This window comes from Dendrobates tinctorius, unplaced genomic scaffold (assembly GCF_039654945.1).
Source record: "Dendrobates tinctorius isolate UK_male_01 unplaced genomic scaffold, ASM3965494v1 ptg000120l, whole genome shotgun sequence".
Taxonomy (NCBI): domain Eukaryota; kingdom Metazoa; phylum Chordata; class Amphibia; order Anura; family Dendrobatidae; genus Dendrobates; species Dendrobates tinctorius.
This window is the reverse complement of record NW_027361788.1, coordinates 16,728,420-16,872,598: the sequence shown is the minus strand read 5'-3', so window position 1 is coordinate 16,872,598 and position 144,179 is coordinate 16,728,420. Positions and strand designations below refer to the sequence as shown.

The 144,179-nt window shown below is 45.9% G+C and overlaps 1 protein-coding gene across 3 annotated transcripts; it reads left to right on the top strand.

Annotated features, from left to right (window-relative positions):
* Positions 1–45,799: 45,799 nt before the first annotated feature.
* LOC141101616 (protein bicaudal D homolog 2-like) lies at positions 45,800–91,453 on the top strand. 3 transcript variants are annotated; one of them, XM_073590791.1, is made up of 10 exons: positions 45,800–46,023; positions 46,119–46,212; positions 61,920–62,157; positions 64,151–64,363; positions 70,165–70,317; positions 71,077–71,490; positions 80,269–81,213; positions 89,750–89,901; positions 90,439–90,663; positions 90,856–91,453. In XM_073590791.1, coding segments are annotated over exons 3-10 (2,304 nt in total). In that variant the 5' UTR covers positions 45,800–46,023; positions 46,119–46,212; positions 61,920–61,956; the 3' UTR covers positions 90,857–91,453. The 3 variants fall into 3 exon arrangements, with proteins under 3 accessions (XP_073446892.1, XP_073446891.1, XP_073446893.1); XM_073590790.1 differs by lacking the exon at positions 46,119–46,212 and having other exon boundaries at positions 45,801–46,023; XM_073590792.1 differs by lacking the exons at positions 46,119–46,212; positions 80,269–81,213; positions 89,750–89,901; positions 90,439–90,663; positions 90,856–91,453 and adding an exon at positions 71,662–72,781 and having other exon boundaries at positions 45,803–46,023.
* The last annotated feature ends 52,726 nt before the right edge of the window (positions 91,454–144,179 follow it).

Here is a 144,179-nt window from a genome sequence, read left to right as displayed (position 1 = left end):
AAATACTGGAGTCTCCGTCTAGCCAGACGGGAATCCTGTATCTTCTCTACCTCATATTCCATGTTACCTTCAACCAATACAGGGTCCGGAGGTGCCACCCCAGGAACAACTGGTTCAACAAACCTCTTCAACAAGGACTTATGAAACACATTATGGATTTTAAATGTGACAGGAAGAGCCAAACGAAAAGAGACCGGATTAATAATCTCCAAAATCTTGTAAGGTCCAATAAATCTAGGCTTAAACTTAGGAGAAGCCACCTTCATAGCGATATTTTTTGATGATAACCAAACCATATCACCAACCTTAAATTGGGGACCAATGGTCCTATGTCGGTTGGAAAACCGCTGGGCCTTTTCCTGGGAGAGAGATAACTTATCCACCACTTGGTCCCAGATCTGGTGCATTCTCTCCACCACAGTGTCAACACCTGGGCAGGCCAAGGGCTCCACCTGCCCTGAAGAAAATCGAGGATGAAACCCAAAGTTACAAAAAAAAGGTGACATCAAAGTGGCAGAACTAGCTCTATTATTTAAAGCAAATTCGGCCAAGGGCAAAAATGAAACTCAATCATCCTGATCAGCGGAAATAAAACATCTCAAACGCGACTCCAAGGTCTGGTTTGTTCTCTCCATCTGCCCATTGGTCTGAGGGTGAAAAGCAAAGGAGAAGGACAACTGAATTCCCAGCTTGGAACAGAAAGTCCTCCAAAATCTAGACACAAACTGAACTACTCTGTCAGATACAATGTTCTCAGGAATCCCGTGCAAGCGAACCACCTGTTGCAAAAACAGGGGCACCAACTCAGAGGAAGATGGCAACTTAGGGAGTGGTACAAGATGAACCATCTTAGAGAACCTATCACAAATCACCCAAATAACAGTCATTCTCTGAGAGACAGACATATCAGAGATGAAATCCATTGAAATATGGGTCCATGGCCTCCTGGGGACCGGCAAAGGCATCAACAACCCACTAGAGCGAGAACAAGGTTTAGACCGGGAGCAAGTCCCACAGGACTGCACAAAATTCCTGACATCATGAGCCAAGGCGGGCCACCAAAAAGACCGACTCACCAGATCTCTAGTACCAAAAATACCTGGATGACCAGCCAATGCAGAGCAATGAACTTCAGACATCACTCTCTTCTTCCACTGGTCAGGAACATACAACTTTCCACTGGGACAACGCTCAGGTTTGTCCTCCTGGAACTCTTCCAGAGCACGTCTCAAATCGGGCGAGATGGCAGAATGAACTACCCCTTCACCTAAGATGGTAGCAGGCTTGGTCACCACAGGAGAATCAGCAAAGAAGCTCCTAGAGAGAACGTCAGCCTTGACATTCTTAGTGCCAGGAAGAAAAGAGACCACAAAATCAAAACGTGTAAAAAACAAGGCCCACCTAGCCTGTCTAGGATTCAAGCGCTTGGCCGACTCCAGGTAAATCAAATTCTTGTGGTCAGTAAGGACCACGACTTGGTGTTTGGCTCCCTCCAACCAATGTCTCCACTCCTCAAATGCCCATTTCATGGCCAACAGTTCCCGATTCCTCACATCATAGTTACGTTCGGATGGGGAGAACTTTCGGGAAAAGAAAGCACAAGGATTCATTTTAGATGTCACAGGATCTTTTTGGGACAACACCGCTCCTGCACCAATCTCAGAAGCGTCCACCTCCACCTGAAACGGGAGTGAGACATCAGGTTGCCGCAAAACCGGAGCAGAAGTGAATCTTCGCTTCCGCTCCTGAAAGGAAGAAACAGCCTCCGGAGACCAATTCAGCACATCATCACCCTTCCTAGTCAAATCCGTCAATGGCTTGGCAATACCAGAAAAATTAGCTATAAATTTCCGATAAAAATTAGCAAAACCCAAAAACTTCTGGAGGGCCTTCAAAGAAGTGGGCTGAACCCAATCATAAATGGCCTGTACCTTGGCCGGGTCCATTTCAATAGTTGACGGAGACAAAATAAATCCCAAAAATGAAATCCTCTGTACCCCAAAAAGGCATTTCGATCCCTTGACATACAGGGAATTCTCCCTCAAAATCCGGAACACAGTCCGAACATGTTCCACATGAGAGTCCCAATTTTTGGAGAAGATCAAAATATCATCCAGATAGATAATCAAAAATTTATCCACAAAGTCTCGGAATATATCGTTCATGAAGCACTGGAAGACAGAAAGGGCATTAGTGAGCCCAAAAGGCATCACCAGGTACTCAAAATGTCCCTCCGAAGTATTAAATGCCGTCTTCCATTCATCCCCATGCTTAATGCGAATAAGATTATACGCCCCCCTGAGGTCAAGCTTGGTAAACCAGCAAGCACCTTTAACTCTGGAGAATAGATCAGAAATCAGGGGTAACGGATACTGATATTTAACAGTAATTTTGTTGAGGGCTCGATAGTCAATACAAGTCCTTTTTAGCCACGAAAAAAAACCCAGCACCTAAGGGTGAAGAGGATGGTCTAATATGACCCTTCTCCAATGCCTCCTTAATATAGGATCACATAGCCTCGTGCTCGGGTACAGATAAATTGAAAAGCCGACCCTTGGGGAATTTACACCCCGGGTTCAGCTCAATTGCACAGTCATAACTCCTATGAGGAGGCAAAGACGCAGACTCATTCTCACTAAATACATCATAAAAGTCAGCCAAATAGTCAGGAACATCATGCGACTGGGGAGAGGTGGAGAAAACAGGAGCATCACTAAGGGCACACCGACAACCCCAACTCACCACAGACAAAGATTTCCAATCCAGATTATGGATTTGCAACCACGGAAACCCCAGAACAATGGTATCATGCAAATTATGCAACACCAAAAATCTGCAATTTTCTTGATGGTCTGGGGCAACCCGCACTACCACCTGGGTCCAAAACTGAGGTTTATTCTTCGCCAAAGGAGTAGCATCAATACCCCTCAAAGGGATAGGTGTCCGCAGAGGTGTCATAGGAAATCCACAACGTTTAGCAAAATCCAAGTCCATCAGGTTAAAAGCTGCTCCTGAATCCACAAAAGCCTTGGCGGAAAATGTGGACAGGGAGCAGATCAGAGTAATTGTCAGAAGAAACTTAGGTTGAACACCACCCACAGAAAACGTGTGTGCACAACGTTTCTCTCGTTTAGTGCAGACAGAAATAATATGCGAGGCATCTCCACAAAAAAAACAGCTTATTACGCCTTCTGAACTCCTGACATTGCGCCCTAGACAAAACTCTATCACATTGCATAGGTTCAGACATTTGTTCAACAGGTGGCAACATCTCTCGTGTAGTTTTGCGTTCACGTAAACGCCGATCCACCTGAATGGCTAATGACATAGAATCGTCAAGACCAGAGGGAACAGGAAATCCCACCATAGTATCTTTTACAGTTTCTGACAAACCCTTCCGAAAGAGGGCTGCCAAGGCACCATCATTCCAGGTAGTAAGGACCGCCCACTTTCAGAATTTTTGACAGTACAACTCTGCCGAATCCCGACCCTGGCTTAATGCCAACAGGGTCTTTTCAGCCTGATCAATAGAATTAGGTTCATCATACAACAACCCCAAGGCTTGAAAAAATGCATTCACATTATTCAGAATAGGATCATCAGGTTTCAAAGAAAACGCCCAATCCTGGGGATCGCCACGCAGCAAAGAGATGACAATTTTAACCTGCTGCGCGGAGTTCCCCGACGAGTTAGGCTTCAAGGCAAAAAATAATTTACAATTATTCTTGAAATTCAAGAATTTAGACCGATCCCCAAAAAACACATCCGGAGTGGGAATCTTTGGTTCAGCAGCATGTGAATGAGCAAGATAGGCGGAAATTCCCCGCACTTCAGCAGCGAGCTGCTCCACACGATCAGACAATTGCTTCATCTCCATTGAGAGAAAAATTCCCCTTACGGCCTCAGAGATATAGAGGAAAAAATATGCACACAAAAAAGAAAAAAAAAAAAAAAATGACACTTTTTCTTTTTTTTTTTCCCTTACAATTCTCTCCTGCTATTGAGTACAATAGGATCTGCGGTATGGCTGGTGATTCTGTTATGATGAGTCACCGAAGGAGGAAAAAACAAAATACCAACTAAGTCCAGAAAAACCAGAGAGGTTGGCAGCTATCGGATTGCAGACCCCTGGACCTACCCACAACAACTAGCAGTAGCCGTGGGGGGTACCTACGGTGCCCTAGACTCCTCGATCACAGCCGGAGAACTACATAGCCTAAAGACAGAAAGGGGGAAAAACTAAACTGCCCCAGAGCAGACCCCAAAGCAATAGGCAGCCCCCAACATATAATGACGGTGAAGCAAGATGAAAAAACACTCACACAGATAGAAAGATAGGCTGAGCAAATGATGGGGCCCAAGCTAACTAAATAGGAAAGGATAAAAAAGCTGCTGTCTGCCCTGAAGACGCTAGGCTTCAAAAAGACTATATCAGTACTCAGGTATTTTCTGAAGACAGAGCAAAAAGGAATTCAGCTCACCCCAGCAGGGAATGACAGAAATCCAGAAAAACAAGGCAAAACAAAACCAAAACACAAATGCAAAAAGCAGAGCAGAAAACTTAGCTTTTGAGGAGCAGGAATCAGACTGGTCTCCTAGAATCCCTCAGAGAGATCACCAGCAAGGCAGAAGGGCGTCGGCTGCCTTATATCCAGTCAGCAATTCCAGTCACCCAGTCATCATCATCCAGCTCAGGTGCTTGGTAATCAGCCTCACTACCAAAATGAGCCAACCGACTGATAGGAAAAACAGGCCCTGAAGTCGCTAGGCTTCAAAAGACTATATCAGCACTCAGGTATATTCTGAAGACAGAGCAAAAGATCAACAGATCAGAGACAAAAATGGAATTCAGCTCACCCCCGGCCGGGGATGGCAGAACTCCCAAAAAACAAGGCAAAACAAAAACAAAACTGAAGAGTACAAAGCAGAGCAGAAAACTTAGCTTTGAGATGCAGGAATCAGACTGGTCTCCAAGAATCCAGCAGGAAAATCACCAGCCAGGAAGAAGGGCGTTGGCAGCCTTATATCCAGTCCTCAATTCCAGCCACCCAGTCATCATCTAGCTGCCCAGGTGTTTGGTAATCAGCCTCACTACCTTCCTTCACCAGAGGAGGGAGTTCATCAGACCTCAATGGTGAAGGGAAAAATGAACTCACAACAGACCAACTTGTGTGTCTCCCTAAGCGGATGTACCCTGCTATTACCACATGGGCACATGGACCTACACATCGAGGAAGGAATCAGGACCTCGCACTGGTGCAAAAATTCTACTGGGCCCCGGGAATTTCCACAGTTTTGTCAGCGCTCAACTGTGCCTGTAATATCTGTCAGACTTGTAATCCCGGTCAACTTCAACGTGTGCCTCCGAACCATCTTGCTAAGCCCGACTATCCTTTCCAAAGGCTCCAGGTGGACCATATCACATTGCCTAAGTCTGGAAGGTATGAATACTGTTTGGTTGTTGTTGACATGTTGTCCAGTTGGCCGGAAGCATTCCCCGTTACCAACATGACTGCAAAAACTACAGCGAAGAAACTGGTGATGGAAGTCATATGCAGATATGGGGTTCCAGAAGTTGTTGAAAGTGACCAAGGCCCGGCCTTTTCTTCTCATGTGTACCAAGAAGTTCTGTCAATGCTTGGATGCACTGTAGCCCTACATACTCCGTACCACCCACAATCTAGTGGGAAAGTTGAGAGGTTGAATGGCACACTGAAGGGACAATTGACCAAAATGATGCAGGAGACTACGGCTCCATGGCCAGAGCTCCTACCCATGGTACTATACCACATTCGTACTACCCCTATTGCAAAACATGGCCTGTCCCCATATGAGATTTTGTTTGGTACTAGGCCCCCAGTTACAAATTTCCAGCCCCAGCAGTTATCAGACGAAACTGACCATGCTGTTCAATATGTTATTCAGCTTAGTAAAAATCTTGCTAACACCCATGCTCTAGTTTCTTCTTCTCTTCCAGATTCAGCAGAAACTGACACCTGTCATAACCTGAAGCCTGGTGATTTGATAGTCGTGAAAAGGCATGTCAGGAAGCACGGACTAGAACCCTTGTATGACGGTCCCTATCAAGTCCTCCTCATCACCCCTACATCAGTGAAACTAGAAGGAAGACCGACTTGGATCCACGCATCGCACTGCAAGCTGGTCAAACAAGCCAATAGTAAATAAGGGGGCATAATGTTTTGGTCTTTCGCATTTTCCATATTATTATTGGTAACTGCATGGGACAGCCTAAATTCCCCAACGTCCTTGAATAATAAGTTTATACAACATCATACAAAATTACTGAGAGATTTGTTGGATAATTCCCAGTCTCTGGCAGACTGTTGGATCTGCACGTATTCACCAGTGTCAGCCACAAGCATCCCCTTTTTGGCTATCCCTGTTCCACCTGAGGAGTTATTTGCTTGGACTAACTGTTCTGACACACTTGCTAATAATGCCACAGATAATGCTAAATTATGGAATTTAACTGTTGGTATACCTATTGTGGGATGGGTAGGATACCCCTGGTGGCAAGATAACCTTTCAGGAAGCAGTACACAACTCCAATATTTGTCCTACAAAGGAGGGGCTTGGGTCCCTAAGAATAAGACTAGTCTAACCAATCTAGGGCAAGTTCCAACGTATGGTCTACAAGTCAGTTTCAATGTAACTTCACTCTACTGACACTTTCAAACCAATGTTGCTAGAAAGAAGGTTGCATAATATGTCATGGGAATATTCTAATTTATTTCCCCAGGGATCTAACGAAACCTGTGCCAGTATTCCTGGCAATATATGTTGTAATGAGTCCTCTGAATATGTGCCAGGAACCCCCACTTGTGGAAATCCCGATATAGGTTATTGTAGTCCTTTAGGACAATCTCCAGCTTGGTGTATGCTTCAGAATGCATCTGCATTCATAAACTTAGTTCATAGATTGGTACTGTAACATTCAGCCCTATGGGATTTACCTGATGATATGTTCTGGGTATGTGGAGACAATGCTTATAAATGTTTGCCAGTAGGGGTAAGAGGTACTTGTACTCTGGGTCGCTTGACCCCGGCCACCTTTGTTATTCCAAACAAACAGTTGGATACACAGGCTATACCCAAACATACATTATACAAAAGAGCTGCGGACAATCCACCCCGCCCTTCAGGGAGACCACATATAGTGCAGATGAGTGTGGCCAATAAAATTGTCAGTTCTATTTTCATTTACCCTATGATTACACAAATATGGGATAAATTGGTTAGGGCCACAGACTATCTAGATGATCAAATTTGGGATATATTGGATATACTTAACACTACTGTTGCTGTCCAAATTCAACTTATTATAGTCACTAATCAACATACTATAGTGCTGGACTACTTAACAGCAGCACAAGTTGGTATGTGTCAGGTCATTGGACCCGCTTGCTGTCATTATATAAATCCTAACAGTACTATGAAGTTAAAGTTAAAGTTAGAAGATATTCAAAGACTCAGAGATCAATACAATAAAGACAATGATCGTACTAAGGACAGTTGGTGGTCAGACACCTTCTCCTTTCTCAATCCAGCCAATTGGTTAAAGGGAATTGGAGGCTGGATAGCTGGGATCTTACAGAGCTTGTTACACATTGCTGCCTGTATCCTTGTTGTATATGTGATACTAAAACTTGTTCTTTGGTGTATTTCTTTATGTATTAGGAAAGTCTGCACTAAGACAGCTAATGATGATACCAAAGGTGTCGTTGCCCCTGCTATTCTCTGCACCGATCTCAAAAGGCTACTTGATGAAGATGTTGAAGCCAAGCACATGCCTACCTACAAAAGATCCCCACAACCGTCATCAAAAATTGTTATTTGTGAACTGCAGTATACAGGGGGGACGGGTGCGCCGCGACAGCCATGACTGGTAACACGGCATCAGTCATGTGAAGACCAGTACCCCTCAAGCTGTTAGCTTGGGATAGCACCTCTGATGCTGCATAAGTGTTGAAAAATTTATCTAGGGGGGATTATGAAGGGTTAAAACTAAAATCAGCGCTGAGGTTTCACTTCTCCATTTCTCTGAAGGTTTCGTTTCTTCATTTTTGTTGCTGTAAGATAAATTTTTGCAATTGGCATGGGCTGTCATGAAACCAGACTGTTCTCATCAGGTACAAAGATAAGGGGCTCGGGGGGGTGTATTGCTCTGAATATGCCATTATACTACTTTCTACGCTATCTAGGTACAGACATATATGCAGTTCCGGTTTCCTTGCAATATTATTGGCTTATAAAGTGAAATGATTTTATTGGTAGTTGAGAACTTTGCATAATTAAGCAAAATATTATAAAAGAAGTGACTACAATAAACGGGTTGGATCGTCCCATACAGAGACACGTCTCCGTTTGGTCATTTGAGTTGCTAGCAACACTCTGTGGAATAATTTGGACATCACTGGCTCAACCGTGAAGGGTTAATTTAACTCTCTCCCTAACAGATCTATGTGGCCATCATACTGTATATCAGAAAGCTGTTGGCACCATCAAAGGGACCTATGAGGCCATCTTACTGCATATAAGGGGTTGTGGAACCACATTCTGTACATATAGGATCTATGGGACCATCATACGGTATAAAGGAAGCTGTGAGGGCATCATACTGTGTATGGGAAGCCCTGTGGACATAAAAATAAAGATTATTATTTATTATTATTTACATCGGGGGCTTATCTAAAGCATTACAGATTGCTGTAGATAAGCCCCTGATGTCAATCCCGGCAGCTGATAGGCAAAAAAAGGGGCGACAGATTCCCTTTAAGTCATATGGTTTCCTCTGGTGAACTGCAATCGTGTGACCACAAATTCTCAATTGGAGTAAGATCTGTCCACTCCAAAACATTTACACATTTTCCCTTAAACCTCTCAGGTGTTGCTTTAGCAGTTTGCTTTGGGTCATAGCCTTGTTGGAAGGTGAACCCCCATCCCAGTCTCAAATCAATCAGACTGAAACAGGATTCACTCAAGAATATCCCTATATTTTGCACCATCCATCTTCCACTCGACTCACACTATTTTCTCTGTCCCTGCTGCCGAAAAACATCTCCACAGCATGATGTTGCCGCCACCACCACTATGTTTCATTGTGGGGATGATGTTCTTGGGGTGATGAGCTATATTGGTTTGGTGCCAGACATAGCGTTTACCTTGGTGGCCATAAAGTTCAATTTTGGCCTTATCTGACCACGCACCTTCCTACATACATTTGAGGAGTCTCCCACATATCTTATGGCCAATGCAAGTAAGTAAAGGCTTTTTTCTGGCCAATTTCCATAAAGGCCTCTATGGAGTGTACGGCTTATTGTGGTTGTATGGACAGATACTCTAGTCTCTGCTTGGGAACTCTACAGCTCTTTCAGGGGTAACTTCGGTATCTGTGCAGCCTCTCTGATTAATGTCCTCCTTGCCGGGCTGAGAGTTTTGGTGGGCGGCCCTCTCTTGACAGGTTTGTTGTGGTACCATGTCCTTTGCATTTGATGATAATGGAACTGATGGTGCTCATAAGAGATTTTTTTTATAACCTCACCCTGACTTGTACTTCTCAACAACTTTGTCCCTGACTTGTTTGGATATCTAAGAAAAGTTAAAGTGTATATACTGACAGACCAAATGACACTTAGATGGTAAACAGGTGGACGTACTGTCACTAAACATATGACTTTTTTTTTTTTTCCCAATTATTTTTATTGAGGTTGAACAAGAAAACAAGTCAAAACAATGACAACCATAGTTACAACCAACATATGACTTATGAAGGTAATTGCTTACACCAGAAATGTTTAAGGGCTTCAGAGCAAAAGGGGTGAATACATATGCAGATGTCAATTTTTAGTTATTTAATCACATAACTCTAATCTATGCCTATATTTTTCTCACTTCACTTCACCAACTTAAGTATCATGCTGCTGCAATGCAGGTAGAGGCTTTCTCCGCTAGATAGCGATAGAGTGGAGCGAGGTCATGCACACAGATGAAACAGACATGCCGGGCAGCAGCGAAGCTACCACCAAGATGGCAGCAGAGAAGTCAAAGAAGCAGGGTCAAATCCTAGACTGCAGCACAGTACCAAAGGAATAAGCAATCTCAGGGTCAGAGACAAGCCAGGAGGATCAGTAATGGTCAGGAGCGGATATGCCTAAGACAAGAGACGAAAGTAGGTCAGGGTCCAAGCCAAGTTCAAGTACCAAGAAGTCTAAACACAAAGGGGACACAGAGTCGGGACAGGGAGCAGGGAATAAGACACGGGTCGAGTCAGGAAAACAGCAGGACAAATCAGGGTGTAACAGAGTCAGCTACTGCCGTAGGCAGGACTATAACTGACATGGCCTGCAGGACGCAGTAGGAAGAAATAACAAACCTGAATCCAAAATAAGGCCAGGCAAAGTTAACCTTTGACATGATCAGCCGGGGATAAGGTCAGACAGAACTCAAAACCCTATCAAAAGAATATTCAAAACGAACATAATTGTCACATGTGGCCAGGAACCGGCTTAATACCAATAATGTTCCCTCACACAAAGTGAGGACCAACAGGTAACAGTGGAATACTCCCAACATGCAAACCAAAAGAAAAATGGAGTAGCCATAAACCACAAAGAGAAGGTGTAGAATACATAAAAAACAAATCTTTATTGTAATATTTTAAAAATTATCAGACATTTGTAAATATATATGAGGTGATTAGGAGAAGCAGTCCAGAAAAAAGGCCAGTGATCACCCCTATAAGTAGTAGGCAGGACAAAAAGGGAGAGCACCACATAAATTGTATAGTTGCAGAGCAACCCCTAGTGTACAGTATATTACACCATGCCCGAGCTATCTCTGTAAACACAACACCAGGGGGCTATATAAGAGAGTCACAATATCAAATCTGCAGCTATACGCTGCTCAAAAATCAACCCTGGTCACAAAGGGATAATACTCATAATCTTCAAGGTGCTATTGCCACTCACCCATGTTGACAGTACAAAAAGGGGGACGCCTCGCTCCACCCCGATGTGCGTTTCGCCACAGCTTTATCAAGGGGAACTCAAAACCCTGACTGGATCATGACATTAAGACTATTTTGCGATGATGCATAACACACAAACTGAATTACAAAAATATTTAAACACAGGTTGTAATGTAACAAAATAGGTAAAAAGCGAAGGGGTGAATTACTTTCGCAAGCCACTGTAAGGCTGTGGGGTTATCATACTTTATGTGAGGAGCTGTGCGGAACATCATATTTTATTTAGAAGACCTATGGAGCTATCACACTGTACAGCATATAGAGGGCCTACTAGCCATCAAACTGTATGTAGGAAGCTGTGGGATTATACTGTATATAGTGGATTGTGGGGCCTTCATACTGTATGTAGGAGACATCATCCTGTATATAGGGAGCTGTGGGGGATATCATGGTATAAAGGTCTATGGGGCCATCATACTGTACATAGGAGAGCTGTTGAGATATCATATTGTATCTAGGGGAGCTGTAGAGACATTATCTAATATATAAAGCTCAAGTGTGTGTATGTATGTATGTATATCCGGGATTGGCATCCGCACCGTCGCAGCTACAGCCACAAAATTTGGCACAGTCACACGTCTGGACCCCGAGAGTGTCCTAAGCTATGTTGTGAGGCGAAATTTTAACCCCGCACGCTCCAATTCACCAAACATTTTTGCCCCTATCTACACAATGGGGAAAAAGTGTGTGTATCAAGCCCCGCCCCTCATTATGTCATAATGGTTGCCAAGGCGACGCTGATGTCATCATAGGTTGTAAGCCCCGCCGCTCACTATGATGTCATAATGGTTGACTATGGGACGGAGGATGTGTGATGGGTATATGGGCACTGGACTATGGGATGGAGGTTATGTATGACGGGTATATGGGCACGGGACTATGGGATGGAGGATATGTATGAGGGGTATATGGGCATGGGACTATTGTCGGGGTAGCTATTTAGGGAGGGCTAAATTAACCCTTCACGGTTGATCCAGTGATTTCCAAATTAATTCACAGGGTGTTGCTAGCAACTGGGAATGACCACATGGAGACGGGGGTCTCTGTACGGGAGGATCCAGGCAGATCACCAAGCCCCTTTATTTTAGTCACTTCTTTTAGAACATTTTGCTTAATTATGCAAAGTTCTCAACTACCAATAACTTCATTTCCCTTTGTAAGCCAATAATATTGCAAGAAAACCGGAATATGTCCCTAGTTACGTGCCGTAGAGAATAGAACAATGGCACATTCTTTTAGGGTCTCATATCTCATATCTTGTACAAGCTAGAACAGTCTAGTTTCATAACAGCTGCGAACTTTCACCTAATTACAAAATTTATCTGGTAAACAACAAAATGGAGTCGCAAGCACAAAAATGGATCCTGGAGAACAAGATGTCCTGTACACCTGAATACTATACTTCACAGTCCCCCCTAGATAAATTTTGTTAACACATATGCAGCATCAGAGGTGCTATCCCAAGCCATAAGCTCGAGGGGTACTGGTCTTCACATGACTGATGCCGTGTTATCAGTTATGGCTGCCGCGGCGCACCCATCCCCCTGTATACTACAATTTACAAATAACAATTTTTGATAACGGTGGTGAAGATCTTTTGTAGGTAGCCATGTGCTTGGCTTCAACATCTTCATCAAGTAGCCTTTTAAGATCGGTGCAGAGAAGAGCAGGGGCAACGACACCTTTGGTATCATCATTAGCTGTCTTAGTGCAGAATTTCCTAATACATACAGAAATACACCAAAGAACAAGTTTTAGTATCACATATACAACAAGGATACAGGTAGCAATATGCAACAAGCTTTGTAAGATCCCAGCTACTCAGCCCCTAATTCCCCTAAACCAATTGGCTGGATTGAGAAAGGAGAAGGTGTTTGACCACCAACTGTCCTTATTACGATCATTGACTTTATCGTATTGACCTCTGAGTCTTTGAATATCTTCTAACTTTTAACTTCTACCAATAATAATATGGAAAATGCGGAAAACCAAAACATTATGCCCCCTTTATTTGCTATTGGCTTGTTGGGTGATGAGGAGGACTTCATAGGGACCGTCATACAAGGGTTCCAGTCCGTGCTTTCTGACATGTCTTTTCACGACTACCAAATCACCAGGCTTCAGGTTATAACAGGTGTCGGTTTCTGCTGAATCTGAAAACAAAAAGGAAACTAGAACATAGGTGTTAGTAAAAAAAATCTTGCTAAACTGAATAACATATTGGACAGCACGGTCAGTTTCTTCTGATAACTGCTGAGGCTGGAAATTTGCAACTGGGGGCCTAGCACCAAACAATATCTCATATGGGGACATGCCATATTTTGCAATAGAGGTAGTACGGATATGGTATAGTACAATGGGTAGGAGCTTTGGTCATGGAGCCGTAGTCTCCTGCATCATTTTGGTCAATTGTCCCTCAGTGTGCCATTCAGCCTCTCAACTTCCCCACTGGATTGTGGGTGGTACGGAGTATGGAGGGCTACAGTGGATCCAAGCATTGTCAGAACTTCTTGGTACACATGAGAAGAAAAGGCCGGACCTTGATCACTTTCAACAACTTCTGGAACCCCATATCTGCATGACTTCCATCACCAGTTTCTTCGCTGTGGTTTTTGCAGTCATGTCGGTAACAGGGAATGCTTCCGGCTAACTGGAGAACATGTCAACAACAACCAAACAGTATTCATACCTTCCAGACTTAGGCAACATGATATGGTCCACCTGGAACCTTTGGAAAGGATAGTCGGGCTTAGCAAGATGCTTCGGGGGTACACGTTGAAGTTGACCGGGATTACAAGTCTGACAGATATTACAGCAACGGTTGAGCGCTGTCAAAACTGTGGAAATTCCCGGGGCCCAGTAGAATATTTGCACCAGTGCGAGGGCCTGATTCTTTCCTCGATGTGTAGGCCAATGTGCCCTTGTGGCAATAGCAGGGTACATCTGCTTAGGGAGACACACGAGTTGTTACTTTTTCCAGAGACCATTATCCATACGTGCCCCATCAGTCTTCCATTGCTTCACCTCTTCCTTTGGAGACATTCTCTGCATCGTCATTAAGCGGTCTCGCGGGGTCCGACAGAAAACTTCAGTCTGTTGTAGATCATCAGGTTCTTGTAGGGTCAATGCTTCTTGTAACTGTTTACGCTGAGAGCGTGTAGTCACCATAGTAGGTATGGTTGGTTCAACGGGTAAGAGAGCAACGGCTTTTGCTTGCATATCCGCAAATGCGTTGCCAACAGTCTGTGGACTGTTCCTAGGACCGTGCGCCTTAACTTTGATAATAGCCACCTGAGTAGGTAATTTGATTCAGTCCATGAGGGTTTTAACAGCTTCAGCATTTTTCACTGGGGTTCCGGCAGCAGTAATAAACCCTTGATTGGCCCATAGAGCCCCAAAATCATGAGCAATACCAAATGCATACCGTGAGTCCGTGTATATATTAGCCCGTCTGTTCTTGGCCAAAGTACATGCAGTAGACAGAGCCTGAAGTTCTGCTTCTTGTGCTGACTGTGAGGGCAGGAGCGCAGCTGCGTGTACTACAGTGTCCTCTGTGGTAACAGCATATCCCGTGTGGAATCTACCAAACCCGTCAGCATAGCTTGAACCATCCGTGTATAACACCAGATCAGGATTTGGGAGTGGATTCTCACTGACATTTGGTGGAGTAGCTGTTTCTTCTATCAGAAGTTGGGAACAATCATATTGGAGGTAATCCTCATCACTGCCATCTTCCCTTATAGTTCATTATACCGTCTTTCAAGGCATTGTAAAGGGGTTGCATTATACGGGATGCATCCGGTATCCACTGACAATAAGTGCATAAGAAAACGCTGGAGTTCAGTTTCATCTTTTGGGAAAGGAAGGGAGCTGACAGCTATTTTTCTTTCTTCTGCGAGGTGTCTGGCACCCTGAAGGAGACAGTGACCCAAGAATATCACTTGACCAAGGCAGAACTGAAGTCTCGAGGCCGAAACCCGACAGTTCAGTGCTGCCAGATACTTAAGGAGGCTAACAATGGCAGCAATGGCAAAAGACACTCGCTCATATTTTTTTTTTTTTTTGCAAACTGGTTAGGACTGTTTTGGGCCCCTTGTGGCATAACTGTGGGAAAGGCATGCAAAATACAGATTTCCTCACTGTCTTCATCTATATAGGGATTATATAACATAAGAACCATCTGACCATCATCTTGGAATTGTATTCTGGAGCGTAACTGTGATAATAAATCTGCTCCTAGTAAATTTACTGGACATGTGGGAGAGATTACGAACTGAACAGTAACCTCGGGGAAGGGTTTTATGGGGTTTATAAAAGTATATTAATTGGGTCTGCCATCCACTCCGATTAAAACAGCAGCCTGTATGACAATCTCTCTGAAAGTGTCCGAGTCTGGCACAGCGCCAGCATTGGCAGGGAGGGGCTGGGGAGTAAGGTTCTCAGTCATAGGATTAGGAGCTGAAGTCTGAGGGGGGCCAGAGTTTGCTGTATGGGCTGAAGGGCACACTGATAAGGGACAAACTGTGTGCTCGCAGCCGCGCTGAGCGCGATGGTGGGGGCTGGAGCAGCTACTAGTTTTTTGCTTTTTATCCTCTCTCTGCTGAACAGACGGGTTAAATTCTTCTGAAAACTTTTTTTTTTTCCTCTCTGGATACTCATAACCACTAGCAATATTAGGCATAGAGGGGACTGAGGCTGGCAGCGGTGGCTGATAATAGATACCGTGAGCGTTTAACAAAGAAAAGGTGGGGGCTGCGACTCTCGATCTCCTTGTACAATTGTCATCTAGCAGGGAGACCTCTTCTTTCAAATCATCACTTTTAACTATTTGTCTGCCTGACACATTAGTATCAATCTTAGTTCCTCCTTAATCAACTTCCTCACACCACAGTCACTTTCTTGAACCACAATACATCCCGTCCCTGTCATAATAGACAATTTTTTCTTCTTCAACATAGCAGTAACAGAAACAATCAGAATTCACTTCCTCTGTTCTTCCTAACACCTTCGTCACACAATTCATGTGCCAAGCCACAAAATTCTTCTTTTCCTTCCACGGATTCTCTCATTTAGAGCTAAATATCCTTACTTCAGTTGTGCACAATACTGGAGCGGCCGTCTCAGTTTGTTCCACCGTGTCAACCCCCTCTGGGAAGCCCAAAATTCGCGGTACTCAGTGAAAGGAGGAGGGCGTCTCAGACTATCCCTCCGGACACCTCTGGTTACATATATATATATATCTATATATACCTGAGTTACGTATCCTACCCAGTCTTCGATCACGTCACCACGCCTGACTAAAAGTGAATTCAGGATTTCAGGATATTTTGACTATAAAGAGAGCCACAATCACTGGTCAATCCGGGGTGTCCGCCCCTTATGAGGTACAGTTCGAGCACTGGGCCCCCAATGGGACTACACCTCTATATGATCCAACCCATGAATCACCCCACCACGGGGACAAACCTCAGATCTTCTTTGCAGCAACAAGCACAGGAAAACCACACCAACGATCAGTCTGAGCAGTATAACTGCCAACTTACCGTGGTTGTCGTGGGGGATGATCAGTCCCAATTTTCCAGCACCCGCGTCCGCTCCGAGGGTCCTTTGTCTTGTTGTCCTCCGGGGGCAGAGACGTCCCTATTCGGGGGCCCCACGTTGGACGCCAAGCTGTCGGGGTAGCTATTTAGGGAGGGTAAACTAACCCTTCACGGTTGATCCAGTGATTTCCAAATTAATTCACAGGGTGTTGCTAGCAACTGGGAATGACCACACGGAGACGGGGGTCTCTGTACGGGAGGATCCAGGCAGATCACCAAGCCCCTTTATTTTAGTCACTTCTTTTAGAACATTTTGCTTAATTATGAAAAGTTCTCAACTACCAATAACTTAATTTCCCTTTGTAAGCCAATAATATTGCAAGAAAACCGGAATATGTCCCTAGTTACGTGACGTAGAGAATAGAACAATGGCACATTCTTTTAGGGTCTCATATCTCATATCTTGTACAAGCTAGAACAGTCTAGTTTCATAACAGCTGTGAACTTTCACCTAATTACAAAATTTATCTTGTAAACAACAAAATGGCGTCGCAAGCACAAAAATGGATTCTGGAGAACAAGATGTCCTGTACACCTGAATACTGTACTTCACACTATGAGATGAAGGATGTGTGATGGGTATATGGGCACTCGACTATGGGATGGCGAATATGTATGATGGGTATATGGGCATGGGACTATGGGATGGAGAATGTGTGATGGGTATAAGGGCATGGGACTATGGGATGGAGGATGGGATGGGTATATGGGGACTCGACTATGGGATGGAGGATATGTATGATGGGTATATGGGCATGGGCCTATAGGATCGTGGATATGTATGATGGGTATATGGGCACGGGACTATGGGATGGAGGATAATTATAATTTGCTATAACTAACCACAGTTAGTTACTATGCCCGGGCAGTGCCGGGCTTTTCAGCTAGTACTAAATATAGAGGAATTTAACTGTATACAGGAGTTGTGGAGACCATCATAATTTACATAGGTGAGATGTTGGGGACATAATTCTGCATATAGGGAGCTGCGTGGGACATCGTACTATATATCGGGTATCATACTGTACATAGGGGCTGTGGGGACCATTATACTGTGTATAGGGAGCTTTGGGATATCATACTGTATTTAGGCCCCCCATGGGGCCGTCATACTGTACATTGGAGAGCTGTTGGGACATCATATTTTATATAGGAGAGCTCTAGGGACATCATACTGTATATCGGGGGTATAATACTGTATATAAATCTATGGGGCTATCATACTGTACAGCATATAGAGGACCTATTAGCCATCAAACTGTATATAAGAAGCTGTGGGAATATTATCCTGTATATAGTGGGTTGTGGGGCCTTCATACTGTATGTAGGAGACATCATCCTGTATATCGGGAGCTGTGGGATGGTATACGGTATATAGGGCCATCATAGTGTACATTGGATAGCTGTTGGGACATCATATTGTATATAGGAGAGCTATAGGGACATCACACTATATATAGGGAGCTGTGGGGTGTGGCGAATACTTGCTGTTGGGGAACACTCGCTTGGCGGTGGATTAACGTAGTCAGGCACAGGTTTTTCTTACAAAACAGTAAATACGGTTTATTTAAGCGTCATAAACCGCTCGGTAAGCCAGGTTGCCCATCATCAGCTTGCACATAGTCCATTACTTCATCATGTGTGGCTTTACAAAGCATTCACTAGACACGCCAGACTCTCTCCAGTCACCGGGTGACTGCACAGTTCAGTAACAGACCATTGTCAATGCACAAAGTTCTTTCCCCATACCCGGGGTTACCTCTCAGGAGCTCCTGCTCCACATGCTGACTCCTCGTCAGTCCAAGGTCCTCAAAAGGACAGCGTCTTTTTCCATGTGGGGCCATCCCAGGCTCCGCACACGTGGCCTGTCCAGGTGCTATTCAGGACACTTGTCCAACACCCAGGCCACCAGGTTCAAGGTCTCACCTTGTGCTTCGGGAATCCGATCCTACTCCCAGGATCTTCCAACACAGTCCTTCCAGGACCTTGCACCCTGAACCATTCAGGTACACACACTCTGACCATGTGACCAGACCTCAGTCACATTATATGGTTGTAACTACCCCCATGGATGGACGGTACATCTGTGGTTAGTCAATTCCCACGCAGCTCTGACTAACCCTATAAGCCACCCTTATAAGTAATACACAAATACTTGTGGAACTATAAGTCCCAGCATAACCATATCATTTTGGCTTACAGCGCAGAGAACCTCTGCGACACATACCGGCCATTTACAATAATGCCAGTCCCCAATTCACCATTATAATTATAAGTCCAAGTGCATCCTGAAGCACATACACAGCGCCCTTATCTGTAACAGAGGTTACTGCATCACATACTCTCCCCCATGTTCAAACTTGTGGAGTTGAACATTTGTCACATACTATGTGCCTCGAGACCGGGTACCCATTGTCACCTTGCCCTACAAGTCGAGAGGATCGTCTCAGTCTGTTTTGGGCGTCATTCAGCATCATATCTTTGTTAAGCCTCCCCCGCCCCCAGCGGTCAGTATATCGGCCTTGGGCTTTTGGCCCTCAAGTCAGTCTGTCTGTGTCACCAGACCCTTTTTAGTCTCCACACTTTGCCAGTATGCCCGGTCACCCGACTTTTCTCTCCATAGCCGGCTCCCCCGGTTGATGCGGTCATAAGTCCACCTTACAGTCGAGCCCACTGTCTGGTCTGAGTCTGGCCCATCTAGTACATCACAGGCGCTACTGTCCAGGTCTCTCAGTCTCATACTGAGAGAACTGCCAATTGCAGATTCGCGACGTTCTTGCCTTACTGAAAGTCTTCGGCTACCTGCCATTTCATTATTTGAAGGGTCCCTTCTGGTCACACCCCATAGTATGATGAACCCTCAAGTTGTTCTCCATCTTCGTGTCAGCTCTACTCTTTTTATCTACCACATCATTATCAGTCACACTGTGGTAGCCTTCAGGTGACGTCAGGTCAGTAAATTGGGCAGACGTACCCTTTCCTCCGGTCACCCCAGAGTCTGACCCATCAATTTCAGGGGTCGCATTCTCCCCATTTTTACCACCCATATATATTACCTCTACAGACACTTTACCAGTTTTCCACAAGTCCCACAGGGCTTCCAAGTCCCGACCTATCACATAACATACCGTAAGTCTGGGACCACCCCCAGTTCATGATATGTGGACTCCTCAGCTGCGTTAATGTAGAGGTAGGCTGTCAAAGGCCCTTTAACGACTCGCCCAGAGCCATTCACTCTCGGCCCCGTCCTTGGAGACTGGTGACTCAGAACGTTCAGGAGGGGTCCTCAGCAAAGACACTCCACTTCCCGGGTCTACCAGCCCCAACACCCATTCTCCATTCAACCAGAAGGAGCACTGTAGAGTCAGTTCCCTGACCGGGCCACCCACAGCTCAGCATGGATCTGCATGGCAGGAACTTCGACAAACCAACGGCGCATTCACCGCCGCCTTTTTTCTTTTCACCATCCCAGTTTGGGTTACCCCCCTTTTGGGACTCCACCCCTTTTTGTGGAACTACTCCCTTTTGGGATACCGCCCCCTTTTGGGACACCACCTCTTTTTGGCAACCATCGCTGTTTGGGTCACTGTCCCATTTTTGGGACACCACCCCCTCCCTGGGGTACTCTCAGGCACAGCTTACACAGAACACATATGTCTCTCAGGGTTTGTACCGGCACTGGACCTCTGATGTCCTTTTACGACATCCCACCAGCTCCTGCTGGCACTGCCACAGCTCCTACTGTAGCCCCAACCCCACCGGCACCTCCGGCTGCTGATCACAAGCGGCTGCTGGTGTCAATGCAGCTCCTGCTGCTGCAGAACCTCTTGCTGCAACTGTAAATGCAGCTCCTGCTACCACAAGACCCTGCACGTGTCTGCTGCACCATCTTCATGGACCCGCCGATCCACAGCAACCTTCGTAACCCCGCCGAGTTATAGCCAGACGCTTGTCACCTTCGTGGCCCCGCAGAGCCACAGTAAGCTGACTTGAGAAAAAAATTTCCTGACCCCCCCAAGCCGCAGCAAACACCTCACACATGCTTTCTGAACAGTTGCCCGCAGTCTCGCACCAAATGTGGCGTAGCGCCCACTATGTGTGTTGGGGAACACTCGCTTGGCAGTGATTAACGTAGTCAGGCTCAGGTTTTTCTTACGAAACAGTCCATACGGTTTATTTAAGCGTCATAAATCGCACTGTAAGCCAGGTTGCACATCACCGGCTTACACATAGTCCATTACTGTAATGCCAGTGCGTTTACTTTGCTTCCCCGGCGTTACTCTGCATGTCTGCATTACCCTTTGCCCCTCTCCTCCTAACTAGCAGTGATACTGTTGTCTGTTACCGTTATGGATGCTGCTCAGTTCCCTGCCCCGCTGCGTAGCCGTACATGCATGCGTGGCTCCGCTGCTTTGCATGACCACCCGCTGGTGCGGTGCCTGGCTGCCGCTGTGGAAAGCTATCCGTGGGTATAGGTCCTCTGCATTATGTATGGCTTACCACATGTGTTCAGGCTTGCAGCTCTCACCAGGTGTCCTTTGCAATGCTGATTTGTGTTCGGCTTTGCTTAGGGTGCGTGCGGCCACACCTCCCCTGCTTTTATGAGGAATGGGTGTGTACTACAATTGTTGCTCCAGCCTATCGCTGTGAGGCAGCTGCTGTATAAAAGTTCCCTGCCCTGTGGGGCATTGCCAGAGCTTCGCATTGAGTTCCTGAACCTAGCCATGTGAGTGTGTGTTCAGCTCATGCTCTGATTCTGATCATTTCTGGGGGAGCTGTTGCTTTGTCCCTGTGTGAACTGTGTCTTGCCACCTGCCAGGAGGCAGAATATCCTGGCCCTTGTTCCTGTCTTCCCTCCCAGGAGGGAGAATATCCTGGTCCCTGTGTTAATGATTGGAGTCTTGCCTTGTACTTGGTTCCTGTTGTATCTTGTTTCCTGAATCCTGGATCTGTTCCTGCACCTGACCCTGTCTGAATTGTGTCTTGTTTCTCTGCCTGCTGTGGGGGCAGAAATATCCAGATTGCCCTTCCTGGAGGCTGCATATCCAGGCCTGTCTATGTTGTGTTTTGTTTCCTGAATCCTGGACCTGCTCCTTTACCTGACCCTGTCTGAACTATGTCCTCTGTGTGATGTTCCTGAGGTCCTTCCGTGTCTTCAACCCTGTGCCCAGTGACTGTGACTCTTTGCTACCTGACTTGCTGTGATTTAACCTGGGTTCATCTTGGAAGTAGGAGTCAGGTGTGTCCACTGAGTTTCTGCTACACTGTGCTCAGCAGGGGATTCGGTGCAGATCCCTGTCGGTTCCAGTTAACCCAGCGGGGTTTGCACCAGACCGCTTGGGTTCCTTTCTAGGTCGCTGCAAGATGTCCGGAGCCTGATGACCGTGGCCTCTCGTCCGGAGCCTGATGACCCCGGCGTGATGTCCAGTGTCTGACGACCCCCTTCCAGATGTGCGGTGCCTGATGTCCTCCGCCAGATGTCCGGGTCCTATACTTCCCTGCCTGATGTCCGGAGCCTGCTGATCGATGCCAGTGGTCCGGAGCCTTATGACTGCGGCCTGATGTCCGGAGCCTGTCGATCGCTGCCAGATGTCCGCACTCCGATGTCAGTGTGCTGATGCTCTATCTGAGATCCGTGTCCTGATGTCCAGTCCATGTTCCTGATGTCCTGCCTGGTGTCCTGATGTCCAGTCCGTGTTCCTGATACCCTGCCTGTGTCTCATTGTTACGCCAATTCCCTGAGGTCCACCCAGTGTTGACGTCCTTCTGGGATCGGTGTCTGATGTTCTCCTGCTGAGCCTATGCTACGTCGGAGAGAGGCCGTCCTAGTATGCCCGTGCCAGAGGATCCTGGACTGCATCAGCCCGTGATTACTCCTGCCATCGTCTGACGTCTGTCCTGGGTATGTGTCTGATGTTCTCCTGCTGAGCCAGTGCTATGCCTGAGAGAGGCCGTCCTGATATGCCCGTGCCAGATGACCCTGGACTGCATCAACCCGTGATGACCCCTGCCATCTGTCTGAAGCTATCCGTGGGTATAGGTCCTCTGCATTGTGTACGGCTTACCACGTGTGTTCAGGCTTGCAGCTCTCACCAGCTGTCCTTTGCAATGCTGATTTGTGTTCGGCTTTGCTTAGGGTGCGTGCGGCCACACCTCCGCTGCTTTTATAAAGAATGGGTGTGTGCTACAATTGCTACTCCAGCCTATTGCTGTGAGGCAGCTGCTGTATAAAACTTCCCTGCCCTGTGGGGCGTTGCCAGAGCTTCGCATTGAGTGCCTGAACCTAGCCATGTGAGTGTGTTCAGCGCCTGCTCTGATTCTGATCAGTTCTGGGGGAGCTGTTGCTCTTTGCCCTGTGTGAACTGTCTTGCCACCTACCAGGAGGCAGAATATCCTGACCCTTGTTTCTGTCTGTCCTCCCAGGAGGCAGAATATCCTGGCCCTTGTTCCTGTCCGCCCTACCAGGAGGCAGAATATCCTGGTCCCTTTGTTAATGATTGGAGTCTTGCCTTGTACTTGGTTCCTGTTGTATCTTGTTTCCTGGATCCTGGATCTGTTCATTCACCTGACCCTGTCTGAATTTGTGTCTTGTTTCTCCGCCTGCTCTGGGGGCAGAAATACTCAGATCGCCCTTCCTGGAGGCTGCATATCCAGGCCTATGTTGTGTCTTGTTTCCTGAATCCTGAACGTGCTCTTTCACCTGACCCTGTCTGAACTATGTCCTCTGTGTGATGTTCCTGAGGTCCTTCCGTGTCTTGAACCCTGTGCCCAGTGACTGTGACTCTTTGTTACCTGACTTACTGTGATTAATCCTGGGTTCATCTTGGAAGTAGGAGTCCGGTGTGTCCGCTGAGTTTCTGCTACTCTGTGCTCAGCTGGGGATTCGGTGCAGATCCCTGCCGGTTCCAGTCCAACCCGGCGGGGTTTGCACCAGATCGTTTGGGTTCCTTTCTAGGTCGCTGACAGATGTCCGGAGCCTGATGATCGTGGCCTCTCGTCCGGAGCCGGATGACCACGGCCTGATGTCCCCCTTCCAGATGTGCGGTGCCTGATGTCCTCCGTCAGATGTCCGGAGCCTGCCGATCGCTGCCAGTGGTCTGGAGCCTTATGACTGCGGCCTGATGTCCGGAGCTGATGTCCACAGCCTGATGTCCGGAGCCTGTCGATCGCTGCCATCTGTAAGGAGTCCGATGCCAGTGTGCTGATGCTCTGAGATCCGTGTCATGATGTCCAGTCCATGTTCCTGATGCCCTGCCTGATGTCCTGATGCCCTGCCTGGTGTCCCTGATGTCCAGTCCGTGTCCCTGATGCCCTGCCTGTCTCCCGTTGTTCCAATTCCCTGAGGTCCACCCAGTGTTGACGTCCTTCTGGGATCGGTCTGATGTTCTCCTGCTGAGCCTGTGCTACACCTGAGGCCTGAGAGAGAGGCTGTCCTAGGTTGCCCGTGCCAGTGGATCCTGGACTGCATCAACCCGTGATGACTCCTGCCATCGTCTGACGTCTGGCCTGGGTATGTGTCTGATGTTCTCCTGCTGAGCCAGTGCTATGCCTGAGAGAGAGGCTGTCCTGATATGCCCGTGCCAGATGACCCTGGACTGCATCAACCCGTGATGACCCCTGCCATCATCTGAAGTCTGTCTGAGGTTGGTGTCTGATGTTCTCCTGCTGAGCCTGTGCTACGCCTGAGAGGCCACCCTAGTATGCCCGTGCCAGACAACCCTGGACTGCATCAACCCGTGATGTCCTCCTGCCTTAGTTTATTATCCTGAGACGTGTACCCTTCCCTGATGTGCGGAACTGGGAGCATGGTACATAACTGTTTCATTTATGTACCATGTCTTGTTCAAGTAAACTTTGTCTATACCTGAAATGTGCGGTGTCACATCGTTCTGCCTCCTCGTCCACATGCTCAGCTGCCACAGACCCCGGTCGCTACCCTTCCCTAGTCCAGGTAAGCCCGGGTCCCCCCTGTGGTCCAGTGGGTCCACATTCTGTCCCCACCTGGGATGCTCGCCCCACGGCGGCGTGGTCGGTAGACGTGCAGGCACCGGCTGGGCCGCGGTCGCGACAATTACTTCATCACGTGTGGCTTTACAAAGCATTCGCTAGACACGCTGGACTCTCTCCAGTCACCGGGTGACCGCACAGTCCAGTAACAGACCATTGTCAATGCACAAAATTCTTTCCCCATACCCGGGGTTACCTCTCAGGAGCGCCTGCTTCACAGGCTGACTCCTCGTCAGTCCAAGGTCCTCACAAGGACACAGTCTTTTTCCGTGTGGGGCCGTCCCAGGCTCCGCACACACATGTGGCCTGTCCAGGTGCTATTCAGGACACTTGTCCAACACCCAGGCCACCAGGTCCAAGGTCTCGCCACGTGCTTCGGGAATCCAATCATACTCCCAGGATCTACCAACACAGTCCTTCCAGGACCTTGCACCCTGAGCCATTCAGGTACACACACTCTGACCATGTGACCAGACCTCAGTCACATTATATGGTTGTGACCACCCCCATGGATGGGAGGTAAATCTGTGGTCAATTCCCACCCAGCTCTGACTAACCCCATAAGCCACCCTTATAAGTAATACACAAATACTTGTGGAACTATAAGTTCCAGCATAACCATATAATTTTGGCTTACAGCGCCCTGCGACACATACCGGCCATTTACAATAATGTCAGTCCCTAATTCAGCATCATAATTATACCTCCAAGCGCATCCTGAAGCGCATACACAGCTCCCCCTAGCTGTAACAGAGGTTACTGGATTACAGGGGCCATACTGTATATAGATCTATGGGGCTATCACACTGTACATCGGAGAGCTGTTGGGACATCATACTGTATATAGGGAAGTGTTTGTGTACATCATACTGCATATAGAAGACCTATTGGGCCATCATACTGTACATCGGAGAGCTGTTGATACATCATAGTGCATCTAGGGGAGTGGTTGGGGATATAATCCTGTATATAGGGAGCTGTGGGGACATCATACTGTACATCGGAGAGCTGGTGGGTCATCATATTGTGTATAGGGGAGTGGTTGGGTACAGCATACTGTATATAGAAGACCTATAGGGCCATCATACTGTACATCGGAGAGCTGTTGATACATCATAGTGTATCTAGGGGAGTGGTTGAGGACAACTCTATATAGCGAGCTGTGGGGACATCATACCATATACAGATCTATGGGGTCATCATACTGTGCATCAGAGAGCTGGTGGGCCATCAAACTGTGTATAGAATCATAGAAAGTTAGGGTTGGAAGGGATGTCAAGGGTCATCGTGTCCAACCCTCTGCTCAGTGCAGGATTCACTAAACCATCTCAGACAGATTTCTGTCCAGACTTACATTGAAGGAGAACTCACCACCTCTTGTGGCATCCTGTTCCACTCATTGATCACCCTCACTGTCAAAAAGTTATTTCTAATATCTAATCTGTATCTTCTCCCTTTCAGTTTCATTACATTGCTTCTCGTGTTTCCATGTGCAAGTGAGAATAAGGATGATTCCGCTACAATGTGGCATCCCTTCAGATATTTGTAGACAGCTATTAAGTCTCCTATTAGCATTCTTTTTTGCAAGCTAAATATTCCGAAATCCTTTAACCCTTCCTCGTAACACATGCTTTGCAGTCCGCTCACCATCCTGGTAGCTCTTTTCTAAACTTGCTCCATGTTTTGTCTTTTTTAAAATGTGATGCCGAGAACTGGACACAGTATACCAGATGAGGCCCTGACCAAGGAGTAGAGGGGGATAATTACTTCACGTGATCTAGATGCTATGCTTCTCTTTATACATCCTAGAACTATGTTTGCCTTTTTTGCTGCTGTATCACACTGTTGACTCATGTGCAGTCTGTGATCTATTAGTATTCCTAAGTATTTTTCACACGTGCTGTTGCTTAGTTCTATTCCTCCCATTCTACAGATGTAATATTTATTTTTCTTGCCCAGATGTACAATCTTGCATTTCTCCCTGTTAAATACCATTCTATTAGTTGCTGCACATTGTTACAGCTTATCTAAATCCTTCTGCATCCTTTCTCTGTCTTCTCTAGTGTTAGCTATCCCTCCTAATTTTGCATAGTCTGCAAATTTGATTAGTTTACCTTCGGTTCCCTTATCTAGATAATTTATAAAAATGTTGAACACTGGAGCCAGGACAGAGCCTTGTGGTACCCAACTTGAAACACTTTTCCAATTGGATGGCAACCATTTTGTCACGGGGTTACTGCAACAGAGTGGAGCCAGAAGACCTTGTGTGAGTTAGCAATTGCTGCAAGACATAGGACTGGGAGAGGTTGGTTTTGAGGAGTGCTGGAGGAATTTATTAGCTACTACTGTCTGGTTTGTACACCACCTCTTCCCCGGGTGGGGGAAGCCCCGGGTGGGGGAAGGGGACAGACGAAGGGCTAATCTAGGAGATAGGGCAAGGGCGAAGGCCCCGGCATCTTCGCCATCTGAAGTATCACGGGAGCCAGGGCACCCTCTAGTGTTAAGGCCAGGAAGGATGCCCTGGTCCCAGGTCACTTTCCAGTCGAATCTTGACACATTTATTACCACTCTTTGAGTATGATCACTGAGCCAGTTATGAATCCACCTAACCGTAGCCTTGTCAATCCCATACTTGGTCATTTTTTCAAGAAGATACAATCTCTCTGTTTATGGATAGTGAGAAATAATAGAATCCACACAATCCATAAACAGAGAGATGGTTAGGGAACCCTTAGCTAATTAAATGAATTTAAATCTTCTGGTACAGATGAATTAAATCCTAGGGTACAGAAAGAGTTAGCAGAAGAAACTGCAGAACCACTAGCCAGAATCTTTAAAAAGTCCTGGAAAACAGAAGTCCCAAAAGATTGGAGAAGGGCAAATGTAGTCCCCATCTTCGAAGGAAAGAAGTCTGAACCAGGAAATTGCAGGCCAGTGAGCCTTAACTCTATACTAGGAAAGACCTTTGAACAAATTATTAAACAGCATGAATATAAGTACTTGGATAAGAATACAGCAATTAAGTATAGGGGCGTGGTTGGTGACATCATAGTGTATCTAAACCAATGGAGCCATCATACTGTGTTAAGGGGAGTGGATGGGCCATCATTCTGTGTAAAGAGGAGGGGTCGTGACATCATAGTGCATCTACACCTATGGAGTCATCATACTGTACATCAGAGAGCTGTTGGATCATCATTCTGTGTACAGGGGAGTGGTTGAGTCATCAAACTGTATATATGAGGCTGTAGGGTTTCAGTACACTGGGAATCCCGACACCATTTACATATATGACACTGCAACGTGGAATTTTTTGGAAGTGGCCTTAGACCCCAGTTTGGTTTGCGACTCCTGATCTAACCCCTTTACCCCCCGAGGGTGGTTAACACGTTAATGACAGGGCCAATTTTTACAATTCTGACCATTGTCCCTTTATGAGGTAATAAATCTGGAACGCTTCAACGGATCTTGGCGATTCTGAGTGTTTTTTCATGACATATTGTACTTCACGTTAGTAGTAAAATTTCTTCAATATAATGTGCGTCTATTTGAGTAAAAAATGGAAATTTGACAAATTTGGAAAATTTAGCAATTTTCAAACTTTGAATTTTTATGCCCTTAAAAAAGAGAAATATGTCACACAAAAGAGGTAATAAATAATATTTCCCACATGCCTACTTTACATCAGCACAATTTTGAAAACAAATTTTTTTTGTTAAGAAGTTATAAGGGTTAAAAGTTGACCAGAGATTCCTAATTTTTACAAAATTTACAAAACCATTTTTTTTAGGGACCATCTCACATTTGAAGTCACTTTGAGGGGTCTATATGGCAGAAAATACCCAAAAGTGACACCATTCTACAAACTGCACTCCTCAAGCTGATCAAAACCACATAACTTTTTAGTCACAAAAATGATCTTTTAGTAACAATTTTTTATTTTTAAAAATAAAGGAGAAAATGAACAGAAAGTTGTTGTGAAATTTCTCCTGAGTACGCTGATACCCCACATGTGGGAGAAAACCACTGTTTGGGCGCACGGCAGGGCTCAGAAAGAAAGGAACACCATTTGACTTTTTCAAAACCAAAATTGGCTGGAATTGAGATTGGACCCCATGTCGTGTTTGGCGAGCCCCTGATGTGCCTAAACAGTGAAAATCCCCCATAAGTGACCAAATTTTGGAAATTAGACCCCCTAAGGAACTTATCTAGATGTGTGGTGAGAACTTTGAACCCCCAAGTGTTTCACTAAAGATTACAACGCCCGGGCCTGAAAATAAAAAAAATCATATTTTTTCCACAAACATGATTGTTTAGTCCCCAATTTATTACTTTTCCAAAGGTAATAGGAGAAATTGGATCCCAAAAGTTGTTGTACAATTTGTCCTGAGTATGCTGATACCCCATATATGGGGAGGAATCACTGTTTGGGTGCACAGCAGGGCTCGGAAGGGAAGGAGCGCCATTTGACTTCTTCAAACTAAAATTGGATGGAATTGAGATCGGACGCTATGTCGCGTTTGGCGAGCCCCTGATGTGTGTAAACAGTGGAAACCCCCCATTTTGGAAACTAGACCCCCTAAGGAACTTATCAAGATGTGTGGTGAGCACTTTAAAAAAAAAACAAGTATTTCACTACAGTTTATAATGCCCGAGCGTGAAAAAAATCCTATTTTTTGCCCACAAAAATGATCTTTTAGTCCCCATTTTTTTATTTTTCCAAGGGTAACAGGAGAAATAGGACCCCAAAAGTTGTTGTCCAATTTGTCCCGAGTACACTGGTACACCATGTGGGAGAAAACTACTGTTTGGGAACATGTCGGGGCTCGGAAGGGAAGTAGTGACTTTTGGAATGCAGACTTTGATGGAATGGTCTGTCTGCAGGCATCATGTTCCATTTGCTGAACCCCTGATGTGCCTAAACAGTAAAAAAAAAACAAAAAACCCACAAGTGACCCCATTTTGAAAACTAGACCCCCTAAGGAACTTATCTAGATGTTCCCTCCTTTTGGAACTAATCTACTCTCTACTGTTTCCTGTAAATCTAAGTAAATTAGTAGTGCATGGAGGTGTGGTACAATTTGAAGCAATCTTTCATACACAGGCCAGGTTTTTCGGGGCAGGTGTGTCATTGATAAATGGTGACCTTGCGTATTCCCCTTTTGTAATACACTCAGCACCTTTTTTGCCACTTACTTTTTCTTTCAGTTGGGACCACCCCTGCAAAATGCTGACCTGGTACGATATGAGCACCATCAGTTCCGGAAGTACTGGGGCCTTCCTGATTTTCAAAAATTAAAGTCTTAATCACTACCTCCTGGAACTGAAGGTATGACGTATAGGTGTGGTGTACACATCGTGACAGCAGAGAAGAATTGACCATTGCCATTTGTATGATGTGCACAGCCAGCTTTTCGTACAACTTGGCCTTTCTCAAAGCACTGTACGGTTGGAGTCGCTCAGAGAGATCAACAACCCCCATGTTTTTGTTGCACCTCAGTACACAGTCCGGTTTGCTGACCTGTGTAGAGGTACCTCGTACAGTGCTGAGGGCGCTGCCATCACCATGTATGGTGGTCAAGAGAAGGACATCTGTTGTGAATTCTTACTTCTGCGTCGGGGCTCCCTCTGGTGGTTACTGTGGGTAGTGGAGCTGGCCGGATTGACAGAAGTCTGCCACCTGACGACGATGATTGGAAATCAGGGGTTACTGACTGGGAGTATTTAAGTGAGCAGTCTTCCCTCAGTTGCTGCTGATGACTTGTTTCTTCCTGTGCATTTTGACTTGTTTCTTCCGTCTCCTGCCTGATCCTGCATTTTTCAGTTAAGTGGTTCTTTTGTTAATCCTTTGCATCTGATCTGGTTTTGCCTTTTTCTGCTTTGCTGTGAGGGTTCAGCGTGCTCCCTGCTGGGGCAGTGCTGGACCCCGCTCCATATGTTACAGCTTATGTCAGTTTGTTCAGTCCCCTGTTATATTAGTCCCTTTTGCTTTGCTGCAAGTTCACACCAGAATGCTGATATAGTGGAGGAGAGGTCGTGAGACCTCAGTGTTTTTTGTACATCAGTCGTGTTGGATTTTTTAGGGTTTTTGCGTGATTGCAGACAGTGTCTTTCCTGTCCTGTCCTGTCTAGACAGTTTGGGCCCCATCATTTGCTCAGTCTATTTTCTACCTGTGTTTGTGCCTCATCTTGTCTCACCGACAATATATGTTTGGGGGCTATCTATTCCTTTGGGGTTCTACTCTAGGGCAGTTTAGATTTCACCTTTCTTGCTTAGGCTGTTAGCTCTTCAGCTGTGCCGAGGAGTCTAGGGCATCGTAGGTACACCCCATGGCTACTGCTAGTTGTGTTAGGATTAGGGTTCTGCAATCCGCTAAGTTACCAATCTTTCTGGTTTCCTGGTGGCCTAGCCTATTCCTGCCATCCTCCTCAATGACCAAATCATAACAGAATCACCAGCCAAAACTGTAGACTCTAGGGTACTCAAAAGAAGGAAAGAATTGTTTAAAAAAAAAAAAAAAAAAGTGTCATTTTTTTAATATATTTTTTCCTCTTTTTCTCTGGGGCCGTAGGAGCATTTTTTCTTTAATGGAGACTAGGCAATTGTCCGATCGTGTTGAGCAGCTCGCTACTGCAGTGCGGGGAATTTCTGCCTATCTCGCTCAATCATCTGCTGTTGAACCAAAAATCCCTACTCCTGATGTGTTTTCTGGGGATCGGTCAAAATTTTAGAATTTTAAGAATAATTGTAAACTATTTCTTGCTATGAAACCTAACTCATCGGGGAGCTCGGTGCAGCAGGTTAAAATTGTCATCTCCCTGCTGCGCGGCGATACCCAGGACTGGGCTTTTTCTTTGACACCTGGAGATCCTATTCTGGCTAATATGGATGCGTTTTTTCAAGCCCTGGGGTTGTTGTATGATGAACCTAATGCTATTGATCAAGCTGAGAAAACCTTATTGGCATTGAACCAGGGTCAGGATGCTGCAGATTTATATTGTTAAAAATTCCGAAAGTGGGGGGTCCTTACTGAATGGAATGATGATGCCCTAGCAGCTCTCTTTCAGAAAGGTCTGGCAGAAACCGTAAAGGATGTTATGGTGGGATTTCCTGTCCCCTCTGGTCTTAATGACTATATCATTAGCCTTTCAAATTGATCGACGTTTACGTGAACGTAAAACTACGAGAGAGGCGGTGCTACCTTTCGAACAAACATCTGAACCCATGCAATGTGAAAGGATTTTGTCTAGGGCACGTCGTCAAGAGTTTATAAGGCGTAATAAGTTGTGCTTTTGTGGGGATGCCTCTCATACTATTTCTGTCTGCCCTAAATGATAAAAACGTTTTGCACACTCTTTTGCGGTGGGCAGTGTACAGCCTAAGTTCCTTTTGGCGGTTACCTTGATCTGCTCCTTGTCTACATTTTCTGCTAAGACTTTTGTTGATTCAGGAGCAGCTTTGAATCTGATAGATTTTGACTTTGCCAAACGTTGTGGTTTTCCCATGGTGCCCCTGCGGACCCGTATTCCTTTGAGGGGTATTGATGCTACCCCTTTGGAGGAGAATAAACCCCAGTTTTGGACACAGGTGATAATGCGGGTGACCCAGACCACCAAGAGAATTGTACATTTTTGGTGTTACACAATTTACATGATATTATTGTATTGGGTTTTCCTTGGTTGCAAACTCATAATCCTGTTTTGGATTGGAAATCTGTGTCTGTGGTGAGTTGGGGGTGTCAATGTGTTCTTAGTGACACTCCTGTTTTCTCCACCTCTCCCCAGTCTCATGATGTTCCTGACTATTTGGCTGATTTTTCTGATGTATTTAAGTGAGAGTAAGTCTGCGTCTTTTCCTCCTCATAGGAGTTATGACTGTGCAATTGAGTTAATGCCCGGTTGTAAATTTCCCAAGGGTCGATTTTTCAACTTATCGGTACCTGAACATGATGCTATGCGATCTTATATCAAGGAGTCATTGGAGAAGGGTCATATCAGACCATCCTCTTCACCTTTAGGTGCTGGGGTTTTTTTGTGGCCAAGAAAGATGGTTCATTAAGGCCATGTATTGACTATCGTTCCCTTAACAAAATCACTCTTAAATATCAGTACCCGTTACCCCTGATTTCTGATTTATTTTCCAGAGTTAAAAGTGCTTGTTGGTTTAGCAAACATGACCTCAGGGGGCGTATAATCTTATTCGCATCAAGCACGGGGATGAATGAAAGACGGCGTTTAATACTCCGGAGGGACATTTTGAGTACCTGGTGATGCCTTTTAGGCTCACTAATGCCCCTTCCGTCTTCCAATCTTTTATGAATGATATTTTTTGGGAATTTGTGGACAAGTTTTTGATCATTTATCTGGATGATATTTTGATTTTTTTCAGTGATTGGGATTCTCATGTGGAACATGTCCGGACTGTGTTCCGGATTTTGAGGGAAAATGCTCTATGTTAAGGGATCGAAATGTCTCTTTGGTGTACAGAGGATTTCGTTTTTGGGATTCATTTTGTTCCCTTCTGCTATTGAAATGGACCCGGCCAAGGTACAGGCCATTTATGATTGGGTTCAGCCAACTTCACTGAAGTCTCTCCAGAAGTATTTGGGTTTTGCTAATTTCTACCGTAAATTTATAAGTAATTTTTCTGGTATTGTTAAACCACTGACGGATTTGACCAAAAAGGGCGCTAATGTGGTGAATTGGTCTCCAGAGGCAGTCTCGGCATTTCAGGAGCTTAAGCGGAGATTCACTTCTGCTCTGGTTCTACGGCAACCCGATGTTTGACTCTCATTTCAGGTGGAGATAGATGCTTCTGAGATTGGTGCAGGAGCCATTTTGTCCCAAAGAGATCCGGTAACCTCTAAGATGAATCCCTGTGCCTTCTTTTCTCGAAAATTTTCCCCATCTGAATGTAACTATGACGTGGGGAATCTGGAATTGTTGGCCATGAAGTGGGCATTTGAAGAGTGAAGACATTGGTTGGACGGAGCTAGACATCAAGTTGTGGTCCTCACTGATCACAAGAATTTGATTTATCTTGAATCAGCCAAGCGCTTGAATCCTAGACAGTAGGCCCGGATTGGTAATCTGGCGAACCGGGCAGATTCCCGGTGGGCTGGCGGATATGTAACGCAGTGGGCCGCCGGCCCTTTAAAACATCTTACTAGAGGCCCTGTGCGCACGCTCTCTCCTTGCATGCGCTGACAAGAGCCGCTGTGGCACTTGACAAGAAAGTACGTGCTCGTAGTGGCGGCCCTGTGTCAGTGTGTGCAAGCAGGCGTGCGCACACACAGAGCCATTTGAAAAGGTTGTCACTGCGCGCGCAGGGCTCTTCAATCTGACGCTGGCCAGTACCAGGCTACCAGCGTCAGAGCAGATTTTTTTTCCCTGCGCTACTCACCACCAACCCCAGCCAGGGATCCGCTTCTCTGCAGAGGGGCATATGCCCCCCAGGCGGCTCCTCCAGCAGCTCTGCAGGGACACAAGACCGGCTGCTTCTTCCCCCGAGCCAGCACTGTGCGTTTAAATCTTGTGTGCCGGGCCTGGCCACATCACAGCAAGCAGACAGTCACGGCCCTGTCTGCTAAAAGATATAATGCAGCACGACCTGCACTGCTATCATCCTGCTGGAGAGGAACATCAAAGGAGCATGTGGGCCAGAGAAAAGTCGGGGGAAGGTATCTGCCTGTCTATGTGCGTGTAAGCATGTGAGCATGTATGCGAGTGTGTCTATAAGCGTGTCTTTATGCATGTTGCAATCGTGTCTGTGGGTGTGTCTATAAGCATGTCTGCATGCATATGTATAATTATTTCTATCAGCATTCCTGCAAGCTAGACTGCATGTCTACTTGCTTGCATGCGTGTTTGCTTGCGTGCATGTCTGCTTGTGTGTTTGCTTGCGTGTCTGCTTGTATGCATGCGACTCTCCGTGCGATTGTTTATAAGCATGTCTGTGTGCATGCGTTTATAAGAGTGTCTATAAGCATATCTATGTACTTATCTAAGTGAGTGTCTCTGTGTACATGTCTGCATGCATGTCTATGAGCGTGTCTGCGAGGGTGAGTCCCACTATACACTATATATACAGCTGCACTCTATATTCCTTACCACAGTATATATTGTGGAGCTGTGTATACTTCTGTCCTGTATACATGGTGTAATTCTCAGTATCTGTGCTTATTATGTGTGTCTGTGTGTATATGTATGTATATATGTACATATATATATAATATATATATATATAATCACTCTGATAAATTGTGGAAAGCGGCGGACTCTTTATTAGCCCATGTGGCAACGTGTCAGATCCATAACATAACCTTTCTCTGCTGTGGAACTAAAGTAAACTGTTGCCACATGGGCTAATAAAGAGTCCGCCCCTCCCCGCTTGCTCAGAGGCCCGGCTGTTATGAATGGGTCACTGAGGTGGAGAGCAGGCCCGAGCTGAGCCACAGAACACCAGAGAGGTTGGTAACTAAGCAGATTGCAGACCCCTGATCCTATCCACACAACTAGCAGTAGCCGTGGAGCGTACCTACGATGATCCTAGATACCTTGGCACAGCCGGAGAGCTAACTACGTCTAAAGCAAGAATGGGGAAAGTTAAACTGCCCCAGAGCAGACCCCAAAGGGATAGATAGCCCCCAAACATATATTGTAGGTCAGACAAGATGAAAACACAAACGACGTGACGTCACTGCACCCTCTGACCTGAAACATCACAGTCAGAAGACGCCGCAGCGGAGGAGTGGGAAGAGGTAAGTATCGCAAGTGCCGGGTGTTGTGAATTCTCTTTCTGGGCTCCCTCTGGTGGTTAATGGAGGTAGTGGAGCTGATTTGATTGACAGAGGCTTACCACCTGATAATGAGGACAACGATTGGAGATCTGAGGCTTCAGAATGGGATTTAAGACAGTCGAAGCCCTCTATCCCTGCTGGTGATTTTGCTGCCTTGCCTCCTGAGGTCTGACGTATCCGGCTCTTTCCCTGCATTGTCCAGCTAAGTGATTCATTTGCTTTTTTGTTTGCATTTGTTCAAGTTCTGTCTATTCCTGCTTTGTGCGGGTCGGCCAGCTCCGGCTGGGGCTGTGCTGCATCACCGCCATATGTTGCTGCTTGTGCCAGTTTGTTTTTCCCTCCTGGCATTTTGGTCTCAGTTGCTTTGCTTTCAGAATATGCCAGAGTGCTGATATAGTGGGAGAAGTCTAGTGACTTCAGGGGTTTTTTTGCTATCAGAAGTGTTGGACATTTTTGCAGGGGTTTTTTTGGCGATTGCAGACAGAATCTTTCCTTTCCTGTCCTTTCTAGTTAGTGTGGGCCTCATCGTTTGCTCAGCCTATTTTCCTACCATTGTTTGTGCTTTCATCTTGTCTCACCGGCAATACATGTGTGGGGGCTGTCTATTCCTTTGGGGTCTGCTCTGGGGCAGTTTAGATTTCCCCTATTCTTTCTTTAGGCTTATTTAGTCCTCCGGCTGTGACGAGGCGTCTAGAATCATCGTAGGTACGCTTCACGGCTGCTGTTAGTTGTGTGGTTAGGATCAGGGGTCTGCAATCCGCGTAGTTACCAACCTCTCTGGTTTTCTGTGACTTAGCTTGGTCTTGTTTTCCTCCTCGGTGTCCCATTCATAACAGGGTTCATTATACTGTATGAAGCACTTTGGCATACCCATAATACTGTATGGAGCAATATATGGGGCTTCCCTTTCTGCCATTAGACGTACTATCCCGTCCATGTGCCCTGGGACTTAATTCCCAGGGACGGGATAGTACGTCTAATGCGATCAGCGGCGCCCATGTGGTGAGCGCCACTGATCGCGGCCGGGTGTCAGCTGATTATCACAGCTGACACCCGGCACAATGTGTCAGGCACGTTAACCCCTTGTACACCGCGATCAAAAACGTGCTCCCTCCGTGCTTCCCTGAGCCCCCCACTGCAGCGCAATGTGTAGTGCTGCTGCGGGGGACTCCTTCCCAACAGGCCGCTGGATCCAAGATGGCGATGGGGGCCTGTAGGGAGCTGACTTCCTCACTGCCTGCAAAGTGCAGGCATGAGGAAGTCTTGTGCACTGCCTGTGACAGATTGCTGATCTGTCACAGTGATCTGTGATGTGACAGATCAGCGATCTGTCACAGGACAGTGATGTCCCACCTGGGACTATGTAATAAAGTAAGAAAAAGAAAAAAAAAAAGGGTAAAAATAATTTTTAAAAAAATCGCTAAATAAATTAGTAAAAAAAAAAAAAAAAATATTCCCCAATAAATTCATTTTTTGATAATAAAAAAAAAAACAATAAAAGTACACATATTTGGTATCGCCGCGTCCGTAGCGACCCGCCCTATAAAACTGTCCCATTAGTTAACCCCTTTAGCGAACCCCTTAAAAAATAAAAATAAAAAACGAAGCAAAAAATAATGATTTATTATCATACCACCGAACAAAAAGTGCAATAACGCGCGATCAAAAAGCCGCATATAAATATGCAGGGTACCACTGAAAACGTCATCTTGTCCCGCAAAAGATGAGCTGCCATACAGCGTCATCCGCAAAAAAATAGAGTTATAGCTTGCAGAATAAAGCGATGCAAAAATAATTATTTTTTATATAAAATTGTTTTCATTGCAAAAAAATGACAAAACATAGAAAAAGACCTAAATGAGGTATCGCTGTAACCGTACCGACCCGAAGAATAAAACCGCTTTATCAATTTTACCGCACGCGGAACGGTGTAAATGCACCCCCCAAAAGAAATTCATGAAACGCTGGTTTTTGTTCATTCTGCGTCCCAAAAATCGGAATAAAAAGCGATCAAAAAATGTCACGTGCCCGAAAATGATACCAATAAAAACGCCAACTCGTCCCGCAAAAAATAAGACCTCACATGACTCGGTGGGTCAAAATACGGAAAAATTATAGCTCTCAATATGTGGTGATGCAAAAACTATTTTTACAATAAAAAGCGTCTTTTAGCGTATTACAGCTGCCAAATATAAAAACCGCCATAAATAGTAAATCAAACCCCCCGTTATCACCCGCTTAGTTAGGGAAAAATAATAAAAGAAATTTATTTCCATTTTCCCATTAGGGCTAGGGTTAGGGCGAGGGTTAGGGCTAGGGTTAGGGCTAGGGTTAAGGTTAGGGGTGTTTTGGGGTTAGGGTTGGAGTTATAATTGGGGGGTTTCCACTGTTTGGGCACATCAGGGGCTCTCCAAATGCAACATGGCGTCTGATCTCAATTCCAGCCAATTCTGCGTTGAAAAAGTCAAATGGTGCTCCTTCCCTTCCAAGCTCTGCCATGCGCCCAAACAGTGTTTTACCCCCACATATGGGGTATCAGCCTACTCAGGACAAATTACAAAACAACTTTTGGGGTCCAATTTCTCCTGTTACCCTTAGGAAAATAAAAAATTGGGGGCAAAAATATCATTTTTGTGGAAAAAAATGATTTTTTTATTTTCACGCCCAGGCGTTATAAACTTCTGTGAAGCACTTGGTGTTTCAAAGTGCTCACCACACATCTAGATAAGTTCCGTGGGGGGGTCTAGTTTCCAAAATGGGGTCACTTGTGGGGAGTTTCAATAGTTTAGGTACATCAGGGGCTCTCCAAACGGACATGACACCCGCAGACCAATCCATCAAAGTCTGCATTCCAAACCGTCACTAATTCCCTTCCGAGCCCCGACGTGTGCCCATACAGTAGTTTTCTCCCACATATGAGGTATCAGCGTACTCAGGACAAATTGGACAACAACTTTTGGGGTCCAATTTCTCCTGTTACCCTTGGGAAAATAAAAAAATTGGAGACTAATCATGTTTGTGGAAAAAATACGATTTTTTTATTTTCATGCCTGGGCATTATAAACTTCTGTGAAGCCCTTGGGGGTTCAAAGTGCTCACCACACATCTAGATAAGTTCCTTAGGGGGTCTAGTTTCCAAAATGGGGTCATTTGTTGGGGGTTTCCACTGTTTAGGTACATTAGGGGCTCTCCAAAGGCAACATGACACCCGCAGACCATTCCATCAAAGTCTGAATTCCAAAACGTCACTACTTCCCTTCCGAGCCCCGACGTGTGCCCATACAGTAGTTTTCTCCCACATATGAGGTATCAGCGTACTCAGGACAAATTGGACAACAACTTTTGGGGTCCAATTTCTCCTGGTACCCTTGGGAAAATGAAAAAATTGGTGACTAAAAGATCATGTTTGTGGAAAAAATACTATTTTTTTACTTTCACGCCCGGGCGTTATAAACTTCGGTGAAGCACTGCGGGGTTCAAAGTGCTCACCACACATCTAGATAAGTTCCTTGGGGGGTCTAGTTTCCAAAATGGTGTCATTTGTGGGGGGTTTCTACTGTTTTAGTACATCAGGGGCTTTCCAAACACGACATGGTGTCCGATCTCAATTCCAGCCAAAAACGTCAAATGGCGCTGCTTCCCTTCCGAGCTCTGCCATGCACCCAAATAGTGGTTTACCCCCACATGTGGGGTATCAGCGCACTCAGGACAAATTGCACAATATCTTTTAGGGTCCTGTTACTCTTGGAAAAATAAGAATTGAGGGTGAAAAGATCATTTTTGTGGAAAAAATATGATTTTTTAATTGTACGGCTGTATGTTATAAACTTCTGTGAAGCCCTTGGGGGTTCAAAGTTCTCACCACACATCTAGATAAGTTCCTTGGGGGGGTCTAGTTTCCAAAATGGTGTCATTTGTGGGGGGTTTCCACTGTTTTGGTACATCAAGGGTTTTCCAATCGCGACATGGTGTCCGATCTCAATTCCAGCCAAAAACGTCAAATGGCACTGCTTCCCTTCCGAGCTCTGACATGCGCCCAAATAGTCATTTACACCCACATATGGGGTATCATCGTACTCAGGACAAATTGCACAATAACTTTTAGGGTCCTGTTACCCTTGGAAAAATAAAAATTGGGGGTGAAAAGATCATTTTTGTGGAAAAAATATGATTTTTTAATTGTACCGCTGTACGTTATAAACTTCTGTGAAGCCCTTGTGGGTTCAAGGTTCTCACCACATATCTAGATAAGTTCCTTGGGGGGTCTAGTTTCCAAAATGGGGTCACTTGGGGGGGTTTCCACTGTTTAGGTACATCAGGGGCTCTCCAAACGCGACATGGCGTCCGATCTGAATTCAAGCCAATTTTGCATTGAAAAAGTCAAATGGCGCTCCTTCCCTGCTGAGGTCTGCCATGCGCCGAAACAGTGGTTCTCCCCCACATATCAGGTATCAGCGTACTCAGGACAAATTGCACAATAACTTTTGCAGTCCAATTTCTCCTGTTACCCTTGGTAAAATAAAAAAAATTGAACCTGAATTTTTTTTTTGTGAAAAAAAGTTAAATGTTCATTTTTTTTTTTAAATCTTCAAAAAATTCCTGTGACGCACGTAAAGGGTTAATAAACTTCTTGAATGTGGTTTTGAGCACCTTAAGGGGTGCAGTTTTTAGAATGGTGTCACTTTTGGGTATTTTCTATCATATAGACCCCTCAAAGTGGCTTCAAATGTGATGTGGTCCGTAAAAATAAAATGTTGCAAAAATGAGAAATCGCTGGTCAATTTTTAACCCTTATAACTTCCTAACAAAAAAAAATTTTGGTTCCAAAATTGTGCTGATGTAAACATGTGGGAAAAGTTATTTATTAAGTTTTTTGTGTGCCGTATCTCTGTGATTTAAGGGCATAAAAATTCAAAGTTGGAAAATTGCGAAATTTTCGCCAAATTTCCGTTTTCTTCACAAATAAACGCATGTTATTTGAATGAAATTTTACCACTAACATGAAGTACAATATGTCACGAGAAAACAATGTCAGAATCACCGGGATCCATGGAAGTGTTTCAGAGTGATTACCTCATAAAGGGACAGTGGTCAGAATTGTAAAAATTGGCCTGGTCATTAACGTGCTAACCACCCTTGGGGCTTAAGGGGTTAATATACTGTATGGAGAACTATGTGGTACTCATAATACTGTATGGAGCATTATATGGGGCTTATTATTTTGTATGCAGCAATATATGGGGCTCATTCTGTATAGAGCAATATATAGGGCTCATTATACTGTATGGAGCACTGTGTGGTACTCATAATACTGTATGGAGCATTATATGGGGCTCATTATTCTTTATGGAGCATTATATGGGACTCATTATCCTGTATGGAGCAATATATGGGCCTCTTTATTCTGTATGGTGCATTACATGGGGCTCATTATTCTGCATGGCGCATTATATGGGGCTCATTATTCTGTTTGAAGCATTATATGGGGCTCATTATTCTGTATGGAGCATTATATGGGGCTCATTATTCTGTATGGTGCATTACATGGGGCTCATTATTCTGCATGGCGCATTATATGGGGCTCATTATTCTGTATGGAGCATTATATGGGGCTCATTATTCTGTATGAAGCATTTTATAGGGCTCAATATTCTGTATGGAGCATTATATGGGGATCATTATTCTGTAAGGAGTAATATATGGGGCTTATTATTCTGACCTATTATACAATAGTTATCACTCATGTAATGTAAGAAGTGAAATCTTTGGCATTGTACGAGTATACCTATATTTCTCTGCTGTATCTGTGCATTATGAATTGTGGTATGTGTTAAAGGGGCCACTGAGACTTTCACCCGGGGCCCACAAAAACCTGGAGCCGGCCCTGTATGACTTGCACACTACCCACTTCTCCTGTCTTGTTGTCAAAGAGGCGACATTGGACTTTGGGAGGGTCAATATTGGTTTAGTATTTTAAATATTACTATGGCCAAATAAAAATAGAATATTGGAAAAGCGGTTTAAATGCATTATCTCATGTAATCCCCTCCTCTGGAGAGGGGATAACATTTCAATTGCTGGAGATCCGACTGCTGGGACCCCATGATCCTGAAAATTGGAACTATGTAGAGCAGCATGTAAATGCAGCTGTGGTCGATCATACAGTGTGGCGCCATTCACATGTGACTCTTGAAATGTCTCCTTTTAGGAGATTGAGGAGCACAACAAAGTAACGCAAAATTCACTGATCGAGGTGGAGTGTTATAGTTTGTGGGCTGGTGGGGTTTGTGTGGCAGGGATGCTTTTTTGGCCCAGTCCGGCCCTGTAGACAGTCTAGATGGGCCTTGTTTTTCACGCGTTTTAATTTTGTGGTCTCCTTTCTTCCGGGCACTAAGAATGTTAAGGCGGACGCCCTTTCTAGGAGTTTCTTTGCGGATTCTCTTGATGTGACCGAGCCTAATACCATTCTAAATGAGGGTGTAGTTCTTTCTGCCATCTCATCCGATTTGAGACGTGCCCTGGAGGAATGGGCAGCCCGCCTGATTTAATAGAAGGGCATAACTAATAGGCTGTTAACCTGGATGCTGTGCATTGCCATTGTGTGAACAGCGCCGCATACAAGTCTTCATTGTGCATTAATATACCAAGCAACCGCCCTCTCCATGGATTGGTAGGATGTGAGCGGTTATCTCATTGGTATTCTTGCACCTGTGTTGCCGCCATTTTAACTATATGGGTCCACTACATCCTGATAGTGCATTTGTTTAGAGGCCTGGGCAGGTAAGCATTTCTGCCTTTTTTGCTGTATTCTTGTACGTGACCACCAGCAGGTGGTCGCTACATTGGGCTCTGCTGTCACCCCTTCTGAGCATCTGTCCAAGTAGCGTTTTCTGGAGGCCTCTCTGATATTTAGGGACAGTACCGTAGGCTGCGATACTTCTCGCAAAGAGAGATTTGAAGAGTGGGATGCTGGTATAAAAGTTATCGGTGTAGAGGTGATAACGTTTATCCAGCAGTGGGTGCACCAAATCCCACACAATTTTCCCACTGACTACCAGGACAGGGGGACACTTAGGGGGTTCAATCCTGGTGTCCTTTCCTTCATAAATTCTTAACCTTTGGGTGTACCCTGAGGTACTCTCACACAGTTAGTAGAGTTTAATTCTGTACCTGGGCAGGTATTGATGGAATCCGAGCCTTCCCTTAAAATTAACTAAGGAGTCATCCACACAGATGTCCCTTTGGGGCACGTACCCTTCAGCAAACTTTTTGTTCAAGTGTTCGATGACCGGCTGAACTTTGAACAGACGGTCAAAATTGGGGTCATCTCGTGGGGGACACTGTGCAATATCGGTATAATGCAAGAATTTGTGGATGGCCTCAAAACACATCCGGGCCATGACCATTCGGAACACTGAGTGTTGTATAAAATATCATAACTCCAATATTGCAAAATTTCTGACTTCCTCAGAATCCCGATGTGAAGGACCAGGCCCCAAAACTGCATCATTTCAACTGCGTCTACAGAAGACCAATTAGAAAATGAGGAACCAGGGTTTTGTGCCAAAAACTGACAAGCATATAAATTAGTTTTGTCCACCATGAGGTTCATAAAATCCTCAGAGAAAAAGACTTTGAAAAAGTCTATTTCTGGGAGGCCGGTGGTGTCAAACTTGATTTCTGATTCTGCCACAAAATGAGGAATCAGTGGCTCATAATTTTCGGGAGAGGTCCATTCAGGGTCCGCAATGGGGTGCGCTGGTTCATCTTCTGGAATGGTGGGCGCTGCCTCATCTTCTTTCCTGGGATGTCTGCATTGCGGTTCTGCAGGACCCGAGGAGGAATATGAGGAGGAACAGGATGAAGATGAAGAATCTAAAAAGTAAAGAAATGTGGGATCCTCTCCCACGCTATAAGTGTCGGAGGCAAGGAAAACATATGCCTCCTCTAATGAATAGCGCTGTTGGGACGAACGTAACAAGCGGGACTTTTTTTTGTAAATATGGTGCCGTGTGTGCTTTATTTATAAACTGTATGTGTGTGTGAGAGTGGGGGGGATAGTGATTGGTGTAAACGTTTATCTGAAAAGAAAAAGCTAAAAGAAAAAAAGCAAATAGGGAGAAAAAAATGCCTGTGAAAAGAAAAGTGTAAAACAGCAGGCACGAGCTCTGATGAGTGAACTGCGTCACTTATCAAAGTTCGGCGGCTGCTAGATGTGTGCATGGAGATGGCGCAAGGGGGGTGAAAAAAAGGAAAACGGCAGGCACGAGCTCTGGTAAGTGAACTGTGTAACTTATCAAAGTTTGGCAGCTGCTGAATGTGCACACTGAGGTGGCGCAAAGGGGGTGATAAAGAAAAGCGAGCATGACTGTTGATCTGTGAATTGCGTCACCAATCAACGCTCTGCGGCTGATAAATTTGCGCAGAGGCGGCACAAAGGGGGGGTAAAAAGAGGGGGAAGGGGGGGATGGATGAAGAGAGATTGGGCAGGGTTCAACACTTATGGTTGTAGTATCTCTTCTTTCTTCAGCAGGGATTGTGGTGTCACAAGCTTCTGTGGCACCACAAGGCCCAGCACAGGAGATCTGGCAGTGTGACCGCTTTGCAGGAATCCTAAGCTAGTGTGAGGACCTGCAGAGCAGTCACACACAGGTCAGAGACAGGTCACAGAGCGGTTATACCGCTACTGTGACCTGTCATTGGTGGGATCGATGATCACATCGATCCCACCAATCAGAGCTGGCCTTGGTAATGCCGCTGTTGCTAGGCAACGGCCTAGGATTGGAGCTCGTAGCTCCGTTCCTAGGCAGGTCACAACGCGGCTGTGCCCTGTGACTGGCGCGATCGACGATTACATCAATCGCACCAATCAGCAGCTGCAGACCGTTAAGCCTGTCCTAGGCATTGGCCTAGGATCGGTGCTATTACAGCACTGATCCAGGCAGGTACCTGCAGGGCACAGCGCAGAAACACAGCTACTGTGCCCTGCGATTGGCCCGATCAATGTGATTGTCAATCGCGCCAGTCTGAGCAGTTTTGGCCGATGCCTGGTTGAATTGAACAGCCAATCACAGCAATCGGGAGGCCGGGGACAGCCCCTGGGATGTCAACATCATCTTCCTACAGGTAAGATGGCATCAGAATTTTAATGCCTTCACCGCGACTTAAAGGGAACCTGTAGTAGTTCTCTGCGGCTCTCATGCCCAAGATTCCCAGCCCCGCAGTGTGAATAAATCATAAGCGACTGCAGGGCGAGATCTGTGGCCGCATGATATGAAGGCCGAGATGTGATCTGAGAGCACGGGCACGTCGGACAGCGCTAAGTGCTCATGCCCACAAAACTAAAGTACAGCGCAGGCACAAGCATTTCAAAAGAAAACTGAGCAGGCGGCGCTAAATACGAAATGAGTAATGGATGCGAGGCGTCTGTCAGAGGGGGAAAGACCTGCCCCCGTCAAAATTCAGGTATTTTTGAACAATTTTATAAACGATTATTTCTGCGGTGGAACAGAAGCTAAGTAACAGAGCCACCTTGACAGAATGCAGCATTAGTGCTGCACAAGGTGGCTCTTTTACTTAAAAACGCCTGGCGGGAGGTGACAGGTTCCCTTTAAGTCGCAGTGTCGAATTAAAGGGCATGACGTACTATCTCATCCACGGTCAGAAAGGCCCAGGTCACATGGACAGGATAGTATGTCGGATGTCAGAGAGGGGCTATACAGATCGCCCAGTAGTGAACAATCCCTTTAAAGATTAGAGTCGCGAGCCCAGTAGGTGTAAACTATATCCCATTGGCCCAGAAGAGACCTCCTGAGGGCATATGATTGAAAAAAAAATGGCACCAAGCTTTAAAATATATAAATCGGGTATTGCTGCATGGTCCTGACCCTGAGACTCAGACCGTCAGGTACGCTATTACCTCACAAAGAATATGAAAACGAAACATAAAAAACAATGGCAGTGTAGTGTGTTTTTCACCATTTTACCTCACCTGGGACACCTGTTATCATTTTCCTGTTTCCCAGTATATTATGTGGTAAAGAGGTGGACTATCTCTCACATTATTGCACTTTTCTGGTGAATTTCCGGGCAGAAGCGTGTCTTCTGCATTACAATCCATGTGAGGTTCTCAATCTGGGAAATGCTCCGTGACTTTCCCGCCTCTTTTCCTATTGCACACACCAACAACCGGAGGTAACCTACGACCAGCACAACACATTAGTGCCCACGTAGCGCACCGCCACCGACAAGCCGGCATAAAAAACAACCCACAACCCCCCCATACATAAACAGCCAATCAACGTCCAAAGCTCTATGTGGGCGGGCGCAAAACAGAGACTGACAGAGCGGCCGACCAATGAGAAATCACTTTGGCGTGAACGCGGGGCGAAACCATTGGGCGGGAGAAGCTTTTCAAAAGCAAACGGAGTTTGTTAGTGACCGACTGACCGAGGTAGGCGGATTCGGAACAGGCGGAGGGAGGCACGCAGCGGTTCGCACATCTCTGAGCGCTGCAGACAAACCAACGGCTCCCCTGTCCGTCTAATGGCCGTGTAACGTAGGACACCGAGTGAGTACTGGGAGCACTGAGGGCGGGCGGCTTATTTCTTTTGTTTTCTTGCGTTTTGTTTATTGCTCCCTCCCGTTCGGTTATATTTCCTTCAGTACCTTGTTCTTGCTCAGAGCTGGCAGCGTCACGTGACCTGAGGCAGCGTCCTCTATCTGCCGCGGATCATGTGTTGTGGAACTACTACTCCCAGTAAGTGTTGGCCAAATGCATGAGGGGAGTTGTCTCTTTACACTGCTCTTGGCTATCTGCTGCAGTGACAGAAGATGAAATGTCATGAAGACGGGTGTCCAACAAGAGTTAAGTCAGCGATTGAGACTTGAAGGGGCTTGACCACGTTTGGGGACTTTATTTATTTTTACATAAGTTGTATTTTTGCACCATTTTCCTCATATACTTTATGTTGCACTGTGTATTGGATAAGGTAACTGAGAATCCATCAGTGAGCTCATTCTGACAACTGTTAGCTCGCGCACGCACACACACACTCACATACACCCCCCCCCCAGCAGATTTATGACAGCAGACCACATCAAAGCTGAATGTTCAGGGAAAGAAAGACCCTGTAAAAGACATGCGGTGCAATTATTTTAACCCCTTTCTGCCATGAGATGTACTATCCCGTCCATGTGCCCTTGGACTTCAATCCCAGGGACGGGATAGTACATCATAGCGATCAGCGGCGCCCATGTGGTGAGCGCCGCTCATCGCGGCTGGGTGTCAGCTGATTATCACAGCTGACACCCGGCACAATGTGTCAGGGGCGGTCACGGACCACCCCTGACACGTTAACCCCTTGCACACCGCGATCAAACAAGATCGCGGTGTACCGGGGGTTAAAGGGAAGCATTGGCAGGGAGGGGGCTCCCTCCGTGCTTCTCTGAGCCCCCCACAGCAGCGCAATGCGCAGCGCTGCTGCGGGGGGCTCCTTCTCTGTAGGCCCCCGAATCCAAGATGGCGACGGGGGCCTGCAGGGAGCTGGCTTCCTCAGTGCCTGCAAAGCGCAGGCACGATGAAGCCTGCTGCACTGCCTGTGACAGATCGCTGATCTGTCACAGGACAGTGCTTTCCCACCTGGGACAATGTAATAAAGTTAAAGAAAAGTCTTAAAATAATTTTTTTAAAAATCGCCAAATAAATTAGAAAAAAAAAAAATATTCCCCCAATAAATTCATTTTTTTGAAAATAAAAAAAAAACCAAAAGTACACTTTTGGTATTGCCGCGTCCGTAACGACCTGCCCTATAAAACTGTCCCATTAGATAACCCCTTAAAAAATAAAAAAGGAGCAAAAAGTAATGATTTATCATACCGCCGAACAAAAAGTGCAGTAACGCGCGATCAAAAAGACGCATATAAATATCCATGGTACCGCTGAAAACGTCATCTTGTCCCGCAAAAAAACAAGCCGCCATACAGCATCATCAGCGAAAAAATAAAAGTTATAGCTCGCAGAATAAAGCGATGCAAAAATAATTATTTTTTATATAAAAGTTTTCATTTCATAAAACATAAAAAAAGACCTAAATGAGGTATCGCTGTAACCGTACTGACCCGAAGAATAAAGCCGCTTTATCAATTTTATCGCACGCGGAACGGTGTAAACGCACCCCCTCAAAAGAAATTCATCAGATGCTGGTTTTTGTTCATTCTGCGTCCCAAGAATCGGAATAAAAGCGATCAAAAAATGTCACGTGCCTGAAAATGGTGACTAAAAGATCATGTTTGTGGAAAAAATACTAATTCTCGTTCGCCTTATTGGGGGACGCAGAGACCATGGGTGTATGCTGCTGCCACTGGGAGGCTGACACTATGCACAAAAAAAAGTTAGCTCCTCCTCTGCAGTGTACACCCCACCGACCAGCAGGGAATTCCTCAGTTTAGCTTAGTGTCAGTAGGAGGTGGACACGGGTCTTTAATTAGACCCATATCTACCTCGATGTGCGTCGTTCCTTTTCAGGTTTTCCCGGAGGGATACAGTGTGAATGGTCACATCTGTACTCCCACAAGGAGTCTGTGTACGGCGTGTACTGCCACCCCGTATCCTCGCAGTTCTCCGTAGCAGGACCACCAGCCTTCCAGGCGGACGCCAACATGAAGATGTGTCAGCGATCCAGAGGGTCCTCGTCGCCAGTCTCCCACCCACTCGCCTACCAGAGCCTGTCGGTTGGTTGAGACGCAGACTCTTCATGTACACTCGACGATATTCTGATCAAAGTTCCCTCTTTCCAACAGGCACGCCGAAGTTTGACGATCGTCCTAGACACTCTTTCCAATTTCGGGTGGATCGTCAACAGGAAAAAGTCATGTCTGGTTCCTACTCAACGTCTTGTTTTTCTGGGCCTCCTGTTCGACACTCGTCGGTCAAGGGTCTTTCTCCCACAAGAGAAGATTCTCTCCCTATGGCAGGATGTACAATCGCTGCAGACCACACGATCTCCGTCTCTCCAAACAACCATGAGGGTCCTGGGAAAGATGGTGGCGGCGATAGAGGCAGTTCCCTTTGCCCAATTTCACGCCAGACCTCTCCAACACACCATTTGTCCCTGGATCGCCCTGTTCGTCTTTCATGCCAGATCAAGCGGTCACTCAACTGGTGGTTGACGTCACATCTCATCCTCTTGGGGCGGCCTTTTCTTCCGGTTCACTGGCAGATTGTAACAACGGATGCCAGCCTCCTCGGCTGGGGTGCAGTGTTCCACCATCACACTGTTCAGGGTCGTTGGTCGACTCAGGAATCTGCTCTGCTGATCAACATCCTAGAGATACGAGCGATCCATCTGGCTCTCGTCCACTGGGAGAGGCTCCTCAGGGGCCTGCCTGTCCGGATTCAGACAGACAATGCCACAGCGGTGGCATATGTCAACCGCCAAGGAGGGACACGGAGTGTCTCAGCCCTGGCAGAAGTATCCAAGATCCTTCAGTGGGCAGAGATTTCGGTACCGACAATCTCCGCGGTACACATTCCCGGCGTAGACAACTGGGCCGCCAATTTTCTCAGCCGCGAGGGTCTCGCGGCAGGAGAGTGGTCCCTACATCCGGAGGTATTTCTTCAGCTCTGCCGTCGTTGGGGAACCCCGGACGTCGATCTGCTGGCTTCTCGCCTCAACAGGAAAGTCCCACAGTTTATATCCAGGGCTCGAGATCCTCTCGCAGTGGGCACCGACGCTCTGGCCATTCCTTGGTCGCAGTTCGAGCTCCCCTACCTGATTCCTCCCCTGCCTCTTCTTCCCAAGCTGTTAAAGATCAAAGCAGAAGGAATTCCAGTCATTCTCATCGCTCCGAATTGGCCCAGAAGGTCTTGGTTCGCGGACATTGTCACCCTTCTTGCGGATGCCCCCTGGAAGCTTCCAGACAGGGCAGATCTGCTGTCTCAAGGCCCGATTTGCCACCCCAATTCTCGGCCGCTCAATTTGACGGCGTGGCTGTTGAGACCAAGGTTTTGAAATGAGCAGGATTCTCCGGTCGGGTAATTCATACCATGATTCGAGCCAGGAAGCCATCATCTTCCAAAATTTACTACCATACTTGGAAGGCCTATTTCACTTGGTGTGAGGCCAATAACATTGCGCCCATGTGCTTTTCACTCCCTTCCGTTCTGGCGTTTCTTCAGGCAGGGCTGGATGCGGGGCTTGCTCTCAGTTCCTTGAAGGGTCAAGTTTCGGCGCTGTCCATTTTGTTTCAGAAGACGTTGGCCTCCCACCCTCAGGTCAAAACCTTTCTTCAGGGCGTGGCTCACACGGCTCCTCCGTATCGAGCGCCCGTGGATCCATGGGATCTTAATCTGGTTCTTGAGGTTCTGCAAGGTTCTCCTTTTGAACCTCTCAGGGATATTTCCCTTTCTTGGAAGGTAGCTTTTCTGGTGGCCATCACTTCCATCCGGCGCGTGTCAGAATTAGCGGCTCTTTCTTGCCGCTCTCCTTTCTTGGTACTTCACCAGGACAAGGTGGTTCTGCGGCCTCCGCCCTCTTTTCTTCCAAAGGTGGTGTCCTTTCACCTCAATGAGGATATTGTTCTGCCGTCCTTCTGTCCGAGTCCAACTCGCCCTCGGGAGCGGTCCCTGAACAAGCTGGATCTGGTCAGGGCGATGAGTCTGTCTAGGACGACTTCCTTGCGAAAGACAGACTCTCTTTTCGTCATTCCAGATGGGGCGCGGAAAGGTCACCCAGCTTCCAAAGCTACTATTGCTCGCTGGATCAGATCGGCAATTTTGAAGGCCTATCGGGTTAAGCATCGAGTGGCCCCTCCGGGGATCAGAGCGTACTCTACCCGGGCAGTGGGTGCTTCCTGGGCGGTACGCCACAGAGCCTCCACGCTGCAGCTTTGCAAAGCTGCAACCTGGTCTTCGGTTCACACGTTTGTGAAATTCTACAAGGTCCACACCTATGCTTAGGCGGACGCCAGCCTAGGTAGAAGGATCCTGCAGGCAGCGGTGGTGAGTCCACTGGCCTGATGGAAGTTTGTTTCACACCCCAGGGACTGCTTTGGGACGTCCCATGGTCTCTGTGTCCACCAATAAGGCGAACGAGAACAGGATTTTTGGGTTGCTTACCGTAAAATCTGTTTCTCGGAGCCTTCATTGGGGGACACAGAGAACATGGGTGTATGCTGCTGCCACTATGCACAAAAAAAGGTTAGCTCCTCCTCCACAGTGTACACCCCACCGACCGGCAGGGAATTCCTCAGTTAGTGAGAAAGCAGTAGGAGAAGTAACAGAATAGATTGTTCTATCTATTCTGTTACTTCTCCTACTGCTTTCTCACTAACTGAGGAATTCCCTGCCGGTCGGTGGGGTGTACACTGTGGAGGAGGAGCTAACCTTTTTTTGTGCATAGTGGCAGCAGCATACACCCATGGTCTGTGTCCCCCCAATGAAGGCTCCGAGAAACAGATTTTACGGTAAGCAACCCAAAAATCCTGTTTTTTTTTTTTTTGTTTTTTTTTTTATTTTTACGCCCGGGCGTTGTAAACTTCTGTGAAGCACTGGAGGGGTCAAAGTGCTCACCACACATCTAGATAAGTTCATTAGGGGGTCTAGTTTCCAAAATGGTGTCATTTGTGGGGGGTTTCCACTGTTTAGGCACATCAGGGGCTCTCCAAACGCGACATGGTGTCCGATCTCAATTCCAGCCAAAAACGTCAAATGGCGCTGCTTCCCTTCCGAGCTCTGCCATGTGCCCAAATAGTGGTCTACCCCCACATATGGGGTATCAGCGTACTCAGGACAAATTGCACAATAACTTTTAGGGTCCTGTTACCCTTGGAAAAGTAAGCATTGAGGGTGAAAAGATCATTTTTGAGGAAAAAATGATTTTTTATTTTTTTTTAATTGTACCGCTGTATGTTATAAACTTCTGTGAAGCCCTTGTGGGTTCAAAGTTCTCACCACATATCTAGATAAGTTCCTTGGGGGGGGGGGGGGGGTCTAGTTTCCAAAATGGGGTCACTTGTGGGGGGGTTCCACTGTTTAGGTAGATCAGGGGCTCTCCAAACGTGACAAGGCGTCCGATCAGAATTCCAGCCAATTTTGTATTGAAAAAGTCAAACGGCGCTCCTTCCCTTCTGAGCTCTGCCATGCGCCGAAACAGTGGTTTCCCCCTACATATCAGGTATCAGCGTACACGGGACAAATTGCACAATAAATTTTGCAGTCCAATTTCTCCTGTTACCCTTGGTAAAATAAAAAAAAAAAATTGAACCTGAAGTATTTTTTTTGTGAAAAAGTTTAAATCTTCCTTCAAAAAAAAAATTTTGGTTCCAAAATCGTGCTGATGTAAAGTAAACATGTGGGAAATGTTAGTTACCTTTTTTTTTTTTTTTTTTTGTGTGCCGTATCTCAGTGATTTAAGGGCATAAAAATTCTAAGTTGGAAAATTGCAAAACTTTCATCAAATTTCCGTTTTTTTGCACAAATAAACGCAAGTTATTTGAATGAAATTTTACCACTAACATGAAGTACAATATGTCACAAGAAAACAATGTCAGAATCACGAGGATCCATGGAAGCGTTTCAGAGTTATGACCTCATAAAGGGACAGTGGTCAGAATTGTAAAAAAATGGCCCGGTCATTAACGTGCAAACCACCCTTGGGGCTTAAGGGGTTAATACAAACCAATTGGGGGTAAAAAATGATTTTTAGCTCTAAATGCATTAAGTTATCTCTAGGGACTGACCACCCATTTTTAAGAGTTTTTTTTTTTGCTACTATTACCGTAATCACAGAATGAGAAATGAGTGCAGGGCGTCTGGCCACAGGGATTCCCATCAGGTCCTGAAGAGTGAGTGGAGTAGTGTTCCCCTTCCATCATTCTCTGTGGGGCTGCTGGATAAAGCAGAGTTCTCAGGATCATATAACAAAATTCTTCACTTGCCTTCCCCATGTCCATCTGTGACTCTGCTGTTTCTGGTGTCTGTTATTGTCCGCAGCGCTAACGTCATGTTGACAGCGTTGTAGCCAATAAATGAGCTCAATGGCTTTGCCTACGTTGACTGCACAAACCTCTCGGAGCCTGCTGACTGGCTGCAGTGCTGCTGAGACTGCTGGACCAGGGGAGGGTGAACAAAGTCTATAAATATATATTTTACTAGCTGAAGAGGCCGGCGCTGCCCGGGCATAGTAACTAACTGTGGTTAGTTATAACAAATTATAATTATCCTCCATCCCATAGTCCCTTGCCCATATACGTATCCACGATCCCATAGTCCCATGCCCATATACACATCCGCCATCCCATAGTCCCGTGACCATATACCGCCGTACATATCCTCCATCCCATAGTCCAGTGCCCATATATCCATCACACATCCTCCAATGCCCATATACCCGTCATACATATCCTCCATCCCATAGTCCAGTGCCCATATATCCATCACACATCCTCCAATGCCCATATACCCGTCATACATATCCTCCATCCCATAGTCCAGTGCTCATATACCCATCACACATCCTCCATCCCATGGTAAACCATTATGATATCATAATGAGCGGCGGGGCTTGCAACCTATGATGACATCAGCGTCGCCATGGCAACCATTGTGACATCATGAGGGGCGGGGCTTGATACACACACCTCTTTTTACCCATTATGTAGATGGGGGCAAAATTGTTTGGTGAATTGGAATGTGTGGGGTTAAAATTTCGCCTCACAACATAGCGTAGGACACTCTCGGGGTCCAGACGTGTGGCTGTAGCTGCGACGGTGCGGATGCCAATCCCGGACATACACACACTTGAGCTTTATATATTAGATACATGAAAACCAGCTAGGAGAGATGGGTTTTCTGAAACTGGAAAATCCCTTTAATACTAGTGCCTAACTTTCAGGGAAATATTCAGAATTGAGAGTCCTCAGTGGTTGATACCTTTTTAACGGCTAACTTTTAGGGTTGTTCCTAATTGCTACTATGGTGTTGTACCACTAAGCTTACATCTATCAGCATTAGGACCGGCTCATGGTGCCTGCATGGTCTCCGTCTATACAGCACAATTAGGTGCCATAGGTTATGGTTTTGCTTGTGTTACTGCGGGGTACGGCGAGCTGCTCAAAGTGCAGCATTATACCCTGCCTTCTCAGCACTGTGGGGTGTCGCTGTGTCCTTCGCCCTAAGATTAGAGCCGTCTGTAGACTGGTTATGGGGAAGTTCATGATGGTTTCCTGTGTGACTGGTAGAGGCGTGTAAGAAGAGTCTAGCTTCACCACAAGCCTTGTGATTCGAGAAATGGGTTGATTTTTGTCAAGGTTGTGATGAGAAATGTCGGTTTCGCCTCGCTGCACCTGCTGTCAGGGCAGGCAGGAGTAGGGTTGGACCCTGGCATTTGAAAGTGCCCAGACCCAATAAGGCATGGGATCTCTGTTACAAGATTTACTATAAGACACATAGCAAGCTACATAGTAACCTAATTCCACCATCAATACTGCAATAGAAGTGACAAATACTACCAAACCATAACCACATCAGCAAAATTTATGGTAGTAATGGCTAACCAAAATTTCTGTAGAAAGACGAATATTACTACCATATACTTGTAGATATCAGTGACATTCCCAATGATTGCAGTCATACACTTTATTTTTTGTTGCCTGCCCGGCCCAGACTGTCATGATCATTTCTTCCATCCTTTACTCCTCTGCAGAATGTAACACACAGATATCTTTGGCTTAGCACACATCCTGGACCCTCCTCAATTTCCCCCTCTTCACAAGCCACATAGTGCCCTGGACTGTAAAAATGCCCGCTCTGTGCCCTTGTACAGTCATGGCACTTTACCCCCACTCCCTGTAAAGAACGAATGGCGGCGCAGTCGGTCCTTTGACCTACTGCTCCATATCATAATGGGCATAAAAATTCCCTATTCTTCCAAACAGTGACGGCCTCAGCAGTCAGATACTCACTGATCACCAAGTGATCTAATTATTGTTATGAAGCCTCTAATGATAAGGACTGATAATTGGCAAGGGACGGGGAAAATAATTATGTACATTTGGATTGGTTATGCAAACCATTAAATTACCCTTGTTGCCCCGTGTAAACGGGATGTGCTGCTGACAATGTATATGCTACATGGGGATGTTCCTCCAGGTGAAAGCCATGGTACATAAGAGCTGTGTAGGCCCATGGCAGATTTCGGGCACCGTATCCCAGATCTGTAATATGGTGTGTGCTGTAGGCCTTAGGCTAGTTTCACACTAGCGCTTTTGAGCGCCGCTAAGCCCCGCCTCTGCTGGTAGCTCCGCATACCGGCGCATGACGCTGCATGTGTCCTGCGTCCCCTATCTTTATCACTGGGGGCGCAGGCCGTGCGCAATATGCGTTTGGCGGCGCATGCGTCCTTTTGACGGTGCGCCAAACGCAACCTGCTGCAGTTTGGTTGCGCTCGGTGCACTGTCAAAAAGGCGCATGCGCCGCCAAACGCATACTGCGCACGGCCTGCGCCCCCAGTGATAAAAGAGAGGGGACGCATGCAACGTCATGCGCTGGTAGACGGAGCTACTGGCGTGGGCGGGGCTTAGCGGCGGCCGTGCGCAGGCCGTCGCTGCGCTCAAAAGTGCTAGTGTGAAACTAGCCTTAGGCCGGTTTCACATTTGCGCTTTATAGCGCAGCGACGGCCTGCGCATGGCTGTCGGTAAGCCCTGCCTACTCCCTGCCCGCCCCTTCCGGTCATCGTCGCCTACTAGCGCACAAGGAGGCTTGCGATCTGCGCACCCTATCTTTAGCATAGGGTGCGCAGATCGTGCGCTAGCAGGATTTTGCCGTGCGCTGCGCACTTTTGAAGGTGCGCCGTGCGTGCCGAAATGCAACATGCTGCATTCGGCACACCTTCAAAAGTGCGCAGCGCATGGCAAAATCCTGCTAGCGCATGATCTGCGCACCCTATGCTAAAGATGGGGTGCGCAGATCGCAAGCGTCCATGTGCACTAGTAGGCGGCGATGACTGGCGGGGATTAGCGGCGGCCATGTGCAGGCCGTCGCTGCGCTATAAAGCGCAAATGTGAAACCGGCCTTACCTTGCCATAAATGACCTGTAGTTTGCTGCCATCGGTGTCTAGGGCTCTTAATTTGTTCCTTGTATAAACTGTCAGTCAAACCTCTTAGGCTATGTGCACACGTATGCAGAAAATTCCTGACTGAAAACCGGACTCCTTCCCAGAAACCGCGCGTTTTACCCTTTGCCACGACAGCACCCACTGGAGGTATCGGATCCGCCCCATTTGGAACAGGAAACCCTACAGGAAAGATAAAAGGGGGCGGTCCGCCTTTCCTCCTCAGTTTTGGTTTCCTGTTCCAAACGGAGCCATGATCCTTCAGGAAAGCATACCTGGGCCATGCATGCCGCCTGTGCGGTCTCCACGCGAACGGCAGGGGCTGCGGTCCGGAGGCAGCGTCGGGGGAGACTCCGTTAGACGGCTCCCCCCTCGTCTGACGTATGGAGGGTGATGTGGGCCGCCCTGTCTCACCCAGGAGCGTGTCGGGTGGCACCAAGATGCGCAGACCGCCGCTGCTAGGAGTGGTAAGTGCGCCAGTGGCGCGAAGAGGAAGAACAGCAGCGGTGGCATGGAGAGCACGGGCCGCATATAGAAGCGGGGGCGCGGTAGCCAGCCGGCGCAGAGGCTCCTGACCCCTGGAAGTAATGATTGAACTTCCGGGGCAGGATAGCTGAGAGCGCGATGGCACATGCACAGTGATCCCGGGGAGGAGGAGCGGCTTCTGGGGGCAGACACAGGAGTCAAAAAAAAACCCAAAAAACCGAAGCAATCTATTTAAACAGCGCCGCAGCTGAGCGGTGGTGAGCCATGTCATCCCCAACGGAAGCGCACGCTCCAGCAGGAGACTCTGCGGGGAGCAACTCCACCAGGGACCGCAACGCTAGGACAGACACCGGCCGCAGGAGCGAGACAGGAGAGTCAAGACCTAGGACGGGATCTCAGCCATCCGATCCGGTAATATAATGCTTCACTGGGTGAGTGTGCAAAGTATATGCTCTACCTATTAAGCTGACCTCTTCCTACCCCCCCCTCCTCCTTTCGGCTCCCCTTTCCAGACAAAGAAAAATCTAAGCATAAGGAATGCGCGTTATGCTCTGAACCTCTCCCTGACTCCTACCCAAAAAAGCTCTGCAAGCAGTGCACCAGAGAGACTAGGCAGGGTCCCGCAGTGTCGTCAAAAGACATTCGAGCCATAATCGGAGAGGAAATACAGGCTATCAACCGCGCCAGTACTCCGTCAGACTAGGAGCAAAAAACAAGTGACCCTTAGCTCAGAGTCAGAGGAAGAACAGGGGTTAATCTCCGACTCCTCACTCACATCCTCGTCATCATCAGACATGGAGGGACGGTCATGTTTTCCCCTGGATAGTGTGGATAACCTGGTCAAATCTGTGAGGAGTACTATGGGGTGTGAGGAACCAAGGGGTGCCCAAACCGCACAAGAAATGTTTGCGGAAAAGAAAAGGAGAGCGTTTCCAGTGATACCGGCAGTTAAGGCCCTAATAAAAGAGAATGGGAAAAAGTAAAACATGATAAAAGTTTTCTCCCTTCGGCCTCAAAGAGGAAATATCCATTTAGCGATGACGAGCTATTAAAATGGACCAAGGTGCCTAAGGTTGATGCCGTTGTAGCCTCTACCTCAAAACAATCTACTATTCAGGTAGAGGACACAGGCTTATTGGCAGACCTGCTAGACCGTAAGGCAGAGTCATCATTGAAAAGGTCTTGAGAATCTACCACGGGTATTTTTAAGCCAGCAATAGCCAGCACGTGCACTGCCAGATCTATTCTCGTATGGTTGGACCAATTTGATCAACAAATCGAGCAGAAGGTGTCAAGAGAAAAGCTACGGGCCGCTATTCCATTAATCAGAGGGGCATCTGTCTTTATGTCCGATGCTTCGGCAGACACTCTGCGGCTGGCAGCAAGGTCGGCAGCTCTTGTGAACAACGCCAGGCGGGCACTGTGGATTAAGAGCTGGAAGGGGGACGTGCAATCGAAATCTAAGATTTGTGCAACCCCGTGCGAGGGTGAGTTTCTCTTCGGGAAAGCCTTAGACGACATACTCGCCAAAGCAAAGGAGAGGAAGAAGGCGTTCCCTGACTCTTCTATCCCTTTCTATAGGAGAACCTTTAAAAGATGACCGTTTGGAAGAAGGAGGCAAACGGATAGATCAAATAGATGGCCCGCAAAGGAAGAAAAACAAAAGGGTAGCATGTTCAGGGTTTCAACATTCCGGAAGGAAAATAAAAATTAAAAAATCAGACCCACCAGTAGGGGGTAATAATAATCTCTATTTTTTATATAGCGCTAACATATTCCGCAGCGCTTTACAGTTTGCACACATTTTCATCACTGTCCCCGATGGGGGCTCACAATCTAAATTCCCTATCAGTATGTCTTTGAAGTGTGGGAGGAAACCGGAGTACCCGGAGGAAACCCACGCAAACACGGGGGGAACATACAAACTCCTTGCAGATGTTGTCCTTGGTGGGATTTGAACCCAAGGACTGAGCCACCGTGCTGCCCTAGATTAAAACATTTTTTTATTCAAAATGGGAACAAATAACTTCGAGCCCATGGATCTTAGGTATAATTAAAGAGGGAATGGAAATAGAATTCCTTCAAACCCCTTATGATTTCTTTATCATAACCCACCTTAACTCTATAGTTGAACAAAAGGCCCTCGAAGAAGAAATTCGGAGCCTACTATCCAAGGGGGTTTTAGTGGAGGTCCCAGAGGGACAGGAAGGTAGAGGATTCTACTCTCCGTTATTTTTAATTTCCAAACCAGATGGTACGTTTATTAATTTAAGGAAGCTTAATACGTTTATAAGAAATTATAAGTTTAAGATGGAATCAATCAGATCCACCATAAAGCTTCTCTTTCCAAACTGTAATGGGGGGAATTGACTTAAAAGATGCTTACTATCATCTTCCTATCCATGATAGATACCAAAAATACCTAAGGGTCGCAGTGGTGTTCGAAGGCAAGATCTGTCATTTTCAGTATACAGCCATGCCTTTCGGCCTCTCTACAGCGCCAAGAATCTTCACCGAGGTGATGGCCTATCTTCGCCAAAAAGACACTCTAATCGTACCTTACCTAGACGACTTCCTAATAATCGGGAACTCGGTCACCCAATGTACCAAACAGGTGGCTGACGCAATCTCATCTTTGCTGGATCATCAATATACAGAAGTCCAGACTCGTTCCGCAATCCCTCCAGATGTTTTTAGGGTTCCAGTTAGACTCCACAACCCAGAGTTGTCTACTTCCTCAGGTAAAGATTGCACTCACAAAAGAAAAAGAGGCAGCCATAGATTGCCCCTCTCAGATATGCGTGGTCTGTCGCTATTGGGGTCACTAAAATCCTGTGCCCCAGCAGTCCGGTGGGCCCATTTTCATGTCCGCACACTTCAGTGTCAGATACTCCAAGAGGACAGGCGACATGGTGGTCACCTCGAGAGCAAGATAACCTTAACCCAGGAGGTCTTTGACTTCTCTAAATTGGTGGCTAGATGATGACCATCTATCCTCAGGAGTCCCATAGGTCATAGTACCATCCTGTATCCTAACCACCGATGCTGGCCCCCATGGCTGGGGAGCCCATATGGGGAATAGCTTTTGTCAAGGAAGGTGGAATAGAGAGGAAGGGGAATACTCATCTAATTTAGAAGAGCTGACAGCGGTATACTATGCTCTACACCATTTCCTTCCACAGCTCCAACAGAAACATGTCAGGATCCTATCGGACAACACCACTACAGTGGCCTACATAAACAGACAGGGAGGTACTCTATCAGAGACTCTGTCTTCTGCGGCAAGAATCTTAGGCTTAGCCGAAAGCTATTTGTTGTCCCTCTCGGCTCTTCATATCAGGGGAGAGAACAACCAAGAGGCGGACTTCTTAAGCCGACACACTCTTCGGCAAGGGGAGTGGTGCCTCAACCGCCGAATCTTCAAGGATATAGTAGCTTTATGGGGACAACCTCAGGTGGACCTCTTTGCCACGAGGGAGAACAGACAAAGACGTTTGCTTCCCTGTCTCCGTCAGATCACCCAGACATACTGGATGCCCTCCAAGCCTCATGGAAGTTCAAGCTGGCATATGCCTTCCCCCCCCCCCCCCCCGTTGATTCTTCTGCCACAAGTGATTCGCAAGATCAGAGAAGACAAGACAGGGCGAGAGTAATCCTGATAGCACCATTCTGGCCCAAGAGTCCGTGGTTCTCGTGGCTACGAATTATGTCAGTGACAGATCCTTGGGTCCTCCCTTCGATTCCCAACCTACTCTCCCAAGTGGACAGCTTACACTTGACGGCGTGGAATTTGAAAGGCAGCTACTAAGATCAAGAGGGTTTTCTGAAACACTGATTGCTACGCTCCTACAGAGCAGGAAGCAGTCCACGACCCAGATTTATACAAGAATATGGAAGAAATTCCTACAATTTCATATAGCACCCCATACAGCAGAAGTCCCGATAGTTCCTATCTTAGAATTTCTACAGAGAGGGAAGGACTTGGGCCTGGCAGTAAACACACTGAAAGTACAGGTGTCCGCGTTAGGAGCAATGTACGGCCATAATATAGCAGGAAATAAGTGGATATCACGATTCATTACAGCCTGCAAACGAACAGCTCCAGTCCACATACCTACAATCCCCACATGGGACTTAAATCTGGTCTTAGACGCCCTGACGGAGGAACCCTTTGAGCCGATAGACACGATATCCCTCAAATACTTGTCACTCAAGACTGCCCTTTTGGTAGCACTGACATCTGCTAGGAGAGTGGGTGATATCCAGGCCCTGTCCATAGATCCACCCTTTTTTTTTTTCCAAGTATGCCAAGATAGATTAATATTAAAGCCAGACCCCTCGTACCTGCCTAAGGTATCAACAAAATACCATAGATCTCAAGAGATACTCCTCCCAACCTTCTTTGAAGATACCTCCACTTCAGAGGAGCAGAAATTCCACACTTTGGACGTCAGAAGAACTGTCCTAAAGTATATTGACAGGTCTAGGAGCTGGAGGCAGTGTAGGGCTCTGTTTCTTTTCAGGGCTATAAAAAAGAGTACGGAGTCACGAAGAGCACCATTTCCCAATGGATCAGGGATGCCATTCGTTTAACCTACTCCGCAAAAAATGAAAATCCTCCGGAAGGCATCAGAGCGCATTCCACTAGAGCAATGGCGACCTCCTGGGCCGAGAGGGGAGACGTTCCAATTGAAACCATATGTAAGGCGGCAATTTGGTCATCCCCTTCTACCTTCTATAATCGCTATAGACTTGACCTTTCATCAACTTCTGACCTAAGCTTTGGCAGGACGGTCCTTGGCACGGTGGTCCCACCCAGGTGATGGTCTCTGGAATCTCTCCAGTGGGTGCTGTCGTGGCGAAGGGTAAAAAGCCGGATTTCTTACCGGTAATGCTCTTTTAATGAGTCCATGACAGCACCCGCTCACTTCCCACCCTGCTAAAAATATCGATAATAAAGTATATCTGCTAAAGATGGATAAGTAAAATTTAGATATACAAAGACATTGCCTAATCCTTGGCGGTCCTCCTGGTACTCTGAAATGCAAAACTGAGGAGGAAAGGCGGACCGCCCCCTTTTATCTTTCCTGTAGGGTTTCCTGTTCCAAATGGGGCTGATCCGATACCTCCAGTGGGTGCTGTCGTGGACTCATTAAAAGAGCATTACCGGTAAGTAATCCTTTTTTTTTTTTTTTTTTTTTGTTTTGTTTTTTTTTTCCGGAGCATCCCCAGTCTCATAGAAAATAGCTAGAAATGTGGATTTTTCCACGAAATTAATAAGCATGCTGCGTTTTTTACCGCAATGCGTTTTTTTTCGCAGAAAAAAAACGCATCAATATGCACAAAAAGTGCGGAATTCATTAAAATGAATGGGATGCGTCTTTTAAGCGTTTGTTTTGGTAAAAACACTAAAAAAAAAAAAAAAAAAAAAAAAAAAAGCTTGCGTGTGCACATACCCTTGACTTTAGGATTATAGGTGGTAGGGATTTTTGGGCCCTCGTTCTCAGAGAGGTGGCCATCCAGTAACTGATGGCTGTCCCCTAATACCATTGACTCCCTAGTGCTAGAATCAGTTTACGCCTATCGACAAGAGTCCTCCAGGTAGACTGAAAACATCGGAGATCCGTTTAAGTGTCCATTGTTAAAACGGGGTGAAGTTAATCATGTTGAAGGTGAATCTGCTTGGCAGATAACTAGGTCATGGGATTACTGGTCTGCACAGATTTGTTTAACTTAAATTTTTTTTTTTCCCCTCCTCAGCAGGATTACTTGGCAGTGAATGCAGCTCACTTTCCCCTCCCACTGTTCAGTTTCCCTCCTAGAAAGTAATGTCGTCTGCACGGCTAACGGGACCTCTGTCTCGTACAGGTTGATCTTCTGGTTTTCCTTGTCTGGAAGTAGCACAATGAGCCGAGAAGACGTCGCAGCGCTGCGGGCAGAGCTGGATCGTGTGTCTGCCGAGCTGCAGGAAACCACGGAGGAGAAATTCCAGGCAGCTCAGTACGGTTTGGCCGTGTTGGAGGAGAACGCAGAGTTAAAGCAGAAGTATTGTGACCTAGAATCTGACTGCGATGCACTGAAGCTGGAGCTAACGCAGATGAAGGAGGTACGTGAGGGCCAGAAGACAGGCCGCTTCTATATAGCGATGTTTGGGGTGTTGGCTTAGGATGCAAAAAAATTCTGTGTACTGTTGCTGCAATTCTGAGCACACACAAGTGTACATTGACCTCAGTATAGGAACAGAGTTCAGCGCAGTATGGCCTGTATGCATAAGTGTGACTGATGTCTATACGCAGCTATTCCTAGCATTGTCCACATTTCATAGATCCGCTCCAGAGTGCCTGAACCCTCACCTTTCACAGAGCGAAAGGGTCACAGACTTTCTCCTTTATACTGCCCAACAACACAGACTTGCAGCCTGGAGATTACAGCCGCTCAAGGAAAGTCTTCCCCCCTAAGCTCTTATAATGCTGTTTGTGTGTTAATGCCTTTGCCACTTATCCACAGGGAAAGCTGATTACTGGGGGGGTCTGACAGCTGGGACCTCAACAAATCGAGAGATATGGGGTCCTCTGTGATTAGAGAGGTAGTGATGGTGTGAACGCTATTCCATAGCCGCAGGCACACTACCAACACTATAAACTCTTGGAAGTGATGGTAGCCGTTGGAAGTGATGGTAGCCGTAGTCTATTAATCAGGTAGGTGATGAATATTGCTAGTGGGGTTACCCCTTTAAGGATTAGCAGAGTGCTGCTTAAAGGGAATCTGTCACCCATTTTTAGAGATATGATATAATTCAATTGTGTGTCACATAAGGATTCTCTAAGGCCGGTTTCATATTTGCGTTAAAGGCTGTAGCGTCGGCCTGCGCATGGCCGCCGCTAAGCCCTGCCGCACCTCAGACGGTAGCTCCGCCTCCGGGCGCATGGCGCTGCATGCGTCCCCTATCTTTATCACTGAGGACGCAGGCCGTGTGCAGTATGTGTTTGGCGGCGCCTGCATCCTTTTGACGGTGCGCCGAGCGCAATCAAATTGTAACAGGTTGCGTTTGGCGCTGGTCGGCGCACCGTCAAAAGGACGCAGGCGCCGCCAAAACGCATACTGCACACGGTCTGCGTCCTCGGTGATAAAGATAGGGGACGCATGCAGCGACATGCTCCCGGAGGCGGGGCTTAGCGGCGGCCATGCGCAGGCCGATGCTGCGGCCTTTAACGCAAATGTGAAACCGGCCTTAGTACTTCTGCTTCCCCCTGACCCTGCATCTTTCATGCATAAATACCTTTTTTTATGTCGGTTCAGATGTATGTAAACTGCCACGGTCCGGTCCAATGGGCGGGGCTTATTCAACTGCTCACCACCCTTCCCTGTCTTGCTCTACACAAGAAGAAATGCGTAGAGCAAGACAGGGAGGGGGGAGCAGTTGAATAAGTCCCGCCCAGCGGACCGGACAGTGGCAGTTTACATACATCTGAACCGATATAAAAAAGGTATTCATGCATGAAAGGTGCGGGGTCAGGGGGAAGCAGAAGTACTAAGAGAATCCTTATGTGACACACAATTGAATTATATCATTATATGATATCTCAAAAAAAGGGGTGACAGATTCCCTTTAAGTGCTCTACACAATCATAGGCAGAACACTGCAGTCATTCAGTCCTGGCTTTTTACCTGCATTATTTTCAATGGCTCAGTGTTTAGTTTCCTGATACAGACCATGGAGTCAGTGGAAGGTCTGTGTGTGGTGAGACCTAAGGAGCTCTCTGGGCTACGGTGGTGACCTGTCAGTGGGTGTAGGGAGGGCAGACTCGTGAACTTTGTGGTCATAGTGCGAGTGGAGTTTTATAAGGAGTGAGTGGCTTTTTATTGCAGTGACCCTTTTCAGTTTTGCAAGGCAATTAGGCCTTGTAAATGTTCAGTAACTTGTAAAAAGGTCAGCAGTTTCTAAATCCACGTACAAGTTCATCAAAGCTTTAAAAGTAAACTTAAGTGTTGTAAAGTTGTCACGGAAGGACCTCACAATGTCCTGGCCTGTGTATGGGGGAACTTACCTGCTTTGTAATTTTTTTTTTTTTTTTTTTTTTTTTTTTTTTCCCCCCCAGGCACTAGCAGAAGCCCACAGCAACCAGAAGAGAACGGCTGCTGACGGGGAAAGTAGAGAAGAAAGTCTGTTAAAGGAGACGGCCTCCAGGGAAGCAAAACTGATGGGGAAAATAGACGAGCTGCAGAATGAAGTCCGGCAGATGAAAGCTGTCATCACCAATACCTCAGAGGAAAACGAGCGACTTGCCCTTGTCATACAGAGCCTTAAGAAGGTATGGTGATGTACCTGAATACACAACTGTGAAAAAGGGGGAAATTAGACAAATTCCCTTTCTCTTTTTTTTTTTTTTTTTTTTTTTTTTTTCCCCCCTTATCAGGCCATAGTAAATGATAAAAATCAACCTGTACTTATCCGTCTCTGCTGCTGCCCCTGTGATTGTGTGCAGACTGTAGCTATTGTTATGTTGGCAGCGCTGCAGTACACTGCAGTCTACTGCTACGTCCAGTGATTGGCTGCAGTACTGTCAGTGTGCCTGTATACAATCGCCAAACCACGCTGAGGGGATTGAGTACGAGCTGACTTTTATTTTTTTAACACCGCAAACTAGTGAAAAAATATACAGGGACAAACACTTTAACCCCTTCCTGACATCCGACGTACTATCCCGTCCACGGTACCCGGGCCCGTATGACCGTGGACGGGATAGTACGTCTACCGCGATCAGCTCACCACGTGGTGAGCGCCGCTGATCGCGGCCGGGTGTCAGCTGATTATAACAGCTGACACCCGGCACTATGTGTCAGGGGCGGTCACGGACCGCCCCCGACACATTAACCCCTTGCACACCGCGATCAAACATGATCGCGGTGTACCGGGAGTTAAAGGGAAGCATCGGCAGGGAGGGGGCTCCCTCCGTGCTTCCCTGAGCCCCCCACGGCAGCGCAATGTGCAGCGCTGCTGCGGGGGGCTCCTATCCTCCAGGCCCCCGAATCCAAGATGGCGACGGGGACCTGAGGAAGCTGGCTTCCTCAGTGCTTGCAAAGCGCTGAGGAAGCTGGCTTCCTCAGTGCTTGCAAAGCGCAGGCAAGAGGAAGTCTAATTCAATGCCTGTGACAGATTGCTGATCTGTCACAGTGATGTGACAGATCAGCGATCTGTCACAGGACAGTGATGTCCCACCTGGGACTATGTAATAAAGTAAAAAAAAAATTAAATTTAAAAATAAATTTAAAAAAATCGCCAAATAAATTAGAAGAAAAAAAAAATATTCCCTCAATAAATCCATTTTTTGGAAATAATAAAAAAAAAATAAATAAAAGTACACATTAGGTATCGCCGCGTCCGTAATGACCCACCCTATAAAACTGTCCCATTAGTTAACCCTTTTAGCGAACCCCTTAAAAAATAAAAATAACAAACGAAGCAAAAATATTGATTTATTATCATACCGCCAAACAAAAAGTGTAATAACGCGCGATCAAAAAGACGCATATAAATATCCATGGTACCGCTGAAAACATCATCTTGTCCCGCAAAAAACGAGCCGCCACACAGCATCATCAGCGAAAAAATAAAAAAGTTATAGCTCTCAGAATAAAGCGATGCAAAAATAATTATTTTTTATATAAAATAGTTTTCATTGCATAAAACCGACAAAAACATAAAAAGACCTAAATGAGGTATCGCTGTAACCGTACTGACCCGAAGAATAAAGCCGCTTTATCAATTTTACCGCACGCGGAACGGTGTAAACGCACCCCCCCAAAAGAAATTCATGAAACGCTGGTTTTTGTTCATTCTGCGTCCCAAAAATAGGAATAAAAAGCGATCAAAAAATGTCACGTGCCCGAAAATGGTACCAATAAAAACGTCAACTCGTCCCGCAAAAAATAAGACCTCACATGACTCAGTGGGTCAAAATACGGAAAAATTATAGCTCTCAAAATGTGGTGATGCAAAAACTATTTTACAATAAAAAGCGTCTTAGCGTGTGACAGCCGCCAAACTAAAAACCGCCATAAATAGTAAGTCAAACCCCCCGTTATCACCCCCTTAGTTAGGGGAAAAATAATAAAACTAAAAAAAAGTATTTATCTCCATTTTCCCGTTAGGGTAAGGCTGTGTTCACACGCTGCGGATTAGGTGCGGATTCATCCGCGCGGATTTTGTAAAATCCGCAGGTGAAACCGCAGGTCAAAAGACCTGCGGATTGCTCTGCGGTTTTGTCCTGCGGTTTTTCATCTCCTCAATAGAGGAGATGGCAAACCGCAGGAGAATCCGCAGAAAGAATTGACATGTCAATTCTTTCTGCGGATTGAAAACCGCAGATAATCCGCGCGGAAAATTCCGCACCGTCTGCACTGCGGTTTTTGATTCCCATAGGGAATCATGGTACTGTACACCGCAGCAGAAACTGCTACGGGTCCGCAGCAGCCAAAACCGCTGCGGAACCGCAGCAAAATCCGCAGCGTGTGCACACAGCCTTAGGGTTAGGGGTGTGTTGGGGTTAGGGTTGGAGTTATAATTGGGGGTTTCCACTGTTTGGGCACATCAGGGGCTCTCCAAATGCAACATGGCGTCTGATCTCAATTCCAGCCAATTCTGAGTTGAAAAAGTCAAATGGTGCTCCTTCCCTTCCAAGCTCTGCCATGCGCCCAAACAGTGTTTTACCCCCACATGTAGGGTATCAGCCTACCCAGGACAAATTGCAAAACAATTTTTGGGGTCCAATTTCTCCTGTTACCCTTAGGAAAATAAAAAATTGGGGGCAAAAATATCGTTTTTGTGGAAAAAAATGATTTTTTTATTTTCACGTCCGAGTGTTATAAACTTCTGTGAAGCACTTGGGGGTTCAAAGTGCTCACCACACATCTTGATAAGTTCCGTGGGGGGTCTAGTGTCCAAAATGGGGTCACTTGTGGGGAGTTTCAATAGTTTAGGTACATCAGGGGCTCTCCAAACGCACATGACACCCGCAGACCATTCCATCAAAGTCTGCATTCCAAAACGTCACTGCTTCCCTTCCGAGCCCCGACGTGTGTCCATACAGTAGTTTTCTCCCACATATGGGGTGTCAGCGGACTCAGGCAAAATTGGACAACAACTTTTGGGGGTCCAATTTCTCCTGGTACCCTTGGGAAAATAAAAAATGGTGACTAAAATCATGTTTGTGGAAAAAATACGAATTTTTTATTTTCACGCCCGGGCGTTATAAACTTCTGTGAAGCACTGGGGGGGTCAAAGTGCTCACCACACATCTAGATAAGTTCCTTAGGGGGTCTAGTTTCCAAAATGGTGTCATTTGTGGGGGATTTCCACTGTTTTGGTACATCAGGGGTTTTCCAAACGCGACATGGTGTCCGATCTCAATTCCAGCCAAAAACGTCAAATGGCGCTGCTTCCCTTCCGAGCTCTGCCATGCGCCCAAATAGTGGTTTACCCCCACATGTGGGGTATCAGCGTACTCAGGACAAATTGCACAATAACTTTTAGGGTCCAGTTACCCTTGAGAAAATAAAAATTGGGGTGAAAAGATCATTTTTGTGGAAAAAAATGATTTTTTAATTGTACCGCTGTACGTTATAAACTTCTGTAAAGCCCTTGTGGGTTCAAAGTTCTCACCACACATCTAGATAAGTTCCTTGGGGGGGGGGGGGGTCTAGTTTCCAAGATGGGGTCACTTGTAGGGGGTTTCCACTGTTTAGGTAGATCAGGGACTCTCCAAACGTGACATGGCGTCCAATCTGAATTCCAGACAATTTTGCATTGAAAAAGTCAAACGGCGCTCCTTCCATTCTGAGCTCTGCCATGCGCCGAAACAGTGGTTTCCCCCCCCACATATCAGGTATCAGCGTACTCAGGACAAATTGCACAATAACTTTTGCAGTCCAATTTCTTCTGTTACCCTTGGTAAAATAAAAAAAATTGAACCTGAAGTACTTTTTTTGTGAAAAAAAGTTAGATGTTCATTTTTTTTTTTTTTTTTAAATATTCAAAAAAATTCCTGTGACGCACCTAAAGGGTTAATAAACTTCTTGAATGTGGTTGTGAGCACCTTAAGGGGGTGCAGTTTTTAGAATGGTGTCACTTTTGGGTATTTTCTATCATATAGACCCCTCAAAGTGGCTTCAAATGTGATGTGGTCCGTAAAAATAAAATGGTGTTGTAAAAATGAGAAATCGCTGGTCAATTTTTAACCCTTATAACTTCCTAACAAAAAAAAATTTTGGTTCCAAAATTGTGCTGATGTAAAGTAAACATGTGGGAAATGTTAGTTATCAAGTTTTTTTTGTGTGCCGTATCTCTGTGATTTAAGGGCATAAAAATTCAAATTTGGAAAATTGCGAGATTTTCAAAATTTTCGCCAAATTTCCATTTTTCTCACAAATAAACGCAAGTTATTTGAATGAAATATTACCACTAGCATGAAGTACAATATGTCACGAGAAAACAATGTCAGAATCACCGGGATCCATGGAAGCGTTCCAGAGTTATGACCTCATAAAGGTACAGTGGTCAGAATTGTAAAAATTGGCCCGGTCATGAACGTGCAAACCACCCTAGGGGTGAAGGGGTTAAAAAAAAAAATTGTTGTCCCTATTACCTATACTGAGGGCTTTGGCTAATCGAACGTTAGTTTTCCCAGACTAGTTAGCTCTCTTTCCATGGTATCACGCCCCTGTGGGCGCGATGACTTAACTTGCACAAAGTAATCGCTGCTCATGTAAACCTAGCGCATGTGCACTGCTCTTTCTAGCAGCGTCTCTGAAGCTGGAAAGCTTACACTCGGCTTCAGAGACGGTGATGCTGCCGGAATGAGCAATAGCCCAATGGAGGATGACTTGTACGAGTGCTAACTGAAAACCACTGATGGCACATGTGAATGAGCACTAATGCCACACGCAACCCGAAGATGAGACCGATGCTAAGCTTTGGATCATCGCTGACCTCTTAAGATTGGGATACCTTTTAAATTGGCATATATTAGTAGTGTATTTGATAAATGCAAATAAATGATAGAATTTCTTTTTTCATTCACAATCCCTTTAAGTGCTTGTTGTGCGGATTGTAGAGGTTGAACGTAGCAGTCTCCTGCAATCTATGTAGAACTCTGGCATCCAGATATAAAGGATTGGTATGCTTTGTGCCACCCAGAGACATCTTGGCTGCGCCTAGCACTATCTGTTTTCTCTTCTGGAAGCACAAGCTGCTTATTGTTCTGCAGACACTGGACAGTCTCTGTCGTGTATACTATTTCTGCATAATAGAAATAAGTGATTGCAAAGAAAAGTAATCATTTTAATTCGTAAGTGCTTTTTCAATGGGTCGCTTTGGACTAGTGATCTGTGGCAGGCCCACCAGCTCTAGAGCCCCTCCACTGTATAAAAAAACTTTAGAAAACCTTTTTTTTTTTTTTTTTTTTTTTTTTTAATAGATTATATCTTAAAATGACACAAAATGTGAATAAACCAGAAAAAAAATCATATAGTAAAATTATATATAATTTTATTAGATAATTAAAATAGCATAAAATAACTGGTAAGCACAGATTAGACAATGTCAGAAATAACAGTACAGAACAAAATATAAATAGGAAAACTGACTAAAATTCATGGTTCCATATCAAAAGAATCCCTTCCTACAAGTCTTTGTAAAAGTGCAAAGAGAACTTGATAGACCAAAAGTAAAGTGCATAAAGAGGAAAAGGTAAAGTGACCAGTAACAATAAATGAATGGATAAGTACCAGTAGTCAGTGATCTGTGGCTCCTATGACTCCAACGTACGTTTCACCCAAATGATTTTCTTAAGGAGTGTCTCTTTGCACATTCTCCCCCAGCAGCGGTCCGGTTTCAGTCATGGGGTCGGCGCTGGTTCACTCACCGCTCTCATACAGAGTGCCGACTGTAACTGCCTCCCGCTCTGACACACACTCTGCATTGGGGTCGGCTGTCAATCGGCGCCAAAACGCAATGTGAAAGCACCATAAGGTGTTCAGGGGGTAAAAGAAAAATGACCTGTAAATCGTATTATCATTGTAACTTTTAGCATGTTTGTCTTTTCCCAAACTATAGGAAAGCCAGGACACTGATAAGGAGAGAGTGCAACTACGAGAAGAAATAAAACAGTGCAAAATTAGGGAAATGCGACATTTCCAAGACTTCTCTGAACTGGAGGAAGAAAATATCTCTCTGCTGAAACAAGCATCTGTATTAAAGGAAAACCAGGTGGTTATTGCTATATATTTTTCTTAGTCTTTAATATTTATATAAATATTTTATTCTTTTATGTTCTTACTGCCCTTGGCCCTTTTAAGATTACCATGTTTGGTATTGGAGAACCCTCTTTAAATCTTAGTCATTAATATGTTTTTTTCATACTCTTCCTTGTATAAACTGCTAGTTTGCAAGATCTGATTGCTTTCTTTTGTATTTTATCCCAGTAAATAAAATTATTCTGGGTGGGAGAAGCTTTTTATGGTCAGACTTTTGAATGTGGTGCATAAAACACTGGCTTTTTTTGAGCAGGAGCCATGAGAACCATCACATGTAATTTTATGGTGGACATAATATAAAGGCTTCTATCCCATGGGAATAAAGGGACCATTTTTATTGAATAATGTCAGATGTTGAAAACCATGTGGAGTTGGCAAAAAAAAATTAAAAAACTAAGTGATCCTGCCACCAATATTGTGAAGTAGATGCCCAGATATATGAAAAAATAAACTTTTAGTAATTTACATGTTACAAATGGCCTTGTGTCCATTGGATGTTCCCTGCCCTCTGCTTTTGATTGATGTTGCCTGATGCCTTTTTGCACAGGACGTCCATTACTAGAAGGAAGGGGTTTCTGCTGATAATTCGGGACACATCCCACATGACTGAACAACCAGGGACCGCTTGGTTGCTCATTCCCTTGTAGGTTTATTCTTTATTGTAGCCGGTGTACAATTTGGGAGTTGTTAGTAACCTACGTTTTCTTCTTAGGTGGATTATGAAGGTATAAAACATGAACTGAAACGAAAAGATGAAGAAATTGACATTTTGAACGGCCAGCTTGACGAGCTGGTGCGGCTGAAAGATATTGCCGAGCGCCAGCTTGAGGAGGCCTTGGAGTCATTAAAGAGTGAAAGGGAACAAAAAAATGATCTCCGGAGAGAGTTGTCCAGTTACCTCAGCTATGACTCCATGGGAAACATCCAGACCAACTTTGAAGACCAGAACGAAGAGGAGTTCGACAGCGGATATAACTCCGGTGGCCTAAACAAGTCAAGTGGAGAAATTCTGATGTCCACACCCCGCAACAGCGATATCTTCCATCCCGGCCCGAAACTGGCATCCGACCTCTTCACTGAACTCAGCCTAACGGAAATTCAGAAACTCAAGCAGCAATTATTGCAGGTATTTCTCCTTCTCTCCTCTCTTGTCAAACGCAGCGTATGCCGTGTTTATAAGCGGATCAAGGCTTCATAGACCTTTAACGTTATCAGTCATGTTTTATTTGTGCGCTAAAAAGCATTCATGGTTTTAACTTTTTGCAATAAAGCTTTTTTTTTTTTTTTTTTTTGCCAGTGCAAATTGAGGTTCTATGGACGACTCTTACTAGAACGGATGAATGTTCTTCAGCTAGGAACGAAGACTATCACATGTTAGTCATGAGGCCTCCTTGTGCTTGAGGGCATCCTTTTATGCAATGCACATACTTTCCCATGTAGAAATCTTTTAATAAATGTAAGGGCATATTTGAGATTATAAGGTTAGGTCCCATTCCCCTAGTGACCATTATTAAATACAAAATATAACACATTTCCTTCAAAAATGAGTAGCTCAATGTAGGGCTAAGTCCAGGGCTGTGGAAGTCGGTAAGCCAAACTTGCGACTCCGATTCCTCAATTTCCCTTCCACCGACTCCAACATATATTTCTTATATTTAAGTGAAAAACTTATTGTAGTGCAATGTGAACATCAGACATTTAATCATTTTTATGATACAATAATCAAGACATTTAGATAGAACATAATATATATTTATTGGAATACAACTTTAGAACACAAAACTGTAAATATGTAATACACTATGTAATATCATATATATTTATTCAAAAGTCCTGCATAGGCGTGAAGAAAACTATGTTTCATACTTCTGCAACTCTACAGAGAAACTGGTGGAACATATGTTTTTGTAATCCCTCATTGTATGCCATACTCATTTTTGAATGTCCCAAGTGTATAAATTGTTATGGCATGCGCATTTTTGATTCAGAGCTGTGAGAGCTTCTTTTCCTTTAGTAAGCTGTTGATCATCAAGCAATATACGATGACTTGGGTCCACAGTCATAAACAGCTGCCAGAAAAAAATTATTTTCCAATAGCTGTCTCTCTCCGTTTCATTGAAGCAGAAATGCCATCTGCGATTAAATCTCCTCTTTGGGACAGGCAAAATAGCAAGTTCTTCCACTCCCTTATGAAAATGCCAGGAGTTAAATCCTCAGCTTGTCACGGTAAATAGGTGATTAAGCAATTCCTTCAATTCAGCCACCTGTGTCCATTGACCTTCATCTAGGTTACCTGAGGGTTCGCCATATCTAGAAGAAATGGTTTTAGCCAGGATCAAAACTAGGGGGGCAGAATCTCATACTGCACACCTCAGCTGCTGCAGAACCTACACTTGAAAATAAAGCCTGCACCTTAAGATGTAGTGACTGCTGTCTATTTATTCCAACTATCAATTGATGTGTTACTGAAGACGAGCAATGCCTGTCCTGGGCGTCCTTTTGGGCAGCTATGAGGTGTACCTGACTGGTGCTAAAAAAAAAAAAAAAGTGCAAAGGGGGTTTTACACATAGCGATATCGCTATAACGTCACCGATTTTGTGACGTTATAGCGATATCGCTATGTGTGATACTTACCTCCGACCGGCTCCCCCGCTGTCCATCGCTGATCGCGCGAGAATGTCCTGCTCCATTTCTCGTCGGGCGCTTCCTGCTTGTGCCGACGTGTGACGCGTGGAGGCAGGCGGGAGGACGTCAGGATCGCTGTGTGTGTGTGAAAGGTGAGTATCATGCGCTGCGTCGCTGCTGCATCGCTGTGAGGTCTGCCTGTGTGACAGCTCACTAGCGATCATTTAGCGATGCACCAGCGATCCTGACCGGGTCGGATCGCTGGTGCATCGCTAAATGTAAAGGGGCCTTTAGTCTGCGTGCTACCCAGCTTTCATTCTTTTTGGTACAGATAAGATATGGATAGACAGATATGGATAGAGCAGATTTCTAATCTGCTTTTGCTATTGAAAACATTATCTTTGAGCTCAAAAACCTTTCAGGTGATGTGGTTTTTTAAAAACCTGATCTGCTTTTGCAGCTGAAAAACGTATCCTCAAACAACGCAGCAAAAACGCTGTGTGTGAATGTAGCCTTAGATCAGGAATAGAACAGCCATTTATAGGACATTTCATAACTTTCCCAAATCCCTATGAAAAAATATTCAGCACATTCTGCATTGAACTACTGTACCCAATTTATTATATATTTTAGGAGTCGGACCATTTTATACTGACTCCACCAAAATGAGCTCCACGACTCCTGACTCCACAGCCCTGGGGCTAACATCAAACCTGCCAAGGCTACAGCAGTATATAATTAGTATTCCCCCTTATCTATTGCAGTACATTCCTTAATGGTAAACATGTATATAAGGATTATTTATTATAGCGCCATTTATTCCATGGCGCTTTACATGTGAGGGGTATACATAATACATAAAAGTACAGTAATCTTAAACAATAAAACTCACGACTGGTACAGAATGAGAGAGGACCCTGCCCGCGAGGGCTCACAATCTACAAGGGATGAGTGAGGATACAGTAGGCGAGGGTAGAGCTGGTCGTGCAGCGGTTTGGTGGATCGGTGGTTACTGCAGGTTGTAGGCTTGTCTGAAGAGGTAGGTCTTCAGGTTCTTAAGGATACAGCATAGTAATAATATGGAGCCCTGTTTGATGCATAGCCCTGCACCCTAATGAGCGTTTCACCCAGCTGCATCAAGGTGCATGTAAAGATGCCCCTGACAAAGCTGGGTGAAACCCATCTTGGTGTGCAGGGCTCCACATTATTACTTTGTAAGTTTACCTTCTATACTTTTTCTATCCCGATTGGCTAATCATCAACATTCAATGTACTGCAATAGATATGTGGGCATACTAACTATAATAGGGTTTATAGTCTTGGTAGGTTTGTTAGCTCTCCGTTGAGCTACTGTGTTTAATAAAACCAGGGCTGTGGAGTCGGAGTCGGTGCTCATTTTGGTGGAGTTGGAGTCGGTATAAAATGGACCGACTCCGACTCCTAAAATATATAATAAATTGGGTACAGTAATTCAATGCAGGATGTGCTGAATATTTTTTCATAGGAGTTTGGGAAAGTTATGAAATGTCCTATAAATGGCTGTTCTATTCCTGATCTAAGGCTACATTCACACACAGCGTTTTTCCTGTGTTTTTTTGAAGATACGTTTTTCAGCTGCAAAAGCTGATCATCTTTTTAAAAAACTGCATCACCTGAAAGGTTTTTGAGCTCATAGATAATGTTTTCACTAGCAAAAGCAGATTAGAAATCTGCTCTATCTATCCATTTATCCATATCTGTCTATCCATATCGTATCTGTACCAAAAAGAATGAAAACCGGGTAGTACACCAATATATATTCTGTTCTATCTAAATATCTTGATTATTGGATCATAAAAATGATTAAATGTCTGAGGTTCACATTGTACTACAATAAATTTTTCATTTAAATATAAGCAATATGTGTGGGAGTCGTGGAGTCGGAGTCGGTGTAAGGGAAATTGAGGAGTCGGAGTCGCAGGTTTGGCTTACCGACTCCACAGCCCTGAATAAAACCTGTTACATTAATTTTATTAAGTATAAAATATATTTGATATTTTGTGGAACATATTTTCTTTTGGGTTATCTCCTTATACTTAGTACTTTTTGGTTATAGGAATATTGGTTGATCTTCATTGACCAATACATACTGTTAGCAACTGTCTGAAGCCGCCTACATTGGAAATTTGAAGGCACCCACCCAACAAATGCATTACATGCAGGCTGCAAAAACCTGTTCACCAGTTGCAATTTTCTAGTGCCTTGCAGCAGTTTCCTTTTTTGCCCCTTCTCCTTTTGGAAAACCTAGTATGTCTGATTTTACTATGGATGTGCTTGCATTGCCTGATATTTAGGGTATGAGTGTTGCTCGGAACACTTTTTTACCTAATTATCAACTGGTGCAGAAATATTTCCAGTTCCCTCAAGAATCACACAATGTTCATTAATTGGTAATTTTTAAGCTTGCTTAAAAATCGTCATTCTCGGCAGCACATCGTCTTGTGTAAACAGGATTAGTGCTGCTGAGAACCATGACTGTCTATGCTATCAGAATGATCTATTATTGGTCAGCCTGTCTCAAGACCACTGATCAACAACTATATAGTTTATTAGCAGTCGTTTAGTTGTGCAGTGTAGATGCACCTGAATACCTTAGCACATCAGGATGTAGTTCTCTTATAAAACAATGCCACAAACTGGCACAGCTCAATACACACTCTTTCCTCTAATGAGATAACAGCATGACATAGGATCTGAGAGCCTGATTTCAGGTATGGGTCACACTAGTCTGTATGTTATCAGCAGGAGATCTCTGTATAAGACAAAATGTCTTATAGAGTTGCCTAAAGATTGTGCTGAGCTTTCTGGCAAGGATTTTCTCATCCCAGTGCTGAATTCATACCTTTACAGCTCAGAGCTGCTGTATAATGCTGCAGCTTGTGCCTGGGTGTTAACTAAGGAACAAGGCGGGAATCCATCCCACATTACCTCAGCTAGCCTCCTCTCACCAGCTCAAAGTGGATTGCATACATTTTCTCTAATTTTCAAAGGGAAAACTGGTGAAAATGCAGCAATATAATGGCCAGACAATGTTATTTCTCATGTATGCTGCACACAGGACAACTTATTCTGAAAAGTTACTTGAAGGCATAATTGCCCTTTAAGCCCCATTTGCATGGGCTGATAATTGTAATTACCATCGACCGGTGTAAACATGGAGCTGAAAACAATCTTGTGACTGCAATGGATACAGTAAAATCTCACTTGACACTCTTTCCTGTAGGAAATATTTAATCATATGACCCAGAACTATTTAGCAAATTTCATATTCCTTTTATATAGGGAGGAGGAGAATGTGACTGCAGAATCCCTAAAGATACAACACTGATATCTTAAGAATGTAGAACTCTCTGCAACCAGCACCCCGATATGACAAAACTGAGATGGAGGGCTGTTGTGTCCCCACGTTGTACTATCCATGTTTGCACAGCCGCTGTCTTTCTGCTTGGAGCACAATTATCTCAGTGTAAATATTGGTCGTCTGCAAATAAGTAGTGATGGAAACCATCAGCATGCAGATGGCCTTCTCCGGGAGATGTGACATGAGGTATAGGCCCTCCCCGAGCGACTGTATGTAAGGCTCTGCACACAGCCAGCGACACCATATATACAGGATGAGATGGGTGTAATCCCTGTATAGTGTGTGCTGATAGCCAGACGGGATCTACAGTTCAGTGACCCACGCTGCTTTGTGCCGAGCCTTAGATGTCCTAGAGCTTACAGGGGGATTAGACTTCAGGCCAAAGGGTGACATGGTGGTCAAGGGACCAAAAAAAAAATGGGTGATACAGCTAGTTGGTAATTCAAAATCCAAAGTCCTCATTTCTCTCCAACAGATCTTGTTTTCAAGATTTCCTTAGTATTGCACATAAACTTCCCCCACCCTTTGTAGCTGGATAGCCCATCTAATGAAGAAGAGGGGAAAAAAAAAAAATATTTTTTTTTGAGAATCTCAAGTGTTTGCTGCGACACCCAAACAAAATATCATCCAGATGTAATGGGGGGGAAAAAAAACCAAACAATGGGGCTTGTTAAATAGAGGCCCCATTAATTTAGCGATGCACCAGCGATCCCGACCACGATATGTCCCGGTCAGGATCGCTGGTGCATCGCTAAATGGCCGCTAGTGAGCTGCCAAATAGGCAGATCTCGCTAGCGACACGGTGATGCTCGGCGGTCGTTACCTGTCAGATGCGGCGAGGGTAGAAAAGAATGACTCACCGCACTCAATACATAAGTAGTATGCAAGATTCATATGTTTATTGAATATGTCCTTCGTTAGAGGAAAAGGGTGTGCCCAAGTGAAATTGAATCATGTACAGACAGAATACCCGACGTTTCGATCCTCCCGGATCTTATTCATGGGGTACACTCAATATAGTAAATAGCGGACCTGGGGCACTGGATGAGGATATACATCCCCTTAAGGTAACTAGAAGATTTAAATGCCGTCTGGTACCATCTGAATGATGTGATGAGGATATCACGAACAGTTATCAGTTGAAAGGTATTGTAAATTGGTTCCAGCTTAAAGTAAGGAAATTCTGGCTTGATGCTGCTATAGCCGTTAAATGGAAACTTCCCCATGTGGCAGAAACTGCGAATTCTAAGGTTGTTGTGGCTGTCAATAGCGGATTTTATCCTGTGACCGATAACCTTCTTAATCTCAGGTTATATATTATCAAATGGGGATTTCACTCAGACAGGTATAGATGATCCTGAGGCTGCAGTAGCCAGCATGTGGAAGTGTCCACCTGGGGGATCCTGGGCAAAAGGAATGAAAAATACAGGTCCCGCGCCCTGCCTGGGAATAGCTGGAGGCCCTATTGACAGCCACAACAACCTTAGAATTCGCAGTTTCTGCCACGGGGAAGTTTCCATTTAACGGCTATAGCAGCTTCAAGCCAGAATTTCCTTACTTTAAGCTGGAACCAATTTACGATACCTTTCAACTGATAACTGTTCGTGATATCCTCATCACATCATTCAGATGGTACCAGACGGCATTTAAATCTTCTAGATACCTTAAGGGGATGTATATCCTCATCCAGTGCCCCAGGTCCGCTATTTACTATATTGAGTGTACCCCATGAATAAGATCCGGGAGGATCGAAACGTCGGGTATTCTGTCTGTACATGATTCAATTTCACTTGGGCACACCCTTTTCCTCTAACGAAGGACATATTCAATAAACATATGAATCTTGCATACTAACGTATTGAGTGCGGTGAATCATTCTTTTCTATATATATATAAGGCCCTAGGGCTCTAATTCACCTGCACCTATTTTCCCTGGACCTGAGTGCGCACCATTCCTATTTTATAATAGATGCGGCGAGGGTGACGTCTTTCGCCTGCGTCCATGGCTCGTTCGTCGGCGCCAGCAGGAAGCCAACGATGAGAAATGGACCAGGCCGATCTCGCGCGATCAGCGATAGCCGGTCGGAGGCGAGTGTCACATGTAGCGATATCGCTGCTGCGTCACAAAATCGGTGACACTTTAGCGATATCGCTATGTATAACAGGCCCTTAATGGGCTGGTCTGAAACTAGCTTTAATTAAGAACAAATCTAATCCAGCTATTTGACCACATAACAATGGGATAGTATTGGAGGGTCCCACCAACTGTCTAAAGGCCCAGTCTCACTAAGCAATCTCGGTAGCGAGATCGCTGCTGAGTCACAACTTTTGTGACGTAACAGCGATCTCACCAGCGAGATCGCTGTGTGTGACAGCGATCAGCGAGCGGCCCCCCTGCCGGTATCGCTGATTGCTGCAAGAAACCTCTGGACATTTCTTTGGTCGCTGGTCTCCCGCTGGCCAGCACGCATCGCTGTGTGTGACAGCGGGAGACCAGCGATCAGGTGTAAAAAAAAAAAAAAAAAAAAAAAAAAAAAAAAAAAAAAAATATAGTAATTCTCACCTTCCGATGTCCCATTCAGCCATCCTGCCTCTCTCCACGCTCCGGTCCCAGTGATCCTTTGCATGAATGACCGCGAGACTTTGTTATCCCTCGAGACCGTGACATCTCGTGGTCATTCGTGCAAAGGCTCACTGGGACCGGAGCGTGGAGAGAGGCAGGATGGCTGAACGGGACGTCGGAAGGTGAGAATAACTATTTTTTTTATTTTGAATCTATTTTCTACAGCGATAGCCAGCGTTGCCGGGCGCTCGGCATCGCTGTGCTGATCGCTGGTGAAGCTGTCTGTGTGACAGCTCACCAGCGATCCTGACACCTTCATATCGGTGTCGGGATCGCTGGTAAGTCGCTTAGTGTGACGGGGCCTTAAGGCTGCTTTTAAACTTGCAGTGTTTTCTGCGGCTAGTTTTTGCGGGCCGTATTGCCGTGACTTTCACGGTATTCCGCAAAAACGGGCCGCAAAAAAACCTCGGATCGCCGTTTTTCCCTGTTATAACAAATAGCAGGGAAAAAACGACGATCCGCAAATGCGGTGTACTGCAAAAACAACTTAACATTTGTTTTTGCTGTACCATTGAAATGCACTGCAGCTGTGTCTGTAAACCGTAAAAAATATCAAGCAAGCTCGATATTTTTTATAACGGCCGCAAATACGGCCATACGGAGCACTGCCTTCCTACTAATTTTTGAAGGCTCTTTTTACGGCCCCATAGAAATGCATTGGGGCCGCAAAAACACGGCAAGTGTAAAAGAAGCCTAAGGCTGTGGTGCCCCCCTGTAACAGATACCTGGGAAAACTAGGATCAGATATGTTGATGCCCAATCCTGTATGCCAGGAAATGAACTATAGAGTTTTATAAAGGTCTCTCTTATTTATAGGAACTAGTTTCCCTTTTTGTTCGTTCCTACCTTTTGATAAAGCAGTAAAAAAATCTATTTAAAGAGGTTGTCTAATTGCAGTTCCTCCACCCTCCTGTCCAACCATTCATCTCCTGCTATTTTTATTTATTTATTTTTTTTTCTTCTAATTGGATAACCCTTTAAGGCAGTTTGCATACATAATCCATATTGCTAATAATGACAATGAATTTTAATATGTGCACAAATTTTTGGCTCTCGCTTATTACTTTTAAAGATGGAGAAGGAATGGTGGTGAACCACAACTTTTGGGCCTCTAATTGGTTGCCACCTAAATCTGAATGTTCCCATGATTGGCTTCTGAAGTATAGTTTGGAGGCTTTTGGCTAGGCATGATGGCCTTGTAAAATGGATTTCTTAGTTGTGCCCTATCCTGAATGTCCTTTTTGCTGTTCTGCAGGTAGACCGGGAGAAGGCCATCATGGAGCTTAACATGCAAGAAGTCAGGAGGAACCTCGATGAGATCAGCAAGGACTTGTTTAATGAGCAACAGAGAAACGCTGACCTGGTTGAGAAAATGAAAACTCTCCAGAAAAGCGCTAATCCCAGGCACAAGCTGGATAATGGAGATATTTCAGTATGTACCTGTGGACAAGAAGGGGTGGAAGTGTCACAACTTGAGAGAGAGCTGAAAGAAATCAAGGAACGATATGAGTTGTGTGAGAAAAGGTACCAAGAAGAGAAACAAGAGTGGGAGATGGGCAAGCAGGTGGTGACTGAGGCGCTCGACACTTCTGCGAAATCGGAGAGCAATGATCGAGGACTCATGTCTGTTCTTCAGGAGGAGTTAAGGGTAGCAAGGAGACTGTACTGTGACTTTCAAAGCAAACTGAACCTGGCGCAGGACGAGCTCCTATCTTTCATAGAAGAGCTGGCCCATCTCTATAATCACGTCTGTATGCGCAATAACCTGACACCCAACCGCGTCATGCTCGATTACTTCCGAGATGGGAAAGGAGCCAAGTTACATTATAGAAAGCGAAAATCTTCAGACTTCTTCAGTAAAGTTCTAGTGAACCCTGACTTGGAGATGACTACCAACCTTCACAGTGGCGAGTGCTCTCCTCTGAGTAGCCCAGACTCCTCCGTAGGTTCAGATTTTGGTGACTCTGCTAGAGAACCCCTCAGCATCACCCACCTCATCGCCATCGTTAAAGACCAGATCAAACATCTCCAGGGCGCTCTTTCGGTGGCTTGGCACCACACGTCGCTCGAAGCGATAACCTCCGAAATGGATAAGGAGAAGGAGGTTTTGGTGGAAGAAATCATGAAACTGAAGGCTTTGCTAAGCACTAAGCGAGAGCAGATAGCCACCCTGAGAACTGTTCTGAAGGCTAATAAGCAGGTACATTTTGTCTTAATCAGGGCTCCTGGTTTTATAGTATTTATTTTTTAGTCTGCTCGTTATGTCGTGCCATTATTAGTGTTTTGTATGTTTTTTTTAACTTTTTTTTTGCTAATTTAATAAATAAGTTGGTTCTTTTTTTTAAAAAAATTTGTGTATTTTTATTTTCCTTTTGTATTCCCACCTGATCCTCTTAGGTGTGTTCCGAGTGTGGCCGGTGCCTGATTTGATGTGCTTTTGTAGCCCTGTAGCATATTCACACAAGGCACATGCGCCTTTTTTTTTTTTTTTTTTTTTTTTTTTTTTTTTTTTTTAAATTCTGTCCCGTGTGAGTGTATCCCACGAAGTGTTTGCTAATCCATTTCTGGGCATTTCACCAAATTTATCTGAATGTGACGTGGGGAATCAGTCGCATTAAATAAATAGTCCACTACTTGGACAACTTCTCATACCCTGTGCTTGGTTCCCATAAAACAAAGCCTATACTCTCCTCCTGTGCTAGCGTCGTTCCCACGGTGTTTGCACTGGCTCTCCCCGGGGGCCCCCAAGCCGTGGTTGTGATGCCATCGCCCAATCAGCTCTGGCGTCACGGTGTCTGCCTCCTGATGAATTGAGCAGGAAGAGGAAGTCCGAGATCAGTTGCAGCCCGGACTTCTTGTTCATGTTTGATTTGTCTGAAGGGGGAGACGGGGATGCCAGCGCTGATTGGCCACCAATGTCACGTGTCACAACACTGCATAGGGGCCCAGGGAAAACAGAGCGCCAACAAAACGGAAAGATAAGTATAGGCTTTATTTTATGGGGGCCAAACTTTTTGATCAAGGAAAGGTTGTCCTAGTAGTGGACAACCTTTTTAATGGAGTTGTTAAGCATTTGGACCAGTGCAGCCAAATAGTGGTAGCCGATACGCTTGCTATTGATTCTTCTAAAAATTTAAAGGGTCATTCCCCCTTTTCGTGCCTAGATGTGACTGACAGACTGTCAAAAGAATTATGCAAGACAATTTTCATTAATTCCCATGGTCGTGAATTGACACTGAAAACAATGGGTAGCACGGTCTGTCTGATGGGTGTGTTTTATATTTATTTTTGTCCACCTATGTCTCTCTACATACATATATTGGCTTTTTGCTCAGCTACTTTCTTCTTAGGCTAAGTTCACACGTACCGGAATTCTCGCGGAAATTACCGCGAGAATTCCGGAATTCCAGTCCGCGGGAAAATCGCATTTTAAATTCCAGCGATTTTCCCGCGGAAAAACTAGCATTTTGCGAGCGTATTTAGCTTGCAAAATGCTAGCGTTTTCCAAGCGATCTATAGCATCGCTTGGAGAACTGATTGACAGGTTGGTCACACTCGTCAAACATAGTGTTTGACAAGTGTGACCAACTTTTTACTACTGAGGCCGCCTATGCAGCATCAGTAGTAAAATATAGAATGTAAAAAAAAAAATAAACGGTGTTCTTACCCTCCGACGTCCCGCGCAGCCGTTCCCAGTAATCCTTTGCGAAAATGCCCGCGATGACGTCTCGCGGTAATTCGAGATGACGTCGCACGAATGACCTCGAGACTTCGCGATCACGCGAAAACAGACGTCATCGCGAGCATTTTCGCAAAGGACTACTGGGACCGGAGCGTGGAGAGAGGCGGGAAGGCTGCGCGGGACGTCGGAGGGTAAGAATAACAATATTTTTTATTTTAAATTCTATTTTTTACAGGGATATGGTACCCAAAGCCCGGAGGACAGTCTCCTCTCCTCCGGACCGTGGATACCATCCGCAATTGTTCTGCTTACTTTCCGCATGGTGGGCACAGCCACATGCGGGAAATAAGCGGAACAATGCATTCCTATGGGTGCGGGATCGCCGCGATTCTGCAAATTAATGAGCATGCTGCGGTTTTTACCGCGAAGCGATTCCGCCGCGGTAAAAACCGCAGCATTAGCACAGCATTGCGGAATCCCATAGGAATGCATGGGATGCTTATTTTTCGCGGCAAAATCGCGCGGTTAAAACCGCCGCGGAAACGCTAAAAAAATGCAACGTGTGAACTCAGCCTTACTCTTGCATATCGGCATACTGTGGGTAGACCCTATGCATTACATACCTCCAGCCTAGCATCAGAAGGCCTGGCATTCTCTGTAGATCACAAATACTCTTCAATGCCTCCATTTATTTCAATGGGGACTGAGCTGCAGTACCCGAGAGTCACCACTATATAGTGTATGGAGCGTTGCTGTTCCAGCTCTGCACCTTGTTGCAGGACCTGATGACATCTGATCAGTGGGGGTTCCAGGTATCAGACCCTTACTGATGATCTATCCTAATAAATCTTCAATATCCTAGCCCAGAACCCCTTTATCCAAGGTTTTCTTTGTAAAAACTTCATATTAACATTAAAGTATATTGAGAAGTTTGATTTTCTTATGAAATCAGTTATGTTGTGAGGTGACCAGGAGCCATTTAGAATAAGATAAGTAATTGTAGATTTTGAGTCATAACGCTTTAAAGGGAATCTGTCACCTTTTTTTGCCCTATTAGCTGCTGGCATAGACATCGGGGGGCTTACCTACAGCATTCTGTAATGCTGTAGATAATCCCCCGATGTAACCTGAAAGAGAAGAAAAACACATATTATACTCACCGAGGTGGGCGGTCCGGTCCGACGCCTCCCATCATGCGATGACGTCCTCTTCTCTCGTCCTGTAATGGCTCCGGCGCATTGCTCTGCCCTGTTGAGGGCAGAGCAAAGTTCTGCAGTGCGCAGGCGCCAGACCTCTCCCGATGCCTGCGCACTGCAGGACTCTGCTCTGCCCTCAACATGGCAGAGCAGTGCGCTTGCGCCGGAGCCATTACAGGACGGGAGAAGAGGACGTCATCGCATGAAGAAGGGAGGTGCCGGACGGGACGGCGACACCCATCGGACCGCCCACCTCGGTGAGTATAATAGAACGTGTTTTTCTTCTCTTTCAGGTTACATCGGGGGCTTATCTACAGCATTACAGAATGCTGTAGATAAGCCCCCGATGTCTATGCCGGCAGCTGAAAGGCCAAAAAAAATGACAGATTCCCTTTTAATAACCAAAATGTAAACCTGCTCTAAATTCCTGCTTGTATATACTGTATATTGCAGCCCTTGGGGACATTTTCTAGGAGGATTGTCTGCAAACAGAAGTAGCATGGCTTAAAGAGGTCCTTTCACCAAATTTTTCAAGTTAAACTGGACACACAATGTAATGGGCGCTTTAAAGGGAATCTGTCACCCCATTTTTGGCCTGAGATGCGGCCACCGCCATCAGGGGCTTATCTACAGCATTCTGTAGTGCTGTAGATAAGCCCGCGATGTAACCTGAAAGATAAGAGTTGATTATATTCACCCCGGCGTTCGGTCCGGTCCGATGGGTGTTGCCGTCCCGTCCAGCGCCTCCCATCTTCATACGATGTCCTCCTTGCTTCTCCCTCGGCTCCTGCGCAGGTGTGGGATCTCTGTCCTTTCCCGGCTCTGCAGTATTTTACTCTGCCCTCAACAGGGCAGATAAAGTACACCTGAGCAAGAGCCGGGGAGAAGCAAGGAGGAGGACATCATCATATGAAGATGGGAGGCGCCGGACCGCGTCACCCACCCCCGGTGAGTATAATCTAATGTGTTTTTCTTATCTTTCATGTTTTATCGGAGGCTTATCTACAGCATTACAGAATGCTGTAGATAAGCCTGATGGCGGTGGCTGCAGCTTATAGGCTGAAAATGGGGTGACAGATTCCCTTTAAGGGTGCGTGTGCACACGCTGCGGATTCTCCTGTGGATCCGCAGCGGTTTTGGTCCTGTGGATCCGCAGCAGTTTTTGCTGCGGTGTACAGTACCATTATAACCTATGTAAAATGAAAACCGCAGTGCAGACACTGCGGAATTTTCCGTGCTATCAAATCCGCAGGATGTCAATTCTTTGTGCGGATTCCACTGCGGTTTGGCACCTGCTCCATGGCAGGTGTCAAACCGCAGGGGAAAACTGCAGGCCTTTTGACCTGCGGATTTACCTGCGGTTTTCATCAAATCCACACGGAAAACTCCGCAGAGCAATCCGCAGCGTGTGCACACATCCTAACGGTTAATTTTAAATCAAAGTGGACATTACCAGAGAGATTTCACTGGAGCGTATACTTCCTTTCTTGCTTTTTGTCCAATAATAAGCAGCAACACACTGGGAAAAGTAGAACACGCCCCTATGATAGCATTGACAAATGGTCTGCTCTCCCCACTGCAGAGAGGTGACACCAGCTGGAGCACAGTTTGCCTTCTGTAGCCTCTGTTTTGCACTTTCTGTTGCTGGTTGCAGTATGAGTTTACTAAGAATCTGTCAGTGCGCTCATCCTGACATTTGAATGGAGTGTTTCCAGCTCATCTGTCTTTTTCTGAACTCCGATCAGCTGAGTTATGACCACGGATAACATTAAAGTCAACATGGAGTGGAACAAAGATGGTCAAAGCCAAGCTGCAACTTTTGCAATTCATCCTTACTTAAAAAAAAATAAATTTTAGTCCCCAATACAGGAGTTTCAGTTTAAAAAAAAAAAAAAAAATCCTACTGGATGTACATTCAGATCTTGACATTACTGGCCTGACCGTCTACTGGATGTACTTGAATACCAAATTATTTTGTTCTCAGAAACGAGACCAGCGAGCTCTGATAGAAGCTTATCCCCTCTCCCCTTTGGACGTTAGCTGATCACTACTGTGGAATGGGACGTAGGTGGTGAGAACCATCTCGCAGTTATGAAAGACTAGATGTGGGCCTGATGCTATCGCATTGGGAGGGCAGTGACCTCACAATGGGGGGCAGCTCTGTGGCGGTGTGATGTGTCATGCGGCCATCATCTTTGTATACCTGAGTGTCCAAAGATGGCGGTCGCGTGTGCATGTATGCTTGTATGTATGCCGCATGTGTGCATGTTTGTGCATGTGTTTGCACGTGCATGTTTGTGTGTGGGGACATTATACTGTGTGTGCCTGTATCTGCGTGCATATATGCACGTTTGTGTATGTGCATGCTTGCGTGTGTTTGTATCTGTGTGTGCATTATACTGTGTATGTGCATGCTTGCGTGTTTACGTGCGTCTGTATCTGCGTGTGTGGGGACATTATACTGTTCGTATGTTCATGCGTGCATGTGTACGTGCGGACATTATACTGTGTGCGTGGGTGGGTATGCACAGGCATGTATGCGTTTGCATGCATTGATTGTATATGTGCGTGCGTGTATGAGTATACGGGATCATTATACTGTTTGTGCGTGTGTATATCTGCGTATGTACAGGCGTGTGTGGGGTTTCATTATACTGTGCATGTTTGTACAGTCATGGCCAAAAGTTTAGAGAATGACACAAATATTAATTTTTACAAAGTCTACTGCTTCATTTTTTTCTAATGGCAATTTGCATATACTCCAGAATGTTATAAAGAGTGATCAGCTTAACAGCAATTACTTGCAAAGTCAATATTTGCCTAGAAAATGAACTTTATCCCCCAAAACACATTTCAACATCATTGCAGCCCTGCCTTAAAAGGACCAGCTAACATCGTTTCAGTGATTGCTCCATTAACACAGGTGTGGGTGTTGATGAGGACAGGGCTGGAGATCAATCTGTCATGATTAAGTAAGAATGACACCACTGGACACTTTAAAAGGAGGCTGGTGCTTGGCATCATTGTTTCTCTTCTGTTAACCATGGTTATCTCTAAAGAAACACGTGCAGTCATCATTGCACTGCACAAAAATGGCCTAACAGGGAAGAGTATCGCAGCTAGAAAGATTGCACCTCAGTCAACAATCTATCGCATCATCAAGAACTTCAAGGAGAGAGGTTCCCTTGTTGCCAAAAAGGCTCCAGGGCGCCCAAGAAAGACCAGCAAGTGCCAGGACCGTCTCTTAAAAGTGTTTCAGCTGCGGGATCGGGCTACCAGCAGTGCAGAGCTTGCTCAGGAATGGCAGCAGGCAGGTGTGAGTGCATCTGCACACACTGTGAGGCGGAGACTCTTGGAGCAAGGCCTGGTCTCAAGGAGGGCAGCAAAGAAGCCACTTCTCTCCAGGAAAAACATCATGGACAGACTGATATTCTGCAAGAGGTACAGGGAGTGGACTGCTGAGGACTGGGGTAAAGTCATTTTCTCTGATGAATCCCCTTTTTGATTGTTTGGGACATCTGGAAAACGGCTTATTCGGAGAAGACCAGGTGAGCGCTACCACCAGTCTTGTCTCATGCTAACTGTCAAGCATCCTGAAACCATTCATGTGTGGGGTTGCTTCTCAGCCAAGGGAATGGGCTCTCTCTCAGTCTTACCTAAAAACACAGCCATGAATAAAGAATGGTACCAGAATGTCCTCCAAGAGCAGTTTGGCGATCAACAATGCCTTTTTCAACATGATGGAGCACCTTGCCATAAAGCAAAGGTGATAACTAAATGGCTCAGGGAACAAAACATAGAGATTTTGGGACCATGGCCTGGAAACTCCCCAGATCTTAATCCCATTGAGAACTTGTGGTCAATCATCAAGAGATGGGTGGACAAACAAAAACCTTCAAATTCAGACAAAATAAAAGCATTGATTTTACAAGAATGGACTGCTATCAGACAGGATTTGATCCAGAAGTTGATTGAGAGCATGCCAGGGAGAATTGCAGAGGTCCTGAAGAAGGGTCAACACTGCAAATATTGACTTGCTGCATTAACTCATTCTAACTGTCAATATAACCTTTTGTTACTCATAATATGATTGCAATTATATTTCTGTATGTGATAAAAACATCTGACAAACACACATAAAAACCAGAGGCCAGCAGATCATGTGAAAATATATTTGTGTCATTCTCTAAACTTTTGGCCATGACTGTATGTGCGTGCACATGAATGTGTGTGGAGACATTACACTGTGTGTGCGTATGTGTATCTGCATGTGTGTATGCACATGAGTGTATGTGGGAACATTATACTATGTGTCTGTTTATGCGTGGGTTTGGGTGGAAGTGTGTGTGTGTGTGTGTGTGTGTGGGGACGTTTTACTGTGTGTGTGTGTGTGTGTGTGTGTCCCACAGCTGCCTGCCCACCCATCTCTGTGCAGTCATAGCTGGCAGGAAAGATGGTTTGCGGCCTGTGCTGGAGATAGGGCGCCCGCACTCCATCTCCAGCACGAGCCGCATTCTTTCCTGCCGGCTGTGACTGCACGGAGGTGGGTGGGATGCAGGGGTCCCGGCGGTGGTACTGTGCAAGAGCCTGGTACCACCAATGGGTGCCATATTGGAATACCCATCACTTGGGTATTCCAATATGGCGGTCAGCATACGCGGTGGATTGTGGGATAGTGACACAATCGCCGGAAGCTGTGACAGAGCAGATTGGCAATTATATATCAGATTTATGTGCAGCTTTTTTATATTGGTATATGCATCCCCCAAGCATCTTGTGGCTTCTTGCATATGAGCTATTCAGCGTCTTCCTCCTGTAACTGCATAACATGAATATCTGACACGTACCCAAAACAAGTTAAAACTGATGGTATCTTTGCGCACTTGTGCTGTTACTTTGGGAGTGACCGGCATTAACGTAGCTCACTGCTGCTGTAAATAAGAGAATCTCTATAATAAACATGCTGGAGCTTTGCACTTTGCAGGGTACCAAATAGCCCAAATTCATCAAATCTGTCATCTGGGTCAGAGCCATCACAACTAACAAATTCCAGATCCAGTCACTTCCTCACCTAATAGAAGCGCTGTTATGCAGAAACAGGGTGGTCTTCATGCTGAGGGTCCTACCACCATATAAAGTCCCATTCCAGGCCTCATCGTCCAGCCGATGGCCGAAAGTGTCGGCATTATTTTATTTTGTGGTGTTCCCTCCCAGGAAATAAAGGCATATTGTATATAGTTTCACACACAACTCAAATTGAGGGCAAACAACTTTGTTGCCAGCATGTGATGCTCATTCAAACTCCCCTGTGGCAAATGGGTGTGGGCAATATGATCACACCTGAAACCAGAAAGAAAGGGAGAGGTTGACTCAGTTTTTGCATTGGGTGGAGTATGGAGAACAGACAGAAGAGCACTGTCTTGAGGACTTGTAACCTTGAGATTGTTGATATTTTTCAGCAAATTTGGTTCTCCAGTCCATCTCCAGAGCTCTTTGTTTTTTCGTCCATGGTGCCGCAAAATAATCTCCCTGGACGGCAGAGAATAATTCATGAAAGGTCGCAACAGGATGGTCAAGTTGGTGTATAAGCAGCCCCAATCAAGTTCCAAAGAAATTCAAGCTGTCCTGCAGGCTGAGTGCATCAGTGTCAGCGCGACCTATCTGTCCACATTTGACTAAAATGAAACACTTTGACAGGAGACCCAGGATGACCCCCCCCGGGAATGCGTCTAGTGGAGAGATGAGACCAAGCTAGAGCTTTTTGGTAAAGCATATCATTCTCCTGTTCAGAATGAGGTCTGTCTCGTAAGCCACTGTATGTCATATCCTCTAATGTGAACTTGACTTCTCCTTTTTAGACAGCTGAGGTAGCCATGTCAAACCTGAAGAGCAAGTATGAGAACGAGAAGGCACTCGTATCGGATATGATGCTGAAGCTGAGACAAGAGTTGAAGGCCTTGAAGGAGGACGCCGCTACCTTTTCATCCATGCGCTCTGTGTTTGCGAGCAGGTACCCTATGCTTGACAAGAACATGTCAATGCAAAATTTGAAGAGTTTTTAACGAAAATTAATGCTTTATGTGGTGTAAATTACACTGCCGTTTATGGCTCTATCCAAGAGTGTGGGGATGGGGCGGTGGTACTAGCAGACCTATCAAATTTTTGTGTTTGGTGCAAAAGTGCTCCACATTAAGAGATTTTGGGGAAGATTTTTATTTGTCTCCATATACTTCTGGGCATATCCTGGCAGCATGCTGAATCAAATCCTTGTAGCACTGGATGGGTGGGGAAATGCCTGCTGCGGTGATGGGTCAGGAGAAGCGCCTGCTGCGCGGTGTGGACTGGGGGGAAGGAAACGCCTGCTGGGGGGGCATTTATGTCCACCGTAGTGAGAACTGCAGGTCCATAATATCATATGCAGTGTATGACACTGAAATGTGTCCCCTCCCTCTGTAACACTAATAGCTGCTTCCTACGACCACTGCAATCGGCTGATAACATTGTGACTTCTATATAATTATTATTTTTTTTTTTTTTTTTCTTATAGATGCGATCAGTATGTTAACCAGCTGGAGGACATGCAGCGCCAGCTGGTGCATGCCGAAGATGAAAAGAAGACCTTGAATGCCTTGCTGCGAATGGCCATCCAACAAAAATTGGCTCTAACTGAACGACTGGAGGTTCGGGAAGCCGCTCAAGAGGCCTCCAAATCAAGTCGAACAAAATCTTCAACAAAACAGAAAACTCGTTCTTCGAAATCAAAATTGATCTGGTACGTAAAGATTGAAATGCCAACGCTATGTTGTCGTGTCTTCTCCCCCCCCCCCCCGACCACTTGCATCCCAAAAACTGGATTTCTGTATGCTTTTCCCACATCAGTTATCCATTATTTTACCCTTTCTAAATTACATGTTCTGTAGTACAAATATCAATTCTCTAATGCTACTTGGTTTTGTTTTCACAGAAAGTATAAATGCTTCCATTATTGTGGACTGAACACCCCCTACACCTGCAACCACCAGCCACAAATGCATTCCCACTTCAAAGGACTCTTTTTAAAGAAGTTATGCACCCAGCTCGGAGCACATCATTCCTCTAGCAGATGGCAAATCTGGACATTGGAAGAAAAAATTATCCCCGACATTGCCGTTTTTATTTTTTTTTTTATTTTTAAACTTGAAATAGTTCATCACTTTAAAAAAAAAAAAGTATATAAAGTTTTTATTCTGAAAAGTGCCTTAATTGTTAAATGTCAACTAACTTATTTTAAAAGACTTGGCAAAAAAAAAAGTTTCAATTGCCAATATTTTGTAACTTTTTTTATACTAGAATAAGAACTTTAATTTTTCTCTTATTCTTTACATGTGGAGAAATTATACCTGTACAAATGGTTCTGAAAAAATATTTGGTATTGCTACATATCATGGATGGCTGATTAGTATTGGTTAAATGTAAAACTTAACTGACTGTTAAAAAAAAAAAAAAAAATTATAATTCTAAAATCTGAATCTCTTTACTAGCTATATAATAAAGCTAGTCCGGCAGGGCTGCATTAATGTGTAGTTTTTGTATCATCTCCTTGCTCATTTACATGGATCGGGTACACAGTGAATTTTTTTTAGGCATATCCACGCATTTTGGATAAGTTTTCATCAAATCTCATCCACCTGTTACAGTTTGCTGAAAACCACAGTTAACATGCAATGATTGCAGGACCCTGGTCCACCTGCCACGTCTGTAGTACATGGCCACCAGCCCAAAGCAATATGAACCTCCCTGACGACTTTCAACTAGTTGTGCCCCCTTTCCCAACATCATGCGCATGGAGTCGAAACGTACTGATGACACGGAGCTTACTGATCCTAAGAACTGCCACAGGTAACAGGAGCTTCACCGGATCATGATCTGGTGGCCACAAACAACAGACGTTGCAAAAATGTATTTTTGCTCAACTCTACTTTGTATTTCCATAATGGAATAACCCAAAATATGTTGCTTTAGTGTGTTTTTTTTTTTTTTTTTTTAATACTACTTTTGGATTTTTTTTTAGTTAAGGTTTTGGTGTTTTCCAAAAACAATTTAAAAAAAAATACAAAAACAAACTGTAGTGCATTTTCTGCATTCCTATGTCAAGCCTATCCTAGCTGCAGCATGTTTTTCCTGGAGAGACTGCAACGTGTGAAATCACCCTAGTCCTTCTTTTATTTCTTATCTTGTTTTGTATCCACTCCTGTATTTGGCTGAAGAACAAAATATCCAAAGAGAGAGAGCTCTGTCACATGAATAAAACTGCCTTACCTTAAAGGGATTGTCCTTTTACCAGTGTTTTATGCTTCATGCCCAGTTATATGTACAATAACAAACTGAGATTTTCTCACCCTCCTCAGGTCCAGTGCTGTCTGTCTCTGCTGATCGGCTGTAGCGGTGACATGTTGACGGCGCTTCAACTAATCACTGAGCTCGGTGGCTTGGGCCGTGTAGACTTCATGAGCAGCTGAACCTCATTGATTGGCTGCAGCGCTATCAATGTAGTACTGGATTCAGTAAATAAAGCTCAGTTTATTTTACACATACAGTTAGGTCCATATATATTTGGACAGAGACAACATTTTTCTAATTTTTTTTCTTGACATTACCACAATGAACTTTAAACAAAACAATTCAGATGCCGTTGAAGTTCAGACTTTCAGCTTTCATTTGAGGGTATCCACATTAAAATTGGATGAAGGGTTTAGGAGTTTCAGCTCCTTAACATGTGCCACCCTGTTTTTAAAGGGACCAAAAGTAATTGGACAGATTAAATAATTGTAAATAAAATGTTCATTTCTAGTACTTGGTGAAAACCCTTTGTTGGCAATGACTGCCTGAAGTCTTGAACTCATGGACCTCACCAGACGCTGTGTTTCCTCCTTTTTGATGCTCTGCCAGGCCTTCACTGCGGTGGTTTTCAGTTGCTGTTTGTTTGTGGGCCTTTCTGTCTGAAGTTTAGTCTTTAACAAGTGAGATGCATGCTCAATTGGGTTGAGATCAGGTGACTGACTTGGCCATTCAAGAATATTCCACTTCTTTGCTTTAATAAACTCCTGGGTTGCTTTGGCTTTATGTTTTGGGTCATTGTTAGTGTTGAGCGATATCTTCCGATATCGTGAAATATTGGATCGGACCGATACCCAAAAAGTATCTGATATCGCCGATTCCGATACCGGAAACCAATGCAAGTCAATGGGACAGAAATATCGGAATTAAAATAAACCCTTTCTTTCCTTGTAGGTTAATTCTACAAGAAGAAAAACAACTAATAATAATGTAGACTGTATTGGGGGAGGTGGAGGAGACATTAAAGGCATAGAGGTTTAGCACAATCAAATGGAATAGCAGGAATAATTTTTTTTTTTTTTTTTTTAAGCCGTTCAGAGTTACAAAGATATTGACTGTTAACCTTTTTTATATTTTGTCAGATATGTATTGTTTCACTACTTCCATGCTCTTCACCTTTTTTTTTTCTTTACTTCTCCCACACTTTCTCCTTCATGATTCCTCAGCAGCAGCATCTTTTTCATCAACTTCTTCACCTTATTCATCTTCTTCACCTTCTTCCTATTATTCTTTTTTTTTTTTACATTCTTCATAATCTTCTTATTCAACTATTATTCTTCATATTCTACTTCTTCATCTTCCTATTCTTCATCATATTCTTATTTGTGACAGGCATTCCTGTAGTTGTTATCTATAAAAGTTTGAAGATTACACCAGCCGTTCTGCCTGTCACAAAAGATTTACAACAGGATTTGTCCGTGTTCAGTTTGGCCTGCAGCAGCAGGCATTTTCCAGGGGCACCACGAGGAGGAACGGACTCACCCCAATACATTGCTTAGTCTTCTTCTGCTTATAATTTAGATAATATCTTTTGCTCTGATTTTTAGTCTTATGCTTAATGTTCTTCTGCTTTTTTTCTGCTTCTTGGTCTTCTGTCTCTTGGTGGTTGTCTTCATGTTCTTTGTCTTCAGGGTCATCTTTTTGGTCGTCGTCAGGGAGATCCAGAATGATTACCAAAAACCATTTCAAAAAGTTTGAACTTGGAAATGTAGCAGAAGGTACAAGAAGGCTGAGAAACTGCCGAGAACCAGCTGACGGTACTGGAACCCGGATGGGTAGCAGAAGGAACTAGAGCCAATGGCACTACCGAGGACCAGCTGATGGTACTGGAGCCCGATTACTAAGCAGGAGGTACCTGTGCTAGAAAGCACTTCCAAGGACGAGCAGACGTTGCTGGAACTCGGATACCGAGATGGAGGCACCTAAGCCAAAGGCACTGCCGAGAGCCAGCTGACGGTGCTGGAACCCGGAGGGGCAGCAGAAGGTACCCATGAAAAACAAAGTTGCAAGGCCGCGAGCCTGCCGCAGTTACCGAAACCCACAGTCCTACAGGGGGTGCTTGTCCTATTGGCACTACGGAACCAGCCTTTATTGCCAGAACCCGCAGCCCACATAGGAAGCACCTAAACAGCAGGCACCATAGAGTCGGCTAACCCGACCGCAACACGACAGGACAACGTATTTGTGCCAAAGTGACGTTGACACTTCCCTGAAACAGCTGACGGTGCTGGAACCCAGAGGGGCAGCAGGAGGAACAAGAGCCAATGGCACTACCGAGGACCAGCTGATGGTACTGGAACCCGGTTACTAAACAGGAGGTACCTGTGCTAGAAAGCACTACCAAGGACCAGCAGACGTTGCTGGAACTCGGATACCGAGATGGAGGCACCTAAGCCAAAGGCACTGCCGAGAACCAGCTGACGGTGCTGGAACCCGGAGGGGCAGCAGAAGGTACCCATGAAAAACAAAGTTGCAAGGCCGCGAGCCGGCCGCAGTTACCGAAACCCACAGTCCTACAGGGGGTGCTTGTCCTATTGGCACTACGGAACCAGCCTTTATTGCCAGAACCCGCAGCCCACATGGGAAGCACCTAAACAGCAGGCACCATAGAGTCGGCTAACCCGACCGCAACACGACAGGACAATGTATTTGTGCCAAAGTGACGTTGACACTTCCCTGAAACAGCTGACGGTGCTGGAACCCGGAGGGGCAGCAGGAGGAACAAGAGCCAATGGCACTACCGAGGACCAGCTGACGGTACTGGAACCCGGTGACTAAGCAGGAGGTATCTGTGCTAGAAAGCACTACCAAGGACCAGCAGACGTTGCTGGAACTCAGATACCGAGATGGAGGCACCTAAGCCAAAGGCACTGCCGAGAACCAGCTGACGGTGCTGGAACCCGGAGGGGCAGCAGAAGGAACGAGGCAATGGAACTACCGAGGACCAGCTGACGGTGCTGGAACCCGGAGGGGCAGCAGAAGGAACGAGGCAATGGCACTACCGAGGACCAGCTGATGGTACTGGAACCCGGTTACTAAGCAGGCGGTACCTGTGTCAGAAAGCACTACCAAGGACCAGCAGACGTTGCTGGGACTCAGATACTGAGAAGGAGGCACCTAAGCCAAAGGCACTGCCGAGAACCAGCTGACGGTGCTGGAACCAGGATGGGTAGCAGAAGGTACCCATGAAAAACAAAGTTGCAAGGCCGCGAGCCGGCCACAGTTACTGAAACCCACAGTCCTATAGGGGGTGCTTGTCCTATTGGCACTACGGAACCAGCCTTTATTGCCAGATCCCGCAGCCCACATAAGAAGCACCTAAACTGGAGGCACCATAGAGTCTGCTAACCTGACCGCAACATGACAGGACAACGTATTGGTGCCAAAGTGACGTTGACACTACCCGGAAACAGCTGGCGTGCTGGAACCAGGCTGGGCAGGAGGGAGTACCTGTGCAAAAGACACTTCTGAGCAGCAACTGGCGGTGTTGGAGCTCAGGGATTACAGTAGAAACAGAGTGTAGCCAAAGGCCTAATTGGAGCAAGTTTAAAATCTGGAGTAGTGTGAATGTGGACAGAGCAGGCGAAATTGCCGGACACACAGCAGGGGATCAGCTGACGTTACTGAACCCCACTAACACTGGAGCATGTGTTTTTCTCTTTGCACACGGCACTTCTGAGCAACAACTGGCGGTGTTGGAGCCCAGGGTCATTCATGGAGTAGGCTAAGGCCTAATTGGATCAAGTTTAATATCTGATGTTGGGCTGAATGTGGAGGGAGCAGGAGATATTGCCAGACACACAGCAGAGGAGCAGCTGACATTACTGAACCCCACTAACACAGGAGCTAGTGTTTTTCTCTGTGCAGATGGCACTTCTGAGCAACAACTGGCGGTGTTGGAGCCCAGGGTCAATCATGGAGTAGGCTGAGGCCTAATTGGAGCAAGTTTAAAATCAGTTGTAGTGTGAATGTGGAGGGAGCAGGAGATATTGCCGGACACACAGCAGGGGAGCAGCTGGTGTTACTGAACCCCACTAACACAGAAGCTAGTGTTTTTCTCTGTGCAGACGGCACTTCTAAGCAACAACTGGCGGTGTTGGAACCCAGGGTCAATCAAGGAGTAGGCTGAGGCCTACTTGGAGCAAGTTTAATATCTGATGTAGTTTGAATGTAGAGGGAGCAGGAGACATTGCCGGACACACAGCAGGGGAGCAGCTGGTGTTACTGAACCCCACTTACACAGGAGCTAGTGTTTTTCTCTGTGCAGACGGCACTTCCGAGCAGCAACTGGCGGTGTTGGAGCCCAGGGTCAATCATGGCGTAGGCTGAGGCCTACTGGGAGCAAGTTTAAAATCTGATGTAGTTTGAATGTGGAGGGAGCAGAAGATATTGTCGGACACACAGCAGGGGAGCAGCTGGTGTTACTGAACCCCACTAACACAGGAGCTAGTGTTTTTTTCTGTGCATTCGGCACTTCTGAGCAACAACTGGCGGTATTGGAGCCCAGGATCAATCATGGTGTAGGCTGAGGCCTACTTGGAGCAAGTTTAATATCTGATGTAGTTTGAATGTGGAGGGAGCAGGAGACATTGCCGTACACACAGCAGGGGAGCAGCTGACGTTACTGAACCCCACTAACACAGGAGCTAGTGTTTTTCTCTGTGCAGACGGCACTTCTGAGCAACAACTGGCGGTGTTGGAGCCCAGGGTCAATCATGGAGTAGGCTGAGGCCTAATTGGAGCAAGTTTAAAATCTGATGTAGTTTGAATGTGGAGGGAGCAGAAGACATTGCCGTACACACAGCAGGGGAGCAGCTGGCGTTACTGAACCCCACTTATTATTTAATCTGGAAGAGGACTGGCAAATTCAGGCAAGATCCAGGTCTTGTTCATTTTCAGAAAAGTAAGCCGGTCAACGTTATCAGAGGATAGTCGCATGCGACGGTCTGTTAGTACACCACCTGCAGCACTAAAGACGCGTTCTGATAATACACTAGCAGCAGGGCAAGCCAGCACCTCCAATGCATACTGGCTAAGCTCTGGCCAGGTATCCAGCTTAGAGACCCAAAACTTGAAGGGGGAAGGGCCATCTGGGAGTACATTGAGAGGGCAAGACATGTAGTCTGTCACCATCTGACGGAAACGTTGCCTCCTGCTGACTGGAGCCATCTGTGATGGTGTAGACATTTGTGGCGGGCACACAAAACCTTGCCACATTTTGGCCATACTGTTCTTGCCTTGTGCTGAGGCGCTGCTTCTGCTCCCTCTTTGTGCAGAGCTTGCTTCACTGCCTCGACGCACAGAGCTGCTTTGTAAAGCACTAGCAGCACTGCTCTCCGGTGGAATGGAGAACATGATGGAATGCACCAGTGTGTCTTGGTACTCCCGCATTTTACGCTCCCGGTTCAACGGTGTTATGAGGCTTTGTAAGTTGTCCCGGTAGCGAGGATCTTGGAGGGTGTACACCCAATAATCAGCCATGTTGAGAATATGGGCGATGCGGCGGTCGTTTCTTAGGCACTGCAGCATGAAATCAACCATGTGCTGCAGTCTCCCAACTGGCCAAGAAACGCTGTCCCCTGCTTGAGGCGTCATCTCTGCCTGCTCTGCATCACCCCACCCTCGCTCTACATACTGACTACTAGAGCATTGTGTACCTCCCTCCTCTGGAGAGATGTCTTCCTCCTTCATTGACTCCTCACAAAGTGTCTCCTGACTATTCCTTTGTGAGGAACCACGTTGCGCAGACTGTCCAGAAGCAGATGGCATTTGTGACTCCTCATCCTCCACCTCTTCCAAAACCTCCTCCCTTAGTGCTTGCAGTGTTTTTTGAAGCAGGCAGATAAGGGCGGCAGTCATGCTGACTAGTGCATCATCTGCACTCGCCATCCTCGTGGAATCATCGAAGGCACGCAAAACGTGGCAGATGTCCTTCATAGAAGGCCCACTCAGTGGTGGTGAAGTGTGACCGGCGCGCAGTGCCACTTGTTTGCGCCTGATGCAGCTGGTACTCCATGACTGCTGCCTGCTGCTCACACAACCGCTCCAACATATGTAACTTTGAATTCCACCTGGTGGGTAGGTCACATATGATGCGATGTTCCGGAAGGCGTAATCGGCGCTGCAGAGCTGCAGTGCACAATCTTGCCATGCTGGAACGCCACAAGTGAGCACACTATGCGGACCTTGTGCAGCAGTGCATCAAGATCCGGATAGTCCCTCAGAAAGCTCTGCATGACCAAGTTGAGCACATGTGCCAGACATGGGATGTGAGTGAGGTTGCCTAGTACCAGAGCTGCCACCAAATTTCGGCCATTGTCACACACTACCAAGCCTGGCTGGAGATTCGCTGACACAAACCACACGTCGCTCTCCTGCTTGATGTCATTCCAGAGCTCCTGCACTGTGTGGCTTCGATTCCCCAAAGAAATTAATTTCAGTACAGCCTGTTGACGTTTGGCCACGGCTGTGCTCCTATTGGTCGTAACAGGTAAGCGTTCACGGGTCCATGTGGAGGTAGACCGTGACGGCTCCTGCAGCGCTGATTCTGAGGAACTGGAGTATGAGGAGGAGTCGGTGTGTACAGACTGGATTCCTGCAATCCTTGGAGTTGGCAGAACACGTACAGCGCCACTCTCAAGATCTGTACCCGGCTCCACAACATTGACCCAATGGGCAGTGAGGGAAAGGTATCGTCCCTGTCCATGGTTACTGATCCACGCATCGGTGGTCAGGTGGACCTTGCTACTGACGGCGTTTAGTAGCGCATGTTTAATTTTTCCCTCCACATGCTTTTGCAGGGCAGGGACGGCTTGCCTGCTGAAATAAAAGCGGCTGGGCACGGTGTATTGTGGGACTGCCAATGCCATGAAGTTACGGAAGGTGTCAGTCTCCACCAGTCTGAATGAGAGCATTTCAAGGGCCAGTAGTTTTTCAATGCCAGCATTCAGAGCCTGTGCTCAGGGATGGTTTGCCAAGTATGGCCGCCTTTTCTCCCATGCCTGTGCTACCGATGGCTGTAGAGTGGCCTGAGAGTGAGGATGACAGGGAACGTGGTGCTGTGGGTGGAATGTCACTGGGTCTCTGGACAACAGTGCCAGAGGTTCTTCCATGGCGATCCTGTGAGGAAGCCGAACCAGCTGTGTGTGAGCTGGAGTTAGAGGCTACAACACGAGCTGAAGAGGTGGTAGGTGGTGCTGTAGGCTGGCCTATGTCTTAAGTGTGTCTTTGTAACTCCACCACGTGCTTGGTCCGCACATGTTTCCACATATTTGTGGTATTGAGGTTGCTGACACTTTTCCCTCTTTTGACTTTCTGATTACACAGCTTGCATTTGACAAAGCAAATGTCATCTGCAACTGTGTCAAAAAAGGACCACGTACTGCAAGTCCTGGGAGCGCCCGTTTTGGGTTTTGGAAGAGGAATGCTCCTAATGAGTGCCGAAGTGAAGGCTACAGGCAACCAAGTCTGCCCCCTCCCTCTCCCTCCTGTTCTGGCCATTCGGGGAATCTCTTCCTCAGAGCTGCTCCCACCACCTTCCTGTTCCTCACGCCATGATGGGTCAAGGACCTCATCATCTACACTCCCCTCTTCAAACACCTGCTTCTCCTGGGTAGTCTCGCCAGCACAGTACGCACCAGAAAGTGGCACCTGAGTCTCATCATCTGATGCGTACTGAGGTGTGCTGACCATAGGCACTGGCCCACCCGCCTCTTCAGATTCAGAGGGACAAAGCAGTTGCGCATCACTGCATACTCCCTCTTCTTCACATTCTAGAATGCTGCTTGGCTGGCCCGTTTCCAAGCCAAGAGATTCAGAGAACAGAAGTAGAGATGGCTCCTGTCCAGGGCTTTCTGACTACCTGGGCAATTTGGCAGGTGGTGAAGAGACAGATGGTTGCTCTTCAGTGCTCTGGCCCTGAGAGGATGTGAAAGTAATTGAAGCTGATGCGTTAGCTGCCATCCATCCTACAACGGCTTCAATTTGTTCATCCCGCAGCAGTGGGGTATGGCGAGGTCCTACAAAGCTGCGCATAAAGGACTGTTCCCTGGTAAAACTGGGGGATACTGAGTCACTGGTGCCCGCAGCAGGCACAGAATCCCCACATCCTCTCCCTGCTGAAACTCCACGACCACGTGCCTTACTCCCTGCCTTCTTCATCTTGGTAGACTGATAAAGATAGGCAGAAAAGTACAAAGGGGGGCTTAGTGTGCTTATTCCTGAACAGCTGCTAACAGGTATAAGAAACACTAATTTTATAAAGTGTGTGGACTATACTTTAATATGAGCTAATGTGGCCTACACAACTGTCAAGTGGAGTGTTTGGTGAACTTTATTTACGTGTTTTTTTTTCAAAAAAACAAAAAGGATGTGACCAAAGATGTGAAAGCGATAGTATCACAAACTTTTTGGAGCTATTACAATGCAGGGAGGTAACCTACAATGCAATAGATGAGGCTCCAAAAAAATAGGCTAATACTAATCTAGCTGGGGTTGCAGGGCACAAGCCAGAAAAAAGGCTCCTCTATCTACTCCTATATAGTGTTTGCAACCAATCTAGCTGGATACAGATGTAAGCACACTAATAGGAGAAATTCAGGAAAAATAAGCAGCAAAAAAGAACAATGTATGAGGCAGTGACGCACGCTGAGCGGACTACAACCAGAGGTGGCTGCAGAACACACTACAGCGTGAGCTGTACTCACACACAGAGACCTCACAGACAGCCGTGAACAGTGCAAAGAACTGTGCACTAGCACTGAAAGGCTGCAGAAAGGCTCCGCTGTCTACTCCTATATAGTGTTTGCAACCAATGTAGATGGATACGGATGGATGCACACTAATAGGAGAATTAATGAAAAATGAGTAGCAATGAAACAAAAATAAATATGTATGAGGCAGTGACGCACGCTGAGCGGCCTACCACAAGAGGTGGTAGCAGGACACACTACAGTGTGAGCTGCACTCACACAGACCTTGCAGACAGCTGTGAACAGCGCTGCAAGGCAAAAGAAAGCTCACAGGGGTTGCTAAACTAGCCTGGGTAAAGCACAATCTAGCAAATCGATATTTCTAACTGTCCCTCAGAGTCACAAGAGCAGCGCCCTGTCCCTAACAATTCACAGCAGAGTGAACCCAAAATGGCGGCGGCGGCGGCTTTTATAGTGCATCATGACATCATTTCAGCAACCAATCACAGCCATGCCATTAGTTAGCATGCCTACATGCCTAACAGGATGTGCCCACACTTCTTATGATTCCTCATTGGCTGAATCAAATCAAACTGGCTCATAGCATTATGGGAACTTCCAATTCCGGTATTCGATATGCAAAAAGTATCGGAACTCAGTATCGGAATTCCGATACCGCGAATATCAGCCGATACCCGATATTTGCAGTATCGGAATGCTCAACACTAGTCATTGTCTATCTGTAGTATGAAACGCCGACCAATCAGTTTGGTTGCATTTGGCTGGATCTGAGCACACAGTATGGCTCTGAATACCTCAGAATTCATTCGACTGCTTCTGTCCTGTGTCACATCATCAATAAACACTAGTGACCCAGTGCCACTGGCAGCCATGCATGCCCAAGCTATCACACTGCCTCCGCTGTGTTTTACAGATGATGTGGTATGCTTTGGATCATGAGCTGTACCACGCCTTCGCCATACTTTTCTCTTTCCATCATTCTGGTACAGGTTGATCTTGGTTTCATCTGTCCAAAAAATGTTCTTCCAGAACTGTGCTGGCTTTTTTAGATGTTTTTTAGCAAAGTCCAGTCTAGCCTTTTGATTCTTGATGCTTATGAGTGGCTTGCACCATGCAGTGAACCCTCTGTATTTACTTTCATGCAGTCTTCTCTTTATGGTAGATTTGGATATTGATACGCCTACCTCCTGGAGAGTGTTATTCACTTGGTTGGCTGTTGTGAAGGGGTTTCTCTTCACCATGGAGATTATTCTGCGATCATCCACCACTGTTGTCTTCCATGGGCGCCCAGGTCTTTTTGCATTAATGAGTTCACCAGTGTTTTCTTTCTCAGGATGTACCTGTGGCGCCCCTGAGGGTTCAGTCGCCACAGAGGTACTGCACCTCCTCCTGAGGTGTGGTACCCCACCATTCAGGTAAGGTGGAGACACCTGACCACGCTCCAACACCTACATCCCACACAACACAAGAGAAAACAAAAAGCAAAAAACACAAATATCCTGAACTAAAAGTAAAAAATATACTGCAAATAATGCATAAGGGTAATAATAATAAGGGTATTTAGTAAACATAATTTTGATCAAAATAATGTACAAGCCATCCCGCCACGTCACGGCAACCCTTGTGGGACAGTCCCTACTCTAGTATTTAAAACCTTATCACTTGCCAAGTGGCGTGAATGTGAATAAGGGTCGAGCGGCTGAACCACTTGTAACAGCTTAGGCCAGACTGGATGGCTTTCCCAGCTCAGAAAGAGGGCGGTCACACCCATATATGCACTGAATGCACAATGAAATGAATAAAAAACAAATCTGAACTGAGAAAAGTAAGTTAATGTGTATGCACAATGTAAGTGCATATTAACACATGACCATTAACCAGAGAAAACAAAAAGCAAAAAACACAAATATCCTGAACTAAAAGTAAAAAATATACTGCAAATAATGCATAAGGGTAATAATAATAATAAGGGTATTTAGTAAACATAATTTTGATCAAAATAATGTACAAGCCATCCCGCCACGTCACGGCAACCCTTGTGGGACAGTCCCTACTCTAGTATTTAAAACCTTATCACTTGCCAAGTGGCGTGAATGTGAATAAGGGTCGAGCGGCTGAACCACTTTGAATTAGGTACTGTATAGAAACTGTATAGAAACATAGTTAGTTAAAAATTGTTTGCAACGTTCAAGAAACAATGCCTCTCATATTGAGATTAGATAAGAATTGTTACTAAGCATTACAAAAATTTTGTATGTTCCTGTATTTGTCAACTTTGTTTTCTTGCAGCTCGCGGACGTGCTGTGTTTAACGGGGGGGGGGTGGCGCTCCTGAGGGTTCAGTCGCCACAGAGGTACTACACTTCCTCCTGAGGTGTGGTACCCCACCATTCAGGTAAGGTGGAGACACCTGACCACGCTCCAACACCTACATCTCACACAACACAGTAGTGTAGCAAAGCACCCTTTGGTGGCTCCCTGCTTGGAACACGAAGTGTGCTGGGAGGTGGGTGGAGTTGAGTTTGCACTAAAAGAGCGGGAAGAGGATAGGAACTGGGAGTTAGTCACAGGAGTCTGACGAGGTCGGACCTGTGTAAGAAGATCCCCGGAGTGGGATGGATGAAGGAAGTGCTGCAGCCGACCTTAGTGATCTGGGTCCGCTGGCACAGGAAAGGAACGTTGATAGAAAGCCTGACTCTCCAGAAGAAGGAAAGGATTAGTACGGAACGTGAGGAGTGGGTTGGAGGAGAACCCTTCCCAAGTTCTAAGCGCAAGGCCGGGGTCCGGTCCCCGAGGTTGTTTGGATACTTATGGTCCCGTAACAGACACCGGAGGAATAGAAGCTTGTCATCACTTTATTCCCACACCAGACTTGGGGGCACAACAGCAACGAGATAGAGAGCCGGGTGTCACGCTACTAGTGGATACAACTGGACGCTAGTGGCTAGGTCAAAGAGACTGCAGACACAGTGGGTTGCGCAAGCAATATTGTATTAATGATCTGAATGCAATATAGCATATAAGTCCAGATAAATGTTCAGTCAATATGTTAAATGGTAATAGCAGAGCTGATACTCTGCGACACAGCATGCAAAGTCACTGAGCAATGCGGGCACAAGACACAGACTCTTGCAGGGCGGAGGAACACACTAGCTGGCTGGAGTTCTTACTTCACCGCAGGTGTAGTCAGGCAGAGGTTCCTGAAGTCAAGTGTTCAGCAATCACTCGGTCAGCAGGCAGGGATCCAGACGTGCAGGTTGGCAGAGGACTCCGCCGTTAAGAGAGGACCAACAGGGAGAGTAAGTCCAGGCTTGGGACTGCAGAGGCACAAAGTCCAATACAAAATACACAAGCAATGAATCAGAGCAGGTGCTGGCTTTATATACAGCTTTGGCAGGAAGCAAGATGGCCGACGTGAAAACATCAAGATCCATGTTAACTAAGGGCAAGTCTAAGGGCAAGAGAAACAGATTCCAGGACTAGATACTGACATTACTCCCTCCTCAAGAACGGCCTCCGGATGACCCTAAACCAGGCTTGCCAGGGTACATTTGATGGAACTGCTCAATCAGTCGGGAGGCGTTAATATTATCCACGGGTTCCCAGGAATTCTCCTCTGAGGAATAGCCTTGCCATTTAATCAAATACTGCAGTCGATTTCTGTAGATTCTTGAATCCAGAATCCTCTCAACGATGAAATGCTCTTGACCATCCACAAGAACGGGATTGGGAGGAGGAGATGAACGTCCTGGAAAAGGATTTGGTACTACAGTTTTTAGTAGGGAAGTATGAAAGACAGGATGTATCTTCAGTGTTCTTGGGAGTTTTAAGCGACATGCAACAGCACCTACCAGACCACTGATCCTATAAGGACCAATGTACTTCTGTCCCAACTTAGGGGAAGGGATCTTCATCTTTAAATTCTTCGTAGATAACCAGACTAAATCTCCTACCTTAAATGTTGGTGTTGGTTTGCGAAATCTGTCAGCTGCATTCTTGTACCTCTCTTGTGCCGAACCCAAAGTCTCTTTCAGAAGTTCAAGGTTCTGTTGAAGTGAAGAGATCCTGTCGGCAACTGCTGGTAAAGATGTATCTACCGGTAATCTGGGAAGAATGCTAGGGTGATATCCCAGGTTAGCGTAGAATGGAGACTGTTTGGTGGAGGCACTCTGGGAGTTGTTATAAGAGAATTCAGCCAAGGGGAATAGCCTTACCCAATCATCTTGCAAATGGCAAACGTAGCAGCGAAGGTATTGCTCTAGTGTTTGGTTGGTACGTTCTGTCTGCCCGTTGGACTGTGGGTGGAAAGCAGAAGATAAGTTAACTTCTATGCCTAATGCTGAACAAAAGCTTCGCCAAAACTTTGAAGTAAATTGAACTCCACGGTCAGAAACAACTTCATCCGGAACCCCGTGCAGGCGAAAGATGTTCTGGATAATTAGGTCAGCAGTGTCCTTCGCAGAGGGTAAACCTGAACAAGGGATGAAATGGGCCGCCTTGGTCAGGCGATCGACCACCACCAAAATCGTACTCTTTCCCTCAGAAAGGGGCAGTTCTACAATAAAGTCCATAGAAATGGATCCCCACAGGCGAGACGGCACCGGCAAAGGCTGTAACAGACCAGTAGGGGAGGCACGTGGAACCTTGAATTTGGCACATACCTCACAAGATGAAACGTACTTCTGGACATCCTTCCGAAAACCTGGCCACCAGAAGAAGTGAGATAAGAATTCTTGAGTCTTCTGAATTCCTCTGTGCCCTGCAACCTTGGAATCATGAACCAATCTCAACACTCTTAACCTCACGGCTTCAGGAATGTAGAGGCGCCGTTCCCGGGTCCAAACTCCATTCCTAAAAAGAAGGCTTACCTCATCAGATGGCTGAGACAGGAAAAGATCAGAGTTGTAAGCTTCTTTGATGACCTGCAGCAAATCTTGATTCTGAATGACTCCTACAAAATTACAATCAGAAAGTATGGTCTCAGGTGGAGCATCTGGAACAGCGTCAGTGGAGAACATCCGGGATAGATCATCTGCTTTTCCATTGCGAGAACCTGGTCTATAAGAGATTGTAAAATTGAATTGTTTAAGGAAAAGACTCCAGCGGGCCTGCCGTGGGGTCAGGCATCTTGCTGACCTGATGAACTCAAGGTTGCGGTGATCCGTGAGGACCACGATCGGCTGTGAGGCTCCTTGCAGAAGATGTCTCCACTCCTTGAAGGCGGCGATGATAGCCAGTAATTCTTTATTTCCTACATCGTAGTTCTTTTCGGCAGGAGACAGTCGCTTGGAAAGAAAAGCACAAGGATGAAGTAAATTCTTCTCACCTGTTCTTTGGGACAGTATAGCCCCGGTGGCACAGTTTGAGGCATCCATTTCAATAATGAAGGCGAGTTTCGGGTCAGGGTGGATCGGTACTGGTGCTGACGTGAACTCGGTCTTGAGCCGAGAGAATGCTTCTTGGGCTTGAAGGGACCAAATAAATGCTGTCTTCTTCTGTGTCAACCGGGTGATGGGCGAGACGATGTCAGAGAAGTTCTTGATGAAACGTCTGTAGAAGTTAGCAAACCCGATGAAACGTTGGACCTCTTTGACATTCTTGGGGATTGGCCACTCCTGAATCGCCTTGATCTTGCTGTTATCCATACTCAGACCCTGTGGAGAAATTACATAACCTAAGAATTGGATCTCCGACTTGTGAAATTCGCATTTCCCCAGCTTGATGTACAGCTGGTGTTCCCTCAACCGCTGCAAGACAGTCTTGACATGTTGCTGATGTTCCTCCATGGAGCTAGAAAAAATCAGAATGTCATCCAAATAGATTACGACAAAAATATCAAGAATGTCTCTGAAAATATCATTTACGAGATGTTGGAATGTTGCTGGGGCATTGCAAAGTCCAAATGGCATGACCAAATACTCAAAGTGTCCATATCGAGACCTAAATGCTGTTTTCCATTCGTCTCCAGGTCTTATACGGACTAGATTGTATGCCCCGCGTAGGTCCAATTTTGAAAAGACCTTGGCCTGACGAACTCTCACGAGAAGCTCCGGAAATAATGGCAGGGGGTAGCGGTTCTTGATGGTTACCTTGTTAATTTCCCGGTAATCAACACAGGGTCTGAGGGATCCATCCTTCTTTTTAACGAAAAAGATGGGTGCACCGGCTGGAGAGGATGAGGGGCGTATAAACCCCTTAGACAGGTTCTCGTCGATATATTCTTTGAGAGTCTTGAGCTCAGGACCGGACAATGGATAAAAATTACCAAAAGGAATGGTAGCAGCAGGCAGAAGCTCGATTGGGCAGTCATAAGAGCAGTGTGGTGGTAATTTATCTGCATTCTTTTTATCGCACACGTCCGAAAATTCTTTATAAACTGCCGGTAATTCTAGGTCCGATGATGGGTTGGCCGGAGATGGATCAATCGATTTCTCAGAAGTTACCTCTTTAGCTGGGAAGCGCAATCTCTTAGTCTCCCAGTCAATGATGGGATTTTGAGCCTGCAACCAGGGTAAACCCAAGATAATAGGGAAATGTGGAGAGGAAATCAGAAGGAAGGGCAATTTCTCCTGGTGATCATCTCCCATGAGGACCTTCAGTGGTTCAGTCTGCTGGTCTACGGGCCCCGAGGTCAAAGGGGACCCATCCACAGTCTCCATCAGGATTGAAGACACTCTTCTCTGTGATCGGATTCCATATTCCTTAGCAAAAGAAGTGTCCATGAAGTTACCGCTAGCCCCAGAGTCTATCATGGCGGAACTGTTCACCCAACGGGAGTCAATCCAGATCTTGATAGGAAGGTAACAATGTGAATCTTTTTCTTATTGCAAGGGTATGAAACTGCAGAAGATAGAATAACAGCATTAATGGGTAGCATCGTTTCGGATGTAACAGAGTTCATATCTGAAAAGTCAAATCAGGAGCGGTTGCTGCAATTTCGGGTGGCCCTGATTCGGAAGTCATGGAGTATGATTCAGAGAAATCGCGTTCTACCACGGCTGCGGTTGTTCTGCGAGAACCATTGGGGCAGTTGATAATAAAATGTCCTGACTTCCCACAGTAAAAACATAAATTCTCCTTGAAGCGAAATTCCTTCCGTTCGTCACTTACTCGACTTCGTAGGGAATTTACCTGCATCGGCTCAGGTGCGGACTCCTGAGGACTTGGGTCCGGAATCTCCTTAGGAAGGAAAGGAAGAAGCGATTTATTGCTGCGGTTCATCTCAGACCACCTTTCTAGTTTTCGTTCAGAGATGCGAGCGTCTAGGCGAATACAGTGATTGATGAAATCACCTAGAGCAGTGGGAGCCTCCGCACGTGCCAGCTCGTCCTTGATAGAACTGGACAACCCCTTCTTAAATATTGAGTACTTCGCTGCACTATTCCAGGTGGTGTCCTGAGCCCACCTTCTAAAATCCATAGCATACTCAGTCACTGGGCGTTTACCTTGACGCAAATTCAGCAGGGCCGTCTCAGCTGTAAGGCCACGGTTCGGATCGTCAAACATCTGCCCCATGGCGGCGATAAACATATTGAAGTCATTCAGACATGCATCCTGTGATTCTATCAGAGGGTTTGCCCAGGCAAGGGCCTTATTAGTCAGCAACATGATGATAGTCAATACTTTGGATCGGTCGGTAGGAAACTGTGACATGTGCAGCAGAGTATAAACGACACTGGTTCAGAAACCCACGGTACTTGTCTCGGTCGCCACCAAACCTAAATGGCGGTAGTTTGGGGATGGTAGGAACAGAAGCCTGAGATTGTGCCTCCAGAGCCGCAACTCGGCCACGCAATTCCTGAAGGGTCTGACTGAGCACTTGTATATCCTATTTAGTCTGCCCCTCTAGGCCTTCTATTTTGCTCTTCCATGTCTGCACTTCAGCGTGTACAGTGGCAGTGATATTATTTAGCTTCTTAACACGCACTTCTAAAGTCTCTGACCCAGCAGCATCCATTTTTAGGGCTTGTGTATCCTGTCACGCTACTAGTGGATACAACTGGACGCCAGTGGCTAGGTCAAAGAGACTGCAGACACAGTGGGTTGCGCAAGCAATATTGTATTAATGATCTGAATGCAATATAGCATATAAGTCCAGATAAATGTTCAGTCAATATGTTAAATGGTAATAGCAGAGCTGATACTCTGCGACACAGCATGCAAAGTCACTGAGCAATGCAGGCACAAGACACAGACTCTTGCAGAGCGGAGGAACACACTAGCTGGCTGGAGTTCTTACTTCACCGCAGGTGTAGTCAGGCAGAGGTTCCTGAAGTCAAGTGTTCAGCAATCACTCGGTCAGCAGGCAGGGATCCAGACGTGCAGGTTGGCAGAGGACTCCGCCGTTAAGAGAGGACCAACAGGGAGAGTAAGTCCAGGCTTGGGACTGCAGAGGCACAAAGTCCAATACAAAATACACAAGCAATGAATCAGAGCAGGTGCTGGCTTTATATACAGCTTCGGCAGGAAGCAAGATGGCCGACGTGAAAACATCAAGATCCATGTTAACTAAGGGCAAGAGAAACAGATTCCAGGACTAGATACTGACACCGGGACTTGGTAGCAGAGAGTCCCCGAAGCAGGCTACAGCTGTCTGCCGTACAAGTAGAGTTCATAGGAACATCTGACAGGAGGAACTGCAGTGTAACTCAGTACTGGGAGTACTGCACTAAAGGCGCTAAGAGGGAGACGTTCAGGAAAGGCACATATGTTGGCGGAGTGTTGGAAAGGAGTACTTCATCTTGCCTGGAGGTTGGCTGAGCCCCTGACCCGGAGGACACGGCGCTGATGCCGGCTCTTGTGCCACAACAGACTGTGAGTAAAGCTTTGGAACTACATGCCCTGGTGTCCTCCACTTATTCCTGCGTCAACCTGCCCAGCACCGCTACATCCCTTGCACCAGACACTACACCATCTCAGTATCGCTACACCTACTCTGCCCTGGGACTACAGTCCTGCCTGTGGAGGGCTATACCATCCTTGCTGCACCACACCATCTGTCCCAGAGGATCTGTCTGCAGCGTTGGCTTAACATCTTCATTGCCGAACACCACAAGTGGCTCCACGACTTATTCATTCACACTGAACATTTACAATGGGTGCCCAGGGCCACGGGCCGGGTCCCAGCTACCGTGACATCTCCCATTGAGGACCATCGGGCCAGGTACCGAGTACTCCACTGCCCTGGGTGTGAGGGCGACCCAATTTGGCGTCACGAACAGGATGACGAGACCCGGTGCCACCGGGTTCTGTGTGCCAACGATGTATTGGACTTAAAAGTTTGTGGAAATGTGCAGAAGACCCAATTTGATAGACTGTAAAATGAACACTAAAAATGGCCGCCGGCGCAGAGAAGAAGGGCGTGACAACATGGGTGGTCCTAAGAAAAGACTGAACTGTCCTGGGCCTCCCCTGTCTGAACTTCTATGCGACAGCAACCCAGCCCACCCCCCGAGGGGTTCATATACTGGCCTGGTATGGAGGAGTAGGAAAGAGATGCCGCCCCGAGAAGGAGGAGCGGGTGCCAGTGGCGGGAAAAGAGTCGAGACAGGAAGAAGAAGGAGGAGAGAACACCATGATGAAAGGAGAGAGGAGGCCTGAAGAGCGAAGGGAGGTTGAGATGAACTTCTCCGGCGCAATGGCTGAAGGCTCCGATCTAGATTCCGGTATGAACCGTCAGCAGCTGGAGGAGGAAATAACCTGGCTGACTCACGAACTGCAGCAGAAGCAGGAGGCGCTCTGGAAAAAGAAATGGCAGCATGCCCTAGAGGGGCTGCCATCCGCGGTGCCCCAGTCACCAGTATCCGCCGCTGCTACTCCGGATCTCCTCCAGGTAAACCCTGTGGAGTCCGCAGCTGCTGCAATCCCGCCAGCAGCACCTATCCCCAGCTCCCCGCTGTCATCACCGCTGGGTGAGGCCTGCCAGGAGGGGTTGTCCGAGGGCCTGGGAGTTGAAGTGGAGGAAGGAGTTGAGCTCCCGCCTGGACCTGACGCGGCTGCGCAGGCCCCAGCGGAGAGCCCCGTGGACTCAGAGCCGCCAGCCGGCCCTCCATCGTCTCCGATCGTGACTCCGGTTACGCCAGTGAACATTGTACGCCTCCGGAAGGCTTCAGGTATGATCGCTACCCCTCCCAACGGGTTAACCCCTGAGTTTTCATATAGTGAGGCCGGCATGCTTGAACTCCAAATGGGACAATTAGATGAGCTATGCTCTCAATTCAGAAGCACTAAGCTTACTGCAACGGGGAAGTGGAAGAAATCCCTGCTGAAAAGAGTGAGACTGGAGCAGGCGCGTCCCGTTCAACATCTGATCCCAGCAGAGGAGGCTGAGCAGCTGATGGGTGTTACTATGCATTATGCGTTTCCTTTGCCACAAGTTCAGGACCCTTGCCTCAACCCTTACCAGTGCCAACAGATGCCAGTGACACCAGGCGTCAGTCCGAAAGTCAAACTCTGGTACCACCTGAAATTGAGGAACTACATCTATTGGTACCAGTTGCAACTCCTGCAGAAACACAGGTAGCAGAAGTATCGCCAGCAGCAGCTGAAATGCTACCCTCACAAGCAGATACCAATTTAACTCCTTGGGAGAAAGTATATGCAATTTGTGGGTGAACAGCAGGAAGAGGATGTCAAGAAATTCTTCCATGGAAGCAGCAACCCAAGTCAACAGCTTCCAGTACCCCAGGAGGGGCCCACCAACACTAATAAGAAGTAACCCACTAACTTTGTTACCCTGGAGGGTATTTGCACCGTTATGCTTTAAAGTTATTTTTGCTTTATGCATCATGTTTTTCCAGTTGTTGCCCAGTTTTATTGGCAGCGTTGTTTTTCACATTCTGAACTGTGGAGATCATGGACATTGAATGATCCAGAACTGTGTTTGTAAATAGTTTGCACCGCTTTAGGTGCTCTCTCTTAGTTTTACATAGCGCTCTTTTGAAGATAAAGACTGCCTCATCATGGAGCATAGCTCCACCCAAAAGGACACTGCAAGAGATCCCAGCGGGGAGCGGTGTCCAGCACTAACAAGAATTATTGAAGTTTTTGATGTGAAGTATTTTGATAATGTGCTTTATGAAAGTACTAGCTGAAGAGCCTGGCGCTGCCCGGGCATAGTAACTGTGCTAAGTTATAACAAATTATAATTATCCTCCATCCCATAGTCCCGTGCTCATATACCCATCATACATATCCACCATCCCATAGGCCCGTGCCCATATACCCATCATACATATCCTCCATCCCATAGCCCCATGCCCATATTCCCATCAAACATATTCTCCATCCTATAGTCCTATGCCCATATACTCATCATACATATTCGCCATCCCATAGTTGAGTGCCCATATACCCATCACACATCCTTCATCTCATAGTCCCATGCACATATACCCATCATACATATCCTCCATCCCATAGTCCCGTGCCCATATACCCATCATACATATCCTCCATCCCATAGTCCAGTGCTCATATACCCATCACACATCCTCCATCCCATAGTCCCGTGCCCATATACCCGTCACACATATCCACCATCCCATAGGCCCGTGCCCATATACCCGTCATACATATCCTCCATCCCACAGTCCAGTGCCCATATACCCATCACACATCCTCCGTCCCATAGTCAACCATTATGACATCATAATGAGCGGTGGGGCTTGATGACATCAGCGTCGCCATGGTAACCATTGTGACATAATGAGGGGCGGGGCTTGATACGCACACACTGTTTCCCCATTATGTAGATAGGGGCATTATCACATTATAATGAGGGGCAGGGCTTGATGCGCACACACTTTTTCCCCAGTATGTAGATAGAGGCAAAATTGTTTGGTGAATTGGAACGCACGAGGTTAAAATTTCACCTCACAACATAGCTTAGGACGCTCTCGGGGTCCAGACGTGTGACTGTGCCAAATTTTGTGGCTGTAGCTGCGACGGTGCGGATGCCTATCCCGGACATACACACACACATACATACATACACACTTTGAGCTTTATATATTAGATTAATAGATAGAGAATAGCCTTTATATAGAATGAAGTTAGCCACAATAACTATTAGGAATGTTTTAATAAAAAGATGAGAAATTTGAATAAAGATTTGAAAGATGTAGGTGATGAACCAGGCATCAGCGGTTACCACTTAAGGTTAATGAAGAAATGTGTTGATGCAGAATACTTGAAGTGATAATGAGTAACTGTCAATGGCACTTTGAATTAGGTACTGTATAGAAACTGTATAGAAACATAGATAGTTAGTTAAAAATTGTTTGCAACGTTCAAGAAACAATGCCTCTCATATTGAGAAGATTAGATAAGAATTGTTACTAAGCATTACAAAAATTTTGTATGTTCCTGTATTTGTCAACTTTGTTTTCTTGCAGCTCGCGGACGTGCTGTGTTTAACGGGGGGGGTGGCGCTCCTGAGGGTTCAGTCGCCACAGAGGTACTACACTTCCTCCTGAGGTGTGGTACCCCACCATTCAGGTAAGGTGGAGACACCTGACCACGCTCCAACACCTACATCCCACACAACACAGTAGTGTAGCAAAGCACCCTTTGGTGGCTCCCTGCTTGGAACACGAAGCGTGCTGGGAGGTGGGTGGAGTTGAGTTTGCACTAAAAGAGCGGGAAGAGGATAGGAACAGGGAGTTAGTCACAGGAGTCTGATGAGGTCGGACCTGTGTAAGAAGATCCCCGGAGTGGGCTGGATGAAGGAAGTGCTGCAGCCGACCTCAGTGATCTGGGTCCGCTGGCACAGGAAAGGAACATTGATAGAAAGCCTGACTCTCCAGAAGAAGGAAAGGATTAGTACGGAACGTGAGGAATGGAAGAGAACCAGGGGATCAGGGTTGGAGGAGAACTGTTATGAATGGGAAACCGAGGAGGAAAAAAAGACAACAAGCTAAGTCTCAGAAAACCAGAGAAGTTGGTAACTATGCAGATTGCAGATCCCTGATCTTAACCGCACAATTAGCAGCAGTCGTGGAGCGTTCCTACGTTGGTCCTAGACGCCTCGTCACAACCGGAGAACTACATAAGCCTAAAGCAAGAAAAGAGGAAAACTAACTGCCCCAGAGCAGACCCCAAAGGAAAGACAGCCCCCCATAAGTATTGACGGTGAAACAAGATGAAAATACAAACAAAGGCAGGAAAATAGGCTGAGCAAACGATGGGCCCGGCTAACTAAAAAGGACAGAAAAGGAAAGACACTGTCTGCGATCTGCCAAAAAAACCTACAAAAATATTGTCCAACACTTCTGATAGCAAAATTAACCCTGAAGTCACTAGACTTCTAAACCTATATCAGCACTCTGAAATATTCTGAGACACAGCAAAAAAAGAGGCCAATCTAATAAGGGACAAAAAGCAGATTGGCAAATACTGATTAATAGGAGTGGAATTTCAGCATAGCCCCAGCAGGGGCAGGCTGATTACACTAAAAACTGAATTGACCAACAAGCGCAAGTGTGAACAATAGCAAAAAACAAACTTAACTTGAGAAGACTGGAAGAGAGCTGAAGTCCAGTGTTACGGCAGCTAAACACACTTAAAAAAATATAAATAAAGCGTGTTCGCCGCCCGGGGTCCACCGTGCGGCAGGTGTAATAACCACTGCTAAATAGGCAGAGCACCAGGACGATAATGTGCACAGGGAAGAACTGTACCTGGTGCATAAAAGCAAGCTTTGTTAGAACTCACAGAGCTGTACCCAAAAAACACAAATACAAAAACGCTGAGTCTGTATTAACTTCACAGACAATCAGCGGCACACGTGCGGTAGCCAGAGCCGGAGTAGTTAAGAACGGCACTACAACCGAATGGACTTACCGTAAGTAGGCGTGTGCACAGCGTCGCAACTGCGAATGCCAAAAGCGGGCTGCAGGCGAGATATAGCAGGCGCAAAGCAGGACGTTGGCTGCTGCAATAGGTGGAGCTTTAGCGCGCACACTGGCTGTATCCCAATCACTCACACATTCGTATAATCAGAGGGAAGGGGTTTCTTAATAAGTCATTCACCAGTCCAAGCATCCATCATCAAACACACAGCAGTAAGTATGGAAATACTAGCGAATGGTATAGCGGCCATGCGCACTTTTTATAGCGTACGGGACCTGCCGGAATTCTCCAGAGCCACGAGCATAACCAATCAAATCAGGAGCAGGACCTGAGCACCTGACTCCTGAACTCCAATGAGAGCTAGTCCTGTGAGCATGCTCAGAAGCAGGGAAAAAGGACTTAGCCTCTGGAGACAAATGTGAGAATCTGGGTTGCTGCATAAGCATAGAATGACCCAGATTCCTAACATCCAGGACCTGAGAAGCAGACTGAATCACCAGCACCCGGATAGGGCGTCGGCTGTCTTATATCCAGTCTGATACTCCAGAGATCCAATCGTTATCTTCCTCATCAGGTGGCAGATCACTACCACTACCTCCTGTCACCACCTGAGGGAGAACGGAAGGGGAACTCTCAACTGGTGGAGCAGAAAATGAGTTCATGACAGTACCCCCCCTTGAGGAGGGGTCACCGAACCCTCATCAATGCCACCAGGCCTATCAGGATGGGCCCGGTGAAAAGCACGAACCAATTTATTGGCATGAATATCAGAGGCAGAGACCCAAGAATTATCCTCCTGGCCATAACACTTCCATTTGACCAAATACTGGAGTCTCCGTCTAACCAAACGAGAATCCAATATTTTCTCTACCTCATATTCCACATTGCCTTTAACCAATACAAGATCAGGAGGTGCCGCCACAGGAACTACTGGCTCAACAAACCTCTTCAAAAGTGACTTGTGAAATACGTTATGGATTTTGAACGTAACTGGAAGAGCCAATCGAAAAGAAACAGGATTAAGAATCTTCAAAATCTTATAAGGTGCAATAAATCTTGGCTTAAATTTTGGAGATGCAACCTTCATAGGAATATTCTTAGATGACAGCCAAACCATATCACCCACTTTAAACCGGGGACCAATGGTCCTACGCCGGTTGGAAAAATGCTGGGCCTTTTCCTGAGAGAGTGACAACTTATCCACCACTTGGTCCCATATCTGCTGCATTCTCACAAAAACAGTGTCCACACCTGGGCAGGACGAAGACTCCACTTGCCCTGAAGAGAATCGAGGATGAAACCCAAAATTACAGAAAAAGGGTGACATCAGAGTGGCAGAACTAGCTCTAGCGCAAATTCGTCCAAGGGCAAAAATGAGACCCAATCATCTTGATCAGCAGATATAAAACATCTTAAATAAGACTCCAGGGTCTGGTTTGTTCTCTCAGTCTGCCCATTGGTCTGGGGATGAAATGCGGAGGAGAAGGATAACTGAATTCCCAGATTGGAACAAAAGGCTTTCCAGAATCTGGAAACAAAGTGGACCCCTCTATCGGACAAAATGTTCTCAGGAATCCAATGTAACCGAACCACCTGTTGTAAAAACAAGGGCACCAAGTCAGCGGAAGATGGCAACTTTGGGAGTGGTACAAGATGGACCATCTTCGAAAATCTATCACAAATCACTCAGATAACAGTCATTCTCTGAGAGACAGGAAGATCAGAAATAAAATCCATTGAGATATGGGTCCATGGCCTCTTAGGCATCAGCAAGGGCATCAGCAACCCACTAGAACGAGAACAGGGTTTAGACCGAGAACAAGTCCCACAGGACTGTATAAAATTCCTGACATTACGAGATAAGGCAGGCCACCAAAACGACCGACTCACCAAATCTCTGGTACCAAAAATACCCGGATGACCAGCCAATGTGGAGCAATGGACTTCAGACATCACTCTCTTTCTCCACTGGTCAGGAACATACAATCTTCCCATAGGGCAACGCTCAGGTTTATCCTCCTGAAATTCCTCCAGGGCGCGTCTCAAATCGGGCAAAATGGCAGAAAGAACTACCCCCTCACCCAGAATAGTAGTAGGCTCGGTCACATTAAGAGAATCAGCAAAGAAACTCCTAGAAAGGGCGTCTGCCTTAACATTCTTAGTGCCCGGAAGAAAAGAGACCACAAAATTAAAACGCGTGAAAAACAAGGCCCATCTAGCCTGTCTAGGATTCAAGCGTTTGGCCGACTCCAGATAAATCAGATTCTTGTGATCGATGAGGACCCCAAAATGATGTCTAGCTCCCTCCAACCAATGTCTCCACTCCTCAAATGCCCATTTCATGGCCAACAATTCCCCACGTCATAGTTGCGTTCAGATGGGGAGAACTTTCGAGAAAAGAAGGCACAGGGATTCATCTTAGAAGTCACAGGGTCTTTTTGGGACAACACAACTCCTGCACCAATCTCAGAAGCGTCCACCTCCACTTGAAATGGAAGTGAGACATCTGGTTGCCGTAAAACTGGAGCTGAAGTAAATCTCTGCTTAAGCTCCTGAAATGCTGAGACAGCCTCAGGAGATCAATTCAGCACATCAGCTACCTTCTTGGTCAGATCAGTCAGTGGTTTGACAATACTAGAAAAATTACCTATAAATTTACGATAGAAATTAGAAAAACCCAAAAACTTCTGGAGAGCCTTCAAAGAACTAGGCTGAACCCAATCATAAATGGCCTGTACCTTGGCCGGGTCCATTTCAATAGTCGATGGAGACAAGATAAATCCCAAAAATGAAATCCTCTGTACACCAAAGAGGCACTTCGATCCCTTAACAAACAGGGAATTCTCCCTCAAAATCCAGAACACAGTCCGGACATGTTCCACATGGGAATCCCAATCACTAGAAAAGATCAAAATATCATCCAGATAGATGATCAAAAACTTATCCACAAAGTCTCAGAAAATATCATTCATAAAGGATTGGAAGACAGAAGTGGCATTAGAGAGCCCAAAAGGCATCACCAGGTACTCAAAATGTCCCTCCGGAGTATTAAACGCCGTCTTCAATTCATCCCCGTGCTTGATGCGAATAAGATTATACGCCCCCCTGAGGTCAAGCTTAGTAAACCAGCAGGCACTCTTAACTCTGGAGAATAAATCAGACATCAGAGGTAACGGGTACTGATATTTAACCGTCATCTTGTTAAGGGACCGATCAATACACGGTCTTAATGAACCATCTTTCTTGGCCACAAAAAAAAACCCAGAGCCTAACGGTGACGAGGATGTTCTAATATGACCCTTCTCCAACGACTCCTTAATATAGGATCGCATAGCATCATGTTCGGGTACAGGTAAGTTTGACAAGCCGACCCTTGGGAAATTTACACCCAGGCATCAACTCAATTGCACAGTCATAACTCCTATGAGGAGGCAAAGACGCAGACTTACTCTCACTAAAAACATCAGAGAAATCAGCCAGATAATCAGGAATATCATGAGACTGAGGAGAGGTGGAGAAAACAGGAGCGTCCCTAAGAACACACTGACAACCCCAACTCACCACAGACACAGATTTCCAATCCAAAACTGGGTTATGAGTTTGTAACTAGGGGAACCCCAGAACAATAGTATCATGCAAATTATGCAGCACCAAAAATTTACAATTTTCTTGGTGGTCTGGGGCAACTCGCATTATCACCTGGGTCCAAAACAGAGGTTTATTCTCCGCCAAAGGAGAGGCATCAATACCCCTCAAAGGAATGGGCGTCTGCAGAGGCGTCATGGACAAACCACAACGTTTAGCAAAGTCCAAATCCATCAGATTCAGAGCTTCTCCTGAATCCACAAAAGCCTTAGTGGAAAATGTGGACAAGGAGCAGATCAGAGTAATTGCCAAAAGGAACTTAGGTTGTATACTGCCCACAGCAAATGTGTGTGCAAAACGTTTGTCTCGTTTAGGGCAGACAGAAATAGTATGAGAGGCGTCTCCACAGAAAAAAACACAGCTTATTACGCCTTCTAAACTCCCGACGTTGCGCCCTAGACAAAACCCCATCACATTGCATAGGTTCAGACATTTGTTCAAAAGGTGGCAGCGCCTCCCGTGTAGTTTTACGTTCACGTAAACGCTGATCAACTTCAATGGCTAATGACATAGAATCATCCAGACCAGAGGGAACAGGAAATCCCACCATAACATCTTTTACGGTCTCTGACAAACCTTTCCGAAAGAGAGCTGCCAATGCACTATCATTCCATGTAGTAAGGACCGCCCACTTTCGGAATTTTTGACAGTACAACTCTGCAGGATCCTGACCCTGGTTTAAAGCCAACAGGGTTCTCTCAGGTTGATCAACGGCATTAGGTTCATCATACAACAACCCCAAGGCCTGAAAAAATGCATCCACATTAGTCAGAATAGGATATTCAGGTGTCCGAGAAAAAGCCCAATCTTGGGGATCACCGAGCAGCAAGGAGATGACAATTTTAACCTGCTGCACAGAGTTCCCCGATGAGTTAGGCTTCAAAGCAAGAAATAATTTACAATTATTCTTAAAATTCAGAAATTTAGACCGATCCCCAGAAAACACATCAGGAGTAGGAATCTTGGGTTCAGCAGCATGTGACTGAATAAGGTAGGTGGAAATTCCCTGTACTTCAGCAGCAAGCTGCTCCACACGATCAGACAGTTGCTTAATCTCCATTAGGAAAAAAATCCTACGGCCCCAGAGAAAAAGAGGAAAAAATACATAATAAAAAAAAAAATTCTGACACTTTTTTTCTTTCTCTAACAATTCTTTCCTGCTTTTGAGTACCCTAGAATCTGCGGTATGGCTGGTGATTCTGTTATGAATGGGAAACCGAGGAGGAAAAAAAGACAACAAGCTAAGTCTCAGAAAACCAGAGAAGTTGGTAACTATGCAGATTGCAGATCCCTGATCTTAACCACACAACTAGCAGCAGTAGTGGAGCGTTCCTACGTTGGTCCTAGATGCCTCGTCACAACCGGAGAACTACATAAGCCTAAAGCAAGAAAATAGGAAAACTAACTGCTCCAGAGCAGACCCCAAAGGAAAAACAGCCCCCCATATGTAATGAAGGTGAAACAAGATGAAAATACAAACATATTCAGAAAAATAGGCTGAGCAAACGATGGGGCCCGGCTAACTTAAAAGAACAGAAAAGGAAAGACACTGTCTGCAATCTGCCAAAAAAAACCTACAAAAATATTGTCCAACACTTCTGATAGCAAAATTAGCCCTGAAGTCACTAGACTTCTAAACCTATATCAGCACTCTGAAATATTCTGAGACAGAGCAAAAAAGAGGCCAATCTAATAAGGGCCAAAAAGCAGATTGGCAAATACTGATTAATAGGAGTGCAATTTCAGCATAGCCCCAGCAGGGGCAGGCTGATTACACAGAAAACTGAATTGACCAACAAGCGCAAGTGTGAACAATAGCAAAAAACAAACTTAACTTGAGAAGACTGGAAGAGAGCTGAAGTCCAGGACCTGAGAAACAGACTGAATCACCAGCACCCGGATAGGGCGTCGGCTGTCTTATATCCAGTCTGATACTCCAGAGATTCAATCGTTATCTTCCTCATCAGGTGGCAGATCACTACCACTACCTCCTGTCACCACCAGAGGGAGAACGGAAGGGGAACTCTCAACTGGTGGAGCAGAAAATGAGTTCATGACAGTACCCCCCCTTGAGGAGGGGTGACCGAACCCTCATCCATGCCACCAGGCCGATCAGGATGGGCCCGGTGAAAAGCAGATCACTACCACTTAAACCGACCGCACTACCTCCTGTCACCACCAGAGGGAGAACGGAAGGGGAACTCTCAACTGGTGGAGCAGAAAATTAGTTCATGACAGAGAACCCTTCCAAGTTCTAAGCGCAAGGCCGGGGTCTGGTCCCCGAGGTTGTTTGGATACTTGTGGTCCCGCAACAGATACTGGAGGAATAGAAGCTTGTCATCACTTTATTCCCACACCAGACTTGGGGGCACAACAGCAACGAGATAGAGAGCCGGAACTTGGTAGCAGAGAGTCCCCGAAGCAGGCTACAGCTGTCTGCCGTACAAGTAGAGTTCATAGGAACATCTGACAGGAGGAACTCCAGTGTAACTCAGTACTGGGAGTACTTCACTAAAGGCGCTAAGAGGGAGACGTTCAGGAAAGGCACATATGTTGGCGGAGTGTTGGAAAGGAGTACTTCATCTTGCCTGGAGGTTGGCTGAGCCCCTGACCTGGAGGACATGGCGCTGATGCCAGCTCTTGTGCCACAACAGACTGTGAGTAAAGCTTTGGAACTACATGCCCTGGTGTCCTCCACTTATTCCTGCGTCAACCTGCCCAGCACCGCTACATCCCTTGCACCAGACACTACACCATCTCAGTGTCGCTACACCTACTCTGCCCTGGGACTACAGCCCTGCCTGTGGAGGGCTATACCATCCTTGCTGCACCACACCATCTGTCCCAGAGGATCTCTCTGCAGCGTCGGCTTAACATCTTCATTGCCAAACACCACAGGTGGCGTCACGACTTATTCATTCACACTGAACATTTACCATGGGCGCCCAGGGCCACGGGCCGGGTCCCAGCTACCGTGACATCTCCCATTGAGGACCATCGGGCCCGGTACCGAGTACCCCACTGCCCTGGGTGTGAGGGCGACCCTTACCAAACTGGTCTGGTGATGTCCATGAGTTCAAGACTTCAGGCAGTCATTGCCAACAAAGGGTTTTCAACCAAGTACTAGAAATGAACATTTTATTTACAATTATTTTATCTGTCCAATTACTTTTGGTCCCTTTAAAAACAGGGTGGCACATGTTAAGGAGCTGAAACTCCTAAACCCTTCTTCCAATTTTAATGTGGATACCCTCAAATGAAAGCTGAAAGTCTGAACTTCAACTGCATCTGAATTGTTTTGTTTAAAATTCATTGTGGTAATGTCTAGAACCAAAACTAGAAAAATGTCTCTGTCCAAATATATATGGACCTAACTAACAGACCCTGGCGGGTTAGCCACTGATGAAAGAGAACCCCTTTAAGATTTCATGTGGCTATACTGTAAGAAAATCTGTGACCTCCCCCCTCTGTAATTGGCTTTTTCTGCAATGTTCAATATAAAATAAACCTTTTTAAATAAAACAGTGTGTCTTCTCAGTTTCCATCATTAGGGAATTGCATTGTGAGCACATTTCCTTTTTAGAATGACTCCATTACGACGTGAGTAATCGGCGCTGACTCCACACAGTCCTGTGAAGTGTAGCCGCCCCATCGAGGTTTAACAATGTCCTTCGGCTTGTAAAGCGCACGAGTCCGATATATTGGGTCATGACTAATGAAACCTCGTCTATTTACCGTGCATCTGTGTTTATAGGGGGACATTTTGTATAGACGGTCTCTAGAAAACCCACATACTGCCTCCACGTATCGCTTCTACCATCACCTAACTCGCTGCTGCTGATACACCATTGTGCATATTTCCCAGGAAAATGAAATGAAAAGCTTAGATCCACAAGTAATCCGAACGATATCCGCCACACACATCTTAAAAGAATTGCCTTATTCATCTAGCACAAAAATTGGTTGAACACATCAGCACAAACCTTAAAAATGCAGGAAAATATCCACTGCGCTCGCAGGCAACATGTTTCAGACCTACATGGTCCTTTTGTCAAGGCAGGCTTCCACCAAGTTTGCGAGAAGGATTTGAAGTTGGCTGTGTGTATACAGTATTTAGAGGAGTTTGGGCGCAGAAATTGAGACTAAACTCCTCCAATCCTCCTTAGAAACTTTTGAGATTCTGCTCAGTTTCCTCGAAAGATTTTGCACATTGCCGTGGAAGGACCTGAGTGGGAGCGGCTGATTCCTCAGGACTGTCTAAAGTAGTTTTCAGCTCCACTTAACACTGAATTACACGTTCAATAAAATCTTACTATTTTTTCAGACTCTGTTCTGTTGTCACTTGCTTTTATTTCGATTTGTCCTGGATTTTTAGGGTATGTGCACACGTTGCGGATTTTGCTAAAACCGCAGGTAAAATGACCTGCGGATTTAGTGCAGATTTCCTGCGGATTTTCCCTGCGTTTTTATAACTGTGGATTCCTATAATGGATCAGGTGTAAAAACACTGCAGATCCGCACAAAAGAATTGACATGCTGCGGATTCAAATCTGCAGCATGTGCACAGCGGTTTTTGTTTTACATAGGATAAAATGGTACTGGACACCACAGAATCTGCTGCGGATCCGCAGGGCCAAATCCGCTGCGCATTCGCAGCAGAATCCGCAACGTGTGCACACACCCTTAGAACTGCTGGTTTGTTACACCATTATGATCATGGGCATTAATCCCCCACTGCTTTGGCACCTTTTTATTTTTGAAATCGTTGGAAGACCATGTCATTTTTACACTTTGTGTAAGGATTGCAGCACTGCTCACTTTAAAAGGGTTGTCCCATTTACAACCGGTGTCGCCTGTCCACAAGGATAAGCGATAAATGTGTGATTACTGGGAGCCCCACAGATTGCCTGAGTGGGGGAGGTCGGAATATTGAATGGAGTGGTAGTGACCATATGCGACCATTGCTCCATTCGTTGCCTATAGTAGTTGTGGTCGCGCTCGCTCATTTACAGCACCATTCACACGTGAAATTTGGACGTCGGTTCTTCTAATTAGTGAGGGTCCTAGCAGCCAAATTTTCATTGATCATCATCTATTCTGTGGTTGGGTGCTAAAAATTGTTTATGGGACAATCCTGAGTGAACGGGGCTTTTGTTGCAGCTCTCCTTTACTGGGGGGAACTGACACTGTTGTCCCAATTTTAGGAAGGGTACAGGTCCCAGTATGCAAGGGTTAGGGGTAACCTATATTGGTTGGAGTGTAGTTGTTTAAAATGGTCCACGTGACCCTGCAGTCTGACGTAAGAGGTGGCCAAAATAATAGTGGTTCCCGCTCTCTATTGGATCATATATGTAAGGGTCCATATTAATAAGGTGGTCAATAGTGCCCACTCTGCAGTAGGAAATCACAGAGTACATGTACTACTCATGCACAGGGGGTTCAATCCATTAATCGGGTTAGACATGCTACATCTTCCACCAAACTGGGGATCCGCACGCAAGGGCGCCTCATATTCTTGCACAGGAGCGCTCTATAATTTGAGCTGTTGGAGATTCTGAAAGGGAAGTATCAGCACAAAATGACTGTTCAAAACAAGCGCATGCGCTCGGTGCACACTTGGTGTGGCCAAACAGTTCTGTGCACCTTGTTCTTTTTATATTTTGTTTTCTTGTTTCTTCATTGACAGCTGAGTTTATAAGATCCAGAAAAGGAAAGAGATGGATGGGGGGGGGGGGCAAAAGTAGGTGCACTCAACTGTTTTGGCCAGGCTATGGGTGCACTGAACGCTTGTGCTTTGTTTGATCAGTCATTTTCTGCTGACAGACTCCCTTTTAAAAGAGACTTTATAAAAAAAATGGTTATGTCCAATTTCTTCACTAAAATACTGTATATATTTTTCCACTTTGAACATTGCGGTGGGGAAGGGCTGTGATTTGATATACCCTCAGACTGCATGTACATGGTAGCCCTCCTCTGAACTTGGAAAAACTGGAGCAAGTTCAGAGAAGAGCGACTAAGATGGTGAGCGGACTGCAAAGTGTGTCCTATGAGGAATGGTTAAAGGATCTGGGAATGTTTAGCTTGCAGAAAAGAAGGCTAAGAGGAGACTTAATAGCTGTCTACAAATATCTGAAGGACTGTCACTGTAGAGGGATCATCCTTATTCTCATTTACACATGGAAACATGAGAAGCAATGGAATGAAAGGGAGAAGATACAGATTAGATATTAGAAAAAAAATTTTGACAGTGAAGGTGATCAATGAGTGGAACAGGCGGCCACGAGAGGTGGTGAGTTCTCCTTCAATGGAAGTCTTCAAACAAAAGCTGGACAGACATCTGTCTGGGATGATTTAGTGACTCCTGCATTTAGCAGGGGGTTGGGCACGACCCTTTGTCTACATAAGCTCTGTTTGACCACATGGTTAAAAAATAAGAATAAATAAATGCACCCTTGGAGTGTAGATCGAGTTTAGTAACTGATCATGCTTTAATGGCTTCTAGGATTTAATTTTCTTTATCTGACATTAGAAGAAGTAATAATCACTGCTCCAGAAGATGACGCTACGCTGCAGCTGTGTGAAGAAATCTGCCCTGTGTAATTAATAACTATGGGCTTGTCCACATCTCGTTTTTTCCACTCTGCAGTTTCCAATCTTTGTTAATGAGTTGATCCATCGTCTATCAGACAACCGCTGCAGCTAATCACCAGGCTTTGTAGTCTGGTACCATCTCTATCAGTGGCAGCACATAGCCTAGTGATTGGCTGCAGTGGTCAGGTGTTGTCACTGCTGCAACGTAAAATACAATTTTAATGGTTGTACATCTCGTCCAGCTGCAGAGTATTGCATTTTCTATAAACTTGGCCAAAATATTCGACACACAATGAGATGAATGAGGAACCAATAACGACAAAAAGGAGAGAACAGAATAACGGAGGATTAGAAGAGTGCTTGCGATCCATAAAAGGACCAATGGCTTCCACCAGAGATAATCTGCATCTCCAGTCTGTGTATACATCAGCTGTCAGACTAGTGCTCAGTAGTATATAGTGGCTGTATATAGAGCCTTGTATATACCCCCCTCTAGTGGCCAAATTGTAAATTACAGCTGTTATTACACTATATGGGAATTGTTAAAAATTAAATATTTATGTTTTATGCTTTGTTATACTTTCAAGCATATATAAATTGTTTTACATCTTTTAGCACATATCAGTGCAGGATTGGGTTAGAGGATTTAGAAAAATGCCGCTATTACGTTTGTTGGTCAACAGAAGAAAGCTATAAGGAAACAATCAGAGAAGTCTTTTAAGTAATGCTTCTTCTACACAATAGATACAGTAGCTGTTTGGCTGGTAGCTGTATCTCCCATAACAGTGGGTTTGGACAACCTTAGTCTATGTAAAAACACAAAAATTGAGCTTGGTTTGAGTTGGTACACATGCAGCATATAAATGCATGTTCACATGGCCAAAAAGCATACAAAAGACAAAATGAAAAAAACCCTGCTATAATTAAATAAGTAAAAAGCAAAAGTGCATTTAAATCATACAGAGTTCTTAGTAATACTGTATTTGATCAAACATAGCATAAAAGCCGTCCCACCATCGACAAGGTGACTCTGTGGTCGGGGCGGTCCTGCACTGTCTTATATTAAAAACCTTATCATGTGTCAAAGTTGACGTCTGTGTGAATAAGGGCAGACAAGGACCAGGTCCCAACCACTGGACACCAGTCAGGGGAAGCCTTTAAATACAATTTCCAGCTCAGGAGAGGGAGGCCACACCCCAGCTTGCACAGAATGCAAAAATACAAAGAAAAAACACAAAAATTCACATCTGTGTGAATAAGGGCAGACAAGGACCGCTTCTTATGGTTGGTCTCTGAATACTAAGCTCTAATTGGCAGCTTCCTGTGTACACTGTGCATAGGCAGAAAGCTACCAATCAGTGGTAGGGGTGAGGTTACACAGAGCTCATGAATATGGTGGACTACATAGCAGAAGGTTTACTAGTCCTGTGGTGATAATCTCCTGCCAATAAAACAGATTTTATTAAAAGTACGGAAAGCAGCCCAATAAGTGACACATAGCTGGAATCAGGTGGCAAAAATTTGGTAACAGATTCCTTTTAATGCAGAAAGCTGGTGTTCTTTTATGACAAATACCCACAGTAAATTTTCCAGCCCCATAGCCAAATTCACTCATTTTGATGAGTTAATTTGACCATCTACTGTGTATGAGGTTTGTAGCAACTTTTCTTTGATAGTCAAGGGAAAAAAAACTAGGCTGTTGAGACAGGGGTGTCAGGAGGGCCAGTGTTAGGGGTAGGCAAACTATGCATTTGGCTAGGACCCCTAGCTAATGGTGTGCGGCACACTATGCCACCACTATGGTGCCAGTGAGTCAGGGCGGCTCGATGTCAGTGCTGGCTCCACCCTAGCACCTGTTCTTGAACTGTATCAGCATCATTGATGTCAGTACAGTTGAAAGGAATGATGTAGGAGACGGCATCAGTTGAATCTCCCTCTTCCACAATCCCCCCTCTGTTTCTGATGCAGCGTGTGCGATTACGTCACTCCATCGCGCTCCACTCTGTGTTGGGCAGTTGAGCTGCTGAGATGCGCTGCATACACCGGAGCAGGGGGGAAAGGAGAGCGGAGTATTGTATTTATTTGTTTTTAAATCAGCGAATAAGTGGTAGCCATTATACCTTATGGGGCTGTATTGTACTGTATGGAGGACTATGGGGATTGCATTAAACTATAGAGGAATATGGGGAGTGCATTATGCTGTGTGGAGGACTATGGGGAGTGCATTATAGTGTATGGACGACTATGGGTAATGCATTATAGTGCATTATACTGTATAGAGGACTATGAGGTGTGCATTATACTATAGGGAGTGCATTGTACTATATGTTGAACTATGGAATACAACTGCTTACTGGAAAAACCCTTTTTAAAATATAACTTTTATTACATTTGGAATTAAAAACAAAACTATATACCCACTAAGTGAAAAATTACAATTATTTGAAGGGGATAAATACCGTCTTAGGGAAAAAGATACACAGTAGTTTATTCCCGTAGGGTAACAATCTTGCCAGTTAAATGTTATTATGGCTAATACAAAATCCCTGCTTGAAAAATAAAAAAAGCAGAGCATAGTCCCCACAGCACAACACCTCAAGAATACCTGGTCCTATAAACCCAAGGTAACTGATAGGAAGACCTTTCTCTAAATAATCAATATATCATGATAGTGATATTAAATTGTGCTACAAAAAACAATCACACTCAGCTGATGTGCAGAAATGAGTGATACAGCCCTAGATGCAAAACTGTCTGAACACCTACCTAGATGCGGAGGTTGGCACCCTAAGATTACGAGAGTTGGCACCCCCGCTCGTCTGACGGCTGTTCCTCCGCTATTTTTACCCTATAAGACATACAGACAGAAACAGAGGGCCAGATGGCCTGTATCCAATGTATGTATAGTACGTAGGTATAGGTGGAGTCACATATTGAAAAAAATGTATTGAATACACTAGATAATAAATATTTGTAAGGAAAGGAGATAGCTCAGACAGCTAAAAACCAATCATGACATATGTAGAAAATGAACATCAAAATACTAGTATGAATGGAGTAACCACTAGTATATAATAGGGACACAAAGTAGTCTGCTGATGTCTCAGTCTACTAAAGCACCACGACAATATTTTGAAGAGATTCAAAATATACCGCAGTAGACATGAAAAGTAAGAATGGTGCTAAATCAAACAGTTGCTTCTCACAAATATAATAATTGCAGATATTCCTTAACTGGAATGATAATAAACGCTCAGGGGTACCACAATATTAGTTCCAAATAATTGTCATGTCAGATAACATCACAGGGACAAAAAGTCCTAAAGAATATTGTACTTATCTGTCTGATTGTGGTTAGCGAAACGTGCGTTGGGGCCTCGGCGCAACTTGCAGGCACTATTTACACACATGGGTAAGATGTTCTGTCATATTATACTCATTATGTCTCAACTGACTGCCTTATAATGGGGTCAGCTGTTAATTTCATAGTTGTGGTGATTTGGATGGGTTTTCTGATCGGCAGTAAATGGTGGTATTTTTTGACCATATATGTATTGTTAAACCGACCGATCTGGGAAGTAATTTACATTTATGGAAGACTCTTTTTCCCTATCACCCTGCCCTTTTTTTTTACTCTCTAATGAGTTTCTGGGACATTTAGCAACATTTTGGACATCATTGCCTTCAGCATTAACCCCTTTGTACCTGCATTGTTGCACCATGGTTTCATTATTGTTTACTGATCTTTTTACTAGTCATTCTCTATTATATGTGTGATGTACTATTGTCGTGTATTTGTCAGTATTTTCTTGAATAAAATTTGTGATATTTTTGCATTAAGAAGGTGCTTTTCATTTTTTTGATGATCGAGGTTTCCTCACACATGTGTATAACTAAATTGAGGGATATAAGCTCCTACCTTTTCTCTTATGCTTTACAATTTATGTGTTGTATCTCATTGCTTCATTAAGCATACTATACTTTTCCATTTTCTGTCCTTGTTATTTTTTCATTTTTTATCAAGTGTATTCAATACATTTTTTTTCAATATGTGACTCCACCTATACCTACGTACTATACATACATTGGATACAGGCCATCTGGCCCTCTGTTTCTGACTGTACATCTAAGGCTGGTTTCACATTAGCGCTTTTTAAGCGCACGAACGGCCGGGGGTAGCTCCGCCCCCGAGCCGGCTCTCTGCCCGGCGTGCCCGCCCCTTGCTTGTAGCGCCGCCTCCTAGCAGACAGCGGCGCCTGCGATCAGCGCACCCTATCTTTAGCATAGGGTGCGCAGATCGTGCGCAGGCCGTGCGCTAGTTGCGCTTTGACCTGCGCTGCGCACTTTTGACGGTGCGCCGTGCGCGCCAAAATCCGAAAAGTTCGATTTTGGCGCGCACGGCGCACCGTCAAAAGTGCGCAGCGCAGGTCAAAGCGCAACTAGCGCACGGCCTGCGCACGATCTGCGCACCCTATGCTAAAGATAGGGTGCGCCGATCGCAGGCGCCGCTGTCCGCTAGGAGGCGGCGCTACAAGCAAGGGGCGGGCACGCCGGGCAGAGAGCCGGCTCGGGGGCGGAGCTACCCCCGGCCGTGCGTGCGCTTAAAAAGCGCTAATGTGAAACCAGCCTTAGGGTGCCAACATCCGCATCTAGGTAGGTGTTCAGACAGTTTTGCATGTAGGGCTGTATCACTCATTTCTGTACATCGGCTGAGTGTGATTGTTTTTTGTAGCACAATTTAATATCACTATCATGATATATTGTTTAGAGAAAGGGCTTCCTATCAGTTACCCTGGGTTTATAGAGCCAGATATTCTTGAGGCGTTGTGCTGCGGGGACTATGCGCTGCGTGTTTTGATTTTTTAAATTTTTCAAGCAGAGATTTTGTATTAACCAGAATAACATTTAACTGGCAAGATTGTTAGCCTAAGGGAATAAGCTGCTTTGTATCTTTTTTCCTAAGGCGGTATATATCCCCTTCAAATAATTGTAATATTTTTTGTAAACACACTTTTTTGCACCTTCGCTTAGTGGGTATATATTTTTGCTTTTTATTCCAAACTTAATAAAAGTTATATTTTAGAGACGGTTTTTCTAGTAAGCTGTTGTTTTGTACCCTTCAGTGTATCAAATTTATGTAACACTATGAGATACATTATACTATATGGAGGACTATGGGGAGTGTATTAAACTATATGGAGGATATGGGGTGTAACGAATGGAAGCGGAGGCACAGATGGTGAAGTGTGCATTCATTTATTGCTATTTTGGTGGAACCAGTGGACCACGGTCCGGGGAGCTCCGAAGGAGGCGTGACTATGTGAACCCCAGACACCCGTAGTAAGACCCCTCAAAGGGGATCAGAGTGGAATGTCCGAGGGACACAGGTGCTACCTCCAGTTAGACCCCGGACACGTGAAAACTGGCCCAGCGAAATAAGTGCACAAACAGGGATAACAGATAACGTAGAACTCGACAGGCGGAATGCGTCGGAGTTGGCAGGCAGTATTGACATCGTTGTAGGTAACAGAGACGGACATCTGAGCCGGATGGAACTTGCACCGGCAGCACTGGTGTTGTCCCTAGGATGGAATAGCAAGCCACAGATAGTCTAAGAAGACAAGCAGTATTAGCTGGGTACTGGCAGGACACAGGAAAAGCACAACAGATCACGGGTATGTGGTTAATCACATATTGAAAATTGCACACTGTCTCTTTAAGAGACCAATAGAGAGCGTGTGCGTGGCCTTAGTCCCATACCCGGGGATGTGCTTGTCGTGCGCCAGGAAGCAGGGGCAGGAGCAGGAGAAGAGAGGCAGAAAGTTGACTGAGAGCGGGGACTCCGCCGGGGGCCCCATGGAGGTATGTGCACCACAGTAGGCGGATGAGGACCCCGGCGTTGACCCCAATCGGGCACGGGTGTTGCATGGGGAGTGTATTATACTGTATGAAATACTATGGGGAGTGTATTATACTATATGGAAGACTGGGGAGTGTATTATTACTATATAGAAGACTATACAGTATAGAAGTGTATTATACTACAGTCATATGTAAAAGTTTGGGCACCCCTATTAATGTTAACCTTTTTTCTTTATAACAGTTTTGGTTTTTGCAGCAGCTATTTCAGTTTCATATATCTAATAACTGATGGACTCAGTTATATTTCTGGATTCAAATGAGGTTTATTGTACTAACAGAAAATGTGCAATCTGCATTTAAACAAAATTTGACCGGTGCAAAAGTATGGGCACCCTTATCATTTTCTTGATTTGAACACTCCTAACTACTTTTTACTGACTTCCTGAAGCACTAAATTGGTTTTGTAACCTCATTGAGCTTTGAACTTCATAGCCAGGTGTATCAAATCATGAGAAAAGGTATTTAAGGTGGCCACTTGCAAGTAGTTCTCCTATTTGATTCTCCTATGAAGAGTGGCATCATGGGCTCCTCAAAACAACTCTCAAATGATCTGAAAACAAAGATTATTCAGCATAGCTTTTCAGGGGAAGGATACAAAAAGTTGTCTCAGAGATTTAACCTGTCAGTTTCCACTGTGAGGAACATAGTAAGGAAATGGAAGAACACAGGTACAGTTCTTGTTAAGCTCAGAAGTGGCAGGCCAAGAAAAATATCAGAAAGGCAGAGAAGAAGAATGGTGAGAACAGTCAAGGACAATCCACAGACCACCTCCAAAGACCTGCAGCATCATCTTGCTGCAGATCGTGTCACTGTGCATCGGTCAACAATACAGCGCATGCATAACGCCTTTTTGTATGACCAAACAACTCAATCTTTGTTTCATCAGTCCACAGGACCTTCTTCCAAAATGTAACTGGCTTGTCCAAATGTGCTTTTGCATACCTCAGGCGACTCTGTTTGTGGCGTGCTTGCAGAAACGGCTTCTTTCGCATCACCCTCCCATACAGCTTCTCCTTGTGCAAAGTGCGTGTAATGCTAGGGGGTACCAAGTTAGAGAGTGGACCCTCTGGATCGCGGATCCGGAGCCCCAGGGTCGAGCACACCAGGTGAAGACCGACCCCTATACAGGGATCGTTTGGGGCAGGACCACAGAGGACGGAGGCGCGACAGCCGGAACCAAGAGGGACGGCTCCACGGACAGAAGGAGGGGGAAGGCAGTGGTAAGTGGGACGAGCAGGGACCAGAGGAACAGGACTGGACCAAAACGGAAGGCAGGCACGTGGGAAGACCTAGGCGGGCAGAAGGCGGAGGACGGCACCGGGGATGGAAGACAGTGCGCAAGCAGGCTGGGAGGGAAGGAAGCAGGAGACAGGGAGCATAAGGCGGAAACGCGGATAAGCTACAGTAGAACTGTAGAGGCCAGAAGGTGCAGGAAAACTACACGATCATCAGGCGTCCTCCTAACTGCGAGGACGCCTGAAGTACAGCAAGCCCAGGATGTGCGTCACCCAACCCCGCCCTCGGCGCCGCCCATTGCAGGGAAGACCAAGGCCGGCTCTCAGCGCCGCCCACCATGGGAGAGAGGAAGACGGCGGCGAGCGCGAGCCGGGGGGCGGGAAGCAGGAGCAGATTTGAAGAGGAACTGACGGCGGGCGCGTGGCCGGGCGGGAGCGCGCAGGTGAGGGGATGCCGCAGCGGCCACCGCAGCAAAAGGGGCATCGGCGGGGATAACCGCCGATGTCACAGTGCGCTGTATTGTTGACCGATGCACAGTGACACCATCTGCAGCAAGATGATGCTGCAGGTCTTTGGAGGTGGTCTGTGGATTGTCCTTGACTGTTCTCACCATTCTTCTTCTCTGCCTTTCTGATATTTTTCTTGGCCTGCCACTTCTGGGCTTAACAAGAACTGTACCTGTGTTCTTCCATTTCCTTACTATGTTCCTCACAATGGAAACTGACAGGTTAAATCTCTGAGACAACTTTTTGTATCCTTCCCCTGAAAAGGTATGTTGAATAATCTTTGTTTTCAGATCATTTGAGAGTTGTTTTGAGGAGCCCATGATGCCACTCTTCATAGGAGAATCAAATAGGAGAACTACTTGCAAGTGGCCACTTTAAATACCTTTTCTCATGATTTGATACACCTGGCTATGAAGTTCAAAGCTCAATGAGGTTACAAAACCAATTTAGTGCTTCAGAAAGTCAGTAAAAAGTAGTTAGGAGTGTTCAAATCAAGAAAATGATAAGGGTGCCCATACTTTTGCACCGGTCAAATTTTGTTTAAATGCAGATTGCACATTTTCTGTTAGTACAATAAACCTCATTTGAATCCAGAAATATAACTGAGTCCATCAGTTATTAGATATATGAAACTGAAATAGCTGTTGCAAAAACCAAAATTGTTATAAAGAAAAAAGGTTAACATTAATAGGGGTGCCCAAACTTTTACATATGACTGTATATTGAGGACTATAGGGAGTGTATTGAGTGTATTATGCTGTATGGAGGACTGTGGGGAGTGTTTTATACTATATGGAGGACTATGGGGAGTGTATTATATCTCCTAGGCGTCAGGTTCCTGTTGCTGCACAGTCTCCCATTCCTCTCCGGCTGCAGAGGAGGCTGCTCAGCAGACTCGTCGATCCAGGCGCTCTGCTCAGACCAGCTCTGTAGGTTTGGTTGCTGCTGCCACCTCTGGTCCAGCAGGGACTAAGTCCTCCTTTTGGTCCACTGAGCATGCTCGTGGGACGATCTCTCATTGGCGATCGGAGGTCACATGCTCAAGTCCTTCTCCAGCTCGGAATGGACCATCAGGAAGGTCCCGGAAGGACACAGCTATTAAAAGTTTGCATGGCCGCCCGGCCATGCGCTAGTATAGACTGCATTAAAAGACTATGAGGAGTGAGTGTTGTATGCAAGTATGAATGTCTCCGGTGAATGACTCATTAAGAAACCCCTACCCTTGGTATGCATGTGTTGTGCAGCCTAGCCTGTTAAGCGCCCAGGCTTAGGTGTAGGTAGGCAGAGTCTGAGACTGGCATCAGTGTCCAACTCTGGCTCTGCACGCCACGGTGCACGTGCTTGACACTCCACCATACTCAGCGTCTATAGTGGCGTTCGCAGGTGCGACGCCACGCACCCAGAAGGTCTAGAGGGACTTTGACCCCATGTCCTTGGGGCAGAGTTCTGTGACTGCATTCTGTGCGCTCCCTTGCCGAACTTTGTGAGCTTTAAACAGGCTCCGGCATTTATGTTCTGCGGTAGTGCGGCTCTGTGAAGCAACAGTCCGCCCCTGTACACACCGGGTGATGCTAAGGCCTCTTTCACACATCAGGTTTTCGCCGTCAGGCGCGATCCGGCGCTTTTGACAGAAACCGGATCCGGCGAAATGCAATGCCGTATCCGGTTTCCCCCCCATTGACTTGCATTTGCGCCGGATCGCGCCGGATGGCCATGCGTTTCATCCGGTTTTCGCCGGATCCGGCAATGTGTCGCAATGTGTCGCGATCCGGCGTCTGGAAAAAACGTCTACTGTAACGTTTTTTGTCTCCGGCGAAAAAGCCGGACACGCCGGATCCGGCGCGTCCGGCTTTTTCACACAATGAAAGCCTATGAGCGCCGCAATGCGCCGGATCCGGCGAAAGCCTGATCCGGCGGCCGGATCCGGTTTTTTGGTCTGAGCATGCTCAGTAGCTCTGCCCACAAGACATATATAAAAGCAAGACAGTGGGACCCACAGCCACACCCAACATGCCACCCAAGACAGCAACCAGGCGCAGGAGAAGGCAGGAGACATCTGCAGCAGCACCATCAGCACCACCCCAATTGGAGCAGCATGCTGAACAAAGGGAGGGGAGTCCAGCAGCAGATGAGAGACGGTAATTATCAAATCACCCATTCCTCCAAACTAGGGCTATTGAATATCAAGATATTCATTGGCCCTTTGTTTCTCTTTATTCAACAGCCGCCCAATAGATGCAGCAGCAGCAGCAATGGCAGCAGCTGGAACACCACCCACAGGCATGGAGTGTGGCCACCAGGAAGACAGCACATCATCTTCTGGGAGCCCTCCCTCGCATCGTCAGCGTTTGACGGTAAGTTTTTATTTCCAAAATCCATCTTCTCTGTAATATATGTCTATTCATGGCCTTTTATTTCAAAACAGGAATCACAAGATGAAGAGGAGCTCCCAGAAGAAGAAGGAAGGGGTGGACAGACACCTGGAGTGGGCTCACAATTGGTAAGTTTTTTGCATCAAACGCAGAAACACAACATCACACTAGACACAACACATAGAAAACAATGTTCTGCAGACCACACACAGCAAACAAATGCCTACATCCAAAGACATAACTTTTTTTGTTTTCTTCTCTAGTCTTCCCAATCTGGTGCTTGGCCAAGAGGTGCTCGCAGTGCCTCCCAGGGTCGTCGGCGACAGCAACGCGGCGGTCACCAGCGTGTAAGTATAAATATTTTTGCTTTGTTTTTTTGCACTTTTTATTTCATTTCTTTTGTGGAGGCTAATTATGTTATTTTTGTCTTTTTCTTTAACAGCCTTCACAGCGTGCTCCCGACTCTGACGTTGAGGATGGAGGGATTGATGTGGACCGCCTCATCGATCTCGTCAGAGAAAGGGAGCCGCTCTGGAATATGGCTGACCGCCGCCACGCTGACCTGATCGTTACCCGACGACTCTGGGAGGAAATCTGTTCGCTCCTTGTGGGCCGCTGGGAGGACCTCGATGTTCGGGCCCAGATTACAGAGCGTAAGTATATACAGTACCGGTTGCTTGCTGTAAACCAGTGTTTCCCGAACTCCAGTCCTCGTGGTCCCCACGGATCATGTGTTCAGGATTTCTATTTACTATGGAAATCCTGAAAACATGACCCCTGGGGACCATGAGGACTGGAGTTTGGGAAACACTGATGTTGTATACTAACCACTCCTTTCTCGTTTCAGGGAACAGAATTGTGAATCGGTGGCGGTCTGTGAGAGATCGTTTCAAGAAGGAGTTCAATAAAGAGATGCGGGCCCCGAGTGGATCTGGAGGACGCAGGAGCAAGTACAAGTACGCAGAAGCCCTGTCATTCCTCCGGGAAACAATGGTCACCAGAAGGTAAATATTACACACCACATGTGAAAAAAAATGTTAGATGTAAAAATTTTTTTCAGCCAGGGCCATACCATGTCAGTATTTTAATTGTTTTTTTTTCTCTTTATTCCACAGCACGGTGAGCAGCACTCGGGAGCCGGCACGATTGGACCCTTCTGAGGCGATCCCTGAGGAGACCGGCACCGAGGGACACTTCGACCACCCCGGTACTTCTGCACCATCCCAGCCTTCCAACAAATTCGACCAATCTGTCCCATCCACCAGCACTGGAGCATCGTGGCCGCCTACATTAGATGAAGCTGCTGGTGAGGAGATCGCTTTCCCTTTACCCCACCCTTCTGCCCCTGCCATCTCTAGTACACCTGCGGGTACTGGGCGGCAGCGGCAGAGGGGTCAGGAAAAGACTTATGCGCCAGAGTTCTTGCATCTGAATGCATCTTTCCAGAACTGTCTAAAAGTCTTGTCAGAGCAAATCTCCGCAGGCTATCAGCAGATCAACTCCAGCATTCTGGAGGTGAAGACACTTCTGCAAACCATGCATTCAGAAGCAAGATCTTCGCCAAACCACACCTTTTTCAGGTCTGTTGTGGAGCGCATGGAAACGCTCTCTCCTGCCCAGCAGATGCATGTAATGCATTCATGCCACGCTGCTCTCCAGCAAGTTACCTCCCAACCTCCTCCTCCTCCCACCACAGTAGTTCCTCCACCTGCACCCCCTCCAGCCACTTTCCATCCTCCCCCTCCTATTACATCTACACCCCCTCCAGCCACTTTCCATCCTTCCCCTCCTATTACATCTACACCCCCTCCAGCCACTTTCCATCCTCCCCCTCCTATTACATACCATCCACCTCCAGCCACTTTCCATCCTCCCCCTCCTATTACATACCATCCACCTCCCCAGCACCATCCACCTCCCCAGCACCATCCACCTCCCCAGCACCAGCCACCTCCCCAGCACCAGCAACCTCCCCAGCACCAGCAACCTCACCAGTACCAGCAACCTCCACAGTACCTGCAAACTCCCCAGTACCAGCAACCTCCCCAGTACCAGACATCTCCCCACTTCCAGCAACCTGCCCCGTACCAGACATCTCCCCACTTCCAGCAACCTGCCCCGTACCAGACATCTCCCCACTTCCAGCAACCTGCCCCGTACCAAACTCCTTCCCCATACAACTTGCCATCAACATCATCTGCTCCTACAGTCCCTGCCCAACCCTCCACTCCACCACCCACCACCTCTTCTGCTTCCCACATGTCCACCCATTCTGTAGTTTTTTCCACACCTTCACCTCTAACTGTTCCTTCCCCACCACGATCCCAGTCCTCTCTCCACACTCCCAGTGTCGAAGTGTCCCGCAGCCCCTACAGCAGTATTTCCACCACACACTACACAGAATTATAATGTGTGTATTTAAATAAAAATGACCAGTTTTATGGTTTCAGTTTTATAGTTTCAAATTTTTATTAAACATGTTTATTAAAATTTTAAAAAAGTTTACTAAAAAAAACATTTTTCAATAAAAGTTAAATTATTTTACACTGGTTGTCTGTCATTTCTTTCTGCGGCGAAAAAGGTTAAATACAGGGTATTTAAAAGGTGAAATGGTATTCAAAACTAGGTATATAACTGTGGGTAAATTTTAGCTTTTTGCCACAGTTGTGTTCCAGGTTGTGTTTGAAGCAAAGTATTTCACCTAAAAAGTTGTGTTTATTGTTGGTGATTTCCTAACAATGTAAACAACTTTTGTTAAAAGGTGAAATACTTTGCATAAAACACAACCAGGTACACACCTGTGGCCTAAAGCTAAAAATAGAGACCATGACAAGATAGCCAACTTTGGTTGGCAAAGGTATATACTGTTGGTACAGAAGGTACACAAGTTTGGTTAGGGCACAAATCTTTCACACTCTGTCATCCTGCCAGTGTACTCTGCCTTGAGGTGACATAAAGTATAGTGCAAAATTGTCCCTCATTACTGAAACCGTCACAGAACTTCTAGTGGTAATGTCATGGTAATCTTGCAAGGTGGTTTCTTCAGAGGTGTCCTCAATGGAAATGGGTTCCTTGCATATAACAAAATTGTGGAGTACCACGCACGCTTTGATCACCTCGTCCACAGTTTCTGTCTTGAGGTTGATCGCAGTCAATAGGACCCGCCATTTGGCTGTCAGAATACCAAAGGTACATTCAACCATTCTTCTTGCTCTTGTGAGGCGGTAATTAAAAATGCGTTTTGGTCTTGTCAATCCTCTGCTAGAGTACGGTTTCAAAAGGTGTTCTGACAGCTGGAAGGCTTCATCCCCTACACAGACAAATGGCATAGGTGGACCAGATGTTTGCGGCAGCGGTCTAGGTGGTGGGAACTGGAAGGTGTTTCCATACAGTTTACGACCCATGGCAGACAGTTTGAAAACTTGAGAGTCATTGGAGCGGCCATAGGCCCCAATATCAACCGCAATAAATTTGTATTCCGCGTCAGCGATGGCCATGAGGACAATTGAAAAATATTTCTTGTAATTGAAATATTCCGATCCCGATCCAGCTGGCTTTACAATGCGGATATGTTTCCCGTCCACAGCGCCCAAGCAGTTTGGAAAATGACATATCTGTTGAAACTTGTCATCAATTTCAATCCACCTCTCTGTTGTGGGCTCTGGTAAAAACTCTTCAGCTAAGGAGTCCCACAGTGCACGGCATGTGTGCTTCACTATTCCAGATATGGTGGAAATCCCGAGTCTGTACTGGAAATGCAGTGACGAAAGGGATTCTCCAGTTGCAAGAAATCTGTGGGGAATTAAAAAACAATAAATTAGTTTTAAATCACAGCATTACATACCAAAACTGAGCTATAACACTTGGAGATACAAAATACCACCAACAAGATTGCAGTGAAAGTGTGCTCTGATGCGATCATATCCAATAAATGTGGCTTACCTTAAAGTCACCATCAGACGCTCTGCGGGTGAAACAGAGAAGCGGCAATAGGTGTCCGCTTTTCTTATGAGGTGTGCAATGCGCTCCACCAAGTAATCAAAATTCTCCATTTTCATCCTAACATATCCAAAAAATTTATCCGGGTTTCGTCGAAGGTCCATGCATAGTGTAGAATAGACCCCACGCGTCATTCTCTTGGCTGTGATGGGGTGGATCCACAAACGTCGTCTACGATGCCTGATGCGCTGCTGTCTCGCTCTCTCCTTCTCCAGAACAATCACCCTCAAACGATTCGCCTCCGCTGTAAAATCCGCCAAATTCTTCAAAATATTTCCAATGACAACATCCATCTTCGCCAGTAACTTGCTCTTCTCTCCAACCTGCACTTTCTCCTCTACAACCTGTCAAAGAAGGGCTGTAGGAACATGCTATATATAGTTTTCCAGTAGCCAATCCCGTTCGGAAGGCCACAAGGGTCAATTTTAAAAACCGGATCCGGCGTAATCCGTCGAAAAACGGATAGAAAAACGGATGAACCGGATGAGACGGATCCGGTTTTGTCTGTCAAGAAAAAGACGGATCCGGCAGAAAACCGGATCCGTCACATCCGGTTTTACTAAACATTTGCCGGATCCGGCGTTCCGGCACGACGCCGGATCGCGCCTGACGCCAAAAACCTGATGTGTGAATGTAGCCTAACCTGCGCGTGTTTTTCTATTATACCGCCATATAGCGTCCACCATTACTGAGCAGCAGTTTACCACCCATGGACGGTGGACCTTGGGCTGCGAACGCACCTTATTATCATCTTTTAATATTTGTTGCGTTCCGCCAGCCCTAACATATATCATATGAAAGACTATGGGGCACATTGTACTATATGGAGGATTATAGAGTGCATTATAATATATGGATGACTATGAAGCATATTATACTATATGGACGACTATGGGAGTGTATTACACTATTTGGAGGACTATGAGGAGAGCAGTATACTGTATGGAGGACTATGGGGAGTGTATTACACTATTTGGAGGACTATGAGGAGAGCAGTATACTGTATGGAGGACTATGGGGAGTGTATTACACTATTTGGAGGACTATGAGGAGAGCAGTATACTGTATGGAGGACTATGGGGAGTGTATTACACTATTTGGAGGACTATGAGGAGAGCAGTATACTGTATGGAGGACTATGGGGAGTGTATTACACTATTTGGAGGACTATGAGGAGAGCAGTATACTGTATGGAGGACTATGGGGAGTGTATTACACTATTTGGAGGACTATGAGGAGAGCAGTATACTGTATGGAGGACTATGGGGAGTGTATTACACTATTTGGAGGACTATGAGGAGAGCAGTATACTGTATGGAGGACTATGGGGAGTGTATTACACTATTTGGAGGACTATGAGGAGAGCAGTATACTGTATGGAGGACTATGGGGAGTGTATTACACTATTTGGAGGACTATGAGGAGAGCAGTATACTGTATGGAGGACTATGGGGAGTGTATTACACTATTTGGAGGACTATGAGGTGCATTATACTATGTGAAGGACTATGAGGCACATTATACTTTAGTCAGCACTATGAGGTGAATTATATAAAGGACTATGGAGTGTTTTATACTAAATGAGCAAAACGCTGCCTATTCATCGAGTGGTTGGATTGTTTATGCCGGAACAGAAATCATTGTTCTCAGCAGCACATCACCTGGTGTAAACTGTAGATGTGTTGCTGATAACACAATACTATACTCGGACATATTAATCTATTAGTGACCGTTCTATCCCCATCATTCCTCCTCAGCTGGAGTAAAGAAGCCGGGAAACAAGCGTCGAGCGACTTCAATATTGTCGATCACATTCGTTTAACAGTCTGAACTCAGTGGATGTAAATACCACAGAAATGTTTGTATGTGATGGCGCAATATGTAAGCATTTGGGGCCACACATTAAACTTTTGTCCAGGGCCCCATTTTGTCTAAAACCGGCCCTGGATGTCGGGCAGCAACTTACTCCCCTCTCCCTTGTGACAACACATGCACACTCAGCTTAAAGGGAATCTGTCACCCCATTTTTGGCCTATAAGATGTGGCCACAGCCATCAGGGGCTTATCTACAGCATTCTGTAATGCTGTAGATAAGCCCACAATATAACCTGAAAGATAAGAAAAACAAGTTAGATTATACTCATCCGGTCCGGTCCGATGGGTGTCGCGGTCCGGTCCGGCGCCTCCCATCTTCTAGAGATGATGTCCTCTTTCTTACTTCTGCCGCGACTCCTGCAAAGGTGTACTTTATCTGCCCTGTTGAGGGCAGAGTAAAGTACAGCAGTGCGCAGGCACCGGACCTCTCTGACTTTCCCTGCGCCTGCGCACTGATGTACTTTACTCTGCCCTCAACAGGAGGAAGGGCGTCATCTCTAGAAGATGGGAGGCGCCTGACTGCGACACCCACTGCACCCCGCATTACAGAATGCTGTAGATAAGCCCCTGATGGCGGTGGCCGCAGCTTAGGCTATGTGCACACGTAGATTTTGGTCCTGCGGATTTGGAAAAATCCGCAGGTAAATTCTCAGGTCAAAAGACCTGCGGATTAGCCTGCGGTTTAGCCCTGTGGTTTCACACCTCTACAATGGAGAAGGTGTGAAACTGCAGCGGAATCCGCACAAAGAATTGACATGCTGAATTGACCACAGCAAATCCGCGCGGAAAAATCCGCAGCATGTGCACAGCGTTTTTTCAGTTTACCATTGAAAACAATGGTACTGTACAACGCAGTTAAATCTGCTGCGGACCCGCAGAGCTTGAAACACTGTGGATCCGCAGCAGAATCCGCACCGTGTGCACATAGCCTTATAGGCCGAAAATGGGGAGACAGATTCCCTTTAACATATATCTGTATGAGGGAATCAAAAGGCAAAGCCTTTAGCTAACAGCTGTGTAAACTGTATGGTCATTCCTGGCTAATTAGGAGGAGCATCTGACATTAGTTCCCTGTAGATGGCGCAAGAGAGAAAGTTTTCTTTCTTTTGGAGGAAACATTCCCTTATATAGTGTAACAAATCAAGTTAAAGGGCTGTTCCAATTTAGTATGTAAGGACTCTTAGACGGGCAGATTATAAGTCCGTGTACATATGGACCAATGCAAATCAAGGGTAGTCGTCACATGAACGTGAACCAATGGTCCACATTTAAAAAGTTGCATGGCTGATCCATAGTTACCAGCACTGATACATTGTATCACGCCATTAGGACAAGAGATGGATTTGGTCTGCAGCATATTCTATTCTCTGTGATTACTTATTACTTACCACAATGAAAGTAGGCCCGGCCGTGGCCAGTCTGTGCTTTGCGGTCCAAGATCAGACTGATTTGTACGGCTGCCTGTTATGATTGGGTCACCGAGGAGGAGAGCAGGCCCAGGCTAAGCCACAGAAAACCAGAGAGGTTGGTAACTAAGCGGATTGCAGACCCCTGATCCTATCCACACAACTAGCAGTAGCCGTGGAGCGTACCTACGATGATCCTAGATGCCTCAGCACAGCCGGAGAGCTAAGCCTAAAGCAAGAAAGGGGAAATCTAAACTGTCCCAGAGCAGACCCCAAAGGAATTGATAGCCCCCAAACATATATTGTCGGTGAGACAAGATAAAAACAAAAACGCAGGCAGGAAAACAGACTGAGCAAATGATGGGGCCCACAATGACTAGACAGGACAGGAAAGGAAAGACACTGTCTGCAATCACGCAAAAAAACCCTGCAAAAAGTCCAACACGTCTTATTCACAAAAACACTGAAGTCGCACGACTTCGCCCCCACTATATCAGCACTCTGGTATATTCAGAAAGCACAGCAAAAAGAGGCCAATCTAACAGGGGACAAAACGAACTGGCACAAGCAGTAACATATGGGCGGTGATTCAGCACAGCCCCAGCCGGAGCTGGCTGACCCGCACAAAACAGAGATAGACAAAACCTGATCAAATGCAAACAGAATAGCAAATGAACCACTTAGCTGAACATGCAGGGACAGAGCTGGAGACATCAGACCTCAGGAGACACAGGAAGAAAATCACCAGCAGAGATAGAGGGAGTCAGCTGTCTTAAATCCCAATCTGAAACCCCAGATCTCCAATCGTCATCCTCATTATTAGGTGGCAAGCCTCTGTCAATCAGATCAGCTCCATTACCTCCAGTAACCACCAGAGGGAGCCCAGAAAGAGAACTCGCAACCCCTCTGTCAATCTGACCAGCTCCACTACCTTCAGTAATAACCAGAGGGAGGCCAGAAAGCGAATTCACAACAGCTGCCTGAATGAGCTTATAGGGGATGCACGGATCTCTGTAGATGCTGTTCTGGTAAATCAAGTGTCTAAATCTGTGACTCTGTGACTGCAGACTTATAAATCCTCACAGTGCACAATGTCAGGATTCTTTGGTGCCAGGAGCAGGCAGATGCGAGACCACTAGTGTGCGATTTGTAAACATGCAGTCACAACTAGACATGTGCATGAAATGAGTGAGGACAGACAAGTCTAGTTGGAATGTGGCTGGGAGTATTTAAATTGCATTTTTACAGTCACATGACTGCCCACTAGCGGGACCGGAGATTCCTTACAGAACGCGCTGTGAGGATTCACAAGTCTGCAGTCATACAGTAGAGTGACTGCAGACTTGAGCTCATGTCTGGACAACCCCTTTGATGCTGGTAGTTGTTTCCATTGAATATTGATCCTGGGCCATACATTTGTCACAAGTGTATCACATCCTCCTGGGACATCTGGGGTTAGAAAGTCATTATGTATTACTAGATTATGGCCCGATGCTATCGCTTCGGGAGGATGCGATAGCATCACACCTCTTGCCATGTTAACCCTCAACACACACACTCCTCAACACACACTCCTCTCACCTTTCACCATCTCCACTCACTCTTTCACTCCACATACGACCCCTTCTCTCACTCCGTCTGTCATACTCACGCCGTCATCGCCGCTGCTCCACGATCCCCGACATCTTCTTCCGCCGGCGCCATCCTGGATCCAGACGTTGTCCACGCCGGCGACATGTTCTTGCGGCGACGCCATCTTGAGTATCGTGAAATCCCGCGAGTCAAGATGGCGTCGCCGG

What these genes read in the sequence shown, in the direction of transcription:
- LOC141101616 (XM_073590791.1), top strand. Translation starts at nt 61,957, where the DNA reads ATGAGCCGAGAAGACGTCGCAGCGCTGCGGGCAGAGCTGGATCGTGTG. An exon ending in TCATACAGAGCCTTAAGAAG is followed by an intron (nt 64,364 to 70,164) that starts GTATGGTGATGT and finishes CCCAAACTATAG; the next exon opens with GAAAGCCAGGACACTGATAA. An exon ending in CTGTATTAAAGGAAAACCAG is followed by an intron (nt 70,318 to 71,076) that starts GTGGTTATTGCT and finishes TTTTCTTCTTAG; the next exon opens with GTGGATTATGAAGGTATAAA.